The 142,710-nt window shown below is 36.5% G+C and overlaps 4 protein-coding genes across 10 annotated transcripts; 1 reads left to right on the top strand and 3 right to left on the bottom strand.

Annotated features, from left to right (window-relative positions):
* Window positions 1-3,470: 3,470 nt before the first annotated feature.
* On the bottom strand, window positions 3,471-35,024 carry LOC134841082 (ATP-dependent translocase ABCB1-like). 3 transcript variants are annotated; one of them, XM_063856863.1, is made up of 22 exons: window positions 34,271-35,024; window positions 28,255-28,402; window positions 27,807-27,960; window positions 27,599-27,693; window positions 26,622-26,755; window positions 25,096-25,267; window positions 22,983-23,107; window positions 22,107-22,392; window positions 21,753-21,863; window positions 21,329-21,454; window positions 16,549-16,752; window positions 15,300-15,508; window positions 15,069-15,208; window positions 13,413-13,609; window positions 12,867-13,187; window positions 9,251-9,535; window positions 8,830-8,930; window positions 8,244-8,384; window positions 7,765-7,921; window positions 7,320-7,517; window positions 6,802-7,173; window positions 3,471-3,780 (listed from the first exon to the last, which is right to left on the bottom strand). In XM_063856863.1, exons 3-22 carry the CDS (start codon window positions 27,883-27,885, stop codon window positions 3,577-3,579), a joined length of 3,657 nt encoding a protein of 1,218 aa, XP_063712933.1. In that variant the 5' UTR covers window positions 27,886-27,960; window positions 28,255-28,402; window positions 34,271-35,024; the 3' UTR covers window positions 3,471-3,576. The 3 variants fall into 3 exon arrangements, with proteins under 3 accessions (XP_063712933.1, XP_063712931.1, XP_063712932.1); XM_063856861.1 differs by lacking the exon at window positions 34,271-35,024 and adding an exon at window positions 28,687-29,046; XM_063856862.1 differs by lacking the exon at window positions 34,271-35,024 and adding an exon at window positions 28,584-29,045 and having other exon boundaries at window positions 28,255-28,410.
* A 12-nt stretch (window positions 35,025-35,036) lies between these two features.
* LOC134841564 (drebrin-like protein B) lies at window positions 35,037-48,264 on the bottom strand. Its single transcript, XM_063857595.1, has 6 exons — window positions 48,039-48,264; window positions 45,584-45,713; window positions 44,799-44,988; window positions 42,275-42,508; window positions 40,735-40,971; window positions 35,037-35,924 (listed from the first exon to the last, which is right to left on the bottom strand). Exons 1-6 carry the CDS (start codon window positions 48,262-48,264, stop codon window positions 35,037-35,039), a joined length of 1,905 nt encoding a protein of 634 aa, XP_063713665.1.
* Window positions 48,265-56,000: 7,736 nt separating this feature from the next.
* Window positions 56,001-141,924, bottom strand: LOC134841081 (band 3 anion transport protein-like). Of its 5 annotated transcripts, none has more exons than XM_063856855.1 (24): window positions 141,911-141,924; window positions 116,294-116,439; window positions 107,237-107,579; window positions 104,913-105,115; window positions 104,644-104,760; window positions 103,361-103,440; window positions 102,779-102,972; window positions 102,385-102,518; window positions 101,759-102,069; window positions 95,437-95,647; window positions 94,699-94,908; window positions 85,224-85,397; window positions 83,805-84,048; window positions 83,258-83,400; window positions 82,444-82,633; window positions 74,223-74,447; window positions 73,512-73,666; window positions 72,233-72,427; window positions 70,369-70,519; window positions 64,925-65,160; window positions 64,264-64,442; window positions 63,822-64,072; window positions 59,873-60,216; window positions 56,001-56,543 (listed from the first exon to the last, which is right to left on the bottom strand). In XM_063856855.1, the coding sequence occupies exons 2-24, from the start codon at window positions 116,354-116,356 to the stop codon at window positions 56,466-56,468; spliced, it is 4,431 nt and encodes a 1,476-aa protein (XP_063712925.1). In that variant the 5' UTR covers window positions 116,357-116,439; window positions 141,911-141,924; the 3' UTR covers window positions 56,001-56,465. The 5 variants fall into 5 exon arrangements, with proteins under 5 accessions (XP_063712925.1, XP_063712927.1, XP_063712926.1 ...); XM_063856857.1 differs by having other exon boundaries at window positions 85,260-85,397; XM_063856856.1 differs by having other exon boundaries at window positions 104,919-105,115.
* Window positions 78,029-79,700, top strand: LOC134841083 (actin-binding LIM protein 3-like). The gene is made up of 2 exons (XM_063856864.1): window positions 78,029-78,448; window positions 78,592-79,700. Exons 1-2 carry the CDS (start codon window positions 78,160-78,162, stop codon window positions 79,653-79,655), a joined length of 1,353 nt encoding a protein of 450 aa, XP_063712934.1. The 5' UTR covers window positions 78,029-78,159; the 3' UTR covers window positions 79,656-79,700.
* Window positions 141,925-142,710: the final 786 nt, after the last annotated feature.

The raw sequence follows: 142,710 nt of genomic DNA, 5'->3' as shown, positions 1-142,710 counted from the left end.
ATCTCTGATATCGGTTCTCTATTTATCTCGACTTGGAAAACTTCTGGTGCAAGAAATTCGGATGCATTAGCAAGGTTATTTCCTCAGACCAAATTTGTTTAGAAAAGTATTCACAATTCAGCCATACCATACCAAAGCACAGTAACAATTAGAACACGAGATCTTCATTTTTAATATAAAAACTCAGTCGAGAATAACCGCGAAGTGAAGCTGTTTCTAAATGTTTCGAAACATTTAGAGACAGAGGCGAAGCTGAGCTTCGCGCCATTGTGTCTAACTGTTTCGAAAAGTTGAACACGGATTGATCACGGTTTTCTTCGGAAACTCACCAATGAAAAAGTTAAACGCTGAAAAAGTGATTTTCCGTAGCTCCATAAATTAAAAAGTAATATTTTTAATTTTACATTACATTAAAAGTTTGTTAATAAAAAAACAAGGTTTTGATTGTCTGTAACTTATGTGAAGGATAAAACCTCAAACAGGGCTTGTAAAAACGCTTTCGAACGAAGCGTAGCTTTGTATCACCTGCGAGCCAGAGAAACTCCTTATTCAATCAAAAAAACTTTTAAAATATAGGTAAATATGCAGCCAACAGACAAAATTCGAGAAATAAATTACATAAAACAGATAAAAATGACTGACTTGCAAAAATTTCAAAAATATCTCATTTGATTCGGCTAGTTATACCCAACTGCGAAGATGCATTTCGCATACACCACGCGTGCGTTTGCTCCGCTGTCTAACCAAGCACAAACTTCAACAAAACCCTGAATGTTTCAACTGCATTTTAACATATGCAATAGCTTTTTTAAAAAAAATGAAAAAAGATAAACAAATTTTTTGCTTTTTTTGTGAAAATTCGACTATAATTTTCAGTACACATTCTTTTAATAAAGCTATATTTCTTGTCTAGTAAGGCCTTACCAAAAAATAAATTGACTGAAAGCTCCAAAGCCTAGCTGTCTTAAGCCGATAAGGCCAAAGAGCGCGACTCAAATTGAATTAGAATGATTTTTGAGATGGATTAACATGTTGCAGAAAACTAATACTTGGTTCATATTAATGATCCCAATTTCAAATTATGTTTTTAATATCGAAGACATAACAGTTTCTAAAATTGGTAGGTGGAACATAGCAAACATACAGTTATAAAAACGTCAACGAACGCAAGAGAAAAAAATATACTCACATATGTTTGAAAAATCTCAACTTTGAAATTTCAAAAAAAATCTTGACCCTACAGCTCTTTGAATTTTTCGAACAAATTATGATTGACACTTTTTGATAAAAAAAATAAACCAATTGAGAAAACTGGATCAATAAGTAAATTTTTTTATTCCGCTGGAAAATTTGACACAGAGGCCATATACATGCGAGAACACGACCAAAAAGCCGCTCTATCAATTGAAATAATAAAAAGTAGAAATAAGCCTCGAGATAAAAACCCGGCTACTGGTACGATTCAAATCTGCGACCTACTGCAATTAAGCGATTTTGAGTCGCACGCACTATCCACTCAGCCACGCAAGCTTAACAACCGACAAACACTAGTCACGAATAAAGCAGCTACATATGCTAATAACTTGCCAAATCGATTCTGCAAAAGTGGCACTAAATACAAATAGACTCAATTTTGCATGTAACAACTCGCAAAGCATAAAGCCATACTATGTATAAATTATGCATTTCAAATGCGCATTTCATTATCGTTGTTGTTTGAAACAAATCATTTTTTTCCGGTTCATTTGCTGAATTAAAAATGCATGAACTGTGTTAATTTATTACTATTCGAATGTCAAAGCACATGCTATCAAAAAAAACTGCGAAGGTGCCTCACCATTATTTGGGTGCCGCACCATGAAGTTGGAAAAAAGAAGGTTCGTACTAATAAACTCGCTTCGCAAGTGTAAAAATATAAATCCACGTTGGAAACCATAATTCGATCACGCTTTCAGTGACCTTTAAGCTTTTGTTGTTCGATAAAAGAGTTTGCCTTCCTTTCAACAAAGGAAATGAAGTGAACTTATTCAGAAACAAAGAGTCAAACGGCGTAAAATCAAAATTTAGCGTTCTACTATAAAAACATTGGCCAAAGAAAAACAAAAACAAACATATGCAAGGATAGCCGGCTTGCACAGTATGTTCCGACCATAGTCTTAAAAAATACTGAAGAGATGTTTTTTTTCATATAATATAGTTTTTTCTGCGTGGTGTGATAAAAAAAATCTAAACGTGAAACTAGAGTTTAGGTATACACGACAGTCATAGTAAAAAAAGCTTATAGAACACATTTTTCTAATAAAATGACTAGAACAAAAAAATAGACAAGAAAATTCAATTCATTTTTTTTTTGTAAAAATATTTTGAATCGTAAGTTTTTAGGGCTTAAATTAAACATATATAAGCTAATGCAATTTTTCTCGCCCGATTTATTTGCCCTAAATTGGACTAAAAATCAAGAATTTTTAATCTTTTTCGAATCACGACTGAAAGGGCTCCAATTTGGTATAACAGTCGACCCTTTCCGATGATTATTTCTGGTACCCGGTTTTGCCTGAAAAAGAAAAAGCTAAAAAACACCCGAATTCAAAGTTCCTGTTCAATTTCAATGGTCGGAACAAAAACCACCAAGATCTATATAAAAGTATTCACTATGTTTAAGAATCTTGAAAACAAACATCACTGCCTTTTAATTGTATTCTCTACACTCATTGAGATTGCCAAAGTACACCCTACGCCATAGTGCGCTCCTTCCCTTCCCTTCGTTACGTGGTCGGAACGATAATCTAACACTCAATTTGCTATGTTATCAAATTTCGAGTGTATTATGTTCATCGGTGTAAACCTCGTCACAATAGCCAAGAAGTGCACAAAACAGAGTTTCTATACTGCTGTTGCTTTTCGAGCTGAAAAAATCAATATCGTCGATAAAACTTGTGGATCTGCCAGCCTCTAAAAAATTGTACAAAAAACAACAATACAATTATACTAAGAATTTCAAAGACCCAATATAAAAAAACTGTTTTCCGATAAATGCTGATTCACGATTCGGTCATCTTTCACTTTTAGAAAGGAGTAAATTATAAACTAATAAAAAGTTAAATTATTGATGTATTCTGCGGTAAAAAACTATTTTCTAAAATATTTACAAGTAAAGCTAAATGATATGATAATTCTGTTAGGATAGACAATTTTAATGCAATTTACAAATCTGAACATTCAGTTATTTCAAATCAAATGAACATAGAAAAAGAAGGTTTAAATGAAGATAGAAAAATATTAACATAGCCAACAGACAGTTGAAAAAATGTCAATGAACTCAAGAAAACCAAAAAAAGACCGATTTTTTTCGAAGCCTCTCTATACTAAAAAAATATAAGCCTTGCGGCTCTGTGTATTTTAAGATTTTTTATGATTGAGACTTCTTTGTTTAAATTGACTCAGCTTGAGCATCTTTAAAAATTTCCCATAAAAAGTGAAGAAAAGTCACTCGACATAAATGTCTTCAGTTCGCTCATTGACACTAATCAACATATTTGGTGAACAAACATTTTTGAAGATAGATTGGATAATTATTTAAGTAGATTTCAGACTCTGCGCATCACAGAACTGCTTATACATTCCTCCTTTTGAAATCAGTTGGTCATGGGAGCCTCGCTCCACAACAGCGCCCTGATCGACCACCATAATCTCATCGGCTGCCTGAATAGTCGTGAGTCTGTGAGCAATCACCAAACATGTGCGACCTTTACGCGCTTCATCCAGGGCTTGTTGTACAATCTAATGAACAAATAATTATTATTAATTTAGTTATTCACACTTATTAATCTTACCATTATTTTTTTAGCAATAGGGCTACACAAACAAGTAGAACAGAGAGTTCCGACCACAATCATAAAAATATAGCCAACTGACAGTCGGAGTAATGAACGCAAGGAAACAAAAAAAGAATGCATTAATAGCATTAAGACTTTTGAATTTCGAGATCCAATTATGATTAACAATTTGTTGATAAAGTAGACTCAATTTGAGAAAGCCGGTTCAATAGGTATATTTTTAATTCCGTTTCAAAACCATTAAGATGAGCACAATTTTTTTGGTACACCTGTATTGTTGGGATCTTCGCTGGTCTGGTGGATGGCAACTTGTTTCGAGAGTCACTTCCCGTACTGAACTTTTCGTGCCATTTCACGGCTGATCATCCATTTAGCAGGGGACAGAATATTCTCAGGACTGTTCCCCCATTATGCAGGGCTGTTCACAAGTGAGCATGCGTATTTTTCTACAGACATGGTCGTACCTGGATCTTACATGATCAGACCTGAGTGAAACATGTTCATGCCTGCCGCAGACATGATAACGCCTGACTGAAAACTTGACAAATTCATATTTATTTATACATTACTTCGTATCTTGACTAATTGGTCTTTGTTGTTAAAAATTCACTTTTTCAAATTTTCTTCGAAATAAGCTTATCCAAATTTACCTCCTCGAGTCAAATATCTTCAAATGAAGGAAGCTGTATTGCATCTACATCCCAAAAAAGAGGACGTCAGGTTAGTTTCAGGGGGTCAACGGGAGGGATAGTCGAAAAAACTAAATATCCCCAGGTTTGAACTAATTAAAGCAATTCGTCACAAAATTTTTTGGCCAATAATCCCTCAATTTTCGCAAACCAATAGCCGCAATTATTGCGATTAAATTAAAAAGATTTGATTGGTGGATACTATTAATCTCATTGAATAGATTAACAACAAATGTGCGACTACTTTTTAACGCATGATTTTTGCAAAATTTGATTGGAACATAAAAATCTTTAAATTTTCGCAAACCAGTAGCCACAATAATTGCGAATAAATTAAAAAGATTTGATTGGTTGATACTATTAATCTCATTAAATAAATTAACAGCAAATATGCGACTACTTTTTAACGCATGATTTTTTGCAAAATTTGATTGGAACATAAAAATCTTTAAATTTTCGCAAACCAGTAGCCACAATAATTGCGAATAAATTAAAAACTTTCAAAACTGCGGTACAGCTCATGACAACAAAACCCTTTGGTTGATATATTTTTTTTGGAAAAATGGCTAGTTAAAAAGTCAAAATTTTTCTGGAGAAAAAAACCTACCCCGAGCGCAAATACTTTTGAATGAAATTTAATTTTGTTTAATTTAGTTAAAAGTTTTGACTAACAATTAGTTTTATGTTGACAGGAAACAGAGAAAAGTATCCACACGCCCCACTACCAACGACTCCCTGCTTGCAATTAAAGAAAGATGCATCTACCCACTACAGTCAATTTTCAACAAAAAACTTCACCGATGTCAGAAAAAATCTGAAAAAAAAAAAAACTAAAAATTTGAAGTAAAGTGTCACATTATCAAGCTGAGCTTATGATGTTGTTACAATTTAACCATTTCTTTAATTATCTTATAATACTGAAGATACCGATTTGAGCATATTCGGTTCAGGCATGGTCATGTATCCTGCAGATGTGAGCATGTTTAGTTCAGGTATGATAATGTATCCTGCAGGTGTGAGCATATTCAGTTCAGGCATGATCATGTATCCTGCAGGTGTGAGCATATTCAGTTCAGGCATGATCATGTATCCTGCAGGTGTGAGTATATTCGGTTCAGGCATGATCATGTATCCTGCAGATGTGAGCATGTTTAGTTCAGGTATGATCATGTATCCTGCAGGTGTGAGCATGTTCAGTTCAGGCATGATCATGCATGCTGCAGGTGTGAGCATATCTTCAGTTAGCACACCTGATGCATGTCTGATGCAGGTATGTGCATGCCGAATATAGACATGCTGCACATCTGTTACAGACATGAATTTTGCATGATTTTACAATGATCAGATATGATTATGGCCAAAAAGTTCGGTACGGGTTACTATCTCTTGTCCCGGTGGAGCTAATTGAACCTTATTTACCGAGAAAATAACAGAAGAATTGAAGGATTCGCATAAGAAGAACGTTATCATAATGGGAGGTACTAAAAACCTTAAGCATGAAGCAGGTGCCAGATTAACAGACCCGGTAAAAATCTAATGAAATAATCTATCTGGCTGACTTTCTGACGTTTGAGGGTTTCAATATCGGAAGAAAGGATTTGATTGGACGAAAAGGGAAAAGCAAGACCATCCGAAGATGAAACCAATGTTATGTAGATGTCCCCAAAGAAATGAATGCACCAATGAATGATCATAAGAGTTAACGATACAGGCACCATACTTGAAAGGATGGGCTACATCTAAACCCTTCGGATATCCAAGAACTGGCCCTCGATTTTAGAATAGCTTTTTTAACTCACAAAAAACTTAATGGGAAGAAAGAAGAAGTTCAGATGATGCCAAAATTGAAGCATATTTTAATTTTCAAACATTTTTCTTTGGATTATAATTTGACCCGGTTGAGGGCTGTATATGAAAAAGTGCGTATTTTAACTTGACCCAGTCGAATGACGCATACAAAAAAGTGACAGTGTTCATCATTCGTCGTTTGGGTCAGCTGAGGACTGGCCAGTGAAAAGATTCTGGATTAATGATCGATAGTCGATATGAGGGCTGAATTGTCACATCTGAGTCACGAAAGACGTGAAAAAATTAGACGATCATCATCATAAAGAAAACAACTTTAACACCCCCGAAGACAACTTTAACACGCCCGAAGACACCAAAAATACGCCTTTCAGTGCTCGGAACAAAAACTGGAAGAAATGAATCGACAGAAAATGAATTAAAATATCTGAAAGCCTAAGAACCCTTCTAAATATATTTTTGGGGTTTACCTTTTCGCTCTCACTGTCCAATGCAGAAGTGGCCTCGTCCAGTAACAATATCTCCGGGTCCCGCATTAGAGCCCTGGCAATAGCCACTCTCTGCTTCTGACCACCTGACAACTGTGTTCCCTTGTCCCCAACATTTGTCTCCATTTTCAATGGCAAAGAATCGACAAAATTCCAAATATTCGCCTTCTTGGCTGCACGAACAACATCGTCATATTTCAGTTTGGGCTCGAACTGGCCGTTCTCTGTAAGTGCACCGTAGCGGATGTTATTGGCAATAGTCTCGTTGAACAAGGTCGGCTCCTGACTTACAATAGCCATTTTGCGTCGAAGACTCTGGATGTTGAATTCTCGGATGTCTTGGCCGTCAATCATCTGAGACAATTAATGAAAATTTATCTTCTTAAATGACCGATCGGATAGGACAATTAATGCTACAGACATTTAGTAGCTACTGCAATTATATTTTCTTTTGGAAGCAAACTTCTTTAGAATCATTATAAATGCTCAGTGGAACTTACAACACTTCCGTGTTCGACGTCATAGAAGCGCTGGATCAGTTGCATGACAGTGGATTTACCACAGCCAGAGGGTCCGACCAATGCCACTGTCGTTCCTTTTTTCACACTCAGATTCATACCACGGAGGATTTTTACGTTGGACCTCGATGGATAGCGGAAGTGCACATCCTTCAATTCTATCATCCCAATTTCACCTCTCTGAAACAACTCAAGGCCGTGAAACCTTTTTAAAAAAATAATTATATAATCGCACAGCTCAGATTAATTATTTTGAGCTGTGGAAAAATAAATTTAAAGGCGTTTCTATATTTAGAACACAAGTAGATTTAAAATATTTTGGATACCAAAAACGGTATAATTGGTAGAAAATGCGCACTAGTTATTCAAAATACTATTAAATTTACATTACCAAGACTCTGCATACAGACATTTTAGACAAACTGACCTGACTTTTGCCCTGTGTTGATAAGTTGTCGAAGTTGGGCTCATATGCGAGTAGTTTGGTGATCGAAAGGGCAGCACGTCTCGCCTTCTCGTAGTCGGGAACCATAGACATTGACTGCCCCACTCCCCAAGCAGCAAACACCAGACAGAATATGACCCTAAGCATTCCCATTCAGAGTATTAATCCGTAGAAAGAACATTTAAAAAAGCAACTACTTATCTGCTAGTGCAAACTTGCTTTTGTCTCATAAAAAGATTATGTAATTAGATGTACAGACGTATTCTGGTTTGTTCAAAAACAAACAACTTCAAAATCACTTAAAAGGAAAACTAAAATTGACGAATTGAAACACCAACTGAACCTTAATAGCATGAAAGCAGACTATATATATCAGATTATCATGCAAAACTCAATCAATGAGCACCTAAAAACCACGTCCGGGCTAAAAAACAACAACAACAACTGATGAAAGCACGCACCTGAAAGCGTCAGGTGAGCTCATGTGTCCTTCTGTGATGAGGAAGGCGGAGAACCTGAAAGTGGCCGCAAACACGAAAAAGAACATGCCCTGGCTGATACACTGGGCTACTCCAAACACATGGGCCATCACGAGATTTTTCCTGAAATCACATCAATACACATGAGCAAGCACGGGTCTCTATCAGGATTTTCTTGAAAAAGGAGAGGGTGCAATTTTCAAATTTATAGAATGGGTTGACCAGAAGCGGATACCGTAAAACAGTACCGAAGGGGATCCATTGGGTGTTCCAGGGGTCGAAATTTTGAGTCGAGGAGGGGGATTCACCCCTAAATCCACTAACGTAAAATAGTACCAAACGTAACCCCTTTCGGTGGTCCAGGGGTCGAATCCCTGTGGCTAGGAGGGGGGGATTACCCCTGAATCAGTTACTATTCAGGATGTCATAACTAAGTTCCTCCAGAATAGTACACAATTTTTCAAAAAGAGGAGGTCATGATATCTCACTGGTAACTTTAGGTATCTCAACAAGGGCATGAAAAGCATGGATCCGAAAACAGTAAGCAGCGTGGAATGCTCATTCTTACTTGTGTGATTTTGTGAGTGACACGACAAACAAATCTGCCAGACGTATTTCTAGGTTGAGACTTTGGACAGTTCGGATACTTGATATTGATTCGGTCACAATCTAGAACACAGTTTTCAAGTTACTCATCTACGCTTACATGTTCAATTTCGGCTCTCTTCCAACTCCCGATTTGGTTTTGCTGAAATTTGATTTCTCAATAGCTATTTTGAAGTTGAATGGCTTCCGCTGATACAAATCATAATGAAACTAATAAAAAAAGTCATTGAGAACAAGCTAACAGATTTGAAAATATTCTTTTAACATGCAAATTGCCGTTAGAACACTATTAAAACAATCTAATTTTTGGTTAATTTACAAGGGGGTGGGAAACTGCAAAAGAGTTTCAATTTCTCATAGAACATATATTTAAAACACTTAACCTGGGCCTCCCCCTTGTGACCTTCAGCTGAAACTGAAAAGCCGCTGGCAAACTTCATTTGGATTCCTGCGGAGAGTCCGATGATTGGAACTATGGCCAAAATCACAAATGCCAGTTGCCATCCAAAAATGAAGGCCACCACCACTCCAGTTAGCAAACTCGCCACTGATTCCACTAAGGTCTTCAGTCTGAAACCGGAAGCCCCTTGAATTTGTGCGGTGTCCTTTGCCAATCGTGTTGTCAATTGGCCAACGTAGTTTTCTTCCTTGTCAAAGAAAGCCATGTCCTAAATATCCAAAAAAAAACTTTTGTTTCATATCAACTACATGCCAAAGCCATAGGTACAAAACATTTTGTCCAATAATCTTTCAATACCATTCGGATAATTGTCATACAGAAGTTCCCAATGAGAATATTTCAAAATTTGTCCAAAGAATATGCCTTGTTTTTCAAAATTAACGAGCACATGAGTAATAATTTGCTAATTAGTAGTAAGTAGTAATTCATTGCTACATAGTAGTCATGACTTTTTATTTATGACACAAAAAAATTACCAAAAACTACGAATAGTTTATTAACAGTAAAAACAGTTTTTGATGTTTCATTGACAAAAACTCGTTTGACAATGTATTAACGAAATCAAACTAGGTGAACTCTTATTCAAACCAAAAAATTTCAATTATTTTAGGCCTAAAACATTCTACCAGGAGATGTTTTTTTTCAGATATATTACCCGGCATAAAAACTAAAAAGTCTCCTTACTTTGAGAAAAATAAACCATTGGCCCCTAAATACCTGCTTGGGCACTTAAGGATGCGACAGATGGAATAGCATCATCATGACTACAATAAAAAAAACGAATACATGGCTCACCAAGGTTTCCAGATAAACTAAAATTGCTAACACACATAGTCAACTGACAGTTAGAAAAGTAATGAACGCAAGGAAACAAAAAAAACCAGATAGCATTCAGGCTCTCTGAATTTCAAGATCGATTTATGATTAAAATTTATTTGATAACATCGACTCAATTTGAGAACTGGTATAATAGGTGACTTTTTAAGTGGAGTTTACCCTACTCTTAACAATGAAAATGAACTGGAAAATTTTCGAAGTCAGAACGCGAAAAATCAAAACTGAGAATAAGCTAATTACAAGATTTTTACCCGAAATTAAAAAGGCGAAAAATCAAAAATGAGAATCAATAAATTTTAGGACGTTTACCTGAAAAAAAAACAAAGAATCACCAAAACCTATAAAAGTGTCTTCACTGCCTTTATTGCTCTTTAAAAAAGATTGAAAATGAACTGGAAAATTTCGAAGTCAGAACTCGAAAAATCAAAACTGAGAATAAGCTAATTACAAGATTTTTACCCGAAATTAAAAAGGCGAAAAATCAAAAATGAGAATCAATAAATTTTAGGACGTTTACCTGAAAAAAAAACAAAGAATCACCAAGACCTATAAAAGTGTCTTCACTGCCTTTATTGCTGTTTAAAAAGAATGAAAATGAACTGGAAAATTTTCGAAGTCAGAACGCGAAAAATCAAAATTGAGAGCGCGATTGAGCAAAATAAAACCCCTTAGTCTCGACGAGTAAACTAGCCAATGTTAAGATATTTTGGAGAAGAAAATCACTCATTTATTGAACTATTTTATTCGACATTCCATACAAATTCAATCATGACAAGGGATTTATATAAGTTTGGAACATTTTAACAAAACAAGAAACAATACACCACACGTTCAGAATAAAAGGCGAACAAGATTTTTTTGGGTAAATAAATACAAGTTCGAATTAACAACCAAAAAATTATATGGAAAAAAGCATTTCAAAAAATTGCAAAGCGTATCAAAAAAATTTTCAAGCTGAGCAAAATTGTCCCCTTTAATTTTAAACCTATGCTTTTTAACCAGTCTTTTACAACACAGAGTTTGATTGCGATATCAGAAAACCTCATCATTACGCTGGAAAAGCCTACTATGAGTGTCAAAATTTCACCACTAGCAAAAAAACAGTATCAACTACAAATAAAAAATACGAACGAACGAACGAAAAAATAGTTTACAAAGATTTCTACAGCAACCAGTACACGCATAAAAAACGACAAGGGATTTATATAAGTTTGGAACATTTTAACAAAACAAGAAACAATACACCACGTTCAGAATAAAAGGCGAACAAGATTTTTTTTGGTAAATAAATACAAGTTCGAATTAACAACCAAAGAATTATATGGAAAAAAGCATTTCAAAAAATTGCAAAGCTTATCAAAAAAATTTTCAAGCTGAGCAAAATTGTCCCCTTTAATTTTAAACCTATGCTTTTTAACCAGTCTTTTACAACACAGAGTTTGATTGCGATATCAGAAAACCTCATCATTACGCTGGAAAAGCCTACTATGAGTGTCAAAATTTCACCACTAGCAAAAAAACAGTATCAACTACAAATAAAAAATACGAACGAACGAACGAAAAAATAGTTTACAAAGATTTCTACAGCAACCAGTACACGCATAAAAAAATGTTCCTGGAAACAGGATTTTATCGAACAATGAAAATCAATCAACTCATCACAAAAAGGCAACTTATCACAAAATTAAATATTTTTGCTTAAAAATCAATGGCGAAGTTGCACTTCGCATACACAAGCAAAAATATGACCGATAACGCTACTGGGAATAACTAAATGAGTAAAACTTTGAATTTCTTAGGTGACGCACGCCAATTATAACGCATTAGAAATAACAGTCAATTTGAAAAGAAGAAATTTACCAATTAACATGCCTCAATTTATAGAGCAGTCTATGGAGCAGTAATAACATGAAAATATTAAATGTAAAATTTTTTTTTTTTAATTTGAGATTTTTTGTAAAAATCATCCCCCACACGTCATATTAAGTACAAAAAAAAATAAATTTCGATCCTAGAAACAAATCAATTATGCCAAATAAGCTTCCTTCAACCAATTTGGAAGGATTTCTTTGACGGATTAAATCTCCGCTTATGCGTTAATAGCGCGAAATATATCGCGCGTTATTGTCCGAAATTGGCCAAAAAGGCAATTTCTAAACCCCCATATCTTTATGAAAAATGATTACAGGTAAAATATATTTCCATATTTAAGCTCAGGACAACAATAATTTTTGAATGATAAATCTCGTCAAAAAAGGCAAATTAAAAAGTCGAAATTTGTCTCAAGAAAAAAACCAACCCGAGCACAAATATTCCGTTACTTTCGTTTCGAAAGTCGGAACAATAATAGTCTGTGTTAAAATCCTTTGCATTGGCTGTACTTAATAGCTCGTTATTGACCAAAATGAACACTTTCAAAATGAACACATTTTATCGCAACAATATTTGCGACTTAGGTTGGAAAAAAAAAATAATTCATACTATAACACAAGCATTGCTCGTTAAAACCAAAATAAGAAGGATCCAAGACAAGTATCGTACAATTAAATATCTTGGAATTCATTAGAGTTATCTTAAATGTTTTGTCTTCGTCGGCTATTTGTATTTATTTCGTTCCTTCACTGTCTGTAAACTTTTAACAATTAATGTCATCTCGATCAAATTCCAAGAATATCATAATTTTTTTTGCTCAATTAACCCACCTGTCTCAGAATCTGTCTGAACGATTGCGATCTGAGACGCTCCGTCATTCGAACTCCAGCCATGGCCAGGAACAGCGACTCGAAAAACATTCCGAATCCCACCACCATGCCCAACACGCAGAACATGAGGGCCCAGAAATTACTCTCCTCCTGAATTTCGTCAACAGGCAGGGCGAACACCTCTATGATTTCGCCAAAGAAGATGCCATACACAGGAATTCCTCCTGCTGCAGGAACCGCGAACAGACAAGCTATGAGTAGCAGGTACCACTCTGGGGCATTGAGCTTCAGAATCGCTAAAAAACTCGGCGCCGGTTCCTCCTGAAACGTATCACTTTATTTTAGTTGTTGCCAATTGTTGACCATATCAGTGACCTTCAAAATCTTCAACTATCACAAAACGGCACTTTTTTAGTTAGGATTTTCAAAAAAAAAAAAATTGCTTTTCGACGCCAAAATTTCGACGTTTTAGGCTAGTTAACTTTGTTGAGATTCAGGCTAAGCGTCGTTTACAAAGAAAAATCTGGTCTTCATTGAACACTTCACCTCTTCCTTATCATCGCCATCATCGTCATCTTTCTTTTTCTTGTCTTTCTTAGACTTCTTGGGACTGTGGTCGTGTTGCTTGTCTTTCCCGTCCTTGATGTGGACTGCCACTTCATCCTTCTTATAGGTCACTTGGGCTCCATTCTCCTCTTCTTCTCCATCTTCATCAACTGCATCTGCTCTCTCCTCTGACGACTCTGCAACATTGTTGGGAGATCAATTATATTACCAGTGGACAGTGTCAAAATCATCCCAGATAAAATAATTCCAGATAAAATCATACAAAATATAGAAAAAATCCAGGATAAAATCAACCTACACAACCTTCCAAACAAAGGCGAAAGAAATTAGGGAAAAGTACTTCCGCAAGAGTCATCTAGTTACCTCTCATCTACTGTATTTTATGTCTATTTCAACTATTCTAATACAAAATGATCCAATTCCAATGTCTGACATTCTGTTCTGGTGTTCTGATATTCCATTTATTTAGAAAGCTTTAACACAGGGCAGAAATTTTTCATGCGTACTACAGACAAAATCTGATAGACTGTTGATGCACTGAGCTAAAAAGTACAAAAAAAGGTATTGCACTTCAAAAAATCTTTAATCAATCACAGTTAATCGATGAAACTAACCCAATTTGAGAAAACTGATGGCCAGGAAAATTTTTTACTCCGTTGGGTAATCTAAGATTTTAAATTATATTTGAAACCAAAACTACTTGCACTTATGTTTCTTAGAAACCAAAACTACTTTGCCTTTTATGTTTCTTAGCCGGGGGGGGGGGGGGGGGGGGGGGTGGGATAGCTAACAAGATCCGCAAAACATAATTATTCGTTAGTTTAGCAAATGAAATTGCAGTCACCTCAAAAAGAAAAACGCTTAACTCCTAAAATAAAAAAATTCAATGCAAATAAACCAGTAGCATGCCGAGGGGGGGGGGGGGCAAATTCTGCTTCTGGTTGTCAATTTTTTCCAGATAATTCCCCCTTTGGTATAACTTTACCGTTTTTTTTAACTTTGGCTGCGGCGCAGAAAATTTTTGACAAAATAGGGTCCTTGTAGTATTTTGGAAAAGCTACGAAAACCAAATTGGTCAAACTAAAAAAAGGTCCGCCAATTTCGGACAATAACGCGCGATATATTTCGCGCTATTAACGCATAAGCGGAGATTTAATCCGTCAAAGAAATCATTCCAACCGCCCCCCCCCCCCCAGAAAAATTTCTGCGCACTCCACTGAAACAAATCATGAGGTTTTCTAAAGAAACATCAAACATGACTTAGAAACTGAATTCCCACTACATTATTTTTTTCTGGTGGAGAGCGGAATTTGAATTGAACTTTTGGCAAATTTGAACAATTTGTGAGTGTAAACTAATTTTCAGACTTTTCGCGAAAAAAAAACTTATGAACAGGGCCTAAAAAAATCAACCGTCACTGCGTTTTCTGAAACCTAAAATACTATCTAAGAATTTTGCGAAAAGATAAGACAGGGATTCGAACAATCCCGTATAGAATGCTAATGACAAAATGGTACTAAATATTAATGTTAGGCATAATAAGAGCATTGAAATGACATTTTAACGATCAATATGATTCATCTGCTAGGAACTGCATGTATTCGTAGGTCACCAAACATCAGGATTATGACCAACCCGCCTCATTTAACGTCTGCGCTTTCACCAGATTTGCATACAGTCCATTCTTCTTCAACAACTCATTGTGAGTTCCCATCTCGACCACTTCTCCGTGTTCCATGGCCACGATCAAGTCCGCGTCTCGAACCGTGGACAACCTGTTTAAAGTTTATTTGATATAGAGGTATAAGTCGCAGTTCATTACCAAACAAATTAGCTACACTTGCAATTATATCAGGGCCACTATACCTGTGAGCCACTACAATTGTAGTCCTTCCCGCACATGCCTTATCAAGAGCCTCTTGCACGATGACCTCACTGGAGCTGTCCAATGCTGACGTTGCTTCGTCTAAGAGTAGGATTTTGGGGTTGCGTACCAAAGCTCTCGCAATTGCAATTCGCTGTTTTTGTCCGCCCGACAGTTGGGAACCACGATCGCCCACTAAGGTTTCAAGTCCCTGCAAAAATCTTCTATCATTCGACCCACAGGAAAATACCTTAATTTTCAAACCGCCTTTCCAAATTGTCATTTGACTCAATCATAGAATGTTCCGAACGGGTTTCCAAAAATGCACATGAATCCTGTTTTTTTAAGTCAAAGGCGATAGAATTATAGAGGGAATATTAGCTTAAATAATATTTTAATTGCAAATGAACTAAATTATCAGTTCAGTCTCTCAACGGGTCAATTGTAAATTTTTGGTCATATAGTCTGAAAAACAGAGAAACTCAGACTAATTTTTCTCGACAATGAGAACTTTTTTGATTTATTTTCAAATTGGACCTAGTATCAAAAGCGCTTTTTCATAATACCAAATTTGGCCTTAATTTGCTTTCCTTGACCTAAGACAACCAGCTTTTCGTGAAGCCGTCATAACAAAATACAAAAACACAGAGCAGGTATTTTAAATGCAGCAGTAGCACAGCGTGTGACAAAACTATATTTAATGCTTGGTCACCATATATGAATATATATATGAAGTGGTACCAATTTTACGCACGTATTTCTCTTCAAATTAGTTTCTTAGTTTATCAGCAGTAGAAAAACCAATGGCATCAACAATTTTTTATACATCTTGATATTTAATAGGCAGGTCAACGAAAAAATAAGAAAGTGAGCTGGCCAAATTTGATTGAAAAAATCAACATTTTAATTACCATGAGTTCAGTATTCAAGCTGGTTAAAATGTGCTTTCTATTGGCTTCAAAACCAAGTAATCTTGACACAGAAAAACTCCGTCTGCAAAATTGTGCAAAAATGTTGTCTAAAAAGTGATTGAAATGAAATATGCAGCAAGCTGCATCTTAAAATCACAAGCAAATAACTCGACAAAATTAGCTCTAAAAACGGCAAAAAGAAATAAAATCCAAAAAAATATGCCTGGAAAGATAATCATTTTGAATAAGTAACATTTAGTGGAAAACTGCTAATCAATGGTATAACTGATGGTGTAACACTAGACTCGCAAGTTGGCTTGTGTAAATATAATATATCAACCTTTGGAAGCCCATCGATGAAGTGCTTTGCGTTTGCCTTCTCAATCGCATCCCGCACCTCCTGGTCCGTCACCCCCTCCCGCCCGTAGAGCACATTGTCCTTGATGGAACATGCGAACAGAGAGGGCTCCTGACTCACCACTCCTATCTGCTGTCTCAGCCACTTTACATTCAGACTCTTCAGCTCCCTTCCGTCTAGTTTAATCTACACACAAAATAAAATTATATTCAATTTAACAAAGAGGCGAAACGTGTTTTGCAAAATTTGCGGAACAACACAAACATAAAAAAACATAAGTCGGAAAAAAAAGAAAACAACAAGGTCCCCTAAAACGTTCGGGGTCTCGGTATAAGTTCATTTTAGGAATAGATACCAGATATTTGAATACTACATTAGCAATAGAGAAAAACTTGCGATGAGGAAACAAAGCCGACAATCTTTGAACAGACGCAAGTATTGTGTAATGTAGTTAAATTGTTTTTTTTCCGGCTCCATTTCACTTACAGAACAAGAAAAATCCATGATGAGGCAACTAAGCCGGCGATCTTTGAGCAGACACAACTTGAGCCGAAAAAAACTACATTGAGCAACGCTTGCACTTACAACTACAAAGAAAACTTCTTGCGGCCCGAGCAAAATCTGTTGTGGCAACGAAGCCGACATTCTTTGAGCAGACACCAGACGAGCCGAAAAAAAACTTAGTTATAAAAAAATCTATAAATTTTCAAATTCCCACTGAAACTACATTAAACAAAAGTTGCAGTTGCAACTACAATGAAAGTTGCTTGTAGCACAAGCAAAATACGTGATGTGGCAACCGAGCCGACAAAACTTGAACAGAAAAAAAGGTCCGACAATTCAATCTTTACCGGAAAAAATCTTCAATTGCATACAAACTGGAGAAAAGCAAGGTCCGGTCGGGCTTATCAAGGCGACGGTGTTACCTCTCAAAGTAAAAACAAAACTATAGGTTCTTAAATTTCAATAACAAAGCAAGTAAGAAAAGCAAAAAAAAATTTTAAAGAAAAGTTGATAACGGCAAAAAAAGTGTAGTTCCGGATTACAAGACACTAAAACAAAAAAAACAATTATAATTAACAAATAAGGCACCTAAACCATACTACCTTTCGATTGAAAGAGGGAGACGTAACCAGTACTACTCCCGGTTATCTCCGAACTATCAGTCTTACATCTAGAATTTCCATTTAAGTTTTTCTCTGCACATTTTTCTCATTTAAACCAAGATTTTCATATCAGCAAAAATTTTCAAATATTTTTTCAATAGAGACTTCAATTCTCCGCGAGTGGTGCAACGATAATCAGTTGAAGAAAAATTGGATCTCAAGAAAATTGGAAAGAGCTACACAAGTTAACACAGGCGAAGCTTAGCTTCGCAAACCTAGCGAGAACACGACAAAAAAGCAGCTTTCTGAAGTGAAATAAGAAAATTAGAAATAAGCCTCAGAATTAGTGAAAAAATCGCTGCGTATTGGCTTCAATTATGCGACCTCGAGAATTGGCGTCTCACGCTCTTCCCTTTCAGCCACTAATGCTTAACAATTGGCAAACACTATTAACAAATAAAGCAGCTACATATGCTATTAAAATGCCAAATCCTTGCAGCAAAAGTGGCACCAAATACACAATTCTTCAGAACATAACAACCTGAAGGTATCCACACTAACTTTGCATGCAACAAAATGGAAAGCAAAAATCCACATATGTAAAAAAAATAAGCAATTCGAAAAAATACGAGATATATTGACAGAGAATTTCTGAAACCTAGTTGTGATTATTGTTAGGTTTTTTTTGAAACAAATAGCTTCTTTTGGTTTATTTGATTAAATAAAAATGCATAAACTGTGACAACTTATTACTATTCGAATTTCAACACACATGCTATCAAAAAGCCGTAAAGGTTTCATCAATAGTGGCACCAATATTTGCGCATTAGGTTGATTTCCGAAATGGAGCCGGAAAAAAAACAATTTAACTACATTACACAATACTTGCAACTTCACTTACAGAACAAGAAAAATCCATGATGAGGCAACTAAGCCGGCGATCTTTGAGCAGACACAACTTGAGCCGAAAAAAAAACTACATTGAGCAACGCTTGCACTTACAACTACAAAGAAAACTTCTTGCGGCCCGAGCAAAATCTGTTGTGGCAACGAAGCCGACATTCTTTGAGCAGACACCAGACGAGCCGAAAAAAAACTTATTTATAAAAAAAATCTATAAATTTTCAAATTCCCACTGAAACTACATTAAACAAAAGTTGCAGTTGCAACTACAATGAAAGTTGCTTGTAGCACAAGCAAAATACGTGATGTGGCAACCGAGCCGACAAAACTTGAACAGAAAAAAAGGTCCGACAATTCAATCTTTACCGGAAAAAATCTTCAATTGCATACAAACTGGAGAAAAGCAAGGTCCGGTCGGGCTTATCAAGGCGACGGTGTTACCTCTCAAAGTAAAAACAAAACTATAGGTTCTTAAATTTCAATAACAAAGCAAGTAAGGAAAGCAAGAAAAAATTTTAAAGAAAAGTTGATAACAGCAAAAAAAAGTGTAGTTCCGGATTACAAGACACTAAAACAAAAAAAAAATTATAATTAACAAATAAGGCACCTAAACCATACTACCTTTCGATTGAAAGAGGGAGACGTAACCAGTACTACTCCCGGTTATCTCCTAACTACCAGTCTTACATCTAAAATTTCCATTTAAAATTTCTCTGCACATTTTTCTCATTTAAACCAAGATTTTCATATCAGCAAAAATTTTCAAATATTTTTTCAATAGAGACTTCAATTCTTCGCGAGTGGTGCAACGATAATCAGTTGAAGAAATGGATCTCAAGAAAATTCGAAAGAGCTACACAAGTTAACACAGAGGCGAAGCTTAGCTTCGCAAACCTAGCGAGAACACGACAAAAAAGCAGCTTTCTGAAGTGAAATAAAAAAATAGAAATAAGCCTCGGAATTAGTAAAAAAATCGCTGCGTATTGGCTTCAATTATGCGACCTCGAGAATTGGCGTCTCACGCTCTTCCCTTTCAGCCACTAATGCTTAACAATTGGCAAACACTAAACAAATAAAGCAGCTACATATGCTATTAAAATGCCAAATCCTTGCAGCAAAAGTGGCACCAAATACACAATTCTTCAGAACATAACAACCTGAAGGTATCCACACTAACTTTGCATGCAACAAAATGGAAAGCAAAAAGCCACATATGTAAAAAAAAAAATGAGCAATTCGAAAAAATACGAGATATATCGACAGAGAATTTCTGAAACCTAGTTGTGATTATTGTTATGTGTTTTTTTGAAACAAATAGCTTCTTTTGGTTTATTTGATTAAATAAAATTGCATAAACTGTGACAACTTATTACTATTCGAATTTCAACACACATGCTATCAAAAAGCCGTAAAGGTTTCACCAATAGTGGCACCAATATTTGCGCATTAGGTTAGAAAAAAAGAAGTGGTATATTACTTTAGGTTAGAAAAAAAGTCGGACTATTACTCTAACGCTCACTAAAATTAGCTAGTGTAAAAACGCAACAAATCTGTAGTTTGACCAATTACATTTTCAATTCAACTAAATAGTAAAAAGTAAGGAGTGTGCATAATACAGTACACTATGATGAGGGAAAGGTGTGCAATCCATGGAGGATCATTAGGCATCAATCGTAATGGTCACCATGTTTTAAGTAATCACCAGTAGTCACCATGTATTAATTCTTATTGTCACAACGTATTATTTTGCAACATATAGTCCCCAGGTAGAATTTCAGTATATTTATGAAAATTCCCAATTAACTTGTGATTAGATGTTTGCGATAACGCTACTGGGAAAAACTGAATGAATAAAACTTTGAGTCTACAAAATTTCTTAAGTGACACACGCTAATTATGACGCATTAGCAGTACCCGTCAATTTGAAAAAAATATATTTACCAACTAATATGACTCAATTTATAGAGCAAAATAGCCGGAAAAAACTCGAACTCGAAAAAAACTAGAGCAAAATAGCCGGAATAAAATTAAAGAAAAAGAGATTTTTTTTTTAAATTTGAAACTTTTTGTGAAAATCTTCCTTCCACACGCCATATTAAGTACTAAGTGATAAATTTTTCTCCTAGTGACAAATCAATTGTGGCAAATAAGCTTCCTTCAATCAATTTGGAACGATTTCTATGACGGATTAAATCTCCGCTTACGCGCTAATAGCAGTCTGTGTTAATAGTCTGTGTTAATATCCTTAACATTGGCTGTACTTAATAGCTGGTTGTTGATCAAAATGAACACCTTCAAAATGAGCACATTTTATCGCAACAATATTTGCGTCGCAACAATAATTGCGAGTTAGGCTGGAAACACCGCCGCCCGTATTGCTTGTGTAAAAACCAACTGGTATGTTTCACTGCGCTATTTTTCTTCCTTTGAATTCTTTTCAAAACACCGTTTCAAACTCAATCTGCATACAAATAAACACGAAATCATGCTAGAAAATCTTTCTTTTATGTCAAAGCCAATAGCCCTCGGAATAACCTGGGTCCAGAATTGAATAATTGGGAATTGTGGAAGGTTACGTAGACAACGGTTTGCTTAAAAACGGTTTGTGAAAGTGAATTTAATTTACACAAGCAAACATTTTGTACCTGAAAAACTGTTCAGTTCCTTCTGAATAGAGGAGAGGATTCGTTACAAGATTAATAAGATCCAAAAATGTTTATTAATTTAAATGGTCATCCCTGTCAACTACTCACAGATCCGTGGTGGTACTCGTAGAATCGTAGGATCAAATTCACAATGGTTGACTTGCCAGACCCGCTGGCCCCCACCAGAGCTATCTTCTGGCCAGGCGCCACACTCAAGTTGAACTTCTTGAGAACCTAAACGCCACAACCACTCAAACTACAAAAACATAGGATCAATTTGTCATTGAAATTAGCTTCTTCGAATTTAAACAGAGACAAAAACTGCTAACAAATCTATTAAATTTAAAACAGCTTTCAAATGATCGATTATGATATGCAACGTCACCTATATTGATTAAATTTTGACAGAAAAATATTTTTGATGAAATACATAAATTAGTTCCAAAACCTCATACTTACGAAACGAAATTTCCTCATTAAATTAATTTAAGAAGGTATGGCTATAGCTGGTTATGATAAGTATTTTACTCACAGTCACATCCTTTCGGGTTGAGTAGGCGAAGCTGAGGTTTTCAAACTCCATCTGCCCCTTGATCGAACTCAACTTCTCTCCTTCTTCAGATTCAGAGTCAATGATCGGTTTCTACGAAAAAGAACTTAATCAGTTCTTTCTTAATCAGTCAACAACTGTGCTTTTTTATGTTAATCAGTGTTTTCTGTCGCTTCGTTTAGAAACATTCGATCCCCCCAATGATATGACTCTCATATTAATACGAAAAATGCACTCGGTACCACTCAAATGGTACCTAAAAGGCATTTTCTTTCGAATCATTTCTGTATTATAAACCATTTGTTTCCTTCTTGAAAACAAATTAATTATACAAACCCTTTTAATAATAGTCGTAACAAAAGACATTGCATTTCCGACCGCCCAAACCGACAGAAGAGCTGTTATGCACTGTCCCAAAGACATAGCCCCGACCAGAACTGCAAAGAACACTGTCAGCATCTCACCAGGCTTCAACTCACCACTTTCGATCAAACGAGGACCATACCAAAATGCCAGTCCATACCCCATGAACTCAACCAGGAACACAAATCCCAAGAAAGCTCCCATTAGAATAGTCTTCTTGGCCGACTGAAATTTTGCACCAGCCAGACTTTTGTTGTAGCTGAAGAACAAAAACTCTTTTTAGTTGGGAATAACAACGGTATGGCGACGACTCGTAGCCTGCGACAATTCGGCGCAAACTTTTAAAAAAGCAAAGCTTCGCCGACACTAGCGACAAAATGCCCACGGTAGCTTTAAAAAGGTCAAAAAGTGAACGAGGAAAGGAAAATAGCCTTGAAAAACAAAACTGCTGTGTTCCGGATTCGAACCCCCAAACCTCGAACAAGTGTGCAAAAGCAACAATTCGTCAAACTATTTTAACCCGAATACAATGCTTAGTTTTTGCGTGAAACTTTCCTGATGGAATACCACAACCGCTATGGCGTGGCGGTTTGATTGCTGTGCATTGCTAAATCAACTTATTTCGTATAATCTTTTTATTTATTATAGTAAATTGTCGCTTTTTGAAAGTTACGAGTTGTTATTGTAATACGAAAATTGGTCGGAGGCACTTGTACAGTAGTTTTCTAGAGAAATATCGATAGGATACCCTAGAAGGGGAGGTTCAATACCCCCAAATAAGTTTAAATTTGCAAGTTTTTTTTTTGCCTAAAAACTGTAGCTTGAACTCCAAATGCCTCTAAATCTAACCTGTTTATGGCTCTGGTTTGACCACTGAATGAGACGACAGTTTTTATAGCCGAAAAAGTGGATTCCGCAACCGCGCCTGCTTCTCCAGCGTCGTCCTGCTCATCTGAAGTTGCGCTTTCTGCTGCCTGCAAAGCAACTTACATTTAAAGCCACAAAATGCCCGAAATTAATTGTGGTGATCAAATGAACTTGCAGGGCATCTCTATAACGATTACTAGCAACATTTATGATAAGTGTTCTGAGATAAACGTGGGACCGACTACGGCGAAATGGATGACATCAATCTACCCTCCTGAAGCAAGGAACAAAATATTAGGACGACAAATTGCGGGGAAATTAAGCACAGAGACGAAGCAAAACTTGCAACTCAACGCAAGTGTACCATTTCAAGCTAGAGAATAGAAGTATAGACGAAAAAAACAGTCGAAAAAATATTTAAAAAAAATCAATTTCAGAAAAACAGTCGAGAAACACAACTATCAGCATTCAATACAATTTTAGTATTCACCGAGCGGCCACTAAGCCGACAAAAAGAGAATGGACTCCCATTGAACCGGAAACCAAAAAACGCCATAAACTGTCATAGAAAACTTTGAGCGATCAAATTTTAAAACTTAAAGTTAACCCAAAACCGACCTTGCATTCGTTTTAAAAAATTAAAATCGATTTTTGTAGTTCAAGCGATATAAAATAAGTTGACTAAGTCGATGAAATTCTAGCCCAACCCATTTCAAATAAAAAAACACTTAGACTGTCAAAATCCGAAACTGTCAATTATAGCATGACTCGTTTGAATCGGAAAAAAAATCATGCTTCGGAAACTTAAAATAAACACACAAATAAATCCGACAATTCAATTTTTCCGAAAAATAAACAATTTTCTACATACTGAAAGAAAAGTCAGGCTAGGACTCGAACTCCAAACCTTAGGGAGCAAACGGAACAGCGTTACCTGTAAGCAAAGTAGTAAACAGCCTGGAAGTTTTAAGATTCAATAATAATCAAGTAAGTTCATTTTCTTGCAGATTCGTGGGAAAAGGTGCCTAGGGGGAAAAATCTAGTTCCCGATTATGAGACATTTGATCTCGCAAGTGTAAAAAGGGTCGGGAGTTCTGACACCGATGTTGTCTTCGATCTAGCGTTTTAATTAAACGCCTAAAAATATACCAAAAAAGTTAGGCTTGTTAAATTTCTAACTTATGCTAGTTTTTGTCAGGAAAATTATGACTTCTAATGCAAAAATATATCTTCTTGCTTTTTGATGTAATTATTAAGTTTGATGAAAGGATCATTCAAAATCTCGTTGACAACAACATGGTAAACCTGGAATTTCTAATTCTGGGAAAATAGTTAAGCAAAGAGACAAAGCTTCGCTTCGCAAAAACTAGCGAGAACGCGACAAAAAGCAGCTCTATAAAGTGCAAAAGGAAAATGTAGTTATAAGCTTCAAACTAATTTAAAAATTTCCGCTACGTCTCGGAATCGATCTGCGACCTAGAAATTATGCGTCTCACGCACTAAACACTCAGCCGCATACGCTTTATATGTCACAAACACTAGCCACGAATAAAGCAGAGAATAGATGCTATAAAATTTCCAATGCTACAGATCGTGATTATGGCAAAAGAGCCGCCAAATAAAAGAACCCCTTTAATGAACACTTTTATTTGCGAGTTAGATTAGAAAAAATGTTTTGCACTAATACACTAACGCTGGCTAGAGTAATTATATCGTTTTGATTACAGATAATTTACGTTTTCTTTACGGGGAGTAGAAAACGTTCGCAAGACCTGATAATCTTCCACCATTGGTTTCAAAAAATATCAGCGAATAAAAACGGTTTTTTGTTTTCCAGAATTATATGAGAACTTACTATAAAACAAGCATTTAACATTTTAAAAAAATTTCCAATTTTTAATGATAAAATACGCAATTTGGCAGAGAAACAGTGGTCACTTATGCCAAAAAAAAACTTTCTTCACATGATATATTTTAAATTTAACGCCACCCATTTTTGCGGCTTAACACTTGAAACTATTGATGTTCATAGCCTGTTTACGACCAACTCATGGTTAAAATGCACGCTAGTTTCGAAGTCATAAAGTTACGTTACTTTTGCCATTCCGACTCCGCCAACTATGAGGAACGGGATCAGCACACAGAGAATTCCGGCAAACTCGGCATTGTAAATGAATGCGATGACGAATCCCGAGCAGAAAGTGGCCAGGTGCTGGATGCAGATGGCTATCTTGTCCGACACTCCTATTCGAATCACTTCCATATTTCTAAAGCAGCAAAATATAATTTCAACTGCCATGCAAAGCCCCCCTCCCACAAGTTACACAGACATCATGTTAACATTCATGTTGCAAAACAAGTGAACTAATTGATTTGGATTTGGACAATAAAGTCAAACTTTCAGGCTACTTTAGTTAACCTTCATTGACTGCGTGAACAGAAAAGAGCCGGCATTCCTATCAAAGGCCAATTGACCGGACCATAATTGTTCCGACCACTGCAAAAAGGGAGGAACTTTGTCTTTTGGTGTTTTAGTTTTGTTTTACTTTTTTCCCAGGCAAAATCAGGTACCACAAATAATCATTAGAATGAGTTTTGAGTGATACACCACATTAAAGCCCTTCAAATTGTGATTCGAATGACACTTCAAAAATGCAAAGAAATTCATGCCTCGAGAAAAAAAACAGTTTTAAAAATTTGCTTTTCAGTCTAATTTTGAACAAGTAAACCGACCGAGAAACGTTTGTTAGATGAAAATCGATTATTTAAGACGCAAAAACTTAGTTTTATTCCAGGAAAACAAGTTTTAGAAATGTCTTTTAGCGCTTCCTTGTTAAGAAAATGTTTTAAACGCTGCAAAAATGTTTTCAAAAGAGTCAAAGCTGCAAATAGCAAACAGAAGCGAAAATACGGCAAAAAATAGCTCTTAAAAGATCAAAAAAATAAATTAAGCAAAAGCGTAGAAAAATAAAAACTCCCATATGTACCGGAATCAAAGCCCGACCTCGAGTTTGAGAGTTACCCGTCCTAGCGCCTGCACCATGGTCACTGGCCAACCTTCAAAAACAAACTACTAAAAAACAGATACAAAGATATAATGCTGATGCAGCAAAAGTAAACCAGATTTAAGACTTTTGCTACAAAAGTGCTACTGAATGAGCATTTATATTTGCAATTTAGTTTAGAAAAAAGGGGACTTCGTAATATGACACTACGCTCCGATCGTGTGGAAAAGCAGCCAAAAAATAGAAATAAAACTTCGAATTTTTTTGATTGTTTTTTGCTGTGCTTTTCATTTTTTGAAGATAACTGAAAATAATTTTAAGCTTTCGCCTTTCCTTTATCACACCACGCACATAAAAAAAACGTCACAAACTTGAGGAAAGAAAAATATTTTTTTTTCTGGATGAAGTTGTCGGAGCTTTATGTGCTATTTCACAGCAACCGGCTATCCGAGTTTTTTGGCTTTTGTTTTGTCATTTTTTGAGAGAAAAAAAATCACAATTTCTTTCTTCTACGCAAAAGAAAAGTCCTATTGAATCGAGGTCATAGGCTGTCATTTAATTTTTTTTTTCGATTTCGTATAATTTTATATAACTTCAAAAATCGTAGATGACATACTCGGCCAAATTTGAGACCAGTGTTCCTGTCTTCTGTTTGTCAAACCAGGCGATGTCCTGCCGCAGTACTGCCTTGAAGCTTTCGATTCTCACTCGGTAGAGAATATTCTCGCCGAAAATTGTGATGGTCGCTATCTGTTAACGCAAAAATCAGTAAACGTCAAATTGAAGATTCTGGCTCAGATTTTTTAAGTCTAAAAATTTGTCTTGTTCCAACCATTACATGTATTTGTAAAAGAGGAGTCACTGAAAGAAAAAAAAATTGTGAGCAAACTGTCCCGCATTTTGCTAATTTTCATCAAACAACAATTAAGAATAAGCAAAAGCAATTCGGTTAATTCGCAGTTTTTTCTCGAACCTTATATGACCTCATTTAGTTCACTCGAACTATTAAATGCTCTAAGGAACAAACCTTCAAAAATTGGACAGAATTTAAGGCTACTTTTTAAGCTCTATCACAATTGTACCCAAGTGCTAGTCATCAAATAGATTGGGGTTCGTTTTAATTACTTTAAATATGTGTGGTTTCTGCGATTCAAGAGCATATATGAAAGGGTATCCAGCGTTTCAAAGCATAGGTCGTTCTCTTATATCCTATTCCAGAGTTATTGTGTTGGGCGATGCTCTTTTTGCGACTCGAACTCGTTTTTTTGCCAATACCTTAGCGTAGAATGTCAAAGGGTGGATTGGAATAGGTTAGAATGGTTACATATCAGTATTTAGACAACCGCGTAATCAGACTGGTCAGTATTTAGACAAATACTGTTTCAACCAATCAGAATCGAGACAAAGAAGAAATTAATAAATAATTATTATTTATTTTGGATTATTTATGTCTTTTCTCGATTCTGATTGGTTCATACAGTATTTGTCTAAATACTGACGAGTATGAATACGTGGCTGTCTAAATACTGGCTGCACTCCGGTTAGAATGTTCTGAACAAAAATTCTGTTAGTTGTCAGACAGAGAGGACTGACCTGAATGTAGCCGACCAACAGAACTCCACACCCCACGTACGTGATTTGCAAACACACATCCGTCATTTTATCCTCGAACCTCTCAAACGCATCGGCTGCAACGAAAAAACGGCAGTATTTGTCAATTTATCCCCAAAAAGTACAGGAAATTTAACAATGTCAATACTTCCCCAAAAAGTACAGGAAATTTAACAATGTCAATACTCACTTTGGTTTTCAAATCCAGGTTTTCCTGGCTCAATCATCTCGTCAATGAGCTCTCCAAAAAGTATAATCAAAAGAGGCATTCCAACTCCGATTGCGATGGAAGCAAAAACTGCAACAAGTAGAAGAAGATACTCCGGACACTTGGCGTAACTCAACTAAAAACAATTTTCTAATTTTAGAGCGTGATTCGATTCATGTAAAGAACAGACAAAATCAAAAAGTTTAACTAAAATACTACAAAACTAATTAAAAAATCGTAAGTATGGATTTACATCATTTCCAGCTAATGATGAGCTTAGGAAACATATCAGAGCTACATTTTAATTTTTATTGTTAAGTTGATCTAAGAACGTCGCTTTGCAATCTTTGTTGTTTGGGGCAGTTAAAAATTCTCAGATCTTTCAATTAAAAAAGTCTGATAGCTTCAAATAAACTTCAAAATTACTCACAACTGAAAACAACCCCACTTTCTTTACAGCTTCTTCTTTGTCTTCTTTCTCTTGGTTGGCATCGGAGCACTTCGGCTCTGAGTGTTCAAAGCCCTCATTCTCATAGGCATGTACCTTTCTGTTGAATCCATTTCCATTCTGGATTACACTGTCAAAAAGATCTCTTTAACTACACGCCCCCCCCCCCCCCGACAAAGGGGGAAATATAAACGATAAACGTTAAGAGGTTCAACACCCGCTCAATTACTGCTTTAGTTCTTTATAGGGGTGCTTATTCATTCTTTACTAGGTTCGATAGGGTGGACATAGTTAAAGAGATCCCTGTCAAAGCTTCCAGTTTCATTTTCATTGTCATCTCTCATGGTTTAATATATTCAATCATGCACAAAAACAACAAAAACTAATGAGATATGAAAGAAAAAAATGCAGTACCAAGCCACACATATACCAACTGAATTGGCTGCAGAAAAATATAATAGCTTAAAAATTGTCCGCATAGAACGATATGAAAATGACAATGGTTTGTTACGTGTTTTCAAATAGAGAACATACGTTCATTTAAAAATAAACATAACCACAAAGTGATAGCAAATCAAATTTAAAAAGGATATAGCTAAATCATGAAGAAAACAGCAATTAAAAGTAAGCTAATTGTCAGAAACGCGATGTTCCCTAACTGAAAAATGAATGGCACCGTATTTGGAAAGCGCAAAGAGCACGTATTTTGAAACCATAACCAACAGTCATAATATGATCATATTGAAAATGTACCATATATTTGCAATTTTTTTTTTTGCAAATTTCCGAACCAAAACTTTACCCCGAAAATAGATAATTTTAGCTTTTTGAAAGTTAATCAAGAATTACGATGACACTATGAAGTGAATTGATGAGTAAGTTGTATCATAAGGAGCCTAAGCAAAAGGTATCTAAAAAGCCCGACAAAGTTGCAGAAAAATAAAATCTCCAAAACCCTGTATAAGAAAAAATATTTTAGCTTGATAGCCAAAAAATTTGATTTTTACTAAAGAAATCCAAAATCTTTGATTAAAAGACTTTAATAGCTGTCCACAAATTTTAAAGATTTGCGCAAACGTTCAAACTAGGTAGTTTCAGCGTAATTCTTGGATAATAAGAAAAAAGCTGATAAACCAAGATAAAAATAGATGGCCTTAAAGGTAAAAAAATTATTTCTCTGAGAAATCTAAAAAAGTTAAGTCCATTTCGAAACTAGAAGTCGATCAAGTTTTTCGTGACCTTCTAATTTTCGCTGTTCGATAGTGGAGTTTACCTTCCTCTTAACAAATGAAATGAGCTGAACTTGAAAAAAAGTCAAAAATCAAACCGCGAAAAAGTAAAGTTGAGCGTGAACAAACTTTAAAACTTTTCCTGAAAAATTGAGGCATTTGACACGTGAGACGTTATCCGTAGTTTGCATTTCTTTAAGCAAAAGAATTGAAAATGAAAAAAATAGCCAACTCACAGTTGAAAAAGAAAAATGAATGCAACGAGAAAAAAAGATAGACTTAGGGCTCTTTGAATTTGCAAGACACTTATTTGCTAAAATTAACCAGATTTGAGAAAACTGGATCAATAGGTTTATTTTTTTATTTTGTTGGGAAATCGGATAGTTAATTTCATTTTTCGAACTTAGAAGTCGATCAAGTTTTTCGTGACCTTTACACATTGCTTTTCGATAGTGCAGTTTGCACTCCTTTTAACAATGTAAATGCACTGAATTTAGGAAAAAATCAAAAATCAAACCGCGAAAAAGTAAAGTTGAGCGTGAACAAACTTTAAAACTTTTCCTGAAAAAACTAAAAACAAATCATTGACTCTTAATATATTGATGAAAAACCTGACAACTGTTTTCAAACCTGAAAACTGGCACCGGATTTTAGTTAAATAAAAAACCATTTTAGTTGACAAAACAGTTCCTAAAAATGATCAAATGAGTTGAAGAAAAGTTAATTAAAAATTTTAAATTTACAAAGATTTAATGCAGGCTATGGTGAAGATGCCAATGTTGGCGTGTAATTTTTGAAATACTGTCGGTTTTCTGGATAATTTCAACAGAAATAGTTAAAATAAAGCGCACAACTGATTAGTACATTTCCTCTACTTTCTCAAAAATAGATAGTTAACTACGAAAAAGTGTTAATTACCTTACATCTGGGACCTGTCCATCACTAATTGATTACGCAATTAATTTATTTTCTACACCTTGTTCACATAATGTTCCCGTATTTTTGGGGCATTTGAGGCGTGATACATAAGCCGTAATTAGCTTTTTTTAGCAAAAGGAAGAAAAAACATAGCCAACTGACAGTTTGAAAAAAGTAATGAACGCACGAAAACTGAAAAAAAACTGACTTCTTTTTCCAAAAACCTTCAACTTTCGCTGGTAAATCTGATAATTAATTTCCTTTCTGGAAATTAGAAGTGAATCACGTTTTTCGCGACCTTTACACTTTTGCTGTTCGATATTGGACTTTGCCTTCCTTTTAACAACGGAAATGCACTGAACTTATCAAGAAATCACAAGTTAAACCGCGAAAAATCAAAATTGAGCGTGAACAAACTTCAAGACTTTCATGAAAAAAAAAACGAACAAAAAATAAAAAAAAAACGAACAAAAAATCACCAAGGCCTACATCAGAGTAGTCACTATGTTCATGAGTCTTAAAAACTACAACGAGCACTAAAATTTGATCTTTTAAAAATGGGGAACGAAAACTTGTCAGCGTCTGATCATCAGAGAAAAACCTCAGAACACCACACTGTATTGGACAAAGAGGCAAACACAAGCAAAAAAAAACGGTTAAATAAGCGTTAAAAAAGATATTCTGATATGTGGCGGAATCGACTCTTTAATCTAGATATTGAGAGTCACACGTCTCCATGACCGCTTGAAAGTCAACAAACATCAGCCACCAATAAACCGAATAAAAGATGCTATTTAATTGTCAAGGTCATGCACCAAAAGTTCCATCAAATGATCATTTTTATTTGTTAGAAAACTCAATAGCTCGCTTCTGTAATATTACAAATGACATTTGATTAAAAAAACCGAAAATAGAATAACTCATTCTCATAGGCATGTACCTTTCTGTTGAATCCATTTCCACTCTGGATTACACTGTCAAAAAGATCTCTTTAGCTATACGCCCCCCCCCCCCCCACGACAAAAGGGGGAAATATAAACGTTAAGAGGTTCAACACCCGCTCAATTACTGATTTAGTTCTTTATAGGGGTGCTTTTTCATTCTTTACTAGGTTCGATAGGGTGGACATAGTTAAAGAAATCCCTGTCAAAGCTTCCAGTTTCATTTTCATTGTCAACTCTTATGGTTTAATATATTCAATCATGCACAAAAACAACAAAAACTAATGAGATATGAAAGAAAAAATGCAGTACCAAGCCACACATATACCAAATGAATTGGCTGCAGAAAAATAAAATAGCTTAAAAATTGTCCGCATAGAACGAGATGAAATTGACAATGGTTTGTTACGTATTTTCAAATAGAGAACATAAGTTCATTTAAAAAATAAACATAACCACAAAGTGATAGCAAATCAAATTTAAAAAGGATATAGCTAAATCATGAAGAAAACAGCAATTAAAAGTAAGCTAATTGTCAGAAACGAGATGTTCCCTAACTGAAAAATGAAGGGCACCGTATTTGGAAAGCGCAAAGAGCACGTATTTTGAAACCATAACCAACAGTCATAATATGATCATATTGAAAATGTACCATATATTTGCAAATTTTTTTTGCAAATTTCCGAACCAAAATTTTACCCCTAAAAATAGATAATTTTAGCTTTTTGAAAGTTAATCGAGAATAACGATGACACTATCAAGTGAATTGAGGAGTAAGTTGTATCATAAGGAGCCTAAGCAAAAGGTATCTAAAAAGCTCGACAAAGTTGCAGAAAAATAAAATCTCCAAAAACCTGTATAAGAAAAAATATTTTAGCTTGATAGCCAAAAAATTTGATTTTTACGAAAGAAATCCAAAATCTTTGATTAAAAGACTTTAATAGCTGTCCACAAATTTTAAAGATTTGCGCAAACGTTCAAACTAGGTAGTTTCAGTGTAATTCTTGGATAATAAGAAAAAAGCTGTGATACAAGATAGAAATAGATGGCCTTAAAGGTCTTTGAATTTCTAGAATAATTGACGATTGACACTTTTCCGATAAAAACAACCCAACTTGAGAAAACTGGATCATAAGGTAAAAAATTTATTTCTCTGAGAAATCTAAAAAAGTTAAGTCCATTCGAAACTAGAAGTCGATCAAGTTTTTCGTGACCTTCTAACTTTCGCTGTTCGATAGTGGAGTTTACCTTCCTCTTAACAAATGAAATGAGCTGAACTTGAAAAAAAGTCAAAAATCAAACCGCGAAAAAGTAAAGTTGAGCGTGAACAAACTTTAAAACTTTTCCTGAAAAATTGAGGCATTTGACACGTGAGACGTTATCCGTAGTTTGCATTTCTTTAAGCAAAAGAATTGAAAATGAAAAAAATAGCCAACTCACAGTTGAAAAAGAAAAATGAATGCAACGAGAAAAAAAGATAGACTTAGGGCTCTTTGAATTTGCAAGACACTTATTTGCTAAAATTAACCAGATTTGAGAAAACTGGATCAATAGGTTTATTTTTTTAATTTGTTGGGAAATCGGATAGTTAATTTCATTTTTCGAACTTAGAAGTCGATCAAGTTTTTTCGTGACCTTTACACATTGCTTTTCGATAGTGCAGTTTGCACTCCTTTTAACAATGTAAATGCACTGAATTTAGGATCAATAGGTTTATTTTTATATTTTGTTGGGAAATCGGATAGTTAATTTCATTTTTATAGATAGTTAACTACGAAAAAGTGTTAATTACCTTACATCTGGGACCTGTCCATCACTAATTGATTAGGCAATTAATTTATTTTCTACACCTTGTTCACATAGTGTTCCCGTATTTTTGGGGCATTTGAGGCGTGATACATAAGCCGTAGTTAGCTTTTTTTAGCAAAAGGAAGAAAAAACATAGCCAACTGACAGTTTGAAAAAAGTAATGAACGCACGAAAACTGAAAAAAAAACTGACTTCTTTTTCCAAAAACCTTCAACTTTCGCTGGTAAATCTGATAATTAATTTCCTTTCTGGAAATTAGAAGTGAATCACGTTTTTCGCGACCTTTACACTTTTGCTGTTCGATATTGGACTTTGCCTTCCTTTTAACAACGGAAATGCACTGAACTTATCAAGAAATCACAAGTTAAACCGCGAAAAATCAAAATTGAGCGTGAACAAACTTCAAGACTTTCATGAAAAAAAAACGAACAAAAAATCAAAAAAAAAAAACAAACAAAAAATCACCAAGGCCTACATCAGAGTAGTCACTATGTTCATGAGTCTTAAAAACTACAACGAGCACTAAAATTTGATCTTTTAAAAATGGGGAACGAAAACTTGTCAGCGTCTGATCATCAGAGAAAAACCTCAGAACACCACATTGTATTGGACAAAGAGGCAAACACAAGCAAAAAAACGGTAAAATAAGCGTTAAAAAAGATATTCTGATATGTGGCGGAATCGACTCTTTAATCTAGATATTAAGATTCACACGTCTCCATGACCGCTTGAAAGTCAACAAACATCAGCCACCAATAAACCGAATAAAAGATGCTATTTAATTGTCAAGGTCATGCACTAAAAGTTCCATCAAATGATCATTTTTATTTGTTAGAAAACTCAATAGCTCGCTTCTGTAATAATACAAATGACATTTGATTTAAAAAAACGAAAATAGAATAACTAAAATTGCAAAGAAAACCAGGAATTTTTCACTAAATTTTTTTGATAACCTTTCTTTCGAAAAATTAGTGAGTAAAAAAATGAATCACCTAGTCGATTTTGAAAACACTACGTTGTACTAGGTAAAATAGCTAGCGTTTGAACAAAAAAGGAGAACAACAAAATGAACGCATTGAAAATCTTTAAACAAATACGCACCAGTTTAGCGTGTCAGCCACTTTCACGTGTCACCCATTGCACTTGATTCTTACAAATTATTGAGAAAAATAGCTTGAAGGAAAAATATAGTTCCCGATTACAAGACACTACAAAAAAGGCTTCAATTGAAACCACGTTTGTTATTCTACAAGCTTTCTTTTTTGTCAAAATGTAGAAAAAAACATTCCTTACACTTCCAAGAAAATAATTCCGTGCACATAGTTCCTTACTCCCCAGTTCAGCATATCAGAAGACCAAAACAATAGAAAACTTCCAATTGAATATTCTGTGATTCGAGATTCCCCCGCTTGCGTCCAACCCGTTAAAAAATAATTCTCAAAGATTGAACTAATTGCTGAATAACAACTAAACAGGAAATCAGCAGAGAAACTGTGACATTCAAAAATTTCTAAACATTTGAAAGGCTTAAAATTTACAAAAAATCAGCGGAACTAGTTTATTTACTGAAATATTTACAAAACTCAATCGCAGAACATTATTTACAATGCAAACTTTGATATGACTTAATTGCTGAAGCATAGAGATATATATTTTGATAGATAATTTAAAACAAATGATTGAGCTACAAGCAAAAAATATTTTCACAATTAGTGTTGGCTGATTAAAAAAAAAAATCCAACACAACATTACAGAATGACCTACAGTTTGATATCTCTTGACTGCCAAATTGATCGGTCAAAAAAATTGGCATTGGCATATAAAGTTTTTTTTGCTACTATAGCTCAAACTAAAATCGTTTATTATTTCAAATAAGCTCAACGTAATTCGCCGGAAACAAGCCAATTTGCCCCGTGGCCGAAACTCCTCGCCACCATCCGGGGTCGATCTGCTCAATTGACGTGATTACGTCATCAATACGAATTGTGATCTCAGAGTCATCGATTGCGTCATAATCATAAAGAGCTTTTGCCTGAATACTTGTTGCCAATGGCATATCAGATGGATACTGCTCCACTTGTTCATAATCATTACCGTCGTGATAATTCCCATAACCATAACTGTAATTGTCTTCAGGTGTAGCATAACCATAATCATTGCTCGACTGGTTATAACTATTCGCCATGTTATCATCTCTAACTTGGTTGTCATAACTATATCCCGAGTAAATGTCAGCTGGAGAGACATGCGGCTGAGAATAGCTGTATACCGACTCCTCATTCGAATCACCAGGAGTGTCATGAAAAGTGTTCTGCTGGAACGTGAACGGTTTCGATGACGGCGTCTTAACCTTTACTGGACTAGCCAGACTCTGGCTTGCTGTTCTCTCCCGGTCTAGCCACATATTTTTAGCTTCGGAAGATTGGCTTCTAATCAGCATCTGTGCTTCTTTTACTTTTGATTGCCGACTAACGTCGTCGCTTTGCATTACATTCGCATTATTATCCCATATATTTTGGTGTTGCAATCTTTCCCGAATTTGTTGCAAATCATTGTCCCGGTTAGCTCGTTCTCGTGATCCAGAATTAATTTCAACTTGGGCAGAATCGTTTCTTTGGAAGTCTACCCGAGCATGTTTCAACGCTTCTAGTTCCTTTTTTCTTTCGAGAACACTTTGCGAGTGACTGGATGTGATAGAACTTGGTTGCCCTCCATATTTGGCCGGACTGAAATTCACCTTTTGCGCTTCGCGCTCCTGAAAATCAAAACATAACCAAAAGATGCAAGTTTGACATGATCTGCAACTTAATAAGAAGTTGAACTTTGGAATGAAGATGAGCCCGATGTAATTCGATACGGGTCCCTTTGGTAGAATTATAGATATCCATTTTTGGCTGGCCAATAATAAAAAAAAAATTTTCCGGCGCCAATATGACTAAATTTGGGGGGAGGGGGGGGGGGGGGGGGGTAGCGCGCGCCAAAAAAAACGGGGCAACTTTTCAGTCAAAATTTCCCAAAAAATACCTAAAAACACTTCGGCACTTTTTCGAACTAACTTATATTATAGCACTTTTGGAGAGCTAGGAAAATCAAATTGGTCGGCTCAAAAATATCGACAAAAACTTAACTTTCTTCCAAAAAACCGCCCCCTTCGAAACCATTTTTCTTTGCTCGCCACTGCCTCAGGTGAAAATATAAATTAATTTTAAACATACGGCATCAGGCTCATTTCTTATTTTTGCAGCTGCTAAAATTGAAAATAAAGACGAGAGACAGAGAGAGAAAAGTTCAAAGAACGCCAACAAAGCGTGAAAAGTGGCAGTAAACGAATGAATTTTTTCTGAAACTTTTCATCTTTCGGTTTTTGTAGATAAAATTATATCATGCAGACACTCTTTAAATTTCACTCACATCCTTTGTGATTTAAGCAACTTACATAAAAAATAAGAAAATATAAGAAAGGTTATATGAAAGAACAAATTTGAAAAAGTAAATTTTCGAAAATTTAATCACAATGAAACCGGAAAAATCAGATCTGAGCGTGAGCCACTCTTAAAATTTTTGCTAAGAAACCACACGAACTATACAAATGTCTTCAGTTCGTCAATTGACACAAGCAAATAAAAAATGAGACTTAGATAAGCATCCGTAAGTTAGATCAGCATCATTTTGGAAATACACTTGCGCGTGCAGAAGGAATATGAGACGATTCATTATCTTTCCAGAGCCATTTTATACTAAAGTAAAACAAGACTGCTCGTATCAGGGCGAAGCCCTGAATGTTCCGACTGCCTTTTAAGGCTTATGGAGCAGCAGTAGTAACATACAAAATTGAATGAAATAAAATAAAATGAAAATTTTTTTTTTCCAAAATTTGAAATTATCATCCCCCCACACGCCATATAAAGTACAAAAGGAAAGATTTCGCTCCTTGTAACAAACCATTTATGGCAAACAAACTTCTTTTAACCAATTTGGAACGATTTCTTAGACGGATTAAATCTCCGCTTACGCGTTAATAGCGCGAATTATATCGCGCGTTAATTGTCCCAAATTGGTAAAAATGACCAAAATGGCAATCTTTAAACACTCATAACTTTACGAAAAATGATCTAAGGTAAAATATCTTTTCAAATTTAAGTTCAGGACAACAATGGCTTTCGAATGATATAAAAAAATCCAGTCAAAAATGGCTAGTTAAAAAGTCGAAATTTGTCTGAAGAAAAAAAAACCCACCCCGAGCACAAATATTCCGTTACTTTCGTATCGAAAGTCGGAACAACAAGACTGCTCTCAGGAGAAAGCCCTGTATGTTCCGACTGCCTCTGAATATCTATATAGTAGCGTTTAAAATAATTGATGAAAATTTCAAAAAAAAAAGTTTTTTAAATCATCCCCCACACGCTATCTTATGCACAAAGTGGTATATTTCGCACATAGCAAAGTATTATATAGTTAAACAAGACTGCTCGTATATCAACGCAAAGCCCTGAATGTTCCGACTGCCCCTAAATCTATTCTGAATAGATTTTAAGGAAAAGAAAATATTGAAACATTTTAAATCTTGGACAATATCAAAGATGAAGTGTGAAAATCTGAGTCGTACGAAATTAATAAGACCAATTAGCTAGCCGCAATTCACTTTGGAACAAGTTTTTTGAGCGGGATAATTCGCCACGCATAAATAATTTGCGTTACGATTTCAGCATTATGAATAAAATGTTCAAAGCGCGCACAACTTAGTCCAAAGCATGGCCAAATTGGCAAATGTTCAAACTCACAGAACTTTGCAAAAACTGATTGGAGGTAAAATATCTTTTTAAATTTGGTTTCAGGGAGTCAATATCTTCAATGGGGCATGAAAAATTTTTGTTAAAAACTATTTCGATATCCGAAAATTGGCTGAATAAAAAACCACACCAAGCATATTATTCCGTTTTCTTCCAAAGTCGGAACAAAAAGCATGCCACAATCCAAATTGGAAGGATTTCTAAAAAAAAATAGACTAAAATCTTCGCTTACGCGTCAATACACGAAATAAATCGCGCGTTAATTGTCCCAAATTGGCAATATTTAAACCCATATAGCTTAACGAAACAATCACCGCTGAAGTATCTAATAAAATTAAGTCTTACTAAGAGCAACTTTATTGAGCACAAACACTGGTAATCTATGCAAAAACGGTGTTTCTACATTAAAATTTTTGCTTTTGATCTTCGATAAATGGAATTTGCCTTCATTTCAATAAAAAAATCGAAAGTCAAACCGCGAAAAATCAAGCTTTAACGTGAATAAAACTTAAGACTTTTTCCTTAGAAAAAAAGGAAAAAAATCATCGAGACCAATACAAGACTATTCACTAAGTTCATAATAAAGAGTTAATTTGAGAAAAATGGATCAATAAGTAACTTTACTCTTCCGCTAAATCAGAAATCCAACTTCGAAACTAGTTTTTGCGCAACTCCCGCTGTAGTGAATGACTCGCTAAAAATGGGGTAGAGCAAAAGTTGGTCTATGAGCATGCTTTAACACAGAGGCGAAGCTGAGCTTCGCGCCACTTGCGATACACCGAATCTTTAAAAAAAAATTAAAAAATAAGAGCCAGAACTTTAATATTTTTGCTCAAAGGAAACTCATTTCGATGAAAACTTGCAATGGAACACAACGGCCAGCATTGGATTAGCACAAAAAACTAGCCAGCGGTAGTTATGCAGACAAAACCGGAAAAATTGGTCATAAAAAATCTTTAGAATTTTTTTAAAAGCAGAAAATGTAGAGAAACTCTTAATTTTCCTTCAAAAGCCGATGTGCCATTAAATTGAGTCAATTAGCAACAAAAATTCTAAGAACTCACAAGAATTTACAATGAAAAATTGCCAGGAACTAAGTCCAAGTAAACCTGAAGAAAAAAATCGCAAGAAACTGTCAATTTTTTCATTTTTTTTTCGCTATCAGAGAAATTTTTAGTAGGTATAAACACGAAAAACTTAAATTAACTTAACATGCTTAAACATAAATTTAAAAATATAAAACACTCTACAGAGGAAAACAATAATGTAGTAGAAACATCTAGCGAAAATAAACTTTAATTGGTTATTTTGAAATTTAAAAAACTCTGAAAATCACAAGCAAAATATAAACAATAAAATTTAAAGGTAAATTGTAATCTGATAGCACTTCGGTCATCCTAAGCCCGAGTTTTAGAACGATAGATTTGTTTCTTATCATTCCACAAAATTATATAGGCTAGAAAGCTGAAATGAAAACCAACTGACGAAAAAACGGATTAAAAATTATAACATCAAAATTGCAACTAAACTCAATTTTATTTCAATTAAATTCACCGACAAAATGACAACATAAAGACTGAGAAAAGAGAAAAGCTTGAAAATAAATTTCAAAAAAAATTCGATAATTTTTTCAAAATTTGAAAATTTTTTAAAAGAAGGTCGGTGAAGTGATTTTCAAATTACTTGTCAAAGTTGAATCAATATTAAAAAAAGACTGGAGACAAAAATCATTAGGTAAATAATCGACAAAATTAAAGCCGACCTTAATAAGCTGCGAAACAGCCGAAACAATTTCAGTGAAAACTTTTTTTTAAAAAAATTGCATATACCACCAACAAACCAAGCTCTACACGCAAAACAAGTAAGCTGCAAACTTGTAAAAGTACCAATTCACCTTTGCTTCGAAATGTAACAAGTCTAGAACCCAGTTGCAATACCATTGCTGTATCGAAAGGGTAAAAAATTAAATAAGTATTTACCGAGCGGCCACTACGCCGACAAAAAGTTGGTAGACGCACAATGAGCCAAAAAAAACTACCATAAAAAATGGCACTAACGCCGATAAAAGATGATCAGACAAACAGAAGTCCGACAATTCGATTTTTCCCGGACAATTCAACTGTTTCAATTTTGAATGTTATTCAATTCAATTTCTTAAATTTCATACATACTGAAGAAAGTAAGTGCGTTTAGTCATAAACGTCCATTTATCATAAACATCGCTTCGTGAAGGGAATTAAACTTTGGTATAGGACAATTAAAAATTCGTTCACGCTATTCGAAAAAGGGTTGAACCGTACAATTTTTCACAGGATAACTTAGTAGAGAATGCTACATAACCTTATCTAACATTCCCTACTACCTTATCTATCTTATAACCTTACATAACATATCTCATCGAAACATAAGCAAAAAATCGATTTAACTGTTTTGTAGAACATCAAAATCGATATAGGTAAAAAAAAAATTAAAAAATAGAATTACATTCAGAATTATTACAAGCTTGCAGAGGAAATTATACGGTAGGTCAATTAAGGGAGGAGGGGGGGGGGGGTGTGGTTGTACGGTTGATCCCAAAAACCGTACAACTTGAGCAACCAATCAATCTCAAGAAATCTTGAGCAACCAGTCTTCAAACAGCAAGCGAGTTAACTGCATTCTTTGCCATGGGCCTGCTAATCGACCCACATGCTAATAATCAGATCCCCAAACACTTAGTAGCATGTACTTGCTGAAAAACATTCCGAAGAAAACCATCACAAAAACGTGAAATACCTGCAGTGGCACGTTGAACCTTTTCATGCGCTGTTCAGGTTCATTTTTTTGGAAGTCCACTCGCGCGTTCCTCAGAGCTTCCAACTCTTTCTTCCTTTCAAGGACACTTTGTGAGTGACTAGATGTGATAACGTTTGGTGAACTTTCGATTTTCGATGGCGTAACTGCGTTCAACTTCCGAGCTTCTTGATTCTGATTATATTTCGGTTGTTGCTCTCTTTCTGGTTGCTGTCGTTCCTATAATTATTATAGTTAAACAAAACGAATATCAAATATGCAACAAAAACTTTCAGACAAGCGCTGACACTTCTTTACAAAGAGGCGAAGCGGAACTTCGCAACACTTGCGATGCAAAAAACACATTGCGCTACAAAATAGTGAATGAAAAAAAACAGAAGCAAAACTTTTTTTTTTGAAAAATTATGAAAAAGTACTTGAAAAAATAAGTTGAAAAAAGTTTACACCAAAAAAATTTCATATTTGTACCGGACAAAGTTCATAAGCAGACCTTCAAAATGGAAGTCATTCAATGAGGGACAACAAACTTTGGGTCGAAAACTGTTGAGCCGAAAACAAAACAGTTGACATAAAAAAATTCAGAAAAAGTTTTTACGACCCATCCAAAACTGAAACACAAAAAAAGTTGACTAAGTCGATATACCATAAACTGAAACTGTTTGAGCATTTGAAAAAAAAAACTCAAAATCAGGCATGGTAAATTTACAAATTTGTGAAGTTTCAGTTATAGTAAAAACTGTTTAAATTGGAACACAAAACACATGCTTTAAAAAGTAAACCAATAAGAACCCTAACAGATAATTAAAAAAACGGCGTTAAAAAAACGAAAATTGAACTGACAGAAACTAGGACGAAAACCACGAACCCGAAAAAAATTAGAAACTGTTTTTGAAAATATAATTGCAACCTTTGAAAAGATAATTACAACCTAAAACCAGAACATTTTTTAGACGTGTTGACAAAGTTGTTTACTGGAAAAAAGTCTAGTACCCGATTGCAATACCCTTGCTTATCGCAAGGGTAATTAACAATAGGCGCCACTTAGCATGCTGGAAATACCACATTTCCACTTAATAGGAGCCACTTATTCGATCTAGTGCCATGGTGTGAAGAACGTTTCTCATCTTACCTCTAGTTTCAAGTCTACCAGGCCCTGATCAATTTCGGTTTCAACATTGGCACCATGTCAAAAATCAAGACGCTAAAAATGATCTTGAGAGGCAAAAAGAGCTCCAATAAGGGAAATTAAAAGAAACTGGCCATCCGGCGACAAAAACTATCCATTCATTGGAAAACTTCTAAGTAATCAGCCATGTAATTGGTTTGAATGAAACCATATCCGCAGGTATTTTCGTATAAATCTACTGGTATTATCACGATTGCGCTGAACTTAAATGCTGAAAGGGTTGTAATTCTTGCCATTGACATAGGAAAGACTCCAGGAACGAGAAATCTAGACATCTACTAGAGATTATCACTTAACTACGCATCAAAAATTATCCATATCAAAGTAAGAGTTTACTAGTTGCCTAGGCGGGGTATATCGCATTTGCTGCGCAGACCCATGAATCTGAAAATCGACTCTCGCGTGTTGTAAAGCTTCTAGCTCCTTTCTTCTGTCTAAGACATTTTGAGAGTGGCTGGATATGTTGGCACTTGGCGTCCATTCAATTCTGGATGGAGTAGCATTCACTTTGTTAGCTTCGCGCTGCTGTGTATACTTCAGCTGTCGTTCTCTTTCACTTTCTTTTTGTTCCTAGAAATATGAACTATATGAAGCATTCAGATATGGCAAATTTCATGGTGTCCGGCAAATAAGACGACAGCTGTTAATACCAAGGGGGGGGGGACGCCCCTCCCTCAGGGAATCGACCCCATGCCGACTCAAAGGGTCCATATTTGTACTATTTTGAGATATGCCATTTTTGGCCTGTTTTTCAAAAATTTGGCGGCGGCGCTGAATATTGTGTCAAAATAGGGTCATTATAGTGATTTGAGAGAGCTCAGAAAATCAATTTGGTCGACCTAAATAAAAAGACGCCAAAATTTATTATCTCTTCGTTTATTAAGACTTCGATAAAGTTGAGAAAATCTCAGAATTGAGAACTTAGTTTTAACTCGCCTAATTTTACATGACTGGACATGAGGCTTTCAAAAGACTCGGAAGAGATGATCAAAGCCACTACCTGCCAGGCAGCAATGAATGCGCTTTAATAAGGTCAATATAGTTTAATTTGGATGAAATGAAAGAACTATTACTATACAGTATACACAAACATAACCTATGAAGCTGTAAACTGAGCCCATAAAATAGGCAACGGTTAATTACAAAAAAAGTCAGTCAGCTCAAGAGTTTTTTGAACACCTTTCAATTTCCTGTAAATATCTTCTAAGATAAGGAATTTCTGAAGATCTCGAAGCGGAAGTGTTTTTTCCCGCCACTTGCACTTTTGTTATTGTAGGGCGAGCGTGATTTGCTTTTTCCTTTAGCAAAGGAGTTTGAAGAGATCTTGAAAAGATACCAATAAAAGCATCAAAAATACTTTCGAAATTCTCCTGTTAGGAATAAAAGAAATATAGGCTTTTCCAAGAGGTCCTAACAGGACGCGAGGCCAATTCCTCAGTTGGGCAAATTGAAGAAGCGCCGTGCATTCTCCGCCAACTATGCCCAGAAAAACGTCACAATTTACGTTTAATTATGAAGCCAGTAGCCTTTTATAAGGCCATACTGTTCCTGATGACTCTGGTTCCTTGGCAAAAAAAAAGTAGTTGTTGACAAAAAAGTAATAAATGACAAACAAAAAATGAACACTGAACAGGAATAGGAACGAATTTTGATATCGAGAATCAGGGATTATCAAAGGTTAATCTGGTACTCGATTAACCGCGGTTAATCGGGTCGGTTAATTGGCCGATGGGTGTAAGCCCTCCTCCGGTTAAAATCGGCGACTGTCCCAATTAACCGCCGGTTAACTGCCTGAGTAATAGGCCTGGAAAGCAAACAAACGGCAGGACACAACGTTTACAGGTTTACATTACAGCATAGGCTATAGCTGCGCTCTTTCTTCGATATTTCTCCAAAATTTCGGAGAATGAAAGAACTAGTGTTTGGAGCTGTAAGGAGTGTAACAAAAGTATTTCACGGGCAAAAGGGGCCGGATGGACAAATACGTTTAACCACGTTAGGGCACACCACCCGGAGTATAAAAACGACTCAGCGCAGTCCCAAATTATTTCTAGTTCCTATACAACAGCCATGAGCTCTTACTTACAGAAGACGAGAAAGAAACTGTATCCAAATTCGTTTCCCGTATTTCCCAGGATATTTCGTGTGCCTCAACTAGTGACTTTGCAACCGATATTATCCGAAAGAAGAGATTATCTTCAATGGCCACACCGAAATATGGAAACTGCAAGTTTGTGTTACCGACTTCCAACCTGGTCGAAAGATTTTTCAGCCTTGCCGGGTATACTCTTAGCAATCTTCGGCACCGCCTACTACCTTTCAACTTAGAAATGCAGTTGTTCCTGAAAGTCAACCACAGATTTTGGGACAAAAAAAACTGTACAGGAATGTATATCCCGTTGATTCGCTGAAAAATACATTCTTCGTGTCTCATTTATTGTTTTTAACGATTAACCGCCGATTAACCGGATAATTGACCGGCGAGTACCCCTTTTTTCGGTTAATTGACCGGAGGTAAAAAAAAGGCCGTCGGTTAACCGCGGTTAACCTTTGATAATCCCTGTCGAGAATATGCCACTTAGATGATACAAAGAATTTTGGACTCTTTTCCAGTCCCCCCTTTGATTTTTTCTGAAATTCATTATATGAAAGTCTATTCAAAATGACTTTTCATGTTATTAACTGCATCAAAGCGTCTCAGCGTGAACAGGTGAACAAATTAATGCAACATTTCTTACATGAAAAATGCCGATTGAACAATTTTTGAACAGCTTTTTGTAATTTTACGAGGGGGGTGGGAAATTGGAAAAGAGCCGAATTTTGCAATTAATTGTTATCAGCCTAAAATTGAATTGATTACCTGTGCCCAAAATTGATCTCTGTTTGATCCTTTGATATCTCGCAAAGCATCTGCCTTCTTGTAATTTGTCCCTACAGGGGAAGGCACACTAATGTCTTCAATTTTGACCTTTTCTTTGTGCACTCCGTACTGTGATGACGATTTTGACAGCTCTCGTTTGATTTCATTTTCATCAATATCTTCTTCACACCTACACATAGGATAGCTAACATTTAGAATTTATCGAGCGATTTCTTGTTTTTTTTTCTAGTATCAGAATAAGCTTAACAAAAAAGCAGTTAATGTACAGTAGGTCCCGGTCAGATTCGAACCAAGGACTTTTGCCGTCCCAGGCGCATTCATTACCTCTAGACTAAGTGTACCAGAGACGCTAAGATATTTGAAGTTATTATGAAGCAAGATACCAAAAAGATTCTGTTAAAAAAGTTGTTAGCCCGAAAAAATTCAATATTCCGATTTGATAATGCTTACTAATTGCAAGCGCAATCATCTCTCATATGATTTGGTAGACTCAATAGATCATTAATTGGCTTTTTTCCAGTCCCCCCTTTCAAATTCAACTTTGGAAAGCTTTTTTAACGTTGTCATAATGAAATGAAATTTGGCGTGTTGAACAAATCGACAGTTCTGAACAGATTTGTCTTCATACTTTACAGCGTAACATCATGCATTTAGCCGTAATAACATATAAAACAAACATAAGACTCGGTATTTTGAAAGGTGAGGGGAAACTGGAAAAGAGCCTATTAATTTTGTATATCCGAAGTGTTTGGAATTGTTCAAACCTGGCTGTTACTGTGAGATGAATGGGCGACAGCTGATTGAGAATAATTGGGAGCTGTTGCACTGCCGTGGCCTTAACGAATTCAGCTGCCGACTCACCAATCCACTGTATGAGCACTTTCTTCGCAAGACCTAACAAAACTGCGTTTTAGTTCCAGACATAATATTGTACATACACAAGGGGGTCAATTCACTTAGCATAAAACACGCTTTTCATACCCTAATTTTCATACTCCATTTGAAATCAGAAACATTCACTTAGCATTCTCGATTTAGTTCAAAAACGTATCACTTTACCATCCTCAGCTTATTTTTTATCTTTCATAAATCTTAATTACCAAACATAGCCAACAGATGGTTGAAAAGTGTAAATGAACAAGGAAACTTCAGATTTGATTTTTTTCCGAAAATTCAGAAAGAATAAGTCGAAATTTTGAAACTAGACGTCATTCACGTCTTCTGCTACCTTAACACTTTTTTATTCGATAATGAAGTTTGCCTTCCTTCTAAAAAAAAGTAATATTTTCGAAAAAAAATCAAAAGTCAAACCGCGAAAATCAAATATGAGCGTGAATCAAAATTAAGTTTTCCTGAAAACATTGAACATTGCTGCTAACAGACAGTTAAAAATGTGTAAAAGAACGAGGAAACCAAACAAAGTTGATTTACGTTTTTTGAACTTTCAACTTTCGAAATTCGAAGAAAAAACATCACGTTGAAGCTATTTGAATTTCAAATTTTGTTTATGATTGGAACTATTTTCGTAAAGTTATCTCAAGTAAATTATATTCCGCTGGTAATTCATAAAACTCAGCTCTATTTTTGAATTTTTCACTTCTAATTTTAAGTTTAACGTGACCTTTTCACTTTTAATGTTCGATATTGGAGTTTGCCTTCCTTTCAACAAAGGAAATGAACTGATATCTACAAAGAAATCAAAAGCCAAACCGCTAAAAATGAAAAAATGAAACTGAAAATTTTTTATAACTTTTCCAGAAAAAAAAACATTAAAATCTCGAACTATATGAGAGTGAGAACTACGTTAATCGACTCTTAAGAACAAACAAAAAACAGCGTGACTAAAATCAGAGTCTGATTTAGCTTCATTGACTCTGAAAAACTTGAAATCTCAGAAAATCCCCTTCAAAATATTTTTGTTCTTCAAACGACTCAAAAAAAATTAGTGGAGTCTGCAAGCAGTCAAGTGAAAAGCCAATCTTTCTATTAGTACCAATTATTTGAAAACAGACATAATAGTTCGCGAGAAAAATTAAAGTTTTTTCGAAAAGAGCGAAAATTTCCCAAAGCGTCTGGTAAAACGATAATCAAAAAACCAAATCCATTACATTTTCATGATACCTGTTTTTTTGCGTATCAAACAAGAACTAATGAGCAATAAACCAGATACAAAACCAGTGCTATGCACAAAAAGTGAACCAGATATAAAATGCAAAAGTGCCACTGTTATAAGCACTTATATTTGCGACTTAGTTAGGAAAAAAATTGGATACCGTAACAAGCCACTACAATCCGCTTGTGTAAAAAGGCATCCTAATGGCTAAATATTACGTTACTCTAAGCTAAATAAATCACTTAGTTAGTAAAATAGCGTGGGGGGATTAGTTTACAAAAATCGTCAACTTTTCTCAAATCAAACTCTTCTCTATGAACCAATCTTGAAAGTTTTTTCAACGTGCTAATACATACTTATTTTCAGTCCGAAAAAAACTATTTCTGGTCAAAACTTCTAGAAATTGCCCAAAAACAGCATTTAGAGTGTGTTTAACTTTTAAAAAAAGAGCCTGAGTGGAGAATTTTGCTGCTGAAAAAGTAATTATTTAGTGTTTTAAAAGAGCTCGGAAAATCCATTTGGTCGACCCAAAGAAATCGATTAACCTTTGAATTTACTACGGACAAAATTCACCCTAACCATCGAAAAAACCTAGATCTGCGTCTGCCAGTGCATATTAAGTCTTTTTTATTCTTGTCGAAATTAGCATTAAATTGACTGACTCACTTCACTTCACAAAACCCAGCAGCCAGATTTGAAATGGAGATATTAAATTTTCGGAGCATCTCAAGCTATTTCCAGAAAAAAAAAGTGTCTGTGACGAGCACTGAAAAGAGATTTTAAAAAATCGAAAACAAGGATTGAATCTGTTTAGGGCAGTCCGGTTAGCTAAGTAAACATGGCTTTCTAAACTTTCTAAATTTCCAACAAAACGTTTGCTTCAACTTCGTTTTTTGGGGAGCGCATAATTAATTTAAAAAAATATCATTTTTCTACTGCTTGAAAAACCAAACCTTTTACTTTTTAGCCCTGTACCTTTTCATACTCAAATGAGAGCATATCGGTAAATATTAATATAGTCTAAAACTCAACATTCATCAGCTCAAGGCACCAATTTTTTTAACTCCTCATCCGTATCTACTTCTGCCAATTTTTAAATATCTTACCCGTATTTAAGGAATCCTGCACACTGCAGAATAGATACTGTACAGCCGAATGGTTCAAAGAACACAGAACCCACTCCAGATCTCCATCATCGAAGAACTCCGAGAAGACCACGCTGTTCGTATCCCTAATGTACGTCAGAAGACAACAAGTGGTTTTAGCAGAGCAGTTGTTTATGATTCTGTTGATATAAGCTCTCGCTCCACCGTCTATTCGCACACCACTCATAATGAACCTTAAAAATGGCGAGGTGTCTACAGTGTCCGTCACTCAGTCTAAAGGTCGGTGATTCGAGGCCCACCATGATCAGTATTCGCTGCCTGCGAATTAGAAAACAATTCTCGTGACGGAATAATGGGTTTAATTACAAGTCACTTACTCTCCCAAGTTAAAAACATGCATGTAATTCTTAACTCCGGGTACAACAGCGGTTCCCCGTAAAGAGTAGAACGACTCAAAAAAATTTGGTCTTTTCCCTCATTTGTTAGGGTTATTCGACAACTCATACTAGCTCACTAAAGGAAAAAATGATGACTCGGTAATGAAGACATCAACATTTCAGCCGCTTTTTTACATTTTTTAAAATAACTTCTGTTTAGTGCGCATTTCTTTAGGTGAAAACATATTCTAACCGCAGATACTCTACGAAAAATATGAAGGACCTTTTTTCAACATAACTAGCGTGTAACGCACCACCGGTGCTTCGAACTTTTGACAACTCAGAAAAAAACCGCATATAGTGGAAACCAGATCTGTAGGCTTTTAGTGTACTCTGACAGCACCCAATTACATGGCTAGGAATTTCAAATTTTTAAGAAAAAAAATAATTCAAGCTTTTTGAAAAAATCACAAAAAAACGTCATGTCTCGAAAACTACAAAGATTTGAGCAGTCAAAATTGGAGGCGAGGTTCGCAATCCCTGAGAGTACTCTGATTACCCCCAAATACAGGGTTAGGAATTTTGAAGAAAAAAAATTCGTTAAGTTTTCTGAATTATTTTGGGAACTCACAAAAAAACGTCATAACTCTTACCAATCTTATTTGGATGCAAGGTTCGCAACCCCTGAGAGTACTCTGATAGCCTACAACTACACGATTGGGAACTTCAAATTTGAGTGAAAAAGAAATTCGTTGAACTTTTCTGAAACTTTTTTGAAAAAATCACAAAAAACGTCATATCTCGAAAACTACAAGGATTTCAGGCGTCATAATTGGATGCAAGGTTCGCAACCCCTGAGAGTACTCTGATAGCCTCCAACTACACGATTGAGAACTTCAAATTTGAAAGAAAAAAAAATCGTCGAATTTTTCTGAAACTTTTTTGAAAAAATCACAAAACACGTAATATCTGAAAAATTACCAAGATGTGAGCAGTCATAATTGGATGTAAGGTTCGCAACCCCTGAGAGTACTCTGATAGCCTCCAAGTACAAGGTTGAGAATTTCAAATTTTGAAAACAAAAAATGATTCAAGTTTATTAAAAAATTTTGAAAAAATCACGAAAACGTCATATCTCGAAAACTACAAGGATTTGAGCAGTCATATTTGGAGCTAAAGTTCGCAACCCTTATGAGTACCCAGAAAGCAACCAAATTTCGAAAGATCGAAAAAAAGATGGAAAGAAAGAGAAAGAAAGAAAAAAAAAAGATAAAAAAAAGAGATAGAAAAAAAAGATCGAAAAAGAAGGATCGAAAAAAAATTAGAAAAAAGATAGAAGAAAGAGATAGAAAAAGAAGGATCGAATTAAGACAGAAAAAAAGATAAAAAATACAGATTAAGAGAGAGAATCGGAGACAACTGTTTGACAGTAGTATTATTTTGAACTGAATCGTCGAAACCAAATTGAAAGTTCAAAAATTACGAGACGGGTAGACAGACATAATCAAATTAAACGGAAAAGCAGGTATACAGACAGACTTAATTTGGCCTCGCAAAGAATTACTGAAAATTTATTGACCTTGCGGAAAACTACTTGAAAAATTTTCTTAAGCATTGCAATATATGATATAGCTTAAACATGAAAAATTCTTTCGTTAAACATGCAAAATTATTATGCTTAAACATGGGAGATAGCTGTCACTAGCATTTAATTATATTATAGATAGATTAATTTCCAACCAAAATTTATTTGCTTCAATTTCGTTTTTAGAGAGCATTATTATTCAAAACATATATATTCCTACTGCTTGAAAAACAAAACATTTACTTTTTAGACACCTTACTTCACAAAGAGAGCATATCGGTTATCATTATTATAGTCTATAACCAAAGATTCATTTGCTCAGCGCAGCAATTTTTTACTTATACTTTTTTTACAAACAGTTTTGCGAGCAGTTGTCCCTCGGGTAGACTTCTAATGAGTTTCAAAAAATGTATCACAACATGACTTGATTTTCTCTTGAATAATGAAATTTGTCAGGAAAATATGCCATGAATTAAGAAAATTGAAAGTCAAATAGGCATCGAAACAAAACTAACAAAGCAGTAACAAAGCCGACGATTCTTCACCAGATATACGAAGTGCCGAAAAAATGGTTATGATGCGATCTGCACCTAATTACAAACTAAATGAAAATATTAGTAGTTTGATTTAAAATTTCAAGAAATTGAGCATATTAGTTATTGAGGGTGAAATTTACCTACTCAAATTGAACATCCGTGAACAACGGTATTTACATGAAAAGTGTAGTATCCGATTGCAATACCCTGGCTTATTACAAAAAAAGCTTTAAGTTTGAATTTTTGTTCGGAAAACGTAGATCAAGCATTCTTTTTTATCCATTTTCATCCCTGTGACGAACCTCAAGTTTCTCACCTGACTTTCGTACATCACGACAACAGTCAGTGATTCCTTAATACAAAATGTTTACGAAAAAAAAACTTCAAAGATCCTATTTGATAACGCTTGCTAAATTAAAAACGATTATTTCTATATTTTTGTTCAATTTGTTCAAAACAACTATATATATTTCTGCAAGAAATTATTATATGAAGTTTACCCTTAACTAAAATGCGAATTTTATCACTGGTACTTTTTCGTTTCGCTAAGCACTAACATAATTTATAAACCACTCTATTTTTCAGCTTTCACGTAGCTACGATAACTTTTTGATAACTAATGAAAAAAGACAATATAACGATTTTTTGGTAAAAAATTTCGAAAAAAATGCACCACCTTTACTCTGGTGAACTTCTACGCAATCTTTGTTCTCTTCCTTTTTTGTCTTATGCAAATTTGAGAAAAACGCGGTGGAATTTTCTAATGTTGTTCGGTCTGTCCGTTCAAATTAATTCAGCATTGTACCATCATAAATATTTTACAGAAGTAAACCAAAAGAAATATTTTAGAAAATAAAGTCTAGCAGTTTGACATTCTACTACTCAATTTACTTTTTTCTTCCAAAGGTAAAGACTGTATAGTCTTTATTTTTTATTAATACTGCCTGTTTAGACTTCTAAAATGTCTACAAATAACTAATTTTCATGGATTTTTTGCTTATATTTCTATCTTGCTTTCTAGTATCTCTGACATTTTCATGTCTATCGCGATTTGTCTTCAGTACAACTCTCTTTAGGCGAAAGATGACAAATAAAGCAACTACATTAGCAGCGTAACAAAACGTACGATGCGGTAACCAAACCGCCAAATCTTGAGATGATGACACATTGAGATGAAAAAATGATTTCATAAAAAACTTGTACAGAATCAGAGTTGGTAAAATTACAACCATATACAAAATGCAGATATGAACAAATGATTCAGTGATTCTGTTCGACAAATCGTTAACATGAAAAAGTCTTTGTTCCGATTTGATAAAGCTTTCTAATCACAAGCGTAACAAAACATACGTTATAATAACTTTCAGATGAAATGACAAAGCAATAAACTTTTCAAAAGGCAATTTTTAACACAGAAGCAAAGCTGCAATTCGCAAACAATAGCGAGAACACGACAAAAAGCAGCTCTATAAAGTACAAAAGGAAAAAGTAGGTGGTAAAAAATCGGCTACGTCTCGGATTTAAACCTACGATCTAATGCGACCTAGATATTACGCGCTAACCACTCAGCCACGGACACTTGCTTAATCACAAATAAAGCAGAGAACAGATGCTATGCAATTTCCAATGCTACAAAGAAATTTCTACAAAAATGAACACGTCTATTTGCGAGTTAGGATAGAAAAAAGAAGGTTCGTACTAATACACCAACGCTCGCAAGCTCGCTAGTATGAACACAGAGAAGAAGCGGATCTTCGCAGCACTTGCGATACCAAAAATGAATGACTATTGGCGGGATTCGAATCATTGACCTTCGCCTTTATAAGCAGGTGGGTTAGCTTTTCGCCAAAAGCGCAAATTAATGTCTGACTTTTGCTTTCACATAAACCAAAGGTAAAATGATTCGAGTGATGCTGTTAAACTAGTTGTTAACCCGAAAAAAGTCTATACCGGTTTGATAACGCTTGCTAATCGCAAGCGTAATCATTTTAATTGAAAACATTCTAAAATCATGCCTAACTCAAATACAGCTACCATTGTGAATTAAATGGAATTCGCAATTAGGGAAGAAAACTGAAATTTCAACCATAGCTAATCGAAGATTGAAAAGAGTAATGAACGCAAGTAAACATTAAAAAAACACTGTCTTTGTTGAAAAAAGCTCAACTTTCAAATTTTAAAGAAAAAAATAGATGACCTTTAAGTTCTTTGAATTTCTAGAACAATTTATGATTCTCGCTTTTTTGATAACATTGAACCAACTTGAGAAAACTGGATCAACAGCTAAAGTTTTTATTCCGCAGGAAATCTAAAATTTAAATTCCACTTTCGAAACTGAAATCGTTTACATTTTTTCGCGCCATTTCCACGTTCGTATTCGGAGAGTGCTATTTAAGTCTTTTTCAGTAGATGAAGTTCAATTGAACTCAAAAAGTGCATTATATCTAAGTGCATTCATAAATGCATCAATATAGATGAATGCACATCTGTTATTTTTAGATATTTTAAAGACTTTTCTGAAAAACAAAAAGAAATCAGCTAGAACTATATAAGAGTCTTCACTACGTTCAAAACTCTTACAAAAAGCTACATCAGCAGTAAGTATCTAGCGTATCTTAACTTATTATCTAGCGTATAATAAGTAATTTTATTCAGTCTAAAAGTTTTGACATACTGTTCCTTTAAGTGAAAATTGTCATTCATTTAGGGAATCAAAACTCAACATACACATAAAAAAGCAAGTTTTTGAACTTTTCATCCGTAATGCGACAACATATTTCGGAATCAAATCCATTTATTGACGAGAAGACGTTTTCGATGCTCGAGTGCAAGAAAAACAACGTTTGATTTACTGGTTAGACTATTAGTAATTACGAGTCAATAAGATTCCGGGGGTTCTGTTCTTTAAGTCAGTTTTAAAACAACCACCAAAAGAAGCGTAAAACAACCACTTTCGAAACTAGAAAATGTTCATGTTTTTTCTCGCCATTTCCACGTTCGTATTTGGAGAGTGCTCTTTACGTCACTTTCAGCAAATGAACTTCAACTGAACTCAAAAAGTCTGTATATACATAAGTGCATTAATAAATGCATCAATATGTATGAATGCACGTCTGTAGTTATTAGAGACTTATAAGACTTTTTCTGAAAAACAAAAAAATCAGCAAGACCTACATAAGAGTCTTCACTACGTTCATTACACTTAAAAAGAGCATGTGCTAAGGGAACTAAGCCAATGAAAGAAAACAAACTATTCGAAAAAGCAGAATATTTTCAGTTCGCAAAAAAAACAGGGCTTTGTCGTTTCAAGCATAGGTAAGACCTCTGCGCCAGATGCTCTGAGTAGTTGATAGAAGTTGATTTTATTATTAAGCAAACAGAAACAACTGTAAAATTTCTGCGTGCGAAGTCTGCAAATATGGATGGTTCTCAACCAAAAAAAAGTTCACGATTGCAAAAACCTTGCTTTATCGCAAGCGTCAATCATATTGAAAATCCAAAAAAAAAATGCTTTTCATAATTTCCAGCTCTTTTTTTTTTTGATAATAGACGAATGCATTGAGTAAAAAATCACAGACTACGATGTAATAAATGCCAAGAATCGCAGTAGAAACTAATTGTAATTTCAGGTCAAATTATTCATCAAAATGAGTCTCAATTTTTATCTCGATCTAGGATCTAGTCAAAATGGCGTGAAAAAACACCCTATACCACAGTGAATTCCCACTCTATCAAGAATACTTTTCACCTTTCTATGTTTATTTTGAGAAAACTGGATCAAGGGCTTAATTTTTTATTCCGCTGGGAAGACTGAAAATTAAGTTCCACTTTCACGTTTTTTCGCGCCATTTCTGCTTTCGTATTTCAGCAAATGAACTTGAACAAATGAACAGCAAATGAACTTGAAGTGAAAAAAAGCGCACACTCCTCATAGCCTTCTTTATTGCATTAATATGTATGAAAGCACTTCTGTATTTAATAGGGCATTTTAAGACTTCCTGTAAAAAATCTATAAAAATATCACTAAAAACTATATAAGAGTCTTCAGTACGTTCATCGAATCGTTATAAAAAATGAACGTGAACGAACTTTTCCTGAAACTATGTTTCCTCCAAAAAAACCAAACAATCTTCAGTGTCGAACTTGCACTTCGCAATCAGAAAAACGGCACAAGCTAGCAATGAATTCCCTTTCATAAGGCGCATAAAACATTTGCTAGAGAATCGACATTTAAAAAAATGAGCAGTACACATGCAGAAAATGAGAACAAAATACCTCGAGTTAAGTTAGAAAAAAGTGAATTCGTAGAACAATACAAACGTTTGTAAAGCTGCACTTCGCAATCACAAGTGGCAAAAGCTCTAAAAACGGCAAACGCAAAAATACAAGAACAAACACAGAACCAACTTGAAAATAACAAAATTGATTAGAGGGATTTAAAACCGGATCTCCTGCCCATCAGGTATTTGCCTCATAGGGCATTCTAATTCGGATCTCCGGTCGACTACTTTCAGTCGACTTTCTTCTTAGATATCAGGCAACAGAAAATAGCGCAAATAAAGTTATAACTAGTATCCTGTGTGATGTTAATGAATACTTTTGTACTGATGCTAAGGTTTTGTGCATTGATTGGGAGTGAGTTTTCATGAAATACGTTCAATTTGTTCTGGATTGGTTAGAAACGAGGTTCACTCATAACGCTCCAGATACGGAAAAGATAGCGAAAATCAAAACAGTAACTCAAGAGCTCATACGACCTTGTTGTGAAGCTACAAAAGCTGCCAGAGTAGTATTGGAGTTCAATTCAATGTGCAGTTTACTCCAAAAGGCTGTTGCCTTACTGAAAAAGCAAAACTGATTTCAAAAATCTTACTTTTTTTCTGCAAGCAGGGTTGTATCCCAATCTCCCAGATAAAAAAAACAAGAGACTTGTAAAATCCCCTATTTAGTGTAATATAACTGTTTTAAACTACATACCGCCTTGCTTACTTTGCTCATAAAAGATCAATAGAAAAAGGTGCAAAACTGCATACCAGAGTGTGTTCTAACTTACTACAGTGTGCTAACTTAACGCCCAAGACAAAATTAAACGATAGAAAAAAGCCTCGCGAAAGAAATATGGCTATTTTACGAGAGTAAATATGCTTTCAAGTGAATATAACACAAGCTAAAAGCTTAATTGAAGGCTATCAAGCCCAGATTCGACTGGTTCGTTTCCACGAAAAAAGAAAAAGTTACAAATAAAAGATGTTAATTTCTTAGAAAGTTGGCTTTAAGAAAGGATTTCCCCAGCAAATGTTACCGAATGAAAAAGTTTCATACAAAGCGGAATTTTCCTCGCTCTGCTCCATTTCAACCTCAAACAGTCTCTGTGTAATGGCAGCTTTCAAGGGTCCTCAATTAGCTAAAATTCTTGTTCTACAAATAAAATTTCAAATTTTGAATTAATCTAAGTTAAATTGGTTTGATTCTAAATTAAAATACACGTTCAGAACAAAAACAGAACAATTATTCACGTTTTGCCTACAACTTCATTAACGTAATGAGATAACTGAACTCTATATTCACACAGCTACAGCAAAATCGCATAGAAAAATATATGAATTTTGATAGGAAATGGATATTGGTGTGGAGGAGAGAGAGTTTCATTCAGGTTAGTGGAAGAAAAGAGACTGCAACAAACAATTGCGATTAATCTGCTTCAAGATTGTGAAGGGAAGACTGCTCAGAAGTGGGGTACATCTAAAAGACCGCCTGGTCAAAACTTATCCGAAAAGCAGTCCGTCCGAAAAATGCCATTCCGTTTGACCCCATAGATGTTCACTTCGGCCGAATAGTTCGTTATTCGTGCAAATATTATCCGTTTCGTGAAATAGTTGTGGCTTGATTAGAGGTTTGGTTTGGTGTAGTTGAGTAGATGTGTAGTAGACTAGTACGGCATGTGCGCGGTCACATTATAGTCGAAATCGTCCTGCTCCACGGCACCGTCTACTTCTTCGCTGTCCAGCTAAAAAAAGAAGAAAAAAAGCATAGCAAATAGACGTAGTTAGCATTTTTAGACAGTTAGCATTAGAAAATTAATAAATTTGAAGCATTTTTAACGAAAAATGTATATGGCCCTAAAGCTCTTTGATTTCCAAGAATCTTTGATGTTTGAAACTTTTTGACAAACGATTTCAACCTTTTTCTAAATTCTAATACTACTACTTCTACTAATTACTTATGCGTTTAATGCCCGTTTTCCCATTGTGGTCGGAAAGTGCGTAAAGAATGGTATATCTGAATAGTTTGACAAATTTCAGTATTCAGACGGAGGCATTCTGAATAGCATTCGAGCTATTTTCAGATAAAGTGTGACATTCTGGAGAGCATTCGAGCTATTTTAAGATAACATGTTTTTTCATGCCTTTCCATCAAGGCACAATGTGGTTTTGAGGCTTAAAGTATTCACACAATCAATCTAGCGGTTTTTACGTCTTCCTGCTGTTTTTTCCGAGACTGAAACACCGTCTGATGATTTTGGCGAACGATCATTTTCTCTTCGGTCGACATGGGTAAAATCCTTCATCGCACTTGTAGCTTATCCAGATCCACAAAAGCGATCACTTTAATTACTGCTGTGTCGATAACTCTGTCTCTCCTGTATAAATTACTCCTGTAACCCAAAGCAGAGCTTTCATACCATCACTCTTGAAAGAGCTGGATATCGCAAGGCACTGCGCCCAAGTTTCAGGGCAGTACATCAGAACTGGCCAGAGGCAAGCTCTGTAGATATGACACCTTGAAATCAAGTCGATCTTGCTTCACCAACAGAGCAAGCTCTGTAGATATGACACCTTGAAATCAAGTCGATCTTGCTTCACAATTTACCGCCATTTCATCCAGAAAACTGCTAATCTAGCCAACGCTGCATGCATTGCGTCACATTCACCTGAAATAATGTCGCGCAAATTGCAGATCTCTTTGACAGTATCTAGAGTTTCAGATTGATTGATCCGTAGAGTGGCGTTTTGATTTAGTCAAAAATTGGAAACAATATTTTATCTTGATCAAAGGTAATTAATATTTTTTTTTTGTATTTTCCGCAGACCACTGCTTTTTTAAGCACCCATTTGTTCAAGAAGTGCAGCGTAGTGTATTGGCGCAGGATCCCTTCGAAAAACACGCACATGGATATTTTCCGGTTATTTTTGTGGATACACTTTCGGCGTAAAATCAAATACTTCGTTTTATCCAGGAAACCTTTTGAACGGCGTTTCTGTAAAGCATTGTTCCAAGTGTTAAACTTATCAATAGGCTGGGTTTCCGTTTCAGCTGATACCACAAGGTCATCTGCATATAGCAAATATCACAGTACCATAAAAAGACAGTTTCTCGTAGCCTCTTGCACGACTAAAAAATAACAATGGGCTATGTACCCATCTTTGATTCACGCCTACTTCAATTTCGAAGGTATCATATCATCCTTGTGTTCGGCGAAGTCTGATTTTAGACTCAGTGTAGAAACACATTTTTAGTCGTACCAGATTTTAAGGAACTCCCTGTTGCTTCAGAGGCTATAGTATCAGTCCCCTGGGAACAAAGTCGAAGGCTTTTTCGAGATCAACTAATGGCAGGCAGTGGTTTTTTCTGTTCTGTAAATTGTTCTTTCAATTGAACAATATGAAAAATGGCATCGGTAGTTGATCTAACACCTATAAAACTTAATTGTTTGTTGTCTACTTTATCAATAGTCTCAGAAGGTTTTCCAGTGCTTTTTCGGCAATTTTTATTGCATGTTCCAATAATATACAAAAATTTTCAATGCAAGTTCTAAAAAAAATAATAACTCTGGGATAGTGAATTCCACCTGTACTAGCCACGAGAGATAACATCTTGGGGTTTCTTCGGATTTAAATTATTTAAAAGAATTGAGAAACAACTTTGCCAGTGCGAGAGAACATCTTGCACGCAAGCCAGGAGTTTTCTTTCATATTCAATGAATTTTGCTCCAACCACATCCTTTAGGTCATTTTTCATTTGCTTGGCGAGGCGGAACATTTTAAGTCGTGTCTCCGCTTTTGAAAGATCTTGACACCTTTTCTAGCTCGATTCTTTTTTCAGCTTAAGCAACTAGCTGTTTCACGGCGTGTTTTGCCTCCGATATATCCTCGGTTTTCATAATTTTCAGACCTCTGTCACCTTTTTAGCAAAAGTGTTTTCATGTCATCCCTTTTGCATATTTTTCGGTCCACCACGATGTTTTTCTTTTTCTCGATGGTTCTCCTATTGTTTTGCTTCTTCTAGAAATGTTGATTTAAAAATTTTTGAGTTCGCTTGTATTTGATTTTTCTCTTGCTTGTTTCTTATTGTTTCTTTGTAGTTGATTTGGTGTTCTCTTTCATTTAATTTCCACGATTTTATTCTTCTTACTGGCTTTGACATCAAGGCGGTAAATCAAAAATTCAACAGAGAAATCCTGTGTTGCGGACCATATTCTAAGCCATTGATAACCTTCAAATGATTGACACAGCTTCTCCGCGACGATAGTATTAGAATGAAAACTGTTTTGCGGGGATTTCAAAAAACTTAAATCCACTTAGAAAATTTCGAGATACAGTCAACTTTCTTTTTGGACCATTTACATTTTCGTAACTAAATAGCGTAGTTTACCTTCCATTGAGCAAATGATTTTACGAATCCACAAGACCTAAATAAGCGTCTTCACTTTAATCGTTGACACTTCAAATTAGACAACTTAACATGCAAACCCTAAATGGCCAACTCCAAAGTGACTAAGTTAAGATTCATCGCCCAATTAATTTCTCAGCATTTCGTGCAAATTAAACAACTCTGATTGACTGACCAAGTTAACATCCACCCACCTGGGAATTTTTAGCTTAACGGACGTAAATGAGTATGAAAAATCTGAAATTAATGATGATAATTTTTTTCTCTACAATGGCGTGAAATAACACTGGAATTTTTCTCTGCACTGGCGTAAAACTTTATTTAAAATAGCCGATCTTAATCTCATAATCTAATCTATGAAAGGAAATATTCACGTTCCTTTTTCATTTCTGTGAACTTTTTGTTTCGAAATTAAACTTCATTTCAAACTCTGATTGAAGACCTTCGAAGTACTTCAATGAGACCTCTATCTCTTTTCACACATTTTACGAAGTTTCATATCAAAACTCGTTAAAAAAACGCCGCAGTCCAAATTTCCTTCTCAATGCAGAATGAAACAAATAAACAAGATTCTAGAAGTTCTCTTATTCTTGCTATCAAATTTACGGTGAAATTCATTAACAGTTCGAATAAGTGGTTTAGGTAGAAGTTTCGACGTTAACTTACAGCAGCCAGTTCCACTTCAGTGTAAAATTTGGGCAACAACTTCAGTCTGACAGGAACCAACAGAATCAGGAAGAAGGGGAAGAAAATCGAAATCGGCGACTCCTTCACAGCCCACAAAATTGCCACAACTGCAATCTGAATAATCGTGAACAGGTGCACTTTCAATCCACTCACGTTTCGCACGTATGGCACTGAAGGGTAGTTTCTTCGCTGCATAAACATCAGTTTGATTCTGTCGTAGAACTGGAGAGATCCCAGACAGGCAACTCCCATGTAAAAGAACACTCCATAGAGCACTGAGTATGGCACGTGACTGAGCACTGACTTCAAAAGTATCGACAGACCTACAAAAAGGAAAAAACGTTGACAAAAACCAAGCGATTTTGAAAACTGAGGCATTTCAAAAACCGAGATATTTAATTTTCTGGAGCATGTACGCAAGAATCTTCCAGCTTTTAGGCTTTTATACAAATAAAATGATTTTTTGGTTTGTCTACAATATTTTCAGCCAAACCAAAGTGGGAAGTGGTTCGTTTCTATTCTGATTGCACCCGAAAATCCATTTTTTGTTAAATCTGTGATGCTACGTGGTTGCAAAAAAAGACAAACATTTCACAAGAAAAACGCACTTTCAGTCTTCCCGTTAATTTCAATTGGATCACGGAAAAAACTATTGGCGGAGAAGCTATGATTCTGTTCTGAGGCTTGTATCAGGTTCTCCGATTGCTGTTTGTTATTTCAGCTACCATTTAAGGCATAGGAATCATTTAGCGCGTGAAATGATTGAAGTTATTGTTCGTACCACACAACTATGGCCTAGGGCGCTCATTGTCTGTACCACACAACGAGGGGGCAAGCAGGAGCTAGCGCACTAAAAAAAACAGCCCGTACCGGTCAAAACGTGTCCTTATACCTTACTCGTGGCACGGTTTTTAACTCATGGGTCTACGAAAACACAAAATCCCAAATACGCTTTGCTTGATGTAAAAAATAGAACTAGTGAAAGTTTGTATCCCAGATAATGAGGACCTTACTTCAAGATATCGGGGCAATATATCGACATGTAATTGACAAGTTGTTCCGAATGTAATTGACAAGTTGTTCCGAATTGATAACGCTTGCTAATCACGAGCAGAACAGCCGCATGCGCGAAAGTTCTTGGACATTAATCCAGGGAGATAAAAGTTTTGCCACAAAAATCAGTAAAATATACATAATAAAAACAAAACAAAACTTCTCAAAAAGTTTTATAAGGGGAACTCAATTTATGAAGGGGCTTTATCTGGACGGAGATAAAGATGTTACCACAAAAATTAGTAAAACATAAAGTCAAAAAACAAAATAAAACTCCTCAAAAAGTTTTGGAACTCAGTTTATAAATGGGCTTTAGCAAGGGCATTCAAAAAAATACAAGTAGGCTAAGCCTTTACACGGATAAAAAAAACAAGAAAGCCGCTAAGTCGAAAAAAACTTGAAAATTTTGAAAAAAAAAATAGATCTATAGACAATGCTACATTTGAAAAAAAAAACGAGCCAAGACAAAAGAATGTGAAACTAGCATCGAAAAAAACGTTATCACGCGGTAACAAAGCCGAAAATACCTTAGCAGAAACCCTTTAGACCAAAAACATTTCTAAAAAATTATCAAGTCCCTCAAACAAACAAACCAACAAACAAACAAACAAACACACACACACACACACACACACAAACTTAATTCTTCAGTAAAATGAAACAATATGCGGCCACTATGCCGATATAATATTAGCTGAAACCTACAAAGACGAAAAAAGGGGGAAAACAAGCCGGAAAAATTAAGACTAATAAGAAGTCATTAAGTCCCCTTAAACTCAAACCACAGACACGCGTATACAAACTGTTTTCGCCCATGGAAACGCGCAATATTTGGCTATTTTAAAGATAAAGTATAGCATAAAATTATGTTTCCCTAGAAATTACTCGAAATTAGGCCACTAAGCCGATCTAAAATAGGCCGAAGCCTATTAAGCCGAAAAAAGGACAAAAAAATAAAATTTTAACAAATGGAGTTGGAAAAATCAAAACCAACACAAAAAGAAAATTCCTTGGACATTAATCCAGGGAGATCAAATTTTTGCCACAAAAATCAGTAAAATTTACATAATAAAAACTAGCTTAAAAACTAGCTTTACATAATAAAAACTAGCTGAGTTCATAACTTTTTGAGGAGTTTTTTTTTTGTTTTTTGACTGTATGTTTTACTAACTTTTGTGGTAACATTTTTATCTCCGTCCAGATAAAGCCACTTCATAAATTGAGTTCCCCTTATAAAACTTTTTGAGAAGTTTTATAAGGGGAACTCAATTTATGAAGGGGCTTTATCTGGACGGAGATAAAAATGTTACCACAAAAATTAGTAAAACATACAGTCAAAAAACAAAATAAAACTCCTCAAAAAGTTATGAACTCAGTTTATAAATGGGGTTTAGCAAGGGCATTCAAAAAAATAAAAGTGGGCTAAGCCTTTACACAGATACAAAACAAGAAAGCCGCTAGGTTGAACAAAATTTGAAAATTTCGAAAAAAAAAATAGATCTATAGACAATGCTAGATTTGAAAAAAAAACGAGCCAAGATAAAAGAATGTGAAACTAGCTTAAAAAAACGTTATCACGCGGGAACAAAGCCGAAAATACAAACTGTTTTTCGCCCACGCACACACAAACTGTTTTCCCGCATGGAAACGCGCAATATTTGGCTATTTAAAAGATTAAGTATAGCATAAAATTATGTTTCCCTAGAAATTACTCGAAATTAGGCCACTAAGCCGATCTAAAATAGGCCGAAGCCTATTAAGCCGAAAAAAGAACAAAAAAAAATAAAATTTTAACAAATCGAGTTGGAAAAATCAGAACCAACACAAAAAGAAAATTTTGAAAATACCGGGATATTTGAAAACATAGCCATCGAAGATTGGAAAAGAGTAATGACCGCAAGGCAACAAAAAACACTGACTTTCTTGAAAAAATCTCAACTTTCGAATTTCAAAGTATTAGATGCCCTTTAAACTCTTTGAAATTCTAGAACAGTTTTTGATGGCGCTTTTTTGATAACATTAACCCATTTTGAGACAACTGATCAATAGGTAAAACTGTTATTCCGCTGGGAAATCTTAAGAATAAATTCCACTTTCGAAACTAAAAATCGTTCACGTTTTTTCGCGCCATTTCCACGTTCACATTTGAAGTGCTATTTACGTCACTTTCAGCAGATGAATTTCAATTGAACTCAAAAGGTGCATTACACCTATGAGCATCAGTAGTTTAAGACTTTTTCATGAAAAAAAATCGGCAAGACCTATATAAGAGTCTTCACTACATTTATTACTCTTAATAACAAACTCAACTATGCTTAATATTGGAAACCGAGAGGATTAGGGGCGTAAAGGTAAAGGAGTCCAGAAACGATTCCTGTGGACAAAGTTGTTTACGGGAAAAAAAAGTGGACGAAAAGGTGAAGGAGTCCAGAAGTGACTCCTGTGGACAAAGTTGTTTACGGGAAAAAAATGTCTGGTACCCAATTGCAATACCCTTGCTATCGCAAGGGTAAACAAAAATCAGGCTACGGGAACTAGGCCGACAAAAATAAACAAACAGACGATAAGCCGAAAAAACTTCTGGTTTGCAAAAAAAACACATCCATGCCGGATTCCAACTACAAGCCTTTGTATTCTAAAGCAGGTGCGTTACCTCTACTCCAGGTTGGGCTGGATAATTGACTGATTTTGAATTTATTATGAAGCCAGATGAAACGTGCGTGATTATTACGTTTCATCACGAAGTACCCTGTTACAACACCCTTTCTACCGCAAGGGTAAAAAACACGGTCGGTAAATACTGCCAAAGCAGAGCAACCGGTCAACTTGTATCAACTTGAATAACTTATTTGTTTTCTTTTTCGATTGAACTTACCGAGGAGGACATTGACGAGGAAACTGGTGACTCTCTGTTCAATCACAGACATCTTCGGCTTCTCACCAGGTGCATGATGGGGATCAGACACAATCAGAGCACTGGTATGGCTCACACTTCTAATTGTGGCACCTGTCACAAACGGACAGCCAAGCACGCCACAGATGATGCCAGACAAGCCGATGACCAAAATGTTCAGATGGTAGCCAGTTCCTTTCTGCAAATTGTGTTCCTTCTTGTTCAAGATTCTCCTGAAATATTACATTAATTTTAGTTACAAGAAAGAAAAAATTTGGAGTTTTTTGGATAAATTAGGTGAAAAATTAACATCTTGGAAGAACCGCCAGTTATCTATCACAAAAAAAACACGTAGAGATCTTGTGAAACCATAAAAAGTAGTTTCTAAAATACGAAATACAAAATTTAATTAAAATAAACCTACGCTGTGATTTGTATCTCGATGAACATGAGAAAGAATACAAGAACAGCGGGCACAAATGCGGCCAAAGCCATCCACCAGTACTCTTTCTCAAGGTCAAAAGGAGAGATGACCCAGTTTCGAGTGAAGTTAGTTTTGTCCTCGTTCTTCGTCGGCTCAAAGGATTCAGGGAAGTTCAGTTTCTGAAATACGAGCAATGACAGTGAATATTCATATTTTCTAGATAGTTCTAGAACAAACGAAAATTTTCTTTGTCAAATCTTCCGCTCGATCAAATGTAACGAAGAAAATTCTCAATAATTATTTTCTTATTCGAAAATCACAAATTTAATTCAGTGCCTATAAAAGACGATAACTGAGACGTACTAAGCATGTAAATCTTATATATAAAGACCAAATATATTAACCAATGAATCATATTTCAAAATGGAATCGAGAAAAATTACAGTCAGTGATGTCCATTTAAATGAAAAGTTTAAATCAATAGACAACCAGCTTAACAAGTTCAAGATACTGAATATTTTAGGCAATTTAATCGTGTCGAAATAATTAATTCAGAGTGAAAAATTTCAATTTATTTTATAGACAACTTTGTGTATTTATTTAACTTTTTTTATAGACAACTTTTTTTTATTTATTTAAGTTTTCTCGCAGCGCCGCTGACCTTGGTGTAAATTTTGTCATTCAAGATCATATCCAGTCCCGTCATCAAAAGAATGGCAATTGGCACTCCGAAATCACCCAGCGCCTTTCGCACGCGTGGACCGAGAAAAGGGGAACTTCTGAACTGTTTGAGAAAGTATGCGATGATGAAGCAGCCACCTGTGAGGATCAAACTCAGCAGAGCTGTGTTGGGCGTCGAAGATGAGCTTCCTGGCTCATTGCAACAATAGTCCTCATCTATAATGAAAAAAAAACCTTGAATGAATTAACTTTCTTAATTTTTAATGGATAAAAACTTCGTTTAAGCAAAACAAACAGATGAGATGCGCAGCGTTGCACCATATGCGATACATTGCACAGATAGCAATAAAAAACGTATAAATCACATTTCGGACCTTTTATCAACTAGCAAGCCCGTCTCCAACAAACAATTGGTTCGCAAAAATTAATAGTTGCTTGTATCAAGCTATGCAAGCTATGAAACTAAAAACAACCTATACATGTCATGACCGAAATATCACGATAGAATATTTTTTATCTAAACAAGCTATTCCAGCTATGAAACTTTGAAATATTTCAAGTTAACTACTGCACCGAATCGCTTAGCGAAAAGCTCAAGACTTTTTAAGCAAACTATTCCAGTAACGAAACTTTGAAATATTTCAAGTCATATCATGGAGCAAACGAATTTCTGTAAATTTTTTATGCAAGCTATTCATTGGATGAAACTTTGAAATATTTATATTTATATTGGGATCGAAATCGTTTGCAAAAAGTGTTTTTAAGCAAGCTATTGCAGCTAAATTTCTTCTAGAAGCGAATCGGATTGCAATGTATAAAACTTGATATTGAAGCCTTTCAATTGATGAAACGTTGCATTATTCCAAACTGTTTCAAAGAGCAAATCAGTTCGGGAAAAGTTCAAGCTTGTCTTAACTCAGCTAATTGAGCTAAATAAAATTCTTCAAGCTGTTTCGTAGATCAAATCCATTCCCAAGCTTTGTTTTTCTTATAGCAATTCGAGCTATGAAATTTTGCAAATTATTTCATAGACCGAGTTGGTTCGCAAAATTTTTTAATTTTTCCTCGCAAGCTACTCCACTTATGAAAACATGATAGATGTCAAGTTAATTATAAGAACGAATCGGTTCACAAAAAGTTAGAGTTTTCCTAAGCAAACTATTCAAACTACATAAACATGAAATATTTGAAGTTGTCTCATCAAGCAAATCAGTTCAAGTAAAGTTGAAATTTTTTCGAACAAGCAATTCAAGCTATGAAATTACTCAAGTTACTTTGTTTACCAAATCAAATCGCAAAAAATTTGTGTTTTTCTAGGCAAGCTATTCCAGCTCTGAAACTCGGAATTCAGACCGAACCGGTTATCGAAAAGCTTAAGTTTTCTAAGCAAGCTAAACACTTTTCGACTTATCACTTTTCGAACTATTCGACTTTTTTTTATAAATTAAATCGGTTCGCCAAGATTCAAGTTTTTCGACGCTGCTCTTCAAGTTACAAAATTTCAAATAAACGAAGTCAATTAAATCGGTTCGCAAAAAGTAAGCAAGCGATTTAAGCTCGCAAACTTTTAATTATTTCAAGTTAACTACTGCACCGAATCGCTTAGCGAAAAGCTCAAGACTTTTTAAGCAAACTATTCCAGTAACGAAACTTATTAAATATTTCAAGTCATATCATACTTAAACTTTTAATTATTTCAAGCTATTTCATAAATCTAATGGTTTTTAAAAAACTTAACTTCAAATATTTCAAGCTACTTCAATGACCGAATTGGTTCGCAAAAAAATGAAATTTTTCTGCGCAAGCTATTCAAGCTATGAAAATTGCAACTATGAAATATTTCTAGTTATTTCAAAAAGCTAATCACTTGCCAAAAGTTTGCTTGGAAGGTTTTGCGAACATTTATGCTTTACTTAAATATTTCAAAGTTTATCTGAGCACAATATTCATGCGATGAAACTTGGAAATATGTCAAGTTGTTTCATAGAGCAAATCGACTGGCGAGATGTTTCAGTCTCTCTAAGCAAGCTATTCAGGCGATGAAACTTTGAAACATTCCACGTTAATTCTTAGCGCAAATTGGTTAGCAAAAAGCTTGTTTTTCTAACAAGGAGGTTGCTGTTCTTAGTTTGTTCGTTTCAGAATGAAATCAACCTGAAAATCAAAATTTCGGAAAAAATGGACAGGTACTGGTTAGCCTTGAAAACGCATCGAGTTCATCTTGTCTAAAGAATTAAATTTAAAAAAAATTTTCTAAAATATTCCAGACCTAAGAACGTTTGAAAGTTCTGGAATATTCTGGGCCTTCTCTGAAACGTTAAGCCTCAAGTTTTTTTAAAACGTTGCATTCGACAAAACTAACACATTGCGTCCAGTTTAATATTGCGTCCATAGCGCAATCCGACTTTCATTTAATATATCAGATTAGATTAGATTAGATAGATTAGACTAAAATTTTGAAACAAAATTGTACCATTTGATAACGCTGGATCAATGAGAAATATTTTCTATCTAATGGGATTTCTTAAATTAAAATCCATATCCGAAAATAGTCATTCAAGATTTCCTGAGACATTTGCACTTTCGTAATTGGAGAGCAAAATTTAGTGACTTGCCGAATGGCACAAATCCCAAATGGCATAGAAAATGACTTAAAATTCAAATTTCAAGGAAAGTCAAAAGCTTTCTATCAACGATTGATTTCATCAGAACGAGCGCATATGAATAAAAATTTGAATTAATTGATTCTAACCAAACTTAAAGTGGCAATTTTTACCGTCAAACTTTGAGCACAAGAAACGATTTAACAATAGGAAGCATAACACAGCCAACAGACGAAAAAGAAACAATGAACGCAATGAAACAGAAACATAACTATCGAATTTCCAAGAAAAACATCTATGACCTTGAAGGTATTTCAATTGCAAGAACAATTGGCGATTGACACTTTTTCGATAAAAATAACCCAAATTGAGAAAACTGGATCAATAGGTTAAAATTTTATTTCTCTGAGAAGTCTGCAAAGTAAATTCCATTTTCGAAGCTAGAAGTCAATCAAGTCACTTTCACTTTTCCATGGTGGAGTTTACCTTCTTTTTAACAAAGGAGATGATCTGAACTTCGAAATTCAAACCGCGAAAAAGTAAGTTGAGCGTGAACAAATTTTAAAACTTTTCCTGAAAAACAAAACTTAAAAAAATCATCGCGATAAGAGTATGAACTACATTCATCGTTTCTCAATAATTCAATGAAAAACCTGAAAACTGTTATCAAAACAATATATCAACCAAAATGCCCCGGATTTTAGTTAAATTAAAAAAATTAGTTGACAAAATAGTTCCTAAAAACCATCAAATTAGTTGAAGAAGAGTTAATTAATACTTTCCATTTATTACAATAATTTGCTGCAGTAACGGCGGAAAAAATCAATTTCAATGAATTTACTGTTAAGAATTGTAGCGAATCTGAGAGAAAACCCGAGTATTTCATTTCAGGCAACATTTAACGGGAGGTTTTCAAAATTTCAATTTTATAATTTACAGCAGCTAATCAACTCCTCGCCATGTGATGTTTCTGAAACACTGTCGGTTTTGTGGAGAATTTCAACAGAAATAGTTTAAATAAAGCGCATCACTGATTAGTACATTTCCTCTATTTTCACAAAAAATAGATGGTTAACTATGAAAAAAAAGTTATTTGCCTTACATCCGGGACCTGTCAATCAACAATTGATTAGGCAATTAATTTACTTTCCACACCGTGTTCACATAAAATTCATTCAAAAATTTCAAACATGAAAATGATTCCATTTGGGAAATGTTCCGCATTTTTGAGGCATTTGACACGTGAGACGTTATCCGTAGTTTGCATTTCGTTTAACAAAAGAATTGAAAATGAAAAAAATAGCCAACTCACAGTTGAAAAAGAAAAATGAACGCAAGGAGAAAAAAAAAGACGGACTTAAGGCTCTTTGAATTTGCAAGACACCTATTTGGTAAAATTAACCAGATTTGAGACAACTGGATCAATAGGTTTATATTTTTATTTTGTTGGGAAATCGGATAATTAATTCGGATAAAGAAGTCGATCGAGTTTTTCGTGACCTTTACACTTTGCTGTTCGATAATGCAGTTTGCATTCCTTTTAAAAATATAAATGCACTGAATTTAAGAAAAAATCACAAGTCAAACCGCGAAAAATCAAAATTGAGCATGAACAAATTTTAAGACTTTTCCTGAAAAAAAAACTACTAAGAACTATATAAGAGTACTCAATACGTTCATTGCGCTGAATAATCAAAAATCACACAACGAAAAAATTCAATTTTGAAAAATCACTTTTACAACATTGTAACAAAAGTTACCGAGCGCTTACAAAATTGGACATTGGGTAAACGCCCGTTGAATCGAAAAAATAATATTTTCATTTAAACTTTCGCGCAATAAAAAAATCGAAACTCGATTATATAAATTTTTATCAATCAAACGACTCAGAAGGAGGAGACTCGGCCGATATAACACCAGCCAAAACCTTAAAACGTTTACATGTTAGTCAATTTGTTTTGGTAAATTTACAGCCAATATAAACATAGTCAACATACAGTGGACAAAAATGGAATGAACGCGAGGAGACAGAAAAAAACTGACTTGTTTTTTTTTTGAAAAACAACATCTCCAAATTTCAAAGAAAAAAGGCTTTAGAGATGTTTGAATTTCGAGAACAATTTATGATTGACATCTTTTTTGATAAAATTAACCTAATTTTAAGAAACTGAATCAATGAGTAAACTTTAACATTATCCGAAAAACAAAAAACCAATTTCGAAATTAGAAGTTGATCAGGTTTGTTATGTCATTTACTCTTTCGCTATTCGATAGTGCCAATGACAATATTTTTTTCGATTCAACGAGCGGTTACCCAAAGTCCAATTTTGTAAACGCTCGGTAAATTTAGTTACAATGTTTTAAGAGTGGCCAAACATTTAACAGTATGAAAATCCATTTAAGCAAAAAATGTATGGTTTATTCATGAATTAAAGATAATGCTTAAGTAATGACAATATACTTTGCTGTCGTCGAATCTTATTGATGTTAATATTCCGGCAAACTACTAATTTTGACGTTGATAACTACTCATTTTTCTGATTTCAGTGCATACAATCCGTGTCAAAAAATTAAATAATCGCAAGTGTAACAGAAAACTGGGCAATTCCTTATTCTTTTGACTGGAAGGTGAATGCCAGTTACGGGGGCAACTCTCATGCGTGAAGGACCGACAGAATGCGCGAAAAATATCATACAATCACTGCCTTTTAAAAAATCCGAAACTGACATTTTTTCGCCGATTTACTTCAAAACTTTGAATAATTGATTTTGATTGGGACGGCATTCGGTCCTTCGTGAATGAGGGATTCCCCGAGATTACCTGGAGTGAAGGGACCGAATATGGAGGACTGATTAGAACAGATTGCAGCACTTGTGGGTTCCACGACTACACATTGGTCCACATAAGACTGGTTCAGCACATACGGCACTTGGCAGTCTTCATTTATTCCTAGAGGGTGGTCTTCGAAGATCTAAACAAGGTATTAAATCAAAAAATAAGCAGAAAAAAACTGAAAATAAGCCAATGCAAAGAAAGTTTGGAAAATAACATCGCAAATTTGTTGAACTATTTTGATCCACACTCTTTGAAAATCAATCAGGATAAAACTGAACTTATTGTTTTAGAGAAATAATTCAAAAATACAAAAACAATTCAAGTTGGAGATCAAATTATAAACAATGTTAATGAAGTTAATTATTTAGGCGTACTTATTGACAACCAAGTCACATACCAAAACCAGGTTAAAAGCATTTTGAAAAAAAAAATGGCGCAGAGTATCAAAACTATCTACACATTCCGGGAATAAAAACTATCTACCCAATTTAAAACCAATGCTCATTAATTGTCCAGTCCTCAGGTATTAACAAAATTCGGCTGTGATTCTAAGTACGATATCAGAAAATCTAAACGTTACTCTAAAAAAAAACTCAGCTGGGCCGTTAACGCCTGCTATGATGTGTCCAAATTTCAACCTTCCGCAAATTTAAAACTCGAACAAAAAACTTTAACTGTTCCTTTTTTCTTTATTACAGATCATCATCATACATTCATCAATTTTCAAAAGGTCAAAAAACTGCTTTTTTGGTTTCTGAAGGTGGGCTCGATTTAACAACAGCAAAAATCTATACGCGTGAGAGAACAAATAAATTTGTTCACACAGTTTTCTGCAATAGCCAATACGCACAAAAAATGTTCTTAGAAAAGGTATTTTATTGCATAATGATCCCCAATAAATTGAGCAACTTTTTGCAAATGTACTTTAATGCACATAAAAAAAAAACATAACCTTTTTTCTGAACCAATTTAAGAAGGACCCAAGCCAAGTGTCGTACGGAAAGCTATTATGGAAAACATTTAAGTTCTCTTAAATCATGTATTTGTTCTATAATGTCATAGCAAAATTTAGGTAAACGTGAATTCAAAACTGTGGCGGCTTCAACAGACGAAGAAAGGACTGATAAACCAAAATGAAATTATTCGAGACAAATATTCTTTAAATGTTTACCGTTCAAAGATGGCCAACAGACATTTGTGAAGTAAATGAACAAAACGAAACCCAAAAAAAAGACTGAATTGTTTGCGAAAAAACTAACTTTCGAAATTCAAAGAAAAAAAATAGATGGCCTCAAACATCTTTTTATTTCAAAACAAAAATTATGATTGGCAATTTTTTTGACACAATTAACTCAAATTGAGAACACTGGGTCAATAGGTGAATTCTACACTTTAGCTGTTTAGTTTGCCTTGCTTCTAACACAGGAAATGAGTTGATTCTAAGAATAACTTGAACCAAACCGCGAAAAATCAAATTCGGGTTCATCTCTCTTTAGCACAAGGTTTATCTCAAACTGTGCTATCATATGAAAATCTTTTTAGTCGTGATTGGTAAATATGAAAAGGCATTTCAAAAAATTCTCAGTGGAAGACAAACAGCAATGAATATCTCTGTCTTTTAGACTGACTTACAAGATTTAGTTTCGAGGATTGATTTAAAAATAAAAAAACTATTTTAAACAGTATTGAGGATACCGTTGCCTTTTCGTTTTACTTAATTTCAATATCTTCTCCTTTTCAAAAATAGCCAATCTTATTTTAAAAATGTGAAAAATACCTTTTAAAAAATGAGGACTTTCCTTAACCTACTATTTTAAGTCAAATTTTGGTTTCATAATCTGATACTAACCTTAATAAGGTTGCGAATGACAGACACACAGAAAATGAGCGACACAAGCATAGCAAATATCTCCTCCGTGAAGCGGGTGAAATACTTGAGCACAAAACTCAGTTCCAGCACAGCAGTCAGAGCACAGATAAGGAAGAGCCACAGTCCAACCCAGCAGCGGAAAGGCATGTAATTCTTCTCACTCACACTTTCCGTCTGAAACAATCTGACAGTCGAAACATGCATACTTTTTTATGAACATAACCAACAGACGGTTGAAAGAGTGAACGAACTCAAGGAAAAAACAAACGCAAAGAAAATCAAAGAAGAAAAAAGCATGGCCTTAAGGCTCTTTCAATTTCAAGAAAAATTACTGAGTGATATTTTTTTGAATAAAATAATTCAAGCTGAGAAAACTGGATCAACGGGTAAATTTTTAAATTTTCCCTGGAAAAACTTAATATTAAAATCCACTTTCGAAATTACAAGTCAATCACGTTTTCGGTAACCTTTACAACTTTGGTCGTCGACAGAGGAGTTTGCCTTCATTTTGACAAAGGAAATGAACTGAACTTGAAAAAAAAATCAAACGCCAAACCGCAAAAAATCTAATTTGAGCGTCGCAAACACAAATAAAACAAAATCATCACGACCTGTGTAAATGTTTTCACTATGTTCATTGACTATAAATCAATTGACTATAAATCAAAGATGCAATTGTTGGTCAAATGCGTTCGCTGAAAGGGTCAATCAGTTTTAAGTGTAAGAGTCCTATAAAAATGAAAAAAGATTTAGGTTGCGAGGAATTAATGAAGAATTACGTTCCGATGACAGCCCGGAAAAAGGTCAAGGAATCCGACGTATAACCAAGGCACCATTGCATCGATGCCAGCAAGTCATGTTAGCAAGTCTTTGGGCTCCCAAAATGGGAAGGAAAACCACAGGGTGATTTTGACAATGTTTATATACAACCACATAAAATTATCCTATATTGAATATAAATTGGATCTTCAATATTGGATCTACTTAACAATCCCCCCATTGTATCTACTAAGGAATTTCCACTCCTCTCATAAAACAGTAAATTAGCACTAGAGTGTTCCATTTATAATTATAATTCTGATTGGTGGATTAATCAGCTAACTTAATCTACTGAAAAATCTCTCTCCTTTTCTCGAAAGGGGGAAAATTGTTAAATAGATCCTCGAAATTTTATATTACAGCAAAAATTACGCTAAATAAATTCAGATTTTTTTAAGTTATATTTATTAGTTTCTGATGAAATACAGAAACCACAAACCACGTCGTAGAGGGATCCCTCGAACACTGCCAATGGACCAGTGCAGCCTATTATTAACAGAGGTTGACCACTCAATAATCCAAACAGAGCTCCAGCGATGGCAGAGCCCAGAATCGTCTCATACACTCCCATCCACGAATTCACTCGGTCCAGTTCTAGACAAAATAAAAAACGAAGAAAATTTAATATTGAACAGAAAAACAAAAATCCAAACAAAGCTCAGTACGAACAGTGAGATGGTTATGGTTATCGCAAAATCAGCACGATATTCTTCCAAATTTAAAAACACTAGGTTCACGGACGAATCATTCTCTAGACAAATTTATCCTCCTTTATTGGACAAACTGTTAGCTTTAGGGCTATCATGGCCCGTGTTAAAATTTAGGAAGGGTATGACAATATTCTACCCTAGGAAAACTACATGTAGCTCTTAATAAACAGACATATTTAAGGTAAGCAGGCAAACAGTAGGCTTTATTATTCTTCACGCAGAGGATTAGAATTATTAAGGGGGCTGTTTTGATGGCCGAAAGACCAAACGCGGAAAATTCTCGGCCAATCAACGTCCTTTAAGCTGGTCACACTTTCACTAATTGATTTTCACACTAACTTCTTTTACATTTTCTGAAAGTGAATTCTGATTGGCTGACATAATTTTCGGGCATCTATATATCTGACTTGAGGATAAACTCATCTTTCAACTGTACTAACCAACATCAGCTCCAAAAGTGATAGATGGGGTGAGAACGGCGAAGAAGATGAAGATGACGACAGAGAAGCACTGGAAATTGAGGGCGTCTGTTATATCCGACAGGTACAGGGGGTACCTTCTTTTCACATCCTGAATGAGACCCCCTAGACAGCGCTTACTTCGACGCAACTCATCGTCATCCCCCTCTTCGCCCTTCTTTAGGGTTCTGCTGTCTCGCCTTTCTCCTGGAAAGAAAATTTAAAATGTTTTCACGCTTTTATGACATTATTTGTTAAAACATAAGTAGCATTTACGACAACTGGAACATTAGCCTTAATCATTATGAGACGTTTTGGTCCCGTTTTCAGACGTCTCTAGTTAATCAACTCCTCAATAACAAATTACAAGCAGTTTATTAACAAAAACTTGGGACACGGCGCGGTATAATAATCACGGAATATTTCAGAGATTAGACACTTAGAAAAACACAGAAGAGGTTGTTTCAAAAAACAATCTGAGAATAATTGATTGTGATTCATCGTTTGGTTTAACCTTCAAATACATATTTCAAACTCTCGTAGATTCAAGCAGCCTTTTGACGGGCATAGAAGAAAACCACACAAATGACCTGAACTATGGTCACAAATCGAATTCAACCAATTAAGAATCATGTTACTAGCTTGTTATAATTTGCCCTATATCAATAATACAGACCTTCTTAACTAAATAACGAAGCCTTGTTCACTGATATTTGCGATAAAAGCCTAAATTAGCACTATAATCTTTGTATCAATGCTCAATGAAATGAATGATCGATTATTACCATCAAATGGATTCTTTCTCAGATGAAATTTATTATTCACCATGAATGATATCAGCTATCAGATTGGATTTGAAAATTATTGATCCAACATAACAGCGGGATCGTTTACTCTTCCGCATTTACAACCTTCAAACGGTTCGTCGGCAGATTTTATGAAGTACAAGGGGCAAAAATTTCCAACGAGCAAATGATACGGTAAGTTTGACCTAATTCAATATCACTTTCAGCAAAAATATACAACACATACTTGATCAGAAATTAGCAAATAAAATAATTTTGACATTGCATGACTAGAACTGGATGAGCCCAAGAAGTAGACCGTATAGTCATGTTTTCGATCTGTTGTCTTTGGAAATAGAAAACATAGCCAACAGACGGTTGGAAAAGAGTCCTGAACGCAAGTAAACAAAAAATATTGAATCCTTTTTTTTAACTTTCGAATTTCATGGTTTTCATGCTCTTGGATTTTCAAGAGCAAACTATTATTGTCTTTTTTTGATAAACTTAACCCAACTTGAGAAAAGTGGATTATTTGGAAAAGTTTTAACTTTCGAACTAGAAGTCGCTAACTTTTTCCTCGCTACTTCAGCTTTAACAATGTAGTGCATACGTTCTATAATATGAAATTGAATTGAACTCAAAAATTGCAAATAAACCTTAGTGCATTCATATGTGCTTTTTTACGTATGAATGCACTTCTTTTGTTAGTATTTTAGGACTTATCTTGAAAGAAAAACAAAAAATGACACGACCTATTTAAGAATCTGAATTACGGTCATCGACTTTAAAACGGTTTGAATACATGTTCCAGAAAAAATGGCCAAATAAAGTTTTGAAATGAAAATAAACTCACGGGAAAAAAACAACTCTTATGTTTGCCTTCAGCTTAAAGTTGTTTTAATTTCAAGAATCCTTTATCCCTGGCAATATTTTAAATTAAATCAAATAATTTTAGAAAAAATGTGGCACTGAGTAATTGGCCTGGCAATATTTTAAATTAAATCAAATAATTTTAGAAAAAATGTGGCACTGAGTAATTTTTTTTTATTCTGCAGGGAAATTTCAAAAATAAATTCCAGTTTTGAAACTAAGCCATTCACATTTTGTTGCGCCATTTCCACATTCTGTATCAGAAAATGTACTTTATCTCCCTTTAAGCGAATGAATTTGTATTGAAGTTGAAAAAATCACTAGTCTAAAAGCGATAAATGAAATTTGAGTTTGATGAACTTTTAAGACTTTTTGTTGAAACAAAACAACCTTAGTGTCTAATATCAACTCAAAAAAGTTATCATCACACATGATCTTTTCAAACACAAGCAACCCAAAAAGCGGTTTAAACAGCTGTTATTAAAATGCTATTTTATTAAGCAAAAATTCTATCTAAATTAAGCACTAAAGCATGCAATTTGAGCCCGGGAAAAAAGATTCATAGAACATCAGAAGCGTTTACTTATGTAAAGAAAGAACTCATTATTTCATGACCAACTCAAACTAAAGCAAAACTATCAAGAAAAGCTGAAGCAAGACAATCCAGGATAACAGTCAAACACACAAAATTTTCAATAATATTCAGGAAAAGCGTTGTTCAAAAAATTATCCCATTTACAAAAAACAGGATCATGGGTACTTTTTTCCGCGGTAACTTTTAAAAAAGGAAGTTCATTTTTGAAACCAAAATTAGTCACAATTTTGATGATTTTTAGATTTTTGCTGTTCGATAGAAGAGTTTGCCTTCTTTTCAACAACGAAAATGAGTTGAAGCTGAAAACAATCAAATGTCAAACCAACAAAAATAAAATCGTTTTTTTTTCACGCTTTAGAATTACTGCAGTAGGATTGAGATTACTGTCTCTGATTTCTTCCTCCATGTAAATTTGTTTGAGAACAGAAAAATTCAAACCTGTTCTTCTCGACACAAAAAAAAAGCTTTTTTTTATGTCTGCTGGAAAGATCTTAAAGGGTTTAGGTCGATCATTGAAAATAGAAATAAGGTGCAAATTAAACCATCCTGCGCGCATTAGACTGGCCGAGACTTGACGGAAAATGAGTTTGCATCAGAAATTTTTGCAGCATCAGAAGGTTATTCATAGCAACAGACAGTTGGAAAAGAGTCATTGAACGCAAAAATAAAACAAAAAACTACTGACTCTTTTTTTTTAAATCTCAAACTTCGAATTTCAAAATAAGCCTTAAATTTCTTTAAACTTCGAGAAAAATTTATGATTGACACTTGCTTGATAAAACTAGCGAGGCCTTTACAATTTCAAACGATGCCTAAAATTTCTTTGAATTTCGAAAACAATTTATGATTGACACTTGCTTGATAAAACTCTCACTTGCACAAAATGTTCGCGGCCTTTACACGTTTGCTTTTCCATATTGGATTGTACCTTCCTTTTAACATACGAAGGAAATGAATTGAACTTAAAAAAACCTAAATTCAATCGCAATAAAGTAGGTTTGAGCCTGAACAAACCTGAAGACTTTTCCTGGAAAATATCATCACGACATATATAAGAGTCTGAACTACGTTCATCGACTCTAAAAATCATCACCGACGGACTGTAGGTTGAACGGTCTTCACCGACGGTCTTCATCTTTAGGTTGAACGGTCGATACTTCGAGGCCGACTTCATCTTAGGTCACAGCTTGCGGGCGAGATGACAATTCTCATCCCAAAAAATAACCAAAATATGCACTTGAGAAGATATTCATCAATATGCACTGGGAGTTCTTAAGAGGGGATTCAACAAGCGGTTCTCAGTTAAGCGCTCGTATATTGTATAATGGTTAATTCTCTTGTCAATAACTTGTATAACAAAAAGACTCTAAGAAACCCAATTATTGAAACCCTTTATCCATTTTGGTTCAACTTAACTGAAATAGTTCCAGATTAAGGCATAGTGCGAAACAGCTGAGCAATTTCGGAATCTCGCAACTATATCATGGATAACCAATAATAGCCTCATGGATAGCCAAATCTGTTTGAGCCACATCATGTATTCGTTTTCAGTGCACGTGCGGACAAAGATTTTCAGTCTGGGCAATTAAAAAAAACTGAAAAATCGGTATGTATTGAAAAACGATCAACCGTAAAGAGCTGCTCTTTTCTAAATGTTCTTTTCTCGCGGATGAAGCGTCTTCCTAGCCAAATATGTTGTTCATTAAATCTGTCTGGTAGGTGCTCAAAGTGCTCAATACTCATATCAGACGAGTTCTTCTTCAAGGACAACCAGCAGCACTGTCTGCGGTGCTACAAGAAGTACTGTGACGTCACCTGTCTCTACTGTGGCCAACTCATCTTAGATGACAACAGCTGCGTATCCCCATCTGAGGGAAATAAGCGATACCACACCCACTGTGCATTTTGTTCAGTATGTGGGGGTCACTTCAAACAAGGCCAGGAGATGATGACCGAAGGTGTTAACATAGTGATTCTTTCTCATAATTGCCCCCTCATAATTCTTGTTTCTATACCCAAGCATGAGGAGAATTAAAATTTTTTCCATCAGCGTTATGATCTCAACATTAAATCATCTACATTAGCTAGCTTGGTGTTTTAGGGGACGAAATTTGGCATCCCAAATGTTCGACGCTTCGCAAATCTATTCGTCAAATGGAAAACTTCATAACTGGAACTTCAGAACCAAGAGCCAGTTCATCGTCGGCTTTATCTCCCAAAGGACCAAGACCAGTTTCTATTCATTTGGGATTCTCACCGTCAGAAAAGAAATCTCCATTAGATCTATTTGACAGTATTAGTTCCAACTCGGATTCCAAACTAAACGACCATTCAGATCTGGCAGAGCTCAAATCGAAACTAAAATTACCACTTTATGAAGGAGAACATCAGAAATCATTACAGAGTGAGAAATATTATACACAAGCTTCTTTCATTCCAAAGGAATCAAACAAGCGTCAAATAACATCACCTATTCACAACTCCCGTTCTTCACTATCACCTCTTGCCGTCTCCAACCAGTACGCATTTCGACAAGATAACAGATCACCATTAAGTTCAGGCACTGCGTGCACGAATGGGGGTTCCACTGACGCTAGCTTCGGAGCTTCCAATGTGTTCTTGAATAGGTTGAACCAAGCCAAATATGATCAAACTTCAGCAGGAGCTACTAGGGGACGCAATTTACGACCGATGTACTCGAACCGACGGAAAATTTCCAGCAGTCGGCATGTAGCACTTGAACCGACAATCGAGGAGTCCGAATTGGAACACGAATTAAATCCGGGCGAGGAGGCAGTGGCTGAAAAAGTCTATCAAAATGGCGACCACGAGGACACCTCGAGTTCTAAGTCATCTCAAGATGACAATCGCAGTAATGAAAGTTCAATGAGCAGCACTGACTTCAATATCCTCGAACACAGACAGAAACGGAGTCCCCTGACTCCCGAAAAACAGCAATCTAATGCATCCTCACCGTACTATCTACCCTATGCTCAGTTGCGCACACGGAATGCAAAATTGCCGCCAGGAGTAGACCGCAAAAACCTGGAGAGACATTTGGCCGACAAAGAATTCCTTTTAGTTTTTAGATGTACAAAATTCGATTTTTATAAGCAGCCCAAATGGAGACGGGATGCTATGAAAAGGCAGTTTGAACTATTTTAATTTGTAGTCACAGTTAAGAATTGAGTAATACAGTATATATTTTTGTTCTTTTCTTCAACGAAACCAGACAAGAAACAAAAGGATAGCCCGTTGCTGTGCTGCAATTAGCACAGAAAGTTCCCACCACATTCATGAGAACATTGCTAACAGAAAGAGTCAATGAGCGCCTTTTTAAACTTTCAAAATTCAAAGAAAAAAAATAGATGATAGACAATGAGACGGAGGCAATTAATTTGGAGAAATTCTTTGTTTCAAAATTTTCAAATTCGAAAAAAAAAAAATTCCATGAAATTACGGAGATTGATTTTCTTTTTGAGGAAATTATGACATTAAACACCATGACCGCAACTAAATACCATTCATGGCCATTTGTCGAGTGGCAATTAAGCCGACAAAACATGGGTAGACACCAGTTGAGCCGAAAGAAAAATGCCATAAAAACATTGAGCTATATTTTAACGACCCATTCTTTTGAAGCATAACAATCTAATTTGTCATTAAGAATGAAAAAAATGAGGCATATAAGTCGATATAACATAAAAAAACCGTTCAATTAAGAAAAAAAAGAATCAAACAAAATTAAAGTTGGTTAATTTAAAAACTACAGACCGACTTTCAATTATAGTTAAAATTGTTCAAATAAAAGTGAAAAAACTGCTTTGAAAAATTCTATGCCATAGAATGTAAGCCGACAAAAAAAAGGAGATAAACGATAGTCTGACAATAAACGCTTTCCAAAAAAAAACAAATACTTCAAGACATAGAAGCAAGGTCCGGCCGGACTCGAGCCCAAGACATTATGCTCCAAAGGCGCGTGCTTCACCTCGCGACCAAATGTGAAGGGACCTGAACAGTGTCGAGGTTCCATTTTAGAGCAAGGTATATACAAGCAACTAGAAATCAGCAAATGTAACTAGAACTGGATAACTGCAACTGAAACACTACTTTATAGTTCTGACCGATTTAAATTGCACTAACTATATACGATATAACATTTTTAGCTGTATACACCATTATTACCTACCAGTAATTCTTTTTAGCTGTAGAATACAATTCAAAATTCCCTCTCTAAGAATCAGTAAGTTTTGAAATATAGCAGGTTAAGAGCGCAAATAGAACCCAAAAAGAAGATAATCCAGAGTTATCATACATACATACATACATACAGGGGCGGATTTAGGGGGGGGGGGCGGACGCCCCCCCTCAGGGATTCGACCCCCTGCCGACCCAAAGGGTCCCCCCTTTGACACTTTTTCAGAAATACATTTTTGGCTGACCGACCCTAAATTTTTTCTAAAGGCGCCTTCGGCGCCAATATATACTAACTTTGAGGGGGAGCGCGCGCCAAAAAAAACGCGATTTTTTGTCAAAATTTTTCAAAAAGTGCCCAAAAACGGCTTTTTTGACTGTTTTTTTTTTCAAAAATTTGCCTGCGGCGCACAAAATTTAGCCGAAATAGGGGCAAAACAGTGCTTTGGAAGAGCTCGGAAAAATCAATTTGGTCGACCTAAAAAAAAAAAAGGGCGTCAAAATTTTCGAATTTTTTTTGAAAATCCGCCCCCTGCTGGGATTCAACTTTAAGAACTCACTAGTCAGTCACTAGTTTCCGCAAGTGAAAACCCCATGACCCAAATTTAAAATCAAGAACCAAGCTTCATGTTCGATTCCGGTTCTGCGAGAGTGCATTAAGCCTTTCATTTAGCAAAACGAATTTGCAGTCACGTTTGACAATTCATGATTTAAACCGCGAAGAATCATGACCGTGAAAAAATTCCGTTTCTGAAAACAGTGAACAAAATAATTGTTCTTGTTTTCTTTCATTGAAACTCTTTTAAGCTCATAATTAGCTTTAGTATAGCAAGTTCTCTACATAACTACGTGAAACTTTGCTTAAGAGCGAAGCTTAACATTGCAACGATAAGAAAGAGCCTGAGAACACTGTCAACATTAGGCCGGAAAAGTGCCAATGAACAGGGAAACAAAAAAAAATTAAAAACACGAAAAAAAACTAAGTATTTTGCTTACTGAAAAGAAGGAAAAAATCCTTGAAGAAAACTACATACAATGAGATTCGAGTCACGCACTACCTGATAAGAGTCGATTGCCTTTACTGCCCCCAGCAGCCTGTTACGTATATACAAGCAGAAACTAATCCGCCTTAATTGAACGAATATATTAGCTCATTTTATTTTAATAGCTAAACAAAAACTAAACGCTACACAGAAACTGACCATAAAAATGCGAATCACACTGAAAAAAAGGACTTGCGTTGCTTGTGTAAATACTCGTAATGCCATGAATTTTGGAGCTCGAGCTCCATTCTTATCGTTTACACATCGCAAAAAAGTAAGCGTTTCCACAGTATAACACAAAGACACACTTTCGCTGAGCCAAATCAAATTATCTTCTTACAGACACTAAATTTACGAAGTTACCTTCTTAACTTTCGAATTTCAAAGAAAAAAAAAGATGCCCTTTAAGCTCTTCGAATTTTTAGAACAATTTATGATTGGCGTTTTTTGATAACATGAACCCAACATGAGAAAACGTTCGTCATTTCCACGTTCGTATTTGGAGAGTGCTATTTACGTAATTTTCAGCAGATGAATTCCAATTGAACTCAAAAAGTGCATTATACTTAAGAGCATCAATATTTTAAGACTTTTTCCTGAAAAAAAAACAAACAGAAAATCAGCAAGACCTATATAAGAGTCTTCACCACGTTCATTACTCTTAACCAGACAGTTCAATCATGCCTCAAATGCTGAACAAAGTAATAGCAACTCACCCATTTTTTTCTTGCGCTTTCTCTGATGGTCCACTTCGATCATCTTGGCTTTGATGTCCTGCAGCATCTTAGTGACATTTCCCTTGTTCCATCCATGTGCAGGCACCACCACACTCCCGTCCAGAAAGGCGTTCATTGGGGTCACCAGATCCTTCGGGTCATTGGCCACGTAACAAGCCTCTCTGAAGTCCTGACAAAAATAAAAAAAAAACTAAACGTATTCAGATGTTCGAGGACCACCATGATCCATGCTCTTCGCTTGAGGGTGAGTTAACATTACCCAGCCCAGAAAAATGGTCTAAGAACTGCATGTAAATCTAAACCAGGGGCACAACAGCCTTCTCTTGTGGTGCTTTCTCTTGTGGATAAATCGTTTAATTCTTCCAACTGAAATCAAAATTAACGAAACATTTCCAGCTGTTGTCCTGATTATTTCCCTTTGATATTGAAGTGTCTGAAAACAATTATTTTTCAAGAATTGAAAAAATATGGCCTGGATTTTTAGCGATTCATTTCCAAATAGCGACGGGCGAAAACCGTTGTTATTGTCCAAACTGCAAGCTTTCTATTTTATGAAACATATTGTTCGTTTTTATGAACCATATTTTTCGTTTTTATGAACCATTTACACAATTTTTTCATCATTTTTAAATTTTTTCATCATTTATTTTTTCATTTTTTCAATTCAAATTTTTTGTGATAATTATATTAGTCGCAATAATCTGCTCAGCTTGCACATTACTGGCTATCCTTGTTGTTATGTGCGACATAGTTTTTTAAACTGGAACAGAATGATATTTGATTTGCTGGTTACCTTGTAGCTCATGAGTGTGGACATGGCCCTGCCTATCTCGTGGTAGTCCTCCATGAACAAATGTTTGGTCACGGGTCCCATCAGGATGAAGATGAAGCGCATCGGCATCCTCACTTCACTCACCTCACTCATGATCACACCCTCTGAACACAAACAGTATTCAAAACTTTAAGACAATGGACATGGGTTCGAATCCCAGTTTGGTCATTGTCGAAGGGTTCCCTTGCTGCAGAATCCAAACGTTTGGATAAGTTTAAATGAGAATGACAAATTATCTTAAGAATCTCTATGTATTGCTCATTATTCACATTTCCATTGTTTTCGAGAAAACCTCTTCTGGATAACCAATCTATTGATAAAAAATTAAGTTGAAAGCTTGCTCGGAAAATTCTTGTTTTTCTGACAGATATACAAGCAAAAACGACCAAAATGTCTCAATAATGCGTTGATTCCCACTTAAAAACGGTTAAAACATCCCGTATTGATGCAAGCAATTTGTAATTTGCTGGTCTGAAAAGGATTGGCAGTTTCTTCTGAATTCACCCACCAGCTAATCTGACAAACAGCATAATGGGCGACTTTAGAAACGAGACACTTCCCACCCACACATTGGCAACTTCTGCGCCCTCTGGAAGTCGCTTTTCAATATCTGTCATTTGCGGGTTCGATCCCCGCTCATTGCCGCCTCCTCCACCCAATGCCATGAGGTTTGAAAACACACTTTGTTTCCTACTGGCTGCGGCTGCCAAAAAACTCATACTCGGTCCCTCTCCTGTCGCACTTTTGTCCGCCTGAAAAAAAAATTTGTACCAGAAGTTGATCACAAAAAAACAACACGCACACACATGAAAGTGAAATGACATGAACAAAAAGATACAATCAATAGCCACGATGCTTTCATAGATTTAAACTCTTTCAAAAAATATTGCTACAAGTTATTAGTTCTACCTTGCAATTAAAAAAAATTTTAAATTAAATTGTGATAATTACCTTTTTTAATAAATTTTCTCTTATAAAATCATACTATCAGTTTCTTTTTAGAAAAGCTGTTTGCATGATTGATAATGATATCGAGAAGCCTTGCTGCTTAAAACATTCGAATGCATCACATCTGGTTTGCTTGATACCTGTTCTGTTCACTAAATTAAAATTTCGAAAAAAGTAGGACAGAAGAAAAACAGTTGGACAAGAGTAAAAAACGCAAGGAAACTGAAAAAAAACTAACTTTTTTTTAAAAAAAACTTCAACTTTCGAAATTTAGAGAAAAAATATATGCCCTCAAAGCTCTTTGAATTTCAAGAACAATTCAACCAATTTGAGAAAACTGGATCAAAAGGTAAAATTTTTATTTCCCTGGAAAATCTGATAATTAAATTCCATTTTCGAAATTAGAAGTCGATCACGTTTATCGTCACTTTTACACTTTTGCTAATCGATAGTAGAGTAAACAAAGGAAAAGAACTGAACGTATATACAAAAAAAATCAAATCGAACCGCGAAAAATCAAAGGTTAGCGTGAAAAAAAATCAAAAAGACCTATATAAGAGTACTCACTACGTTCATTACTCTTAATGAATTTCGGTTATAATTTGTTTTCAAGTTCCAACATTTATGATCAACTAAATAATCATTAAATTTTGGCATCCAATTCTTGCAGTTTTCACATTCCTTTTATGGTTTATTCGTCTTGCTTTCCTTAATTTCATTATGAAAGGAGCAATTTGAGAATCTGAAAACGTCAAATATGAATTTATATTAGTTATGGGCTTCATTATAATTATGTTCAGGTTAGCATGTTTAATTGACAAACTCTATTGGACCAGGCAGGCTATAAAAACTTGAGGGTGCGGTGAATAAGTAAGCTTCATCTAAAATGAAGACATTTGAACGACATTAATGAAACTGTGGGTGACCAGAAGATAGATATTTGGACGATATTAATGACTTTGTGCCGGTGACCAAAAACCTTTTCATCTTCAGTGCAATCTCTCGAAATACCCACGAGAACATCCTTAGAATGCTGTGAATCCTCTTCGTTTCGCAATTCGCCACTGTCAACAACGCTTTCGATGCTAAGCGAAGAGCACGAGCGATTTTCGGTTTCATCGCACAGTGACTCGACGCTCGGGAAGTAAAATTTCTGCAAAACAAAACGAATTATTTACAGAAAGGCGAAGCGAGAAAACGACATAAAGCAGCTCTATAAAGTGAAATAGAAAAAAGTAGAAATAAGCCTCGAATTAGTAAATTTTTGCTGAGCAGATTCGAACCAGCAATCTCGAGATTTGAGTCACACTTTCTCGCATCTGCGCCACGGGTTATTGAAAACTTGCTCACACTAGCCACCAATGATGCAGCTATAAATGCTAATAAAATCGGATTCTATGCAGCAAAAATGCCATCAAATATAAATAGCTTTAGTGAAAAGCGCGGCACTGAACCTCCGACAAGTAGCTTAGGAATCTCGCGTTCACCCTCGGAGCCACGGACACTTGATTAACGGCAAACACTATCCACCAATGAAACAGAGAACATACGAAATTTAAGATGCTACAGATCGTGATTATGGCAAAAAGTGCCACCAAAAGAGGACTTTTATTTGCGAGTTTGGCTGGAAAAAAGGGTCATATTAATACACTATGCGCGTTAGTGACAAAAAAATTATTGATAACTGGAAAAACTATGAATCCTCCTATTATAGCTGATATTACTATATTACAGATCTCAAAAAAAAATCTTTAAAAAATTGTCAATAGACTGTTGGAAAAAATGTTAATGAAATGAAGGAATCTAAAAAAAGACTGTTTTTATTTAAATGATTCATAATTCAACAAGCATTATAAAACTAGCTACCAAAAATGAGAGAGACGCAAATAACGAGTGAAAAAAAAATAATTCAAATTGAGTAGAAAGCACTCGAGAAACACAATCACCAGCATTGACTAAGCTTTTAAACCTTACCGACCGGCCGACTATACGTGTGTAAACACCAATTCAGCCGAAAACAAAAAAATAAATATTGTCATAACAATTGTCGAGCGCTTTAGTTTCAAATTCAAAACTTCACAACACTAATGACTCCATTCATATAAAAAAACCGGAGAAAATCAACAACACTTGCAACAACTATGAAATTTTTTTACAGAACTGAAAAAAGGAAATCCTTCATAAGATAAATCAGCTGACAAAACATAAGAAAACAAACAAAAATTCAAATTTTCCTCGAAACAATTCGATTTAACCTATTCAAAAACATAGCCAACAGACAGTAGGAAAAAAGTCAATGAACTTAAGGAAACAAACTTCAACTTTCGAATTTCAAAGAAAAAATTGAATGCATTTGAAGCTCTGAATTACACGAGCAATTTCTCATTGATAGTTTTTGAAAAAACGCCAGGTTTCGAATGCCAAAGAAATAAATAAATGCCCTTAAAGCTCTGAATTTCAATATCAATTTTCTGATTGATTTTTTTGAGATAAAATTAACTCAATTTGAGACAACTGGATCAATAGGCGGGTGTTTTGAATCCGCTGGAAGACCTGAAAAAAATAAACTCCACTTCAAAAATTGAAGCCACTCACATTTTTCGCGGAGAGCACACTTTGACAAAATTTAGCAAATGAACTAGAAAAGAACTCAAAAATGCATATATACCGAACTTCTTTGGTAAATGCAATAATATGTATGAATGAGCTTAATAGGAGAAATTTAAGGCTTCTGAAAAAATCATAGCGACCAATATAGGAGTCCTCACTACGTTTGCTGGCACTTGAAACATAAAGTCCGACAGTGACCTGAATTCCAGATCTAAGGGTGCTAAGGTATTCGCGCTACCTCTAGACCAGGTGGGAAAGATCCTGGAAATTGAAAAATTTTAGTAAAAAAGCAAATTTATATTCGTAGACAGTCGTATAAAAAAATCTTTAAGGAAAAAAAGTGAGGTTTCCAATTGCAAGACACTAGCTTTCTAGAGTGTAACAATCACATTACATCGAAGGCTCTTTGAAAATCAACTAGTTTTTTGTGAATGTGGATATAAATAACCCAACTTGAACGAAACTAGACAATAAAATAACCAACTAGCTAATTTGGAAAAAACTTGAAGTCATTCTATAGAAGGCCCGAAAAATCTTAGCCTGAAGTAAGCTTTTCCTTGCCAATTGCAAAAAAAACAAGAGTAGCGATTAAAAACAAAAATAAAACTGAAACATCCAAGCCTCAAAAAAATTTGAGCGATCGAGAAAAGTAGCTCGTTTCTTTCCGCGAACTATAATAAATACTATATTAAAAATCTTAAGTGCAATTAAATATGTCAGATTTTTTTTCAAGTTCTTATCGCACAAAAACTGATCCAAATCTCAGTTTAGGTCATTACAGAAACTGATTGAAAAATGCAAGTTGAAATGCAAAAAAGAAAGTCACAAGCTCGACAAAAACATCAAAAAGGCACGCTGAGAAAGTAAAAACAGCCAACTGACAAATGGAAAAGAGTAATGAACGCAAGGAAGCAGATAGAAAAGACTGACTTGTTTTTTTTGCAAAACTCTCAACTTTCGAACTTGCAAAAATACAGATGCCCTTAAAGCTCTTTGAATTTCACGAACAATTTATTACACGTACTTTCTTGAGAAAACTCAACCAATTTGATACTCTGATAATTAAATTCCATTTTGGAAACTAGAAATCGATCACACTTTAACATTTTTGCTGTTTGATAGTGGAGTTTGCCTTCCTTCAAACAAAAGAAATGAAGTAAAAAGAACCTAAATCAAAAGTCAAACCAGGAAATATCAAAACATAAGAGTACTCTCTACCTACAAAAGAGTACTCACTTCATTCATTACTCTCAAAAACAAGCGTAAAAATATCATGACAACTAAGCGCAGAAACCAACGGGCGTAAATGAGCCGACGATATTAGGAGAAACGCTCAATTAGTTGAAAAAATTATATAAAGGTGAGCTACAAAAAAATTAATTGAAAATCTAATTCATAATGAACATTAAGACAGAAACGAGGCAAAATGAGGCAGGTAAAGGAATAAAACACAGTGCTAATCCTATTCAGCCGAATTTAGTAATTATTTGAAATGAACAGAAAAACAGCAAAAATATTGCACATCGAATTGGTAAATCTAGGAACGAAACAAAAAACGAATTTTGAATAAAAAAAGGTATTTGAAATGCAGACATGATCTAATCATACCTGTTAGCGAGCAAGCCTTTTCAGCCTAGAAGATGAATCTTATCACCAAAATTATTTACGCATCTAGTATCCGGTAGCAATGCATTTGTTATCGCAAATGTAATTAAAAACAAAGTGTTACTGCAAACAACACAAATGGAGAACAATCAAGAAACCGTAGTGCATTCCCATAAATCTTTCAGAATCAGACGGCAAATTATTATTATTATTTTTTTGCTCTAAATTCTGATATCTTTCGAACACTCCAAAACCGGAGAGAACTCAGACTTTTGCATCATCATCTCGGAAAAACTGAGAGAAGAACAATCAAGGAAAAATAGGACCAAGCAAGAATGAAAAAATTTATGCATTAAAAAATCTTAAAAGCAAATTCGGAAAAATTATTATTTTTGCGTTTGAATGCTGGCTGACTATCAAATTTGAAAAACGATTTTAAAAAATAAATTTAATTTTCTTCAAATGAGCATGACATATATGACAAATCTTAATTTTTTAAAGAAAAACAGTACGCAAAGCCCATCGTACATTCCCAATAGACAGCTAAAAACTTAACGAAATCAAAGAAGTCCAAATTAAAAATGTTTCTGAAAAACTATCAAAAGTTCTAACAAAAAGTTCAAAAGACTTTCCAAAATTCATAACTTATTCTGCAGAAAGCAGGTCTGGTCTCTTGGGTAGAGAAGATTCCCAAAACCGGGTTTCTCGATTGAACACTTACCCTGAGAATTGGCACTGTCGTTTTCGCGTCAAGCCAAAAAGTTTCCAAAAAACGCTTCATGTTTCAAAAGTTGAAGGCCAAAACTTTTTCTTTAAAAAAATGGGCGTAGTCAATTATGAACGTAGGCTTTCAGCAAACTGTTTTTTCGATTGAACCTATGATATCAGATTTGGCACACGATAGTTAGCGAGAAAAGTCCTAAGAACGGTCAACGATTTCGGAGGATCATAGCTTGTGTGAAAAATAAGGGTGTAACACCTTGAGCGGAAATACTTCACGCAACCTGCAACTTCGATTTAAACCAAAATCTCAGATTTGGGAACGTAGTTCTCGAGAAAAGTCAATAACTTTCAAAACAAACGATCAAAAAAGCCAAAAACATGATTTTCCGAGGGCCATCACTTTAAATGTCAAAACAATTGGGCATAGTCGCGTAAGCAAATGAGCTTCCCACAACCCGTTCTTTGAATTGAACCCAAAACCTCAGATATGGCACAGTAGTTTTCGAGAACATTCAAAATTTAAAAAGTTCAAAAATCAACAATTTGACTTTTCCTAGGGCAATCACTTTTTGGCGTATAAAACTTTGTTAGTGGCCACTAATGCAGGGAAGCTTTCCACCAACCTGTATCTCAACTGAATCCACAATATTACATTTGAGAAGTTGGTTTTCGAGAAAAGTCAATAAAAAATCACAAAACGGTCAAAAATCAAAATTTTGACTATTCCGACGGCCATAACAAAAAACATTGGCGTAGCCGCTTATGCAAGGGAATTATTCAAAACCGTTCTATTTATTGAAATCAAAAACTCAGATTAGAGGGGATTAGTTTTCGAGAAAACTTAAAAAATCAACATATGGGTCAAATATTCCTCAAGACATTTTCGAAGGCAGTAGACAGTAAAAGGAGACTAGCGGAGTATGCAGGCACACAGATAAGTGGGCGGTCTTTCCGTTGATATCCCTTTTTTGAAAATCAATAGAAATTTCTTCGAAAAACTAAAAACTTTGCGAAATGTTTATGAAATTCTCCAAAATGAAAAAAATGAAATTTCAACAAACCGAGTGGTAAACATACAGCCAAGCTGAAAAGTGCTGAATGGAAGGTTAAAATTATATTTACCTTGAAAAAATCCAACATTAGGCCATTAAACCAATAAAATTGAGGACAAATTAATGTGGGCCGAAGAAAGTTATCAAGCGAAACAAAAAAAATAAAGAGGAAAATCAAGGTGTCAAAAGATACGAATTGAAGGAGTAAAGCAAACCTTAAAAGCAACAAGAAAAAAGCTATTCCAAGATCTGACAACTAAGCCGACAGATTCGAACCCTGTATTCATGGTCAGATTCAAACCCAGAACCTTTGCCGCCACAGTCGTACTCGTGACCTCCGCGCTAGAATTGACCGGGAACGCTGAGAAATTTGAATACATTATGAAACAAAGCACCACTAGAGATAAGTCCAGAAGAATCCTGTGCACAAAGTTATTTACGGGAAAAAAGTATAGTACCCGATTGAAATACCCTTGCTTATTGCAGGGGTAAATAATAATTAACACTGCTAAGAACGGTAATAAACAATAAAAAAAAAACGTTGTTTTCAATTTAAATGAAAAATCGTAGCATTGTTTTTAACAGGCAGCTGAAACAGTTTTGCGAAAAATCAAGCACAGGATTTTAAAACAATTTAAAATTCGTATTAATTTTAACAACTACAAGCATTTTACAGTACTTTTAATACAACAATTAAGCCAACAATATTTATACGGTGGCCCTTTATCTGAAAATCTAAAACGGAACCAACAAAAACCATGGAAAATTATTATTCAGCGGGGGAAATCTACAAAAATAAGATCCATTTTCGAGACTAGAACCATTTTCGTTAAACATAAGAAATAACTCGCAGATAGAAGGAAAATGTCAAGGCACTTCCTTTAGGAGACCTGAAAAAATTGCCTCTGTAAAACACAATTCGAGCTTCAGAGAAAAAAAATCCTAGAAAGCTCTTTGAATTTCAAGATGGGCGCTTTTCATACAACCAAACCAATCGATAAAACTGGATCAAAGGATTTTTCTTTATTTCACTGGGATTTGAAATTGGAATCTATTTTTGAAAATGGAAGTCAGTTAAGTTTTCTCTCGCCGTTTGCATTTAAATTATCGGAGAGCTTAATTTGCCTTCCTTAGCAAATGAATTTGAATTGAACCTAGAGAAAGCAAACAACAAAAAATTAAATTTAAGAGTCATTTTTTAAGGAATTTTCCAAAAAACCAAAAAATCATCAAATAAAATATATTTTATAAGCATATCAAGTCTTAGAATATGCGCTAGGCTAGCTTGGAATTAGACTTATACTATCCACCAATAAAGCAGCGACAGATGCTATTAAATTGCCAATGCTTGGACATATACCAAAAGTTCTACCAAATGAGCACTTGTATTTCCAACTTGGGTTTAAAAAAAATGAGTAGCCATATGAATCTACCCTCGCATAAATCAAAGAGGCGAAAGCTACACTAAAAAATGAAATGTTAATAAGTTTTGAACATAAATGAAATATACAGGAAATAAACGTCAGTCCTGTGAGTTAGGCTGAAAAAAAACGAATGCGTCATATAACTCTACGCTCGCTAGCACTCTTTTATAAATCAAAGGCTCGAAGCTGCACTAAATAATATGAAAATGGTCAAAAGTTTTGAAGATAACTGAAATGAAATCTACAGGAATTGAACGTCAGTCCTCGGAAACCCAAGTTTTTCAGTTGATGAGCCTACACGATTGTGGCAGTGATGCTTAGAGAAACCTAGGACTAGCAAGAACACGGAAAAAAGGAGCTTCAAAATGCACAGAACATAATTTTTGCATGTAATAAAATGGAGTAAAACATAGCCAACAGACGGTTGGAAAAGAGTCAATGAACGCAATTAAACAGAAAAAAAAACTTACTTGAATTTCAAAAGAACAAAAAATAGATGCCCTTAAAGCTCTTTGAAATTCTACAATAAAATACGATTGGCATTTTTTTTTCGAAAATTGCAAATCGAAGATTGGAAAAAAGTAATGAACGCAAGGAAACTGAAAAAAAAACTGACTTGTTTTTTTTCAAAACCTTCAACTTTTAAATTTCGAAGAAAAAAATAGTTGGCCGTAAATTTCTATGAATTTGTAGAGCAATTTATGATGGACAATTTTTTGGTAAAACTAACCCAATTTGAGAAAACTGGATCAATAGGCAAAACTTTTACTTCGCAGGGAAAACTGATAAATAATTTCCATTTTCGAAATTAGAAGTCGATCACGTTTTTCGTGCCCTTTATACTTTTGCTGTTCAATAGTGGAGTTTGCATTCCTTTTAACAGTAGAAATGCACTGAACTTGAAAGGAAATCACAAGTCAAACCGCGAAAAATCAAAACTGAGCGTGGAAAAATTTAAAGACTTTGTCCTGAAAAGCAAAAAAAAATCAGCAAGACCTATATAAGAGTACTAACTACGTTCATTACTCTTAATAAAATTAACCCATTTTAAGAAAATTGGATCAACAGGTAAACTTTTTATTTCGCTGGGAAATCTGAAAAATAAATTCCTTTTTCGAAAATAGAAATCGATCGCTTCTGTCGTGACCTTTTTAACTCTCGCTGTTCGATAGTGGAGTTTGCCTTCCTTTTATACAGAGACGGGGCTGCGCTTCGCAAACACTAGAGAACACGATAAAAAAGCAACTTTATGAAGCGAAATAAGAAAAGATAGAAATAAGCCTCGAATAAGTAAAACTTTGCTACGCATAGTCTTTGAAACAGCGAACTCGAGAATTGGAGTCTCACAAAAGGCAAGCCGAAATTGTTTAGGCCAAAAAATCTTTTCAGCAAAAAAAAAGAAGGAAAATATACAAAGTCAGAGTTAGAAATTTTACAGATTACAGGACAGTACCAACAACACTTGCAAATACAAGGAAAACTGTTTACAGTACAGAATCAAAATCCGTGATCAAATCATATTGAATATCATTTAAGCCCACCAAACTTAGGATAAAAATGGTCCGACCATTCAAATTTTCCCGGAGTGATTTTCGATTTTACACATACTGAAAGAGGTCCGACGGAGACTCGAACCCCAGACTTTGGGCAGCCGCGTCACCTTTGTACTAAAAGGGAAGAGGCTGAGAGTTATTAAAGTTCAACACAGAGGCGAAGTTGCACTTCGCATCACAAGCAAAAATACGACCGATAACGCTACTGGGAAAAACTGAATGGGTAAAACTTTGAGTATACATAAAAGACGCAAGCCAAATATGAGTACATAATTGCTAAGTGACGCAAGCCAATTATGACGCATTAACAGTACCAGTCAATTTGAAATAATAAAAAAGAAACTTACCAACTAATATGCCTCAATTTATAGAGCGGACGCATTTAAACTAGTATAGGAAAAAGTTCATTAAAAACATCCGACCTTGCCCATGTTCGAACCCTCATATTTTGCTGCTGGTCTCCTTCCCTACCTTTACGCTACAGATCCATGATGCCTTGAAGCTAAAGTGCTACTTGTAAGATAATAGTCTTTGTTAATATCCTTAGCATTGGCTGTACTTAATAGCTGGATCAAAATGAACACTTTCAAAATGAACACAGTTTGTCGCAACAATTGCATCGCAACAACATTTTGCACTTAGATTGGAAAAGAAGAAAATTCATTCTATAACACAAGCTATGCTTGTGTAAAAATGTATGAAATGTGTCAACTTATTACTGTTAGAATGTCAAAACACATACTATCAAAAAGCCGTAAAGGTGCCCCAAAAGTGGCACCAACCTTTGCGACACGGAAAAGAAAAAAAGATACGTCTAGTATAACACTAATGCTCACTAAAGTTTGATAGTGTATACAAAGGAAATTAACTGTACATTAAAATAAATCAAAAATCAAATCGCGAAAAAAATTAAATTTGAGCCTGAAATTTTAAGTGTCCTGAAAAAAAAAACGAAAAAAATCATCGCAAAACACACCCTATTAACTGTCATTGTAGCCGGCTGCAACAGTGCCATCAAACGAAAGAAGCACCAATATTTGGGACTAAAATTAAGAAACATATGTCGTCTCCTTGTAGTTTAACACTACGCTTCGCTTTTCTAGTTGACTGAAACATCATTCATGCTATTTTTCAAGAACCACAAAATTAACTATCACACTTTCCCCAATATACAATGCTGAGTCATTGGTCAACTATTCTAACAAAAATCCTACATATATATTAAAAACATGAAAAAGGGGACACATCTATAATTATCTACCCTGAACATCAAATCTTGCCGTTTCACTCCTCACATTTTTTCGACTCTCTTAATTAGGTGGATCATTTCTCCACGATGTTTTACACAGAACGTGTTGTCAGGAAAATGCAGCGAAAGACGTGAGGGTCGAAACGTACATGAATGAAGATATCCATAGCCATGACAAGTTCTTAATAGACACAGACTATTAACATGCAGAACAAAATCACCAGAAGAAGCAACAAACCTCATCAGGGTTTCGACTACCCTGCGGACCCCCGCCAAGGTCTGAGGAGGCGAAGTGTAAGAAGGGCTCCATTTCGGAACCCCTCGCCCTCTCGTTCTCTTCGAAGTCGAGCGAGCTCAGTGCTGCTGCGTCACTATCGCTTTTGTGACGCAATTTGATCATATCGACCGAAGGTGAAAATTCCACTTTCGAATCTTTGTGGTCTTTAAGCTGCATTAAAAGTTATTTATTTACTTGTTTATATATTGAACGCTGCATATTTTACTTCGATACATGAAAAATTGCGTAAAGCAACGTTTAGAGAATGAATTGATTGGTTCTGTTACTCTATAACTCGATTGAAGAGATCCATTAAAACTTTAATTGATGTAAGTATGTCTTTAATGTGAAATCCTTGCCCCTATTTAGAAAGCTAATCAAATCCAGAAAAATTCTATTTTCGGCTTCAGATTCCATCCTCCGCCCCCAGCAAAAAGGTAAATAAGTACTCTGATAATTGATTTTGCGGCGATTTGTAGCTTTAAACAACTCCTCTAACGTGTTCACGTGATGCTATCTTACCATTACTGTTTTTCTTGAATAAAACGGAGTTCAAATGCAAAAAAGCAGATAAATGTTGAAAGCGGACTGTATAAGAGACCGATGACGTTCGAAATATGAAACTAAAAGAGGTTTCCACAGAACAAAAAACTTTGTGGAACCAAAAAGGTTTAAAGGAACTCGGTCCTAACGGAATACCTTGCCATTATCCACCTCAACTGATTGTAGCGTTTCGTTAGCAGCGTGCACCGGTGTGGACTGGGTCCTTCTGTAGTCAGAGGATCCATTGTTCACACCGTTAGTCTTGTCCCCTTGATCAATCTGGATAAATGAGGAGTGTTTCTTACTCGTCGTCGGCGTGTTGAAGCCTGCGTGCGAAAAGGTCCGTTTCACACCCCCTCCTTGATGTCTGAAATACACATATATACCTATACTCCTATCTGGACGTTTGTGTCCCATCTGGACATTTATATCAGAAACAAAATTGTCAAAACTGCAAAAATTGTCCAACATAATTGTTTCTCAGACAGCTTTTAGTTGTCAAACATCAGCTATTTTTCTATAAGTAGTACATTAGAGACAAAATCCAAGACGATTCATAAACAAATACCAGCACAAAAATTGCATGCTTTTGCCAATTGTAGGAAAGAATAATCCAAGTGTCATTCTTATTGCCCTCGGCCTCACTTTTTTTGATATTTGTAAGGTAACTATTATACAGTCATAGGACACAAAAACTGCAACTTTGATTTCAACGATCAAATGATCGGATTTTTTCTTCATGTTTTTGTCGTTTTCTCTGCAATTTTTATTGAATAAAGTTTTTATTGTATAAAAAAATATATGGGGTCAACTGATAGGTATAAGGTTCAAATCAAACTACTTGAAGGACTTATAGGGCTAAAAACTGAGAAATCTTGTCCTGAAGGCATAAAATAGCCAGTAGATCAAAACAAGTTTTAGAGGTGCTCTTGCTATGGAAACAACCTTGCATACAATATAAGGAATATGAAACTATGGGCTAAAATTAGTCACTACGACGTGTGTCTAAAGCTTGAGTTTTTTTGCAAAAAAAGCTTGAGGATCCGGCGCGATTCAGGGTCGGGGCAGTACAACAAGGGCCGAAGTGAAAACAGTGCCGAAAATTAAAATGCTGTTCAACAGTGCCGAAATTTTTTTTGAACTGTTTTTACCGATCCAAATCACTGACAAATAAAATCAATTTTAACAGACAGAAGTTGAAAAATTAAAATGGCCATTTTAATTGATGCTACTTGTTAAAGAAATAAAAGTTCCCCAATAGCGGCGTCCTAAATTTTTCTGAAGAAACAATTGCCTCAACAAATTGTCAAATTTTCTTCTCAGTTTCGCTCCAAAACAAAACAGTTCAACAGTGCCGAAACTGCCGAAGTACAACAGTGCCGAAACTGAAAGTGTGTTCAACAGTGCCGAAAAGTGATAATATTTGAAATTATTGAGTTCTGTTTGTAAATTTTTGACATTTTTGACTAACAACTGTTTTTGTTTTCCAGCAAAACCGAGAGCAAAACTTTACTGAGTCAAATGTTTATTCAGAAAAACTGAGTCAAATGTTTATTCAGAAAAACTTATGACGCTATGCTTGAGGAGCTTTTGAATGTTTAGCAAATGGCTTCAATAAAACGGCCATTTTTGTCTTTTTAACTTCCGTCCATTTGAGTATAATTATTTGTCAGTGATTTGGGATGTGTAAAAACAGTATTTGAAATAATTTTAGGCAATATTGAACAAGATTTGGTTTTCGGCACTGTTGTACTGACCCAAGAACAGTATTCAAACAAACTGCCAACAATTCGCAAACAGAAATCAAACTGTTCAAATATCTTTAATTTTCGGCACTGTTGAACAAAATTTTAGTTCACAAATTTTCAGCGCATAAATAGTAATCCAAGCTAATCAGAGTCCCAAAGAATTCATTTGAGGCTTGCTTCAATTCAACATCAGAACACTCATCCATGAGCCAAAATCAAGCAAAACGAATGCCTTTTTGCATTGCTAAAACAAAACAGACCGACATAAAAGTCTTCCCGTCTTGACCAATACAAAACTTTGGCTAGAGTTTTGAAGAAAAAAAAACGGACTTTTTTTCACGAGAAAGTTGACAGGACAAAAAATTTTCGAATAAATAAAGTTTTTCTTGATTTCTGAGCAACAAAAACTGTCCCGGACTACAGTAACGGGACATAGAAGTTTAAATTTTTTGATTGCAACGAGCAGATGAACGAATTTGTTCACGTTTTTTTACTCTTTCACTATTTAAGATAAATGGATGAAGTTATGACAATTGCTGTACAAATTGTTTTGAAAGGACTTAAGCGGGCCCAATTTTGAGAAACTTTGTTTAGAGGGCATAAATGAGCCAGTATATCATGGCTAGTTTTAGATGTGATCTTGCTGGAAACATGGTCGAAACCATTGACATTTTTAAGGAGTTTTTGAGTTAAAATTAGTTCTCTGGGAAGCTAATGAGTTAGACTTATTCTTACTGCCGCCGAAAAACAACAGATAACAGAATTGAAAAAGTTACTAGGTCCGGCGTCGAGAACCGATATCTGTTTTGACGAAACATACATTAAAACGTTTGGGGAGCTTCTACCGGAAATTTGACGAAATTCACACCTAACTTAACTGCTAAAGAAAAACCTGTTTATGGACTGGAGCACTAATTTTTCCGAATCTTTTGCTGAAACAGTTGTATCGTTGACTTACTTCGATCATCAGTGCAACTTAATTCGTGAAAATTTAGCCGTTTTGTTACGGCAGTCCAAGATAGTCATTCATTTGTTACCTGTTATTTTTCAGCCACATAACCAGTAATTCAAGCTAATCAGCGTCTCAAGAAATCATTTGCGGCCATAAATTCATATTCCTTATAGCGTTTGCTACCTTGTTTCTGCAACAAGAACAATTGAAAAACTAGTTATGATCTACGCCTTTAAAACAAGATTTCTTAGATTTTGACCCGGCTAAGTTCTTCCAAAACTTATATTTGAACCCTATACGTATCATCTAAACCTTATACTACTTTTTGTAAAAACTTGAACCGTCTACCTCACATAGTTTCAGATGAAACTACAAAAATTCTTCAAAAAAGTTCATTTGCTGGTTGAAATCAAAAAGTAGCAACTTCTATGTCCGGTGACTGTAAATGATCATAAACATTGAGCCGATACAAACCAAATAAATCTAGAACAAAAATTGAGAACAGCACTTATGTCTACAGCATTTACTGCAGATAAGCGACCACGTCAACCAATGCTTTCCATTCAAAAAAAGATGGAAAAAACTGCAGCAGTAATCACATACTATAAAGTCAGCCAGAGAAAACTCAAATAGCAGCAAATGTTTCCATCATTTTGACTCTGAACCTGATGACACGAAGTAAAGAATGGTTTTCACTGCAGCTCCAGGACAAAATCTTTTAAGTGACGCTGATGATTAGTTCTGCGGTTTTCAACAGCTCCAAAAGTCTTCCACATAAACACTTTTTACGGATCAATCACGAGTTTTCTCATCCAATTTGTGAATTCCTTGTTTCCAGACAAGATAGAAGAAACTTGACTTTTTAACTATTTCTGGATAGAAATTTCAAGACAAGCAACCATTGATTTTGATGAGCAGTCAGAAAACTTTTACTTCGAAAACCGAAAGTGTAGAAATCCAATGCTGCTACTTTCATATGTTGTAAGCCTCTGGCGACTAGCGGACTCACAGAAGTTTAAGCTGTTCCTCAAATGAAAACACAAACCTGAAACAAACTCAGATGCTTGTAACATCAACAAACTTGACGTCGAATGGAAGGCTGTCTGGTTTGATGGATGGCTGGTTGAATGGAGGGATCCATGGATGGAGGACTGAAGGAATAGCTAGATGGATGCCTTGATGAAACGACGGATGGATGTCTAGCTGGATGGTTGAAACGATAGTTGGACGATTGCCTGGATGCATGCATAAAAGACTGCCATACGGATGGATGGCTCGACGAATGGAGGGATGTGTTGATGGATGGATGGACCGGTCGCTAGATGGATGACTGGATAAATGGATGAATCGATGAGTAGGTGGATATGTGGAATGATAGATTGTTGAAAAGACGAATGGTTGGATGAATGGATAGTTGGCTGAAAGAATATTGGATAGACGGATGGTTAGACGAATCGATCGATGGATTGCAGGATGGACGGCTGAATGGCTGATTGGATGGATTGATTCTTTATTAGATTAATGGATGGATGGCTGGCTGAATAGAAAGATGGATGTTTGGTTAGAGGGGCGATGGGTGGGTAGATGGATACATGGCTAGATGCCTTGGTAGTTGCGCCATGGATAGTTTAATATATGGATGGTTGTCTGGAAATATAGATGGTCAAAGAGATGGTATAGTCGGAGAGAAAGTTGTTTGGATGGGTGCACGAATAATGGGAAGCCAGATAGATGGATGGCTAGATTGGAGGATGGACAGATAGATGGCTGCCTGGATGGATGGCTATATGGATCGTTGAAAGATCATCTGCCCGGCCTAGCGATGCCCTGCGCCACCATATCTTGTGCAGCCCTGACTTGCCCTCATTGCCTTGCCCTGCCCCTCTTTGCCCTACATTGCGCTTTTGTGCCTCCCTTGCCTTGCGCAGTCCTTTCATTCAAAAAAAATCTTTCTGAAATATTTGCCCTCATTGCCTTGCCCTGCCCCTCTTTGCCCTACATTGCGCTTTTGTGCCTCCCTTGCCTTGCGCAGTCCTTTCATTCAAAAAAAATCTTTCTGAAATATTTGCGGCCTAAGTCCTAAATAAAAACTTAAGTTTCCTAAAGTGGAGAAGTAGCAATACCAAATTCTGATTAAAACTCAATTTATTCTCCAAAGTTTATCGTGCAGAGCAATCAATTTCAATAACTTCTTTAAACTTTTCCTGGATAATTTCAAATTGAGCGAGACACAGTTCGACTTCGCTCTATTTTACCTAACTATGACCCAAATACCCAATTCTGCAATACCCAATTTCACTTAATAAGACCCAAATAAAAACCTCAGTTTCCTAAAGGAGACAAGTAGCAATATGAAATACTGATTAAAACTACATTTATTCTACAGAGCAGAGCAATCAATTTCAATAACTTTTATTAGGCTTAACTTTTCCTAGACAATTTCAAAATTGAGCTAGACGCATTTCGACTTCGGTCTAATTTACCTAATTTTGGAATTTTCAATTTCAAATATTAACCAAATTACGAAAACGTATGCCCAACCCGAGATATGAGCTTTCAATGTTTTGATTTTGAAATCAAGGTCTACACTGCAAGGCCCAACCGGCTTTAAAGTTCAGTTCCTTTTAGAAATATTCGAAAATTTCGCCTTGCTTTGACTTATCGATGGTTATTAGGTACCAACAAAATATGCAACGATCAAATAAACGTACTAGATCAAATAACAACGTAAGAGATCAAAAGGAACGATCAAACAAACGTATAACATCACAAGGTCTGATCAATGAGAACGATTTCGGACATTTCGGTCTAGGATACTCAAATATAGGATTCGGTTCGTTTGCCTCCATCAACTACCTCACACAAGCACATTTTAATGATGTAACGAGTGGTTTTCCAAGGTTAGATATGAGTACTCAATATTTTTGGAACAGCCTGAAGGCCGTATCCTGATGTAACAGACGCAATGCTAATTTAGTAATAGAGACCGACAAAAAATTTGAATTCGATTAACTATTTTAAAATTCAAACAAGACTGCTCGTATCGGGGCGAAGCGCTGAATGTTCCGACTGCCTTTTAAGGCTTTATGGAGAAGTAATAACATTAAAAAATTAAAAGTAATAAAATAAAATGAAACTTTTTCTTAAATTTGAATATTTTTATGAAAATCATCCCCCCACACGCCATATTAAGTACAAACAAATAGATTTAGCTCCTTGTAACAAATCAAATATGGCAAATAAGCTTCTTTCAAACAATTTGGAACGATTTTAAGACGGATTAACTCTCCGTTTACGCGTTAATAGCGCGAAATATATCGCGCGTTAATTGTCCCAAATTGGTCAAAATGGCAATCTTTAAACCCTCATAACTTTACGAAAAATGATTACAGGTGAAATATCTTTTCAAATTTAAGCTCAGGACAACAATACCTTTTGAATGATATAAAAAAATTCCGTCAAAAATGGCTAGTTAAAAAGTCGAAATTTGTCTGAAGAAAAAAAAAACCCACCCCGAGCACAAATATTCCGTTACTTTCGTATCGAAAGTCGGAGCAATAACACTTGCTTGTCACACGATTAAGCTGCTCAAAATAAGTCCATTGGTTCACAAAAACCAGACTTGATCCGAGATGACGAAATGATTCCAGTTGTTTGTTGTTTACATAAAAAAAATTAAGTCCCGATAAGATAACGCTTGCTTCATTTTCAACCGATATTTTACAGAAAAAATTCGCTATTCGGGGGAAAATGATGAAGAGTAGTCATCTATACTCACGAATGGCGTCCCATCAGCACTTTTTCCATCTTCTTACACTCGCTCTCTCCTAGTAATCCCCTGTCTTTCAGCAACATACAAATACTAGTCACTATTCCATCCATACTATTCTCCTCAAGGTCAAACAAGGCCACTCCATGCTCCAACAGACGTCTCAGTTCCAGCAGAGAGTGAAATGATAAGGTGGACACGTGTGGCTTGCCCCACTCTCCGCCCAGCTCCACGTCCTCCTCGTATTTGATCCATCGGGCCTTTTCTTTCCACTGGAATCCGTCATCGCCCATCATCAGTTCGTCTAACTCCACGAACACCTAGATTAGACCTTCACATTGCATTGAACTCAATTGCATAAAAACCGATAGGTAGATAAATCCTTTTAACTTTTAACATCATCGGACAAAAATAATCTAAAAGTGTTTATGCGCTGAACAGAAAAAACCATCTCACATGAATAGACACGAAATAGATCTGATAAATGATTGACAAGCACGTGAAGCTAATTGGTTTCAAAATTCACGAATACTGCTAAAAACGAAGCATCTTTTTCAATTGTTCAAACAAAAAAATCGCAGACAAAATTCACAAAAAGTCTGTACCAACTTTGCACTCAGCTAACGAGCACTTACATCGTGTGCGGTGTGATCAAACGGCACTCTTTGCACTTGGTCGACCCCCTCTGCAAAAGAAACTCCATGGAAAGAGGGCGAGGAAGACGGACGAGCGAACTTATGCATAGGTCTCTGATAGTCCAATCGATGACCTAATAAAAACATCCTCCATTAAATCACTATGTTCGATAAATATTAACAAGAGAGTTTTAAAAGAAGATTAAATCATGCCCTCTATGAACAATACTGCCTCAGACAATTGATCTAGTCAAATTTTTGGATCGAAAACAAAATAATTTGTATTCACTATCCAACTTCAATACAAGCCAATTTTTCGATTTTCTAAAACCAGAAAGAAGCGAAATCATTTCTTTTCATCACTATGCAAACTGTACACAAGACAGCTGTCTACTTTTTCCTCGATCCAGATCCACTTCAGGCAGTTCGAAGTCATCCTTCATCTGCAGATGAACGTCTGAGGGGACGGAACTGGGCGTATTGGTCTGTTGCAGCACCTTGTCACCCGGAATCTGACGCTTCGAAAGATTGTCGCTCAGAGGCCTATCCGGTAGTCCCAATTGTAACATGGCGGCATGATGGCGACTTCTAGAACAGTTACCCGAAATATATTACATTACCTTTCAAAAGCAGTTTTTTTCGCCCCAGTTGAACCTTCGTTATATGTGTGTTTTTCTTTGAACTAAAAAAAGCCAAACCATTGAAAAACCAATTTTGAGCGTGAACAACAAATCGACACGATCTAAATAAATGCCTTCATTTTGTTATTTGGCAATTAAAAATACGGTAAAATAGGATAACAATCCCGGAATAAAACGGCTTGATAGAATTACTAACTAATTACATGCATTCAAATTTCATGTATTTTTCTTGACGACCATCAAAATTGTTTAATTCAAAACATGACTGAACAGAAATCATTTTGAACTGAATCTACTCTTTGATTTAAAAAAACACAGGTTAAAAATACACTAACGTTTTGCGTGACCTTAAAGGTGTCGCCGCCTGGTCATCATCGCCTGACTCATACACACCAACGTCACTTCCGAGAGAGAACTAAACGAAACATGATTGGATTACAACCATTGTCAAAACAAAAACACACGTATATGCTGTCCAAACATCTTTTCCCATCACATTTAGCGGGAAAAAAATCAATTCCAGTAAACAATTATTCAAATAAGCTTAGGAGCATCATCAAATCATTACTATAAAACAGTGCCATATATAGGATATCTTGTCGAGATACCTGCATATGGAGCTCACCGATTCTGGATTTTTTGAACTTCGAAACATTTACAGCTGATAAAATTGTCCAGCAGTCTATTTGATTACATCGCTTTTCAGAAGTCTCCCCAATCCATTGATATTATGCTTTTACTTTCAGCACTGACTAAAAACCTTTTAGCATAATTCAAACTTCTACAAGCAAATCTATGTACGTCTCAACTTTTGACCAACAAACGTACTTAAAATGTCGTATATAAAGCTGATTTAAATTAACCTGACAAAACTTGAGATTTAAAACGCGTTTTTCTCAAATTGGGTGAGTTTAGGTGAAAACTCATGAAAACAAAACTGCTTAAAATTTTAGCAGAATTAATATGGTGTAATTTGTTTTGCGAAATTCGGGCCCAAAATTTTACCCCAAAAATGGGTCATTTTGGCTTTTCTTAGTTAATCAAAAATTACGCCAAAAATACCCAGTCGATCACAGACATAATTATATCAAAGTGAGCCTCTCACTTAGTGCAACAAACATTTAAGGATATATTCTCCAAAATATTGTATAAGTTAATTTATTTTTGTTTGATAGACAAAAAAGGTAGTTTTAACTATATAAATATGAAACACCGACTTTTTGTTTAATTACAATTTTTAAACGGTTTGCGAGTTTATTTTTGGAGAATCTAAATTTTTTTAAAAATTTGTTGGTCTACGTGAGGGCTATGTCTTTTTGATATAATTATGTCTGTGATCGACTGGGTATTTTTGGCGTAATTTTTTATTAACTAAGAAAAGCCAAAATGACCCATTTTTGGGGTAAAATTTTGGGCCCGAATTTCGCAAAACAAATTACACCATATTAATTCTGCTAAAATTTGTCTTCATGAGTTTTCACCTAAACTCAACCCAATTTGAGAAAAACGCGTTTTAAATTTCAAGTTTAGCGCGTTTTGTCCGGTTAATTTAAATCAGCACTGTAGCATCCAATTAGTTGAACAATGGTGTGTCCATTGGTAGTTGATAAACTGTTACCTTCACATTCTCTTCTGATATCGGTTTCAGTACACTTTCAGTTGCGAACTGAACTACTCGCGGAGTGTCGCCCAAAGAAGATGTGGCTGGCACACTACTTGATCTCCCATATGACACCTTAACACAGGCTGCTCAAATCGGAAAAAAGTGAGCTAGCATTTTTGGCTCAGAAAAAAAATATAAAATTCCTTTCAGACAATCAGCACTTTCGAGGAAAAGTGACCTTGTAAATAATAAGCGACCAAAAATAACGAGTCTGAGCAGCCTGCCTTTACAGAGTCATCATCATCTTGACTTCTGCGTGCCGAATCCGGAAGGTCACTATTTGGAGATGCTTGCTGTAATGAACGTTTCTTCATTCTATTGACTCCTTTACTAGTCCCTGAGGTAGCTTTGGCAGACGAGGAGCTTCTTCGCTTCTTGTGAGCTGATTGTAGTGGAAGATGACTGTGAAACAGACTGTTCTTATGACCTGAAAAATTATAATTAAAATTACCAACAGAAAGTGTACAACTTCTTAATAGCAATCTCCCATTATGACAGCAATATTCCATCCTGACAGCAATCTCCCAACTTGATAGCAATCTCCCAATAACAGAAATCTTCAAATGACAGCAATCTCTAATGACCTTAAAATGGCAGCAACCTCCCAACTTCTTAAAAGCCATCTCCCAACGAAAGATTTCGATTAAATTCTAATTCAGATTTGCAACGCGTTGCCCACGAAATCGTGAATTAATTATATGAACAATGAAGAATAAATTAAATTCGTTTTTTTTTGTTGATTTTTCAAACCTAAAAACATGGATAGAGTGAGGATTTGACAAGCTTGGAGCACCTGTAAATTTTGAAACATTTTAATAGTTGTATATAGTTTTTGAAGCGTCGTCGGCGTTTCGAAAACCACACTTGTGCTTGTTCACTGGCTGATGCTTCATGAGCTCAGCTGGATGTCTGCTGACCATTTAGCCAATTTAGCCAATTATCAGTTCTAGTGATGCGTGAGCGTCTTTATGGGATGCGGCGCAGTTAGTAGAGGCAGCAACAGTTGAGTTATTAAGTTTTCTTTTTGAAAACGAACGGGCGAGTTTCAGGAATTTTGAGCTTTTTAAAATTAGTTCAGATTTATACCAACAATGATCAATTTTTTAAAAAGAAGAGGCGAAGCGAAGCTTCGCATCACTTGTGGTACAGCACATACAAAATAAAACCGTAAAAAATCTGTCAAAAATTTGAATCCCTTTGTCTTAAATATAGATTCCTTTCAAGAAAATATGCCAAGAAGCAAGACAATTGAAAATTAAACACAGAGGCGAAGCTTCGCTTCGCAACAAACAGCGATAACACGACAAAAAAGCAGCTCTGTAAAGTGCAAAAAGAAAAAGTAGAAAGGAGCCTCGAATTTGTAAAAACTCGGCTACTGTTTCGGATTCGATCTGCTAGAAAAAATGAGTCTCACGCACTAACCACTCAGCCACGGACGCTTAATAAACCACGTACACTGGCCATATACAAAGCGGAAAACAGATGATATAAAAATTCCAATGTTACAGATCGTAATTATAGCAAATATGCCACCAAACACGTGACCACTTTTAATTAGCCAAAATTTTCTATTTGCAAGAAAAGCAAGTCTCAACTGAAATCGAACTCTCGTGCTTTGTCGTCTGAAGCATAGGGGTTACAGCAGCTTGGAATAAAGCTGAACCATCGAGCTACGGGAACTAAGCGGACAAAAATAAACAGAGGAATGATAATCCGATAGAGCACAAGTTAGCAAAAAAGGGCCCGACCGAATTCGAACAGCAAATTTTTGCCATTTCAAGCAGTTGCTTTACCTCTACGCCAGATGCACCGGATGGTTGATTGAATTTGAAACGATAATTACCCAGCGGTAACCAAGCCGAAAAAACCTGAGCATAAACTCTTCATGCCGAAAAGAAAATCAAAAAATTTTAAACTCATAAAAGCCCCTTTTCCCGTCAGAGCACACACGCGCACAAAAACTGTTTCCGGACGTAAGGACGCTAAAAGAGGCCACTAAGTCGATATTAATTAGGCCTAAATTTATTTAGCCGAAAAAAAAAGATGAAAAAAATGGAAAAAAGTGAAATTTTAACAAATCGAGCTGGTTAAATTACAACCTGTGAAAAGCAAAAATTTTGATTCGGCCGGATTTTTAAAATGCTCAAAACAACTGCAGTTAAAATTCTTTATATCTAAAATAAACAATTCTGAGATGTGGTAACTAAGCCGACATTTTTTGAACCGGAACAATTACCGTTTGAAACAAAAACGGGTCCTGGTCAGATTCGAACCCAGGACCTTTTCCCAGGCATTCGTTACCACCAAGCTAAGCGTGCAATAGATAGTACAAACTTTGAAATGATTAGAGCCAAAGTATCACCAGTTCTATGAGTCCAATCAGTCCTGTGGACAAAACTGTTTACGGGAAAAAGTCTAATACCCAATTGCATACCCTTGTTATCGCAAGGTTAAAAAGATTAATCTACCGAATCAATGCTTTCTGGATGCAAAATTAAGCATAATATTGCTAAGTTCATGTAAGAAATGGGAAAACAATTCCATGTACCTTCGATATCTTCTCTGTTGATTGCGAAACTCTCGGTTGGTGTCGGAATGGCCACATTCGCCGACATCTCCTCCGATAGAGACAAAGATGCTGCAGGTTCTCGGGATCCCATTAGCAAATCTGTCATCGCGTCAACGTCTTTGCTACGAGGACTTCCATCCCCTTTATTCAACACTGAATGATCTATTGGAGTTTCAGCGAAAGACTTCGTTATGTCCGAAGAAAATTTGGGCAGTTTTGTTACATCAGCAGTTGGCGTGGAACTCTTCAACGGGTCTGGAGTGTCTGTTGCTAAGGTGCTAATGGACGCCGGTTTTCTGTCGCGGATTTCACTGAGTGGATTCTAAAATGATCATGCAGTCAACTCAAGAGACTTATGTTTGTGATAATATCAAACAATGAGGAGGAAGTCTAGTAAATATTTGAAAATAGATGTCTTTAATTACAATTGAATAGATTCATTTTTCACTAGGAATTTTGCAAAGACATTTGCAACTAGAATCCAAAACACATCTTCGGTGCATGGCAAATCACATCTTGATATATAACAACAGTCATATTGGCGTTTTTTTCAAAAATTTGCAGAATCGCAGAAACTTCCAAAATAGGGTCTTAAGGTTGTTTTAGAGCTTCATTTCTTTCTATAACTAGCTTCAATTTTTAAAATCATAATCAGTCCCTTTCCAGTCATTTATCAAACACTGTAAGCAAGTACTCTAATTGTAAAATCTTCATATAATAAAAATTTCAAAGCTCTGCTTTAGGACTTACATAGATAGAGATTTTTGAACACAGCTGAGCTTCTTCAAAAAAGAGAGCTCAAGTCTCATCTAAAAACTATGGACAACGGCTTCTTCGCAAGAGCTCGTTAAGAACAAATGACGATGGAGCAAGTTTTTGTTAGCGGCTAAGATCAAAGTCTGACAGACAGCCGACTGTTTAAACAAACATCAAGCAATCAAATTTTCATCAGAAAAAAAACTTTCAACTAAAAAAAAATTCTCATAGTAATCTTGTGAGATTTTCGACAAAAAACTATTCACTTTTTGCTCATCATCGCATACTTTTTTTGAGTCTAGCTCAGAGTAAATCGAAAGAAACAACAAGCAAATAAGCTGATGAAACCTTAGCAGGGTGCTATTTTGATAAAACCTATGACTTTTTATCTCATATAATCTTTGGTGATGAAGAGGCGATACAAATCTAGCAATGAGACGCATAGTACAATAAATGTTTTCGATGAAAAACTATAGCCAAAAAATTTACTTACGAATTAGAACTAAAAAAAGTAAATTAACATTAAATTTAGCTTGAAAAACTGCAGCAGATGAAGCAGTTGGGCCTCGCGTAGATTTCGTAGAGAAGATGGTCAGTCGAAGGAATGCTCCAGAAGAAACACTTTACTGTTAAAGATGTCGATTGTCACGATGAATTAATTAACTTTGATAATTTCTCCTCCAATTGAAGGTAAATGTAAACAAAAACAAAATTTTACAAGAAAAAACGTTTTAGGCATAGCAAATCGTAATTCCGGAAAAAAAGGTTTTTTCTTTATCCACACACAAGCAGTACGTTGAAAATAAATCTCCTCTAAGCAAGAAAAAAAATCTTCAAACTAAGTTTCTAATTCGTGGTGTGATGAGAGGACCCGATCCAAAGCCTTCAACTTCGGCATAATCATTAGCAATAGCCAACTAGGTACGTTCGACAATTCCTTGAAAAACGAAAAGAAAAAATCAGCATTTTTCATTCGCAAGAAGGCGCAATAAGAAACTACGAAAATAATTTTGGAGAGTTTAATTGAGTGAAAGTAAGTTTTAACGGCATATATAAAAAACTATTGTCATAATATACGCCTGCCCGTTCGGTTTAATTGCTCGGAATTGAAGAAAATTTCAAATAGGGTTTTCTTTACACTTAATTGTGGTCGTATATTTCTTGGCCTATTAAGATAATTACTTGCCGGACCTGATTTTTCATGAAAAAAAAACGGAAAAAAAAACGTAATAGATCCGGATTTACCCCGCTGTTTTCATTTAAAAGAACGTAAAATTTTTAATAAGCTTTTGTTAACCCCTCAAAAAATTATACGCTAAGGAAACTTGTGCTGCTTGTGGGAACGTCTCGTTTCGATCATCTATTAAATCTAGGATTGGACAGACATTACAGGGATCTTTTTTCACTATTGTACTAGAATGCGAAGGCCTCATCAACTCAAAACTATTGACCCATGACTTTAATGACCACTTACACCTAACCATTTCCTTCTTGGGAGGCCATTCATTTACGCTCCGTAGTTTCATTCTACGACTAAACAAATACCAACAAACTAAGCAACAAATCCTGGAAGCTAACCAAGGACCGACTACACAGCTTCTGGAAGCGACTACTGAAAGAATACGCTCCAACCCTCGCCAAACGAACCAAGTGGAACCAAAAAGAGGAAACCATAGAAAAACATGACCTCGCATGGATCCTTGAAGACTTTACTCCACGAGGCATATGGCCTCTGGGTTAGGTTGTTGAAATGTTAACCAGTCGTGATGGCATTGCGCGCTCATGCGTAATCAAAACCGCGTTAGGAACACTTAGTAGGCCCGCGGTGAAACTAGCTTTGATAGAAGCAAAACCGGATTTTTAGACCTAACCAGTAATTGTAATACCAAGCCCTAACCCCTCTGGTCTCCGTAACAAACGCCCTCCCCGAAGGTATTCATGATCATGATGTGAATAATCTTTCACGTGAATTACTTGAATAAGCGGTAGATTGAGTTCGTAATTATTAAATTATCGGAGTGCGATCACAATTTTTGGATGATGCAATAACCACATAAAAGATGACAATTTAAGATTTGAGAACCAAGAGTCTTAAATACTGCTAATCCAGCAATGCAAAATGACACCCCTAACTTGTTCACCGCTAAGTTATTCACAAGAAAAAATCTAGGCTCAGAATTGATAAAGCTTGCTAACTGCGAGCATCATAAATTGCATGCGTAAAGCATTAGTGCATATTAGCCAATAGAGCAAAAAAATAACATTTTAAGCGAAAAAAAAAAACTTCAAAAATAAATCAAAAATTCCACTAAATTATTGTTATTGTTACCTCAAAAAATTAAGCTTTATAAATTTTTTTTAAAAAAAGAAATTTCTGAAATTTCTCTCAGAAACTAAGCCGACAAAAAAGGCCGATAATCCGGAAAAGCAGAAAAATTCTGGATTGCAAAAAAGGTTCCGCCGGTTTTAAACGACACATCTTTCTCTTCTCACGCACATGTCTCACCTCTACGCTAGATGCGATGGATAGCTGATTGATTTTGACTTTATCTTGTAAGAGTTGGAATTCTTGTACTGCTGAGTGGTTTACGGGAAAAAGTCTAGTACCCGGTTACATCAACCTTTATCGCAAGGGTAATGAATTCAAGAAAAATGCATTACTTGAGCAAGTTTGAGTCCTATACTTAAGAGGTAAGCTGGATTGTAACAACTCTAGGTGAGGTAGAACTATACAGTCGTATTTTCATGCCCAGGATGATATTTTGTTTCTGTTTGGTTAATTTGCTATCTCTGGTTCATTTAGTTTCTAACCGATCTGTATCGGTCCAGAGGATACGCTCGGATATCGCTCCAGTCTTCGTGTGCACAAAATGTACATTTGCGGGGGCAAAGCGACGAGATGACGTTTTTCGTCCGGTATGAATGAATTTAATGATTGAACTTGGTATTGGTTATTATCTTTAATTTCGACATAAGTGTCCCATATAGATCTTGCAAGAAAACTTTATTTACTTTTAATGCCTTTGTGCAGCTTGAGTAACAATTTGGGTTGATATTTGATCTATTGGGTTGAAGGTGTTGCTGGTAAAGTGTTGCTATTTCACTTTCTAGTAATACGGCACCGACCTCCTGATATTCAGAAGCCATCAACCATTTTCGACGTCAATTGGTTCCGATGATAAGCTGACAATTGGATAGTTTAACATGATTACAAAACGTTTTTAAATGAGATTTGGAAGCATCAAAAATAGAACCGATAACTTCAGATAGTCCTGGGGCCTTTTAACATATATGTCATTTGAACTACAATTTAGCTATTCAAGAAGTTTCATTTACGGTATATCATTAAGGACCTAGAGTTTCAGCTGGACCTGAAGCACTTCCAACACATGCATTCCATTTAACTAAAATTTGGTTTTTTAGAAGTTTCATTAACGGTAATGTGACTATTTTTGTAGTTTTCTCAATGGTGTGGTAGCATTTTAATGAACTGGTAAAACTTGACAACCAGTTTTTGATGCCTTCCGATAACTATTTTTCATCATTTCACAAATTTCGTCTGTCATACACATAATCTTGCCAACTAAAATCAAATCTTATCTTAAAGCTAATCACCGACTGATCTGAGAGCATTGCGTCTGTTATGCTTTTCCAATTCTAGCACGAAGAGATTTCTGACTTCTGGGGTTAACTTTTTTCGAACCAGTTTTTGTTGTTAAACCTAGTTTCAGGCATTTATTTGAATAAACCTCCAGTAGCCACACGGTCAAATAATCTTGTTAAAGTTTCAAAATTGCGATCATTCCACCTTTCTTCGATAGCTTCAGCTAGAGAGTTTCGGTGCTTTTAATCTATTCTCTTATTTAGCACCGAGTTTGTGAACTAGTCGTTTAGTCCTTCTTGTAAGTTTTCGACCATAATCCGCTAGTTTTCAAGATATAGGTACCATTATTTTTGACGTACTCTAGATAGGGTCTCATTATCGACTTACATGTCTTCAGCATCATTTCGCTTACGGGTTTTAGAAAACTGCTTTAGTTCGCGCAAGTATTGAAGCTGTCTTCAATCAAAACTTCAGCGTCAATGTTCTTCTCAAAACACAGTTTCTGACTATATTCAGATGTGGAATCTTCGCGACAAGCACTTCATTCAATTCCTCTTTTCCAATAGGATATGATTGCAATTCAGGTTACTTTTTCGTCGTTAACGTCAGTTTCAAACATTAGTTCAGGTTGAAGTTTAGAAAGCTTTCGTCAAAAATTGTTCCGGTACATTGAGATCTTCCAGTACACTGAGTCTCTAGTTTATTGAGTCACAAGGATTTCTGATTTCATTTTTAAAAAATTTATCGACCGCAAGCAAAAAAAGTATCAGATATTATACTATTATGCCACCTTCGAGCAGTGAATTTTTGCATAACAGGAACAGAACCAGTCTCATTACTGACCTCTGATGAATTCCACTTTTTAACGGTCAAGAATTGGATTTTGCTAGGTCCGGTCTACTACAATTCTTTGTTTACCGAATGAGAGGTTACAGCCGATTAACGGTTACAATTTGGAAAAACGAAAGTATCCGAATACTTGAGCCACATTTTTCGGATATTTTTCAAAAATCCCCCACAGCCTTTTTCGAAGGCTGTAGACAGTGGGGTGAAGTAAAAAGAGACTAGATTATTAAGCAGGCACGCAGGGCAATAGGCGGTCTTTTAATTGTATTCTTCTTTAGAAAATCGATAACGTATTTTTAAAATAAACTCAATTTTCCAAAGCGTCTCAAAATAAAATTAGAAAAGCCAATCCCATACATTCTCATAATACCTGTTTTATCAAACAAGAATTCTAGACAAATATTTCAAATTAGAACGTCGTTGAATTTTAATACGGAACAAAACTTACGAAGCGGAAACGAAGCCGACAGTGTTAGGTCATACCGGGACTCAACCCTATTACCTTATGGTGCAAAAACAACCGCGTTACCTCCAGGCCAAACTTCGGGAAGGTTCAATAGAAAAAACCAAATCAATTTCTGGTCAGAAAAGTTGATTAAGGGAAAAAATTCTGGTTTCCAATTGCAAGACAGTTGCTCTCGCAAGTGTACAAAAAATATCTTTTTTCGCCCAAAAAGAATATTCGACTTGGTCAAAAAAAGACAAGCCGAAATTGTTTGGGCCAAAAAAGCTTTTCAGCAAAAAAAAGTAAAAAGTACTACGTCAAAGTTAGAAATTTTACAGATTACAGGATAGTATCAACAACACTTGCAAATAGAAGAAAATTCTTTACAGTACAGAATCGAAATCCGTGATCAAATCATATTGAATATCATCGAAGCCCACCAAACTTAAGACAAAAATAGTCCGACCATTCAATTTTTCCCGGAATGATTTTCGATTTTACACATACTGAAAAAGTTCCGACGGAGACTTTAGGCAGCCGCGTCACCTTTGTACTAAGTGGGAAGAGGCTGAGAGTTCTTAATGTTCAACACAAGGCGAAGTTGCACTTCGCATACACAAGCAAAAATATGACCGATAACGCTACTGGGAAACACTGAAGGAGTAAAACTTTGAGTCTACAAAATTTCGTAACAGACGCACGCCAATTATGAGTCTACATAATTGCTAAGTGACGCAAGCCAATTACGACGCATTAACAGTACCAGTCAATTTGAAAAAAAAAGAAACTTACCAACCAACATGCCTCAATTTATAGAGCGGACGCATTTTAACTAGTAAACGAAAAATTTCATTTAAAATATCCGAAAACATCTGACCCTGCCAAGGTTCGAACCCTCTTATTTCGCTGCTGGTCTCCTTCCCTACCTCTACGCTTCAGATCCATGATGCCTTGAAGCTAAAGTGCTATTTGTAATATAATAGTCTGTGTTAATATCATTAGCATTGGTTGTACTTAATAGCTGGATCAAAATGAACTGCATCGCAACAATATTTGCGACTTAGGTTGAAAAAAAAAGAAAGTTCATACTATAACACAAGCATACTATAACACAAGCGGTTTCCCGCAGATTTGCAAAAAAAGTTGTTTACGGTTGATTTGCAAAAAAGTATAGTTCGCGATTACAAGACACTTGCTCTCGCAAGTGTGATTAATGTTTTCACTGAGCTTATTATTTCATCCACATCCATTTGCATTGCTGGGACATTAATGTTTTTATTACTTTGACGACTAACAGTCTCTTTTACTGCGGGGACGCATGGCGAACAACACCAAAGAACATTTGCTCTCCTCATATACTTGTATACCATCGCGGGCATACCGAGGCGTTTGATACAATATCGCTTATTACAGCAATCGCATTCCAGGACCATTTAAATTATTTCCGTTAAATATTTCTTTTAATGTTCGCAGGTTCAACCTTAGGTCATGCCTTCTGAAGTTTCGCCTTTTGAAGTTATTCGGAGCCATCTGATCTTTTAACATCTTACTAGTTCGACAAGCTACCAAGAAAGATTAACTTTTATCACACTTTCCTCACGAAGCCATCCTGGATTTTCAACCAAAATATCAGAACTTTCATTTTCGTTAGTTGTCAGTTTTGATGTTGAGCATCTGTTTCGAACTTTTTTCTAGCTTTCTCAGATAAATTTTGCTTTTGTAAACAGCCTTGACGAGCCTCAGTTGGAGTCTTTCTTAAAGGATGGATCTTCCTTATCTCCTAAATGCAATAATTATCTGTCTTCATTCTTGATAATAAAACCTTTTTCACTGGGATAACAAGAAAATTCAACTCGCAACCTACCGAATATATTGGGCGTGTTTGTTTTTCTAACATGGAATATGGCTGAAATGTGGTGTTTTTCTCCATTCAAATTTGAAAGCAGCTTGTTTATTGAACACATTTTGTCGCAACAATTGCATCGCAACAATATTTGCGACTTAGGTTGGAAAAAAAAGGAAGTTCATACTATGACACAAGCTATGTACTGGAAGCAGAGCAATAAGCAGAATGTTCCAAGTGTAGAATGGGTCTAAGAGCATAAAAACAGAATATTATTGATTTATATTGGTTTATACGGGCTAATTCATTAAAAAAATTATTAAAATTGTCAAAATATACCAAGACAACGAACAAATTATGCATGAATTGACTAATTTCATAAAGTTTTTTTTATTAATTTTTTCAAAAAAATTCTTGATTAAATTACTCAAACTAAACATAAAATGTTCGTTGCTTTGGTATTATTGACATTTCTGGTAATTACTTACCGATTAGCTTATAAGAGTTGTTATTTTACTGTTTTTCTGCTCTTGCAACCATTCTGCTCTTAGACCATTCTGCTTATTGAATGGCCGCCCTGTACTATAACACAAGCTATTTCATCGGCATACTGCATAAATATCCAAAAAGTAACATCAAAAGGTCAAGAAAGAGAAAAAAAGCAAGGAAATAAAAGCATTGATGAGTTTTGAAAAACAAATGCCCTCTTTGGGAATCGAACCTCCATTGATTCGATGTGGGCTGATTGTAATGTTACAATCGTGTGACAAAATTGAATAGTTTTGGCTCTTAGTTTGTCGAATTTTTTTTAAATTTAATTTTGCACTCAGATGTGGGAAGATGAACTGTACAGGAAATATTGGTCTTTAGAATTTATTATGCGCAGATTTGAGATGATGAAATTGCACCAATCAAGAACACAATAGCATTTCACATACTACGCCTAGAGCAGCAAATTTTGAATCTCTTTCAACTAGTGCGACATAAAAGATTTAGCTTTAAGGCATATCTCTGAAAAGGCTTTTTGTATATGGAGAAAAAAATCTATTCAATAAATTTACCGCAACAATGAGGGGTATTATTGTTAAAATTATCGCTAGAGACTGTAATTCTTGAAAAAAAAAATATCTAAATTGGCTGAAAAACTGGCATTTTCGACAATCAATCTGCACTAAGTTTGATGTTATCCTACAGTAATGAAAAATTTAACACATTCTTCATAAGTACAGCCAAAAAAACGCCGAAAAATAACTTTTAAGGTCAAGAAAGAGAAAAAAGCAAGGAAATAAAAACATTGATGAGTTTTGAAAAACAAATGCCCTCTTTGGGAACAGAACCTCAGTCCTGGGCATTCCAGTACTCAAGTGGACGGACGTTTACAGAAACATTGGCAACTGATCAATTGAAGAATACATGCTTTTAATTGCCATTACTTTGCACTAAAATGAGCACTTTCATTGCGAAATGGGTTGGAAAAAAGTGAACTTCGTAATATACAACAAACCTTGAAAGCTCGTATGTGTAAATAAATGAGTAACTTACCTCAATGAAATTTCCGGGTGGCGTGTCATGAGAAGATCCATTGCCATTAAAAACTTCTCCCATTTTCGTCGATATTGGCTTTGTTGCGATGTCTCTAATCTTAGAAGATAAAAAGCTCCGCACTCAACAGAATCATGCAGCTATCTGAAATAATCAATTGCTAGACGAAAAGTAAAATCACAAAGCTTTACAGCTCTTGCAGCAAATTAGCTAGGAAGGGGTTTTATACAAGAATTTCAATCAGTTGACAGAGCCTGTTATGGCTCTTTCTTTTTTCTCTCGTCACATGAATATCTTCCCCTATACAAATCAATGGTTGTTTTTCAGCGTTTTGAAAGAAGCCAAGCCAAAATTTGATTGGTTTGGGAATAAACGCACATACCACAAAATTCAGAAAACACCAATTCATATGTAGATATGGTGAACCAAATTTTAAGCTCAATTTCATGTGAGACAGAAGAAATTTCCCTTTTATCTTGTTTGATTAAGTTAGAATGAATCTAACTTTTTCTCACCAAGAATAAAATCATTTGAATTTTAAAAAATACATTTCCCAAAACTTGATTAGCTTTGAGTAATATTAAGGGTATTTTGTAATTTTAAAAAAATGATTGCTGTGTAATAATTTTGAACTGACATTTCCATTTTGAATCGAGTTAAGACGATCCTGATAGCATTTTCTAATTACTCTTTTAATAAGCAAACTGCTTAAATTTCCGCACAAACAAAAGTTTAATCAAGCGTCCTTCATCGCATTGTCCAGTCAAACAACGGTGAAATATTTCAGATTGCGAACATATAATACTAACAAACACAAAATCTACACAACAAGATGATGGTCAATATATCTATGTTTTTTTTACACAGAAGCCAAGCAATTCAACACTTGCAATTCAACGTCCACATAGCATTGCCAGCTAGTCGGTAGAAAATGAGAAGCCACGAAGTAGAAAACATTATTTGAAGAAAAAGTCAAAAAATAGATCATGTTCAACTTCATGAAAACAAGTCCAGAAATGCAATGACCAGCATTAAATTGGAATTGCGACAAAATGGACTTAGCGATAACAATTTTCGGGCAGACGTCCGTTGAGCAAAAATAGCGTCATAAAAAACTCTCAAATCAACATTGCCAACGACAGTGGGAAAAGAGTCCATGAACGCAAAATCGAAAAACTAAATGTAAACTTGAATGACTTGCAAACTGATTTGCAAACTTGGATGTAATTAACTAACCTCCTTTATTTTTGTATAGTTTATGGTGACTGGATTAAGTCGAGAAAAAAAAAGAAAACGGACAAGTAAAATATTGTTAAAATTGAAACTAAATTGAAATGGGAGGTAAGCCAGTCATCAGAACTGTTCTTAATTAGCCTTAAAATATACAAAACTCAGATAAATTTTTACTACATAATTTTTCTTAATGGGTGTACCGTTTCGACTAAGCGTTTGGAAAGGATGCTCATAATATAATTTGCAAAAAGTTTTCAGGTGTTCACAAGCAAAAGTTTTAAAAAAAGTTTCCAAGAAGCGATTTAAGTGTCAATCCGGCTAAGAAAAGCTATAAAAATCGAGAGTAACTTTTCAAATGATTACTTCGCTTTTGGTACTTCAATTCATTTTACAATTTTTTGCAAGTTCCTAGGGTTGCTTGTAGACAACATTCTTTCTATCAAACCACATATTGAACCTGTAATCAAAAAATTTGACTAAGTTTTCAGGCATTGCTTGTAAGGTCCAATTTATAACAGCCGATGCGTCAATTTTACAAAACTTATGTCATCTCGACAAATTATGGCATTAAATTTTACGGTAAAACATTCCATTCTCATCTAATCCAGATAAAGAAATGACGAGCCATAATTCTTGGAGCAACGTTTTGTAAACGTATACACCAATCAATCAAAATTATTGGTTGATTTGATGAAACAAGACAAAAAGTGCTATGTTCACTATTGAATTACACTCTTGAAAAAAAAACTAAGCAAAAAAAAGTAATCAATTTTCGGGCAGATGTCCGTTGAGCAAAAATAGCGTCATAAAAAACTCTTAAAATCAACATTGCCAACGGCAGTGGGAAAAGAGTCTATGAACGCTAAACCGAAAAAAAACTAAATGTAAACATGGATGACTTTCAACCTGATTTGCAAATTTGGATGTAATTAACTAACCTCCTCCCCTACTGCGGGAAGCACAAAAACATGGCCATATGACAGAGGGAAAGAAGCAATAAGCGCAAGAAGACAAATGCAAACTTCATTTCAAATTTGTTTTTGAAAAAATTTAAAATTTTACAGAAACATATGCCCTTAAAGCTCTTTGAGTTTGAAGTACAGTGTATTATTTAAAGTTTTATTGATAAACTAACGCAAATTATAATAATAATAAAACAGAATTTAGGGTAGCACCCAGGGGAGATATTCCAGAGTTCCAGTTTTCCAAAGCTCATTTGAGTTTGTGTTGATTTCTGCAGTTCTGACAATTACATGTCAGTCTCCAAGAGCATATATCTTCGAGATTATATTTATTGACAAAATAGATTGGTAAACTTCCGCGATTTTTTTTGGATTTTCCAATTCGTCAAGATTAATCCCTATCTTTTGTGCAATTGTGTTTGCTAAGAATGTACCTCTTGTCCAAAAGTTACTTTCTTGTTTCTTCTTCAACAGAATTCGTGTTTTCTAGAATTTCAATTCTTGTGCTCTCGTGTTTTGTTCTGATTTGTATTGTACTTGAACAAAAGATTCCCACTCAATATTATACCTGCCTTTCACTATGTCGACAAATGTCAAAAGAACGTGCATTTCGTGATACAAGGGTACGGGTAGAATCCAAAGTCGTTTTAATCTATCTTTATAGTCTAATCTATTGGTATCAAAGATCCACTTCGAAGCTTTTTCCTGAAGGTTTTCTATCATTCTCAATTCTGATGTATTTGGTTTCCAAAGAATTGCACCGTATAAAATGATATGGACAATGTAGCTCCGGTAAATATTCTTTTTTTTGCAATCCAACTTGCACCATTAGCAATGTTTCGTTTTATAGTAAGAAATATTTTGATTGCTTTCTCACATCTTTCGACGTTTGCAGTCCATTGTGACATTCGACCAGAATGGCCAAAATGCAATCTCTGCAGAATTCGGAATTTTAGCAGTAAGCCTTCCGGATTGGTGGTTTTTAAGAACTAAGGGCGTTATTGGAACGTTTAGCCAAACGGTGAAGGCTGGAATATTCTAGTATTTTAAAATTTCAAAAATTCGAATGATGACGTCACATTTCTGAGAAATGCTGAAACGGCCATTTTAACAAAAAACGAGTGAAAGAACACAACAACATTAGTTGCGAAGACGAGAACAACTTTATCGAAATTGAAGAAGTCGAAATTGAAGAAAAACAGCAGCAGATTGCAGAGAACGTTCCGAGTTGCAACTGTTGTGCTGCTACAATAGTTGCAAGGCCGTTGCGAACAACGGTGAAGGGTAAGAAACCAGCCTTCCGTGTTGTCGTGAAATCGAACTTATGGAGCTTGATTCACCGGATTCAAGAATCCGGAAGGGTCTCGGGACGGAAAATTTTTATTGACTCATATGAACTTTTAGCATCCTGTCATGTCCTGACTTGAATTTAATTGATATTTGGATTAGTTTTTACAAGGATGAGGTGCTAAGAGTTGGGGGGGGGAAAGGGTTGATCCATCTTCGATGGAGATGATGATTTTTATCTACTGAACAAAAACAATAGTAATATAATAAGTTGTAGCCCTGTTTTTAGGAGTGACCTCGTGGTCTGGGGATACTGAGACCCAGCCATGAGCTCACTATTTTTGCATGTAATTCAGTTAATTTGAGCGTTCTGGTCGAAGCCGGAGAACAGTAACGTTTTTGTCGACCCGATGTTAGAAAAGACCACCGAAAAGTACTGGCTTGGTAGAGACGGTGAAAAACATGCAAAGCTCTGTTTAGACGCTAGCCAGTCGTCTTAAGACTTAGTTTTGTTATCCGTCGATATGTATCTTCCGGGCGAATGTTACATGTATGTTTTTATGGCGCTCCTGGGTGTTATTCTTTCATAACATCATGACCGGCGGAACCGTTAACGAGCACTCCGCGCCGAGCGGATGCTCACATTAACGCCCTTAATAGGCCTAAACTGCCGGGGCGGAAGGGTAGTTCGGAACGCGGAAGCCATCCGGATTACCGTGAATAGTTTTTTAACCTAGTTAAGACCGAAAATTCACGAACCAGGAAGGGTGGGGGGAATCATGAACCCCTCATCCCCTGAGTGGTTTGTGACCAAAAACACTTAAAGATATAGGCAAAACCAAACAAAAAGTAGTATAGTACCCAAGAAAAACAAAAAACATAAAAAACAACCGAAAAAACCAAAAACAGTAAAAAAAAAAAAGTAAAAAATCAGTAGAAATCATCCCCCCAGACAAGATGTGATTCAACCCCCCCGTTTGTTGTTGATAGATATATTGTTATTACAGGCATTTATATCAGTCAGGATCGTTACGATCAGTTTTGTAGCCCGTTTGTGAGGCTTTTACTGTAGGGTTATTTGAGCATTTAAGCACGTTAATGATAAATTGCGCTCAATCCGGAAGGGTCAGCTGATTTGCGCTCAATTCGGAAGGGTCCTGGGTGAAGACCGATCCGGCAAGCAGTACAAAGAGCAACAAGAAGGGGCTCAACGACAACAACAATCGACTGTTGGGTATCGTTAACAAGTTTTGTATCCCTTTTGGTACAAAAAGTAAGGTAGTAATCTGTGGGGGGCTCGACAGTGCTGCACTGTAGTGACCCTTCACCGAACTGCGAATATCCGAGTTAAGCACCTTAATTCGGATAATAAACAAACCCGGAGGGGTAAAGTATCACTAATATTATTATTTATATAGCCTATATTAATAGTCTTATATCGTTTTTCAGTGAAAAACAACGAAAACAGACCGGTTTTTAGGGTCAAAATAGCGATGTTTTGATCCACCCACAAGTCGCGATTTTTGAGATATCGATGTTTTTTGAAACGCAAAAAAGCGCTAAGTTAGTGTGTTACATCGTAACTGCACTACTGTAATAGGTAGAACCGGTTAACTTTAGTTCGGAAGTGGTTGGAACTAGTTTGGTACCAAAAACCAAATTTTCCCATTTTTTGATAGTAAGAAGCACTATAAAATCAGAAATTTTTTTGAAATCTTTGAGTTAGGACAGTAAAAATAGTTGTTCGGACAACGTCGACTAGTGAATCTACGAGTTTTAAAACCCGCTACCCGAAAGCCTTCCGGGTTGCAGAGAAATCGAACATAACGTGTTTGATTTGGTGGATTCATCAATCCGGAGGGGTCCAGGTAGCATAGTTTTTCGCAAATTTTTTCTACAAAAGCGTTTTAGATCGGGTCTTTTGCATTGAACTAGAAGAGTATAGGCCTTCCGAGCTCAGATCAATAATTTTTAGGTCGAAAGGACCAGATTTGCGGAAAAAGTTAGGCGGAACCTATTAGAGAGAAAATTTTTGAGTTTGGAAAAAAGAAGTTTTGGTTAATAACTTTGGAACTACAGAGCATATCGAGTCAATCTTGGTACCATTAGATCAGAAATTAGCTGAACTTACTAGTAGGAAAGAGAATTACTCGGAAAAGCGAGCGAGAAAATTTTTTGATATTGTTTTTAGCAAATTACACAAATCCGGAGGGGTACACCCTTCACGTTTTATAAATTTTTCTGAAAAACCCTTATACCCCTACCAAAAGTTGATAGCGATTGAACTAAGTAACTTAAGACAGTTCTAGACAAAAAGGGAAGGGCTGAAGGCACAAGACAACCATAATAGGGTCGAAATTAGGCAAGTGATAAGACCCTTCACCGTTAGTGTGAATTGTCAAATAAGTGCCTTAACTTTAATCCGGAGGGGTCTAGGAAAGGACCCTTTACCCTTCCCAGTTAATTCAAACAGCATAAAAGCAACGCAGAACGTATCCGGAGGGGTATAAGCTGAAATTAAGAAAACTACGAAAAGCTACTTTGACAGAGCTATGGGCTCCCAATCCGGAGGGGTCGAAATTTTTCAAAGTCAGAGGGGTCCGAATCCGGAGGGGTCTACTTTCCACAAAACCGGAGGGGTCCGAATCCGGAGGGGTCTTATAGTTGCTAATTCGGAGGGGTCCAAATCCGGAGGGGTCCATATTCTGACAGTCCGGAAGGGTCCTATTTGTGCCAATCCGGAGGGGTATCATTTTATTAAGAACTTAGGTAAACGAAAGAAAGACTAAAAAGCGAGAGGTATTAGGTTATTAATACACAGGCTAGGTATCAGTGACTGCACTGGTAACTTGCCTTTCAAAAAGAACCAGACTAATACAAAACAGGTCCGAACTCAGATATTCGCGACACTAAGTCTAAATTAAAAAGAGCGTGACTCATTGGTGTGGATTGGAACATAATACGTTTTTGGGAAAAGTGACTGCCCTGAGGATTTTAGTAGGTCTAGCTCGGGCAGTCCGAAGGCAGATAGGTAACACAGTACTCGGTGGGTGCAATAGACGCCCACTTGAGAAAATAACTGCCTTCAAAGTCTTGTCTGTTTGGTGCAGCACCAAGTAGGGAAAGCTTTTTCTTTAAAAGACAGGTTCGACTATTGTACTACGACCGACTAAGAGTACAAGACACATACGTTTTTTTATATATACATTCATATTGTGTCAATATATATTTTTTGTTTTTGATTTTAAATCAACCTAAACTGTGTTTGATTGGGTAGTGAGTACACTATCTTTTAAATTGACTGATAACATCATATTGTGCTAGTTTCCAGATCTTTGGACCGATAATCGGCTAGTGTGAATAAATTTTACACAAACTGTACTCTGACAACATACAGGGATTCGTGGTCACTATTTAATAGGATCTGGTGAAATTTATTGTGTTGTGTCGTTATTATTGTTAATAAAACTATAAGGTCTCTAGCAATTGAGTCAAGAGTAGGCATAGGAAAGTGACAAATAAAGAATGAAATTAGACAAGTCAAGGATACCAAAACGAGGTAATAGCTCTAGGAAATTCATACCTGAAAAGCAAAGAAAAACGATGACCGATCCTTTTGTGGATTGGATCAAGCGATCCCGGTCTGACAAAAGGGGGACGGTTTCAGGCAGAATGGTTGAAACGAGAAGTCAAAAGACCTCAGAAGAGCGAAGAGAACTGTTAGAAGTGGAGGTCAATACGGACCATACCATGAATGACAACCAGGAAGTAAATGAACTGGAAGGGAGAGGCAGAAGGCTGAGGAGTGAATCTACCCCGGTAGAACAAGGCCATGATTTTGCCACTTCCACCGGGACATTGGATCGGGAAGAGATGTCGGAACTGTCTGACATCTCAACTGAAGTAGCGACAACTAGAAGATCTCCGACAGACAACACTATGATGGCAAGTGGAACTGGGAAGCAAACAACGTCGTCATCGTTCTCAGAAAGAATGAAGAACACCTTAGGAAACTTCTTTCCATTCAGCATGGGAGTAGGAGCAGGAAACGATGGTGAGTCCCAGGAGGATGAGGAAGATGAAGAAGAGCAAGGGGACTTTGGATCTCAAGTCAGCCTCAATAGTTCGATCCAGGAGAGTGAGGCACACGTCGGAAGAGAGACTGGAACCATGGACAAATATGGTGTAGTGACAACGATAAGTAAGGAGGCAAACACACCAGGCCAGTCAAAAGACTTCGCGATTAGAGCAAGTTCGGAGCCACAACCTGGTGAGAATCAAACCAGAGGGCTCGGCAACGCGTTAATTGATCCTGAAACAAAAAAAGAAGAGATGTTGAAACAGAGGGTCAAGGCCCGGATCTCGACAAGCACGAAGTTACCTGGGACCGACAGGGTTACACCACCACTAGTGACGCCACTCGTGGATAACGGGGCAGCACTAGAGGAAGCCTTAAACAACATAGTGGACAGTTTAGGAGAACAAAACGAGCAAATGTCGATAAGGATGAGTGAACTAGAAAGAGCAGTTCACATTGAAAGAGAAAGTCTGCGGGAAGAAATAAACCGCAACAGACAAGAAGTTGACAGGAGCGAAAAACGCTTGAAAGAGAGAACGGATGAACACATGACGAGGAACTTGTCGCGAATGACAAGAGAGGCGGAACAGAGGGAGTTACGCTTAAGAGCAGACATGGAGAAGTTAAGAATTCAGCAAGAGCAGTCTCTTGGGACTCTTGACACAAAGATAGATGCGATGATGGAGAGGCGAACTCAGGCTATCATGGACAGGTTGGACGGGCTACTAAGCAGCAAGAGTGGACCAAAAGAAGGAGAACCGAATTCGGGAGGTCCCAGCAGGGAACCGAGGGTGAACTTCAATGAACATCAAAAGAGGAAGACGTATGGATCCACTAGAGGCAGGGGCAGTTCATCAGGCTATGCCACAAGGGATAATGGAGCATGGGGCCCGAACAATAGAGCAAGTTCAACGGGGAACAGACAGACCTCTGACGAACGACCGACGCAAGGCACACATGCGACTGGGAGAAGTGATTCCGGCAACAGGGGGCATGCAAGCCCGAAGAGGAGTCATGCAGGTCAAGCAGGAAACGCTCATGGTGATTCGGATTGCAGGGATGCACCGCACACAGAGCCTTCGACAAGGTGTGAGGACACTCAAGCGGGACACTCAAGGGATGCTACGGCAATGGCCACAGCATTTGAACCCCTGAACAGGTCTTTGGAGACATTCCTGACGAGGTTATCTAGAAACAATTAACGCAGTGAGAAGTCCAGAAGAGTCTTTAAGAAGCCAAGATGCTACAAAGACGAATCTGATGGCTGTATTGATACCTGGATAGAGGTAATGAAGCTGCATTTCGAGGAAGAGGACTTGTCGGAGAGACAGGAATGCAGCGCGCTCACCAGCAACTTAGAAGGGACAGCCCTGAACTGTGTCATGGCCAAGAAACAGTATCAACGTGACACTGCTGAGTAAATCTTCGAAATCTTGTTAAACCGTTTCGGATCAGGGGTGCAGGGGCACCAGGCGATGATGCGCTTTGAGAAACGGAGGCAACGAGAAGATGAAACAATAGACAAGTTTCTCGATGATTTGGAAATGCTGAGAAGACGCAGCCAACCGGATGAGCCAAACCGAAGGATGAACCTGGCCGTAGCCTCAAAATTCATCGATGGTGTGAAAAATGATGAACTTCGTACGATGCTAGCAACGCATTACACACCACTATCAACTAATGCGCCAACACCGGAGGAGTTGAGGCTCAAATCAAAAGAGTATCTTTTGTTGAAACCTCCTTCGAGATCTGGATATTACAAGAACAATTATGGCAATTTTAACAACGGACCAGCAAACCAAGGGAACAATTGGTATAAACCGAGGGATGATATGGACAAGAGACGTTCTTGTGCTAATTGCAGTTCAACAGACCATCATGTGTCAGCATGCCCAGCTTACAAACAAGGCATGAAAGCAATAGGCTTTAGCCTCGAGGACGAAGATGCGTCAGAGTTGGATCATGAGGATTTCATGAGAGGAGTAATTGCGAAATTCGGCCCGAGGTGTTTCTTTTGTAACTTGGAAGGTCATTTTAAATCAGATTGTCCGCAATTCTGGGATGCAGTGGCAGACATCAAGCATCCAAGACATGAAGAAGCTTTGTCAGGAGTGAAAGCCAGCAAGGCTCGACTTTTGAGTGAAGCGGAGGCACGCAGAAAGGATAAACCTCAAGAGCTGGTGGCAAAGAAGATGCAAGCGGTAACAGAGGAAGCACGTGAACCGGAACCAGCAACTGCGGCCGATGACTTCAAAATCGATTATAGGGCAGCTGCGAGGGATGCTATAAATAGGGTACAGCAGGAACTAGTGACGAAAGAGATTGAGCAAAAGGTGAAACTCGAGCTGGAGAATGAAAAATTACAGGAGCAACTGAACGCCTTTGAAGCAACGGAAGTTGAAGAGGCAAAAGCACCAAGCAGCTTGAGCATGAAACTTAATGTTATCTCTGGTCAGAGGTTCGGTATGGCACCGGAAGGAAGTAAAATACAGTCGATAATTTCGGTGGCAGGGCATCAGGTAATCAGAAATCTGAGTGAACCGTCTGAGTTCACTTTGATGCATTTGGACACATATGCAGACTATCTGAGGCAGATGGAGCCACGCACCGAGTCGAGGGCTGTGAGGGCACTACTAACCACGGGTGGCCCTCGCATGAAGAAACTTCATGGACGCTACCTAGAAGTCTATGGGCCGTATCAAGTGATGCTGAACGTGGATGGGATCAGTATCTACACCAGGACTTATGTAACGACAGATGATGACCAAATAGGGCAGATCTATTTGGGTGAAGAGGAACTCAAAGTCCGCAGGATAGGCCATGACGCCATGATGGAACAAGACGCGGTACACATTGGATATGAAGCAGATGTGACAGCACACCTGCTCGACACCAACGGAACAAAAATCGGAGTCACAGGGCTTCTGGACACAGGAGCGGTGGTGAGTGTGATGCCGATAAAAACTTGGGAAAGAATGGGCTTCACACGGCAAGATCTGATTCCTACGAACCTCCGACTGGCCGCCGCAAATCGAGGAGCCATCTACGTAGCCGGAAGAACACCGATAACGGTCCTTCACATGGGAGGACGAGACCTTTGGATGAGCTTCCTGGTGGTAGAGAATCTGGACGACGCCGACCAATTCATCTTGGGCAGAGATTTTGTCAGGAATTTTGACGTGATGATTGACTTGAACAACGGTCTAATACGGATTAGAAACCCGGACCGAAAGTATGTTAAGAGACCAATTAATAGGATAATAACAGATGAAGATAAGGTACCAGTTTTTTTGTATAGAAAAGTAAAGTTACAACCAGGACAAGCTGTAGTAGCAATTTTTAGAATGAGAAATTCAAATTCGTTAAGTGATAGCAAACAGGTTTGCTTAGTACCGAATCCAAATAGTCAGAGTTCGGTGATTTTGGGCCGGAGCTTCTCGGTAACGCGAAACGGACTGTGTGTCAGTGTGTTGTTGAACACACTGGACACCACGGTTTCAATCCAGCGTGGAAAGAAGCTTGGCTACGCTTTGCCGATGAGGACCGACTATGAGGAGACACAAAACTTGAAGAAACATAATGTGAAAGACTGTCCTTATCATGCCAATAAAGATAAAATTTTAAAGAGGATTAATGAATTAAAATCTATTCATAAATTGTTTTCAATGAAATCCGAAACGGACGACGGCTTATCAAGCTGCTCAAATTTTCCGGAACGCCCCTCGTCATACGAACTAGAATCTGACAAACCGGTTTTGCCAGAGATAGAACATTTGAAAGGAAAAATAGGTGAGGGAGATTTCGAAAAATTGCGGGACCTCCTAGATCGGAACGCCGAAGTATTTTCAAAACATAAGGCGGACATCGGTTGCTGTAATTTCGTCGAACACGAAATCGAACTAGAAGAGGGCGCCATTCCCCATAGGGAAGGCGCAAGGCGAATGACGCCACATAAATCGGAAGCGTGCCGAGCGGAAATAGAAATGTTGCTTGAATACGACATGATAGAACCCTCGAAATCGCCGTGGGCTTGCGGGGTAGTCATGGCGAAAAAGAAAGGGGGCAGCTTAGATTTTGTTGCGACTTTCGTTACTTGAACGCGGTAACGATTAAAGATGCGTACCCGATACCGCGAATAGACGAGAGCCTATCTAAACTTGGTGATGCAAAGTTCTTCACCACATTGGACTTGGGTTCTGCCTTCTGGCAGGTTCCTCTGCGAAAGAAGGACAGAGAGAAAACCGGATTCGCGTGCGAATTGGGGTTGTACCAGTGGAAGAGGATGCCCTTCGGCTTGTGCAATGCAACAGCAACTTTTCAAAGGCTGATGGCTCAGGCTTTGACAGGAGTGACCAAAAAGTACGGGAATCTCTTGATGTGCTACGTGGATGACGTAGTCATAGCGACACCGACCCTGGAGGATCACATTGATCGGCTCGATGAGGTCTTCGGATGTATGAAAAGAGCAGGCTTGAAATGCAAACCATCGAAATGTGAAATCCTTAGGGATTCGATCAAGTACCTGGGAAGAATGGTGGACAGGCATGGTGTGAGGCCAGATCCGGAAGCAGTAGAGGCTGTGCTGACATGGAAGGCTCCGAGGACGGACACACAGCTAATGAGCTTCCTAGGGTTTGCCAATTACTACCGAGAATTCATAAAAGGATACGCGGACAAGGTGTACCCGATGCAGAAGCTGATGCGCAACAAAGGGAAAAAGTTCGAATGGAACGATGAGGCACAGGTTGCCTTCGAGAACATAAAACGGGAACTGTGCGAAGCGCCAGTGCTGGGCATGCCTACAGAAAAGGGCATGTATGTTCTCGACACAGACGCATCGGTGGTGGCCATCTCAGGAATATTGCATCAAGAGCAAGAATGGAACGGAAGAACAGTTCTCCGTCCCATTGCATACGGCAGCAAAGTCTTGAGTGACACAGAGATGAAATATGGCGCACCAAAAGCAGAAATGTTTGCAGTAGTCACCTTCGTGGAGAAGTACCGTGCATACTTGGGGAGCGCTCCCTTCAAGTTACGCGTGGACAACAGAGCGTTATCCTGGTTGAAGACCTACTCGATGGATCAGAGTTATATTGGTAGATGGATAGTAAGACTGGATGGCTACCATATGATAATCGAACATAGGATGCGTGATAAACACCAGAATGCTGACAGCCTCAGTAAGAAAACTGAGTTCTATGAAAGATTGGAGCAGAAGCAGGCCAATCGGGCGGAAGTAAAGGAGGGATTCTCGTTTCTGGACAAAGAAACTTATGAAACGCTTCCCTTAACAAGATGGTTGGATAAGTCTGGACATCCAATTCCAGGGCATCCTGAGTTACCTGTAGAGAAAGCAGCCGAGATAAAGATCCTGTCCAAGGAGGATCCGGTCCCCTTGGATTTGTTGCTGCGCTCGAACCTGGTCCAGCAAGAACTCTCTCGCATGAATATGAACGGTCTCTCATTATTGGATAAAACGGTGCAAGTCACACCACAAGTAATGCGGATGCTGGGTGGATTGTTAGAAAGAGAAGTGACCAGAGATGACCCCGAGTGGACAGCAGCAGTGGCATCGCTGACAGTCAGTGAGAAGGTGAAGATCATGCCGTCCAGACGACAGCACGAAGAGAACGAAAGGGATTGTAGGACAATAGTTCAGCAACTAGTATCCTCAATACCCCAAGAGATTTTAACCAGTACTTCTTACGGACAGAAAGGACAGGAGAGCGGCAAGCAAAAGAAAACTGTCACCTTTGTAGACCGGGATAAAGAGGGTGAAGTTGTAGAACAAAATCTGCTGCAAGACTATTTGTCCGGGGAGAAGGATAAGGAGAAAAACCAGCGATCACAAGATCAACACCCGGGACAAGTGAATTGGTCCGGGGAGCCCGAGATAGACGAGAAAATTCCTGATGAGAAACAGGACCTAGAGAACAAGGTTTTGTCCGGGGAGTTCAGATGGATGCGAAGGAAATACAGACATGATCTGGAGGAGCGTGCAGTCTCCAGCACAACACCTTCGACGGATGATGAATCCCGAAACTCAGGAATGGATACCTATTCAGACAGGAATTCGACCTCGGGATCGGAACTGTCAGAACTAGCGATACACACGCTACTAGTGGAAACTCGGGCAAAGGACCTGGACAGAGAAGTGTACCAGGATCCTGACAGTGATCGCTACCTAATACCAAGCGAAAGAGTCTTTGACAACGCAGCGGATGACTTAGAAACAATAGCAGTATCAAAGCGGTCGATGAGCTTATTGCCACAGAAAGAGGCAGTCAGGACTGATCTTCAACCGTTTCAGCAAGAAACACAACCGTTGGCGAAGATTTGGTGCGTTAAGATGGAAGAAGACACACATCAGCCCAACGAGCTGAATAGTCAGATGAGGGTCATGAAGACGTACTTGAAGGCGAGATACAGACTCTCGGACCTTCTAAGGGCGCAGAGAAATGATCGCATGACAAGCAACCTAAAAAGGTGGATAGAAAACGGTGCACCTGACAAAGGTGACCTGGAAGAAGACAGCTATAGGATCCTGAGACAATACTTCATGCAGAAGGAGGGGAGATTGTATCTGAACAAGGACGGGATCGTGGCTTGCAGGAGAAGAGAAGAAGACAAGGTCTTATACAAATATAACGCGATAGTGTTGCCGCAACTCTATCAGACAGAACTATTATTCAGGTCGCATGATCAGATGGGCCATCAAGGGATCGACAAAGTGTATCAGAGGATCCTGAAGCGCTTTGAGTGGCCTGGGATGAAAAAGGCATGCGAGAAATGGGTGACATCATGTCTGTCATGCCAAAAGGTCAAGGATCCTAGGAAGTTGCGATTTCCTTTACAATCAATTGAGTCGTCTGAATTCAATGAGGTGGTGCAGATAGATCACCAGAAGATATGCATGACAGACAGCGGTTACAACCAAGTCTTGGTCATGATAGATCACTTCACGAAGTATGCAGAGGCCGTGCCCTGCATAACTGCCTCGGCGGAAGAGACATGCGACCACCTGATCAATACGTGGATAGCAAGACATGGTTGTCCAATGACGTTTCAATCGGACAATGGAACGGCTTTCGTAGGCGAGCTTACGAAAGAGCTTATGAGACGGTCACAAGTCGCTCAGGCTCACTCCACGACATACCACCCTCAGACGAATGGCTTAGTGGAAAGACAGAATAGGACGTTAGTGTCGATGCTGAGGGTATATTGTTCCAGGTACATGACCGATTGGGACAGATACCTTCCACAGGTGATGGGAGCTTATAATAGCACGCAACACTCCAACACTGGGGTCAGTCCACACATGATGCTGACGGAACACGAGAAGTCTTTACCCTTGACATTCTTCTACCCAGAGTATGAGGGGAAGAAAACATCTCCACAGGTTTACGTAAGGGATGTGATCAGACGTCAACAGGAGTTGAACGATCTGTGCAGACGAAATACTCAGCAAGCACAGGCAAGGCAGAGGAAAAGATTCGACAAGAAAGCAGCTGGTGCAAAGGCCTACTCGGTGGGAGACTACGTATGGGTATTTCAGAACGTTATACCACCGAAAGGAACAAAGAAGCTTCTAAAAAAGTGGAGGGGACCCTTCATGTTTACGGAGGTGCACCAGGAGGGACGTTTTTATAGACTGAGTACTGGCCGAGCCGCCCACTACGAGAACATCAAGCCACACAATCCATCGACAGAAGACTGGTGTATACCTGCAGACATGGAAGAAGGGGATTATTTAATGATGGATCCTGCTTGTGAGGTCAATGAAAAAGGCACCACTTGAAGAACGATGGAAACGAGGTCGTAGAGGTAGGTACGGATACACCATTGGACCTGGATCCAAACGAACAGATCGAAGCGGAAGATGAAACCTTACCCTACGCAGAAGAGGATTGGCAGGATCCCGAACAGATAGAGGTTCCCAAGAACTTGGAACCAGATGTTCCGTTCACGATGCGGACTCGTCAGAAGGACGGGACGAGACCGAGAAAGAAATACAATCCTTACGGTGACGACTTTGTAGTGGATAGGATAGATCTCAAGAAAATAGTGGAGGAAGTAGTGGGTTTAGAAGAAATAACTGTGTCACAAGAAATTGACATAGTCGATGATCATAACGATGAGTGGGTTGACGACTGGTCGAAACCCGAGGTAGAATTTGATGATGAGCAACAGCAGTCATATGAACAAGACCAGACGAACCTGCGTGTCTTAGAGTGGCTGAACGAAATGGCATCAGACCCTAAAGAGACCAGCGTTACGATTCAAGACGTAGATCGTGAAAGCGCGAAATACATTAAGACCGAACGAGATGATCCTTCCTGGGCTGCCCAGGAAGGACAACTTCTCATTCCAGCTTCTAACCTTGACTTAATACCCGGTATGCGATCGACGGGGACGCCGATGGATATTTTTGTCCGGGGAGTGGGGGTAGGACTTACCCACACTGAAAACTTGATAATAAAAAAATTAAGAATAGTAAGAGAAACAGGAGACTTAGAAGCAGAAACAGGCGAAGAACCTAAGAAACCTAATATAGGCAGGGTAGTTGAGTCATATTTTAATTTACCAAATGAATATTCTAGTAACATAATACTAACAGACAGTGATTTCATACTCACAAACAGAATATGTGCGGTAGCAATCACCGCAGACATGAGTTTTAGGACGGCGCTAGCGGCAGATTTTAAGAGGGAATATAAAAACGTGGAATTCCTTTGGAAGCAAAGACCAGGGATAGGGGGCGTAGCAGCCTTACCTCCGGCGGTGTCGCAGATACCGGGAAAGTACTTGTCCTTCTTGGTAACGATGGCGACGGAGAAGCAGCACGTGGACCCAGAAAACCTAGTCTTGTCTTTGACGAGGCTGAGGGACTTCCTTGTGGAAATGGACGTGAAGGAGCTCTCGCTTCCAGTGTACGATCCAAATAGAGGAAGACTGCATCCTCGGGAATTGTACGCGCTTGTACACGTGATATTCTCTGATACGAAGTATATCTACATAAGAAATATTATTTAAGTATAGGCTGAGTGATGTGCGAAAGAGTGTTAGGCCAAAGACCAAGTTGCATGTAATATGTGATATGTGTGTTATGTTATGTTATGTTATGTGTTAGGTTATTAAGATCATGGGTGAGTAAGCGTTAGTGACCATGAACAACTAAATGACGATCTTGGGAATAGATCCAAAGTTTGGACTGTCCAATCTTAGGTCGAACTCCAAAATTTTAGAAACCAATTGATTTTAATAAATTTTAGGATAAATATCTTTTTATCTGAACTGTTTTAAGCAGATTTTAACGATATATGTTAAGGTGAAACTGACAGTTGTGACAGTCGTGATTCCTTTTCTAGATCCTGATTGATCATTTAATTGCTCATTTGAGTCAAAACTTGAAATTGAAATCAAATCAAACTTGGAAAGAACAGTATGGAACTTTGGCGTCGTCTGACGTAGAGGCGGAAACGATCGAGCAGTTAGTGAGCCTTCCATGGAAAGCAGTAGTGTTGAAGTATTTCGAGGAAGAAATGAGGACTACGCCAAGAATACATGCTCTCGTGGCAGTACCTTACGTAAGGACAGAGTTACAACTCAGGTTCGCCTGGTGTATGATGGGACTGACTCGCGAAGAATATGATTCAGAAGAAAGAAAGAGATCAAAAGAAGGAAACGTTTTCCTTATGACGAATCTGAGGGATCTGATAGTCCAGGAGGGAGCAGCAGTAGCGTGTGCGAAGCGGAGAGACGCTCTCTGTTTCATTCGATTCCTGATAGAGCAGATTTCAGTACCTGCATTAAACAATTGTGTTAAAATGTTGAGGGAAGGCGATGAGCGAACGAAAGCCTTGTTCTTACTAGCAATGCTGGAGATGCAGCAAAGTAAACCGATGAGGGTGAACATGAAAGAACCTGAAGAATTGGAACCCATGAAAAAGATCGACGAGATCAGGAGATTCTCAAACAAGGAGTTGAGACTCACTAAAGAATCTATGGGAGCATTGCCGAAATCCAGTGAATACTGTGGACCGATCAAGAAGAAGTCATATAGCTATGTATCTGGGATCTTAGGGATAGCGTACAATCCTTTCCTGAGTGAAGACATACGTGATTGCTTCTTTGATTATGAGCAGGCGGTGTTACTAAGATTCTGGACGTCCAGAATTGTAACGATTAAAAGCGTCAACAATTCACAGGCCAAATTGGGACTGGTCTTGGAAGAAGAGGTGACTGCACCTTCAGTACCAAAATCCGACAAGAGGGTGGAGTTTGGGTTGGGATTCTCAGATGAATTACTGAGAACGAGCTTGATGGCAGTGTGGGAATTGATGAGACCATCATGGTGTCCTAGTCCCAACGCTGACTCAATATTACGGGCGACACAAGACGTACAGAGGGAACTGAATGCAGACTGTAACCTGCGTGACCTCAACATCATATATAATGTGATGATAACAGCCTCTAAGAGCAACGGAGAAGATAAAGTGGAGTTGCCTGGCTGGGGACCAGAAGACTGGGTCAAACCTGGTAGCTGTCTGGCGGAAGTCTTGGACTAGAGGGTCACGTTTGTGGAAGTCTAGACTGTGTGAAAACCCTGGAGAAACAACACAAGCAGTTGACAGTATTGTTTGGAAATGTAGTGATGAAAGCAAGAACGGAAACGGAACTGATAGCAGATTGCCATGGAGGAACCGATGTGAATCTAGTGACAGCACTAGGATTCTACAGCATGTTTGGTTCTTTAGAGTCACTATTGAATCTAGAACAGAAACATGAGATGGTCACAGCCATCAGCGTAGAAGTATTCCCAGGAGTTCTGCAGACTGAGCAGAAGTATATAGGAAAATGGAGGGAAGCAATCGAAACAGAGATGAACATCAGACACAGCGAAACTTATTGTAGACCATCAGGAGCACAATATTTGGTGGGCTCAACGTTGGCTCCAATGTGCAAGAGTAGATATCCTGTACATTTCGTAGCTGTGGACGTAAAGAGTACAAGAACGATTGTGGATCAAGCCTTCTCAGTGCCGAAGTGTGTGAGGTTAGCGAGGATGTCTGAAAAGTCTTACGAGTTACTATGTAAGATGTTCTCAGCAATTCCAGAGAGAACCAAAGAAGAGTTGGAGTCAATACTAGGAAAGAAGTTTATGGGATATGTGAGCGGGAACTTCAGTGACTTCGAAAAACAGAAACAGGGAGGATCAACTGTCACAGATTACAATGCAGTAGATGAGAATGATGAAATCCACCGAGTGATGATGGAAGTGGAACCATTGCTGGAAGCTTCGGGAAAACGTAATTGGAGGAGCATCATGTTGACGCATGATGAGTTTCCTTGCCACTGCTTGCTGCAGACCTGGTGGTATCCCAAGCGTAGTAATCTGATGTTGATCTGGGACTCTGGAGAGCTGCTCTCCATGGGTTTACCAGATTCATCACAGCCCGTAACAATAGTGATAGTGGGAGTTATGATGGCGATACGATGGCTGGAAGCTCATGTGAGAGAAAATAATAGACAGGAGGCACCGACGAGAGAACAATTACGGAAATTAGATTGTCTAAAAGATTTAGACCTTTTTGAGACAATGTGCAAAATTCTAAACATTCCGATGGAAGTGAAGAAGATATGGGCAAGAAAACGATTGATGCCATGGTTCAGAGCTAACATGACTGCATGGTTGTACGAATATGCGAAAAAGCATATGTCGAAGCATGGCAGAGTATACAGTGAATATCAGCTGGACATTGGGGCAGGAGCTTTCAAGCGAGCTTTCGTGACCCATCGGAATGCAGTGACCACCGCTGTGAAAAGAATTTCCAGGACGAGCGAGCGTAGTGGAAATGAGAAGGCAGAGATGCTGAAAAAAGATTTGGAGAGAAACGTGACGTTGTGTCTCCACAACAGCTTCTGTAGAAACAGAGAATCCAACGTGGATCCCCTGCCTTGCTGTAAACAGAGGGTAGAAGAGCAGAAGTGTTGGAGGACGGCTTCCAACAGCGTCAGGATAGTCAATGACGTGCTACAAGACACGGAAACCGAAAGTGCGGAGTCAGTGTCACAGGAGGAGGAAATAGAGCATTGACGAATGGTCGAGAAAACAAGAGGCGGCAAGAAAGAAAATTAGAAGAATTTAGAAGTTTTAGAACTTCTAAACGACGAAAAAAGAAGAGAACAAAGGGATGATGAAGAAAAGTCAAAACTCAGAATTGTTTTATGTGTGTGAAAAACTCAAGTGAGAAACCAAGCAACCAAGTTGTAATTGAAAACTGAAACATTTAGTTGAGTTTTGAAATTGTTGCATTTTGGTTTTAGTTGAAGTGGCTTTAGAGACACTTATTATTTATTTAGAAAGGCTTAAGGGAAGAGTATATTTAAATATTCCAGCCTGCATGATTGTTTTTAATCACTTAGGAAGATTGATCACTTTGTGGTGACGTGGAAGGCTTGAGTAATCTCTTGAAGAGGGAGGTTGTTGCATTGTTCTTTCTAACCACAAAGTTTCTTAGTTTTAATATTCAGGACAATAAACAAGCAAGATTTCCGAAGGGAAGGAGCGTAGTAGGATAATTTTAGCTTGTTGGTTGGCAGGACTGTCCTGCAAGCCAACACCTTTTAAATATAAGAGAAGAAGTTTTAATCGGGACATTGACACTGGAAGTCAGAATCAATATTTTATCTTAAGTCATATCCTCAATGTGCAGATTAATGAAAGAATTTGAAGGCTATAGTGATGTAGTATGATGCCATTTATATTCTGCAGTGAGTCGATGTGACGTAGATAAAAGTAATTTCGTGCATTTTGTAAATTCTGTTCGATGACACTGTAACCATTTAGAACATTGCGCGATTCAATGAGGACATTGACCGGACTGTCCGGGGAGTATGTGACATTCGACCAGAATGGCCAAAATGCAATCTCTGCAGAATTCGGAATTTTAGCAGTAAGCCTTCCGGATTAGTGGTTTTTAAGAACTAAGGGCGTTATTGGAACGTTTAGCCAAACGGTGAAGGCTGGAATATTCTAGTATTTTAAAATTTCAAAAATTCGAATGATGACGTCACATTTCTGAGAAATGCTGAAACGGCCATTTTAACAAAAAACGAGTGAAAGAACACAACAACATTAGTTGCGCTGACGAGAACAACTTTATCGAAATTGAAGAAGTCGAAATTGAAGAAAAACAGCAGCAGATTGCAGAGAACGTTCCGAGTTGCAACTGTTGTGCTGCTACAATAGTTGCAAGGCCGTTGCGAACAACGGTGAAGGGTAAGAAACCAGCCTTCCGTGTTGTCGTGAAATCGAACTTATGGAGCTTGATTCACCGGATTCAAGAATCCGGAAGGGTCTCGGGACGGAAAACTTTTATTGACTCATATGAACTTTTAGCATCCTGCCATGTCCTGACTTGAATTTAATTGATATTTGGATTAGTTTTGACAAGGATGAGGTGCTAAGAGTTGGGGGGGGGGGAAAGGGTTGATCCATCTTCGATGGAGATGATGATTTTTATCTACTGAACAAAAACAATAGTAATATAATAAGTAGTAGCCCTGTTTTTAGGAGTGACCTCGTGGTCTGGGGATACTGAGACCCAGCCATGAGCTCACTATTTTTGCATGTAATTCAGTTAATTTGAGCGTTCTGGTCGAAGCCGGAGAACAGTAACGTTTTTGTCGACCCGATGTTAGAAAAGACCACCGAAAAGTACTGGCTTGGTAGAGACGGTGAAAAACATGCAAAGCTCTGTTTAGACGCTAGCCAGTCGTCTTAATACTTAGTTTTGTTATCCGTCGATATGTATCTTCCGGGCAAATGTTACACATGTCAAGTCGTTCGATACAATTATTCCAAGATCTTTTTCCTTCTGTGTTTGTTCAAGTGTCTTTCCATTCATTGAAATACTTCCGTTTCCTTTTAAGTTCAGCGTTTTACATTTGCTGATGTTTAATGTCATCAATTCTGGCTACACCATTTCCATATTCTGGTCGTGTGTGTCAGTTTGTAGAGTGATCGTGTTGGTAGCAATAACTTTATAGTCATCCGCGTATCCGAAACAACTTGACATGAAACTCTTGGAGATCAATTATAAAGATTATGAAGAACAGAGGACCCAGTACTGGGCCTTGTGGAACTCCACTTTTGACTTCGAGTTCTGAAGAGATCGAGTTTCCAACTTTTGCTTGGTTTTTTCGACCTTTCAGGTAGCTTTCAAGCAGCTCCAAAGCTACTCCAGTGATGCCAATATTTTGCAATTTTTCTATTAGTTTTTCATGACTCACCTTGTCAAACGCCTTTTCGAAGTCGAAGTATAGAGCAGTCAGTGTTGGAGATTCGAAGTGGTCAAATATTTCACTGAGATATAAGATTTACATTTGGTTGAATCATTGTGGATTTAAATTTGGTGAATCCATGTTGTTCTTTGCAGATATTAAGTCCAATGGCTGCGTTTAGTTTTTCGAAAACTAATGTTTCAAGAACTTTTGAGAATCACGCCAAGAGCGCAATGAGACGATAGTTTGAAATGTCTCGTTTGTCTCCGTCTTTAAATATTGGTATAAGGATAAATACTCAATTTCCATAAGGAAGGGTAGACATGTTTATTACCAATTATGTTGGAGACGAGTGTCAGTGAAGGAGCCAAGTATTTAGCTAAACTTTTAAAAGGTAGATTTCCTAGATCGTCAGGACCTTTTGCTTTCCCAATACACAAGTTCTCAAGTGTAATTTGCACTTCCTCTCTTGTAAAGTGGAATTTATCTACTTCTGAAGTATTGGAGTTATCGGAGGTTCTTTGATAATCCGAATAAGTAAAGACTGATTGAAAGAACTCATTAAAGAGTTGGGTTTTTTTTTATCGGTGACAGCGATCTGATCATTTAAGTACATTTCTGAGGGAAGTTGAGATGATTTTTGATTGCTCTTAAAGTACTTTTGTATTTGTGAAAATGTTCATTTTCGAAAACTAAGTGTTCAAGTTCTTTTTGATCTTCGTTTAAAAGTTCACGTACTCTTGATTCAGGTGTTGCCAGCTTTAGGTAGTTGATCGGGGACGGTTTTTTATTCATCAATTTCCTCATTATATTCCTCTTTTTAATTGCATTTGATGTTTCATTGCTTCTGAAGTAGGTAAACTCATTCGATGTTTTATCTTTTTGGGTATATGTTTTTCCAATATCTTATGTAGCCAATCATACCATAAATCAACTACAACGCCGACATTGCTGAAGCAGTAAGGCAAGAAAGGATTTTGCACAATGTATAATCCGATTTCTTTCCAATTTGCTTTTTCGAACGAAAACATGCTAAAATCTTCTTTTTTAGGCAAGGTTTTTGTCACTTTGAACCAATCATTTAAACTCTGTTTGAGCTGGAATGGCTGATGATCGGATTTAAATAGCTTCTTAACGTAATTATCTACACTTACGTTTAGTATTGGTTCTGTATTGTTGACTAGAATGACATCAACTTGCTTTTTAGCACCTGTGATCAATTGCTGGTAACTGTGTTCGAACAACTCTTATAGTACCAGTGCGTCGTCCAAATTTGAGGACTCCATATGATGCCAGTTTGTGTTTTCAAAATTGATATCCCCTACAAGCATTGTAAGGTTGGTGACGTGATTCCTTCTCAGTTCGTCTAAGCATTCAAGAAGCTCCAGTAGAAAAATGGGCGAATGCCTGTATGGACTGTTTATAGGGGCACTGTAGATACAGCATAGGAGACATCTGTAGTCATTAAATTCAAGCTGAACAAGTACTGTATCAGGAAATTTTGAGTCAATAAATAAACGCCAGTGTTGAATACTTTTGTGTACTGGAATAAGCACCCCACCATGCTTTCTTTGGCCATTAACCGTATTAAGATCATTTCGATGTATGACGAAGTTATTGAGAAAAAGAGCATTATCGGGTATTTCTGGTACTAACCAGGTTTCCGCCAAGCAGATAATTTTCAAGTGATCGCATTTTCTTATGACATTTGAAAAGTCCATGCGTTTAACAAAGTCTACAAGACTTCTTACATTGTACAAAAGTAGGTGGGTACTGTTTTCAAGAAGGTTTGCGGCGAGTCATGACGACGATTCCTCGTCATTTTTCACTTCTACCCAGTCATTCCCGTCCTTCTTATACAATTTTAGGTCGCGAATTTTGAGTCCCTTCCGTAATATTCCAGCTTCAATCATTTCTCGGCGTTTCTTAAGTATCAGACGTTCTTGTTTTGCTTCTTCAGCGTTGATTTCTTTACTTACAAATACTAATTTGTCGTACACCTTAAGCTTGCTGATGGACAGGAGAATCAGTCGTCTGTGGAATTTATTTGCAACTGTGAAAACTATTGTCCTTGCTTTTCCCTCTTGATAGGGTCCGATACGTTTTATTTCAGTGATCTCACATTCGATTGATAAAAACGTAATCAAATCTGATATCTCTTTAATATCATGCTCAGTTCGCTCACGGGCAAGTTTTGAAGTGCTTTCAGGCACACCTCTTATTCGTATGCCTTCGGGGGTTTCGACTTTCACGGTTTTCTTTGGTGTTGGATGTTCTGCTCCTATATGAGTTTGTTTTGGAAATGGTTGTTTTACGAAGGATTCCTTTAACTCGGATATTGCTTTTTTGATTTCCGTTACCAATGTTTGAAGCAATTGAATTTTTGCAGCTGATTCTATGATCCGATCTTGCTGTTTTCGCGCCCCACAGTCATTGCACGGAAGAAGTGCCTTATTTCAGTGATTTCACATTCGATTGTTTAAACGTCATCAAAACGGATATCTCTTTAATATCAAGCTCATTTCGCTCACAATATCTTCTTGCAGCTCTTTTACGCCTAGGAGCGCTGCATGATTTAGTGCCGTACAGCCTTTTGTCAAATAAAAGTTGACTCCACAACTGAAGCAGGAAAATCAACCTCATCGGCAGATATTTCAAACTTAAAGGTTTTACAAAACTTTTGGCCCTCTTTTGCTGCATCTGTTGCAGATTTTAGCCTTGTTTTATGAGACATGGCTAAACACTTACTTCCTTTCTAAAAGTCTGTATCCAAAATCCGTAACTCGCTGACAAGAGCGGTCACTAGATTTTTTACCACAAACTCTTTAGATATCCTGTAACTCATGATCTGTAACTCGCTGACAACAGCCGTCACTTGAGTTCAAGCCACAAAATTTTATTACTGCAAGAAAATTCGTTTTTAATTTTGTATTACAAAATCCTTAACTCACTTACAAGAGTGGTCACTAGAGTTTGTTCAACAAACTGTTATTACAGATTTGAGTCTTTGAGTTTTGAAGATTCGTCGTAAGTTGGCCGGTTTTTGCTTCGATTGCTTCAATTTTTTTTGGACTTTTCGCGCTTGTCCTGGGTTCAAAAAAATTTGAAAATTTTCTGGAATTGGAAACAATTCTTGGTCCGCAAGTTTCTTTAGCTTGAAGTTTCTCCTTCGACGTGCAGATAGTCGCGTTTTCTTCTTGCAGATTTTTTGTTCGTATCCGTCGTAACGCAGGACAACGTAGAAAGATTTTAATTCTAATGCTGAGGGTTGATGCAATCGTTTGTATAGCTGCTTTAACTCTTCACTGATGTCGCCTCTTTCGTGAAGCAATATCCTCTACCACGTCTACCACGTTTTTAAAATCTCGATAGATGATTGAGGTTTCAGTCCTTTGGCAGTATATGATTGATCGAATACGAGATGAGACAGTCTTCAAAGAATCCGCCAACTCTGGTCCAGTTAGAGGTGAGTCAAAGTTGTTGAAGTGGGGTGAGAGAGAGTTCTTTATTGCGTCGTGCCAAATAACAAACTCTTCTGTTGGTTCCGCCTCTCTGATATGATATGCGTGAAGGTTGACTTTCTCGCTTTTGGTGTCCTTCGATTACAATTGAGGCCGCTTATGATGGCTGATTGATTTACGCCTAGACTTCTCAAGCGTCTTTTTTTGATATTCTTGAGAATTAAGTGCTCTGAAGAGAGAACTCGCGCCAAGGATAATCATTATAGGGCAACCACGGCTGCCCTCATTTCATTCAATCTTAAAAAACACTATTTAATAAGTTTAATAAGTTTAATAAGTCTAGTAGTCATAAGAAATAAACTGTCTGAAAACTAAATAAAAGAGCTGAAAAATTTAGAAACCAAACCGCAAAAATCTAACTTCAGCGTGAACAACAAAATCATCATGACCTACAAGTGTCATAACTGTAATTAGTAGCAAAAAGCACGGATAGAGAGAAACAAAATAAATCATCAATCAGTGTTTTTCGACGCTTTTTTGCATGCAAAATCTGAAACCGACAACCTTGAATTTTTGGTGCCCCAAAAAAAACAAATAGAAGTGAAGATGATCAAATCATTCAAAATCATAATTTCGACGTCATGTTTTTTATTTCAGCTTTAATTTCCGTTGATGTCTAGACAATTGCTCTTTTTAATCAATTCTGTCTTACCGAATTTTTGAAACTCTCCATACCTTGATTGACTTCAACAACTTCTAGGTCTCCGCTATGTTACGTTCCTGAAGCAAAACACCCCAGTAAAATCTTTTTGGCCTTTCAATGACCTTTTACAATGCAACTTAAACGATATAAGCTAAATCGATACTATTTAATTGGAAATACATGCCCAGACAGTACAAATTGTGTTAGCATCGGAACAGAAGTTACGAAGCGGTAATAATCATAATAATATTAATAATAAGCATAATAATAATCATAATAATAATCATAATAACAAGGGTTCGCATAAAAACCAGTCATAGCAGTGTTCAAAGTTTAGTTTTCAGTTAAAAATGTAACAGTCGCCTACTTAAGTCACATATGAGGCAAAGAAAAATAGACCCCATAAC

This window comes from Symsagittifera roscoffensis, chromosome 3 (genome assembly GCF_963678635.1).
Source record: "Symsagittifera roscoffensis chromosome 3, txSymRosc1.1, whole genome shotgun sequence".
Classification (NCBI taxonomy): Eukaryota; Metazoa; Xenacoelomorpha; order Acoela; family Convolutidae; genus Symsagittifera; species Symsagittifera roscoffensis.
Note: the sequence above shows the minus strand (reverse complement) of the source record. Positions and strands in the feature narration are given on the sequence as shown.

What these genes read in the sequence shown, in the direction of transcription:
- LOC134841564 (XM_063857595.1), bottom strand. Translation starts at nt 48,264, where the DNA reads ATGAGTGGTGTGCGAATAGACGGTGGAGCGAGAGCTTATATCAACAGA. An exon ending in GAGATCAATTTTGGGCACAG is followed by an intron (nt 42,509 to 44,798) that starts GTAATCAATTCA and finishes TCATATTTCTAG; the next exon opens with GAACAAAAAGAAAGTGAAAG. An exon ending in GGTTCAACGTGCCACTGCAG is followed by an intron (nt 35,925 to 40,734) that starts GTATTTCACGTT and finishes TTTGATTTTCAG; the next exon opens with GAGCGCGAAGCGCAAAAGGT.
- LOC134841083 (XM_063856864.1), top strand. Translation starts at nt 78,160, where the DNA reads ATGAAGCGTCTTCCTAGCCAAATATGTTGTTCATTAAATCTGTCTGGT. An exon ending in CCAGGAGATGATGACCGAAG is followed by an intron (nt 78,449 to 78,591) that starts GTGTTAACATAG and finishes TTGGTGTTTTAG; the next exon opens with GGGACGAAATTTGGCATCCC.
- LOC134841081 (XM_063856855.1), bottom strand. Translation starts at nt 116,356, where the DNA reads ATGGGAGAAGTTTTTAATGGCAATGGATCTTCTCATGACACGCCACCC. An exon ending in ATGATGATGACTCTGTAAAG is followed by an intron (nt 104,761 to 104,912) that starts GCAGGCTGCTCA and finishes GCCTGTGTTAAG; the next exon opens with GTGTCATATGGGAGATCAAG. An exon ending in CCACACTCATGAGCTACAAG is followed by an intron (nt 82,634 to 83,257) that starts GTAACCAGCAAA and finishes TATTTTTGTCAG; the next exon opens with GACTTCAGAGAGGCTTGTTA.
- LOC134841082 (XM_063856861.1), bottom strand. Translation starts at nt 28,751, where the DNA reads ATGCGGACAATTTTTAAGCTATTATATTTTTCTGCAGCCAATTCAGTT. An exon ending in CTGGTCTCAAATTTGGCCGA is followed by an intron (nt 25,268 to 26,621) that starts GTATGTCATCTA and finishes TTGCTGCTTTAG; the next exon opens with AAATATGGAAGTGATTCGAA. An exon ending in TGGACAGTGAGAGCGAAAAG is followed by an intron (nt 3,781 to 6,801) that starts GTAAACCCCAAA and finishes TTTGTTCATTAG; the next exon opens with ATTGTACAACAAGCCCTGGA.